The sequence below is a fragment of the Pseudophryne corroboree genome, chromosome 7 (genome assembly GCF_028390025.1).
Source record: "Pseudophryne corroboree isolate aPseCor3 chromosome 7, aPseCor3.hap2, whole genome shotgun sequence".
NCBI classification, from domain to species: domain Eukaryota; kingdom Metazoa; phylum Chordata; class Amphibia; order Anura; family Myobatrachidae; genus Pseudophryne; species Pseudophryne corroboree.
In genome coordinates, this window is record NC_086450.1 from 373,537,949 (window position 1) to 373,682,127 (window position 144,179).

Genomic DNA, 144,179 nt, shown 5'->3' on the forward strand with positions numbered 1-144,179 from the left:
CTCTAAGCTTGGCAAAACCGCTGCTTCAGGGTCAGCCGGTGTTGATCCAGTCGGACAACATCACGGCAGTCGCCCACGTAAACAGACAAGGCGGCACGAGAAGCAGAAGAGCAATGACAGAAGCTGCAAGGATTCTTCGCTGGGCGGAAAATCATGTCATAGCACTGTCAGCAGTGTTCATCCCGGGAGTGGACAACTGGGAAGCAGACTTCCTCAGCAGACACGACCTTCACCCGGGAGAGTGGGGACTTCATCCGGAAGTTTTCCACATGATTGTGAACCGTTGGGAAAAACCAAAGGTGGATATGATGGCGTCTCGCCTCAACAAAAAACTGGACAGATATTGCGCCAGGTCAAGAGACCCTCAGGCAATAGCTGTGGACGCTCTGGTAACACCATGGGTGTACCAGTCAGTGTATGTGTTTCCTCCTCTGCCTCTCATACCAAAGGTACTGAGAATTATTCGGAAAAGGGGAGTAAGAACAATACTAGTGGCTCCGGATTGGCCAAGAAGAACTTGGTATCCGGAACTTCAAGAGATGCTCACGGAGGATCCGTGGCCTCTACCTCTAAGAAGGGATCTGCTTCAGCAGGGACCTTGTATGTTCCAAGACTTACCGCGACTGCGTTTGACGGCATGGCGGTTGAACGCCGGATTCTAAAAGAAAAGGGCATTCCAGAGGAAGTTATTCCTACCTTGATTAAGGCTAGGAAGGAAGTGACCGCACAACATTATCACCGCATTTGGAGAAAATATGTTGCGTGGTGTGAAGCTAAGAAGGCCCCAACGGAAGAATTTCAATTGGGTCGATTCTTACATTTCCTGCAGGCAGGATTGTCTATGGGCCTCAAATTGGGGTCTATTAAAGTTCAAATTTCGGCCTTATCAATCTTCTTCCAGAAGGAACTGGCTTCAGTGCCTGAAGTACAAACTTTTGTCAAGGGTGTACTACATATACAGCCCCCGATTGTGCCCCCAGTGGCACCGTGGGATCTAAACGTAGTTTTGGATTTTCTAAAATCTCATTGGTTTGAGCCTCTCAAATCTGTAGATTTGAAGTATCTTACATGGAAAGTAACCATGCTACTGGCCCTGGCTTCAGCCAGGAGAGTTTCAGAGTTGGCGGCTTTATCGTACAAAAGCCCATATCTGATTTTCCATTCGGACAGGGCAGAACTGCGGACACGTCCTCATTTTCTCCCTAAGGTGGTTTCGGCTTTTCACTTGAACCAGCCTATTGTGGTGCCTGAGGCTACTAGCGACTTGGAGGACTCCAAGTTACTGGACGTTGTCAGAGCATTAAAAATATATATTTCAAGGACAGCTGGAGTCAGAAAATCTGACTCGTTGTTTATATTGTATGCACCCAACAAGATGGGTGCTCCTGCGTCTAAGCAGACGATTGCGCGTTGGATCTGTAGCACAATCCAACTTGCACATTCTGTGGCAGGCCTGCCACAGCCTAAATCTGTAAAGGCCCACTCCACAAGGAAGGTGGGCTCATCTTGGGCGGCTGCCCGAGGGGTCTCGGCATTACAACTTTGCCGAGCAGCTACGTGGTCAGGGGAGAACACGTTTGTAAAATTTTACAAATTTGATACTCTGGCTAAGGAGGACCTGGAGTTCTCTCATTCGGTGCTGCAGAGTCATCCGCACTCTCCCGCCCGTTTGGGAGCTTTGGTATAATCCCCATGGTCCTGACGGAGTCCCCAGCATCCACTAGGACGTTAGAGAAAATAAGAATTTACTTACCGATAATTCTATTTCTCATAGGCCCTCATTCCGAGTTGTTCGCTCGTTCTTTTTCATCGCATCGCAGTGAAAATCCGCTTAGTACGCATGCGCAAAGTTCGCACTGCGACTGCGCTAAGTAACTTTACTATGAAGAAAGTATTTTTACTCTCGGCTTTTTCTTCGCTCCGGCGATCGTAATGTGATTGACAGGAAATGGGTGTTACTGGGCGGAAACACGGCGTTTCAGGGGCGTGTGGCTGAAAACGCTACCGTTTCCGGAAAAAACGCAGGAGTGGCCGGAGAAACGGTGGGAGTGCCTGGGCGAACGCTGGGTGTGTTTGTGACGACAACCAGGAACGACAAGCACTGAACTGATCGCACAGGCAGAGTAAGTCTGGAGCTACTCTGAAACTGCTAAGTAGTTAGTAATCGCAATATTGCGAATACATCGGTCGCAATTTTAAGAAGCTAAGATTCACTCCCAGTAGGCGGCGGCTTAGCGTGTGTAACTCTGCTAAATTCGCCTTGCGACCGATCAACTCGGAATGAGGGCCATAGTCCGTAGTGGATGCTGGGCGCCCATCCCAAGTGCGGATTGTCTGCAATACTTGTACATAGTTATTGTTACAAAAATCGGGTTATTATTATTGTTGTGAGCCATCTTTTCAGAGGCTACTTCGTTTGTTATCATACTGTTAACTGGGTTCAGATCACAAGTTGTACAGTGTGATTGGTGTGGCTGGTATGAGTCTTACCCGGGATTCAAGATCCTTCCTTATTGTGTACGCTCGTCCGGGCACAGTACCTAACTGAGGCTTGGAGGAGGGTCATAGGGGGAGGAGCCAGTACACACCATGTGATCCTAAAAGCTTTCTTTAGATGTGCCCTGTCTCCTGCGGAGCCGCTATTCCCCATGGTCCTGACGGAGTCCCCAGCATCCACTACGGACTATGAGAAATAGAATTATCGGTAAGTAAATTCTTATTTTTCTTATTTTTCGACTAGGAAAAGATGCCTTAAAAATATTATTTCCCCCAAGTTTTAACAATGTAAGGGCCTAATTTAGAGATGTACACAGACCCGATGGTTTGCATACATGTCCGATGGTTGTAGACCAGTGCATATGCAGGATCTCTAGTGGGCATGTGCAAAACTGTGTCTGGGGTGGGGCCCATTATGATTAGGCCGTTTGGGGGCAGGGAAGGGATGGGCATGTTGTGGCCGTTTGGGAGCAGGGCGGGGAAGGGACGAGGATGGTCAGCATTTCAGTAAAAAGGTAGGGGGGTTTCTTTTGACCTAGCTTCACTGGCTCTGGTAGCATGAAAAAAACAGCCACCCTTAAAATTCTCAGGGTTACTCAGATGATGGATGTTCACGCAGATGATACAATGCAGCAGATCACAGAAGTCTGCAGGAAGCGTAAATAGGCACAAGGCACCTCTTGCAGCATTTGCATATTTTTGGACAGCTTTGGATGCAGCTGTTCTATAAACTGTTGTCATTCTCAGAATCAGGCCCTATTTTACTAAAAAGCTGATTATATATGTAACAATCCTTCCAAGCAGTGAAGTGGACAAGTTGCCCATAGCAACCACTCAACTTCTACCTATACTTTTATAGAATGTACATGACAAATGCTATCTAGAATCTGAAGTTGAATCTCCAGTTGTCCACTTTCTCTTCCTTTAGAAAGTTTGATACATTTCCCTCCCTGTCACTATTGTTCACCCAATTACCACCAAAGCAACGGGTCATGTTTTAAGCATTTCCTTAATCATATGTAGGTGAATTTGACTGGGAAATCTTAAAAATATGATTTGGTCAAAAGTTGAAAGTACACACCTTGAAAGCCAATTCTGCAGGTTGGAACTTCATTGAACCTATTATACAGGTACCTAAAAAATGTCAGCTGTGTATTGTATCTTCCCTTGCTTCTCTACCCTTAAGCTGGGTGCACACTAGAGCGATGTCGGCACGAGATGCCATTTCGTAACGACATTTTGGTTCTCCATGCTGCACATAAAACCAAGCGTTGTCGCTAGCGTCCTTTATTATGCTAATGATGGACGGAACATGTTTGTTCTGACCTTCATTAGCATTGCCCCAGTGTATACACAATCTAGGGCTGATACGGGGATTCGTTCCGACATCGGAATGAGTCCCCGTCGCTCTAGTGTGTACCCACCTTTAGACCCAGACTGTTTGTTTGAGCTGGGTAACCCGGTGATGTTGCCAGGGGCGCCACTAGCTGAAAATACAGCTACAGTGAATGTATCCAGGGTACAGTGAGAGGCGTTAGAGGAAATCTGAATGTATCAGTTTTAATAGGAGGCCTTGGTGCAGGTATTCAGTGTTTCACTGTGAAAAGTTACTGGAACTACAGGAAGGTGGTGTAAGGATATATTAGGGCAAGATGAGGCAGCTGTGTCATATGAAGCTCAGTCTGACAGCTCTGTACTATTAGCAGAGATTGGTTCCCAGAGGCCAGAGGTCACTCCAACAGCTATCTATTAGGTACAAAGCAAACAGTAGATAAAACACTGGCATTCTGTGAAGAAGGAAATGAGCAATGAGCTTCTCCTTCCTTCCATGAAAGCCTTGTGATACATTGTTACACTTTCTCTCAACAAAGGATTAACTGTGATGGAGACAACAGTGCGTATAGACTGGTGCGCAAAACATTATGCTACTTTCATGCATTAAGACGTGTCTGAATCTTTGGTGAATGCTAGTGAACTGCGGGCCTAATTCAGATCTGATCACTAGCAGGCGATTTTTGCACTACTGCGATCAGATAGTCGCCGCCTACAGGGGGAAGGTATTTTCGCTGTGCAAGTGTGCAAACGCATGTGTAACAGAGCTGTACAAACAGATTTTGTGCAGGACTTACTCAGCCGCTGCGATCACATCAGCCTGTACCGGACTGGAATTGACGTCAGGAACCTTCCCTGCAAACGCATGGACACACCTGCGTTTTTCCAACCCCTCCTTGAAAATGGTCAGTTGCCACCCAGAAACGCCTTCTTCCTGTCAATCTCCTTGCGATTGCCAATGCGAACGGATCTGTCGCACAAACCCATCGCTGAGTGGCGATCCGCTTTGTACCCGTGCAATGCGCCTGCGCATTGCAGTGCATACACATGTACAGTTCTGACCCGATCGCCCGCTGTGAAAAAACGAGCGATCAGGTCTGAATTACCCCCTGCATCTCAATAGCAATACTTCTTCACTGAACTGGGTTAGTGTTGTGTTAGAGAGCTACGATTAAAAAATAAAAAAATAAAAAAATAGCAGATTTGTAACTACTGTTATTATTATTATTATTATTATTATTATTATGCATTTTTTGTTTAATATCGCAATAAAATTTCTTGCGAAAAAGAATATCAAACACATATGCTTCCACATACAGTTTTACCAGCGTCAAAATTAAAGTAAAACAAACACCAGTGAGTCTGTGGTATAATAGCAGAAATATATAAGTAACATACTGTACCTTATTTTTATTTATTTATTTATTTCTCTAACGTCCTAAGTGGATGCTGGGGACTCCGTCAGGACCATGGGGAATAGCGGCTCCGCAGGAGACAGGGCACAAAAAGTAAGCTTTTAGGATCACATGGTGTGTACTGGCTCCTCCCCCTATGACCCTCCTCCAAGCCTCAGTTAGGTTTTTGTGCCCGTCCGAGCAGGGTGCAATCTAGGTGGCTCTCCTAAAGAGCTGCTTAGAAAAAGTTTTTTAGGTTTTTTATTTTCAGTGAGTCCTGCTGGCAACAGGCTCACTGCATCGAGGGACTTAGGGGAGAGAATTTCAACTCACCTGCGTGCAGGATGGATTGGATTCTTAGGCTACTGGACACCATTAGCTCCAGAGGGAGTCGGAACACAGGTCTCACCCTGGGGTTCGTCCCGGAGCCGCGCCGCCGACCCCCCTTACAGATGCTGAAGATTGAAGGTCCGGAAACAGGCGGCAGAAGGCTCTTCAGTCTTCATGAAGGTAGCGCACAGCACTGCAGCTGTGCGCCATTGTTGTCACACACTTCACACCAGACGGTCACGGAGGGTGCAGGGCGCTGCTGGGGGCGCCCTGGGCAGCAATATATAATACCTTTAATGGCAAAAGAATACATCACATATAGCCATTAAGGCTATATGTATGTATTTAACCCATGCCAAATGTCTAAAACTCCGGGAGAAAAGCCCGCCGGAATAGGGGGCGGGGCTTATTCTCCTCAGCACACAGCGCCATTTTCCTGCTCAGCTCCGCTGTGAGGAAGGCTCCCAGGACTCTCCCCTGCACTGCACTACAGAAACAGGGTAAAACTGAGAGGGGGGGCATATTTTGGCGATATTTTTATATATTTAAGCGGCTATAAGGAACAACACTTATATAGGGTTGTTCCCATATATATTATAGCGCTTGGGTGTGTGCTGGCAAACTCTCCCTCTGTCTCCCCAAAGGGCTAGTGGGGTCCTGTCTTCGATAAGAGCATTCCCTGTGTGTCTGCTGTGTGTCGGTACGTGTGTGTCGACATGTATGAGGACGATGTTGGCGTGGAGGCGGAGCAATTGCCGATAATGGTGATGTCACCCCCCAGGGAGTCGACACCGGAATGGATGGCTTTGTTTATGGAATTACGTGATAATGTCAGCACATTACAAAAATCAGTTGACGACATGAGACGGCCGGCAAACCAGTTAGTACCTGCCCAGGCGTCTCAGACACCGTCAGGGGCTGTAAAGCGCCCTTTACCTCAGTCGGTCGACACAGACACTGAATCTAGTGTCGACGGTGATGAAACAAACGTATTTTCAAGTAGGGCCACACGTTATATGATCACGGCAATGAAGGAGGCTTTGCATATCTCTGATACTACAAGTACCACAAAAAGGGGTATTATGTGGGGGGTGAAAAAACTACCTGTAGTTTTTCCTGAATCAGAGGAATTAAATGATGTATGTGATGAAGCGTGGGTTAACCCAGATAGAAAAATGCTAATTTCAAAAAAGTTATTAGCATTATACCCTTTCCTGCCAGAGGTTAGGGCGCGCTGGGAAACACCCCCTAGGGTGGATAAGGCGCTCACACGCTTATCGAAACAAGTGGCGTTACCGTCTCCTGATACGGCCGCCCTCAAGGATCCAGCTGATAGGAGGCTGGAAACTACCCTGAAAATTATATACACTCATACTGGTGTTATACTGCGACCAGCCATCGCCTCAGCCTGGATGTGCAGTGCTGGGGTCGTCTGGTTGGATTCCCTGACTGAAAATATTGATACCCTGGATAGGGACAGTATTTTATTGACTATAGAGCAATTAAAGGATGCTTTCCTTTATATGCGAGATGCGCAGAGAGATATTTGCACTCTGGCATCGAGAGTAAATGCGATGTCCATATCTGCCAGAAGGAGTTTATGGACGCGACAGTGGTCAGGTGATGCGGATTCCAAACGACATATGGAAGTATTGCCGTATAAAGGGGAGGAATTATTTGGCGTCGGTCTATCGGATCTGGTGGCTACGGCAACTGCCGGAAAATCCACTTTTTTACCTCAGACCCCCTCCCAACAGATAAAGACACCGTCTTTTCAGCCGCAGTCCTTTCGTTCCTATAAGAACAAGCGGACAAAAGGACAGTCATATCTGCCTCGGGGCAGAGGAAGGGGTAAGAGAGGGCAGCAAGCAGCCCCTGCCCAGGAACAGAAGCCCTCCCAGGGTTCTGCAAAGCCCTCAGCATGACGCTGGGGCCTTACAAGCGGACTCAGGAACGGTGGGGGGTCGACTCAAGAATTTCAGCGCACAGTGGGCTTGCTCACAGGTGGACCCCTGGATTCTACAGGTAGTATCTCAGGGTTACAGGTTGGAATTCGAGAAGTCTCCCCCTCGCCGGTTCCTAAAGTCTGCTTTGCCAACGTCTCCCTCGGACAGGGCGACGGTATTGGAAGCCATTCACAAGCTGTTTGCTCAGCAGGTGATAGTCAAGGTACCCCTCCTACAACAGGGAAAGGGGTATTACTCCACGCTATTTGTGGTACCGAAGCCGGACGGCTCGGTAAGACCTATTCTAAATCTCAAATCTTTGAACCTGTACATACAAAAATTCAAGTTCAAGATGGAGTCACTCAGAGCAGTGATAGCGAATCTGGAAGAAGGGGACTTTATGGTGTCCCTGGACATAAAGGACGCTTACCTGCATGTCCCAATTTGCCCTTCACATCAAGGGTACCTCAGGTTCGTGGTGCAAAACTGTCATTATCAGTTTCAGACGCTGCCGTTTGGATTGTCCACGGCACCTCGGGTCTTTACCAAGGTAATGGCCGAAATGATGATCCTTCTACGAAGAAGAGGCGTATTAATTATCCCTTACTTGGACGATCTCCTGATAAGGGCAAGATCCAGAGAACAGCTGGAAGACGGAGTAGCACTAACCCAACTAGTGCTGCAACAACACGGGTGGATTCTGAATTTTCCAAAATCTCAGTTGACCCCGACGACACGTCTGCTGTTCCTGGGAATGATTCTGGACACGGTTCAGAAAAAGGTGTTTCTTCCGGAGGAGAAAGCCAGGGAGTTATCCGAACTTGTCAGGAACCTCCTAAAACCAGGGACAGTGTCTGTGCATCAATGCACAAGAGTCCTGGGAAAGATGGTGGCTTCTTACGAAGCGATTCCATTCGGCAGATTCCACGCACGAACTTTTCAGTAGGATCTGCTGGACAAATGGTCCGGATCGCATCTGCAGATGCATCAGCGGATAACCTTATCGCCACGGACAAGGGTGTCTCTTCTGTGGTGGTTGCAGAGTGCTCATCTGTTAGAGGGCCGCAGATTCGGCATACAGGACTGGGTCCTGGTGACCACGGATGCCAGTCTGAGAGGCTGGGGAGCGGTCACACAAGGAAGAAACTTCCAGGGAGTATGGTCAAGCCTGGAGATGTCTCTTCACATAAATATACTGGAGCTAAGAGCGATTTACAATGCTCTAAGTCTGGCAAAACCCCTGCTTCAGGGTCAGCCGGTGTTGATCCAGTCGGACAACATCACGGCAGTCGCCCACGTAAACAGACAGGGCGGCACAAGAAGCAGGACAGCAATGGCAGAAGCTGCAAGGATTCTTCGCTGGGCGGAAGATCATGTGATAGCACTGTCAGCAGTATTCATTCCGGGAGTGGACAACTGGGAAGCAGACTTCCTCAGCAGACACGATCTACACCCGGGAGAGTGGGGACTTCATCCAGAAGTCTTCCACATGATTGTGAACCGTTGGGAAAAACCAATGGTGGATATGATGGCGTCCCGCCTCAACAAAAAACTGGACAGGTATTGCGCCAGGTCAAGAGATCCTCAGGCAATAGCTGTGGACGCTCTGGTAACACCGTGGGTGTTCCAGTCAGTGTATGTGTTCCCTCCTCTGCCTCTCATACCAAAAGTACTGAGAATTATACGGCAAAAGGGAGTAAGAACGATACTAGTGGCTCCGGATTGGCCAAGAAGAACTTGGTACCCGGAACTTCAAGAGATGCTCACGGAGGATCCGTGGCCTCTACCTCTAAGACGGGACCTGCTTCAGCAGGGACCGTGTCTATTCCAAGACTTACCGCGGCTGCGTTTGACGGCATGGCGGTTGAACGCCGAATTCTAAAGGAAAAAGGCATTCCGGAAGAGGTCATTCCTACACTGGTAAAGGCCAGGAAGGAGGTGACTGCACAACATTATCACCGCATTTGGAGGAAATATGTTGCGTGGTGTGAGGCCAGGAAGGCCCCCACGGAGGAATTTCAACTGGGTCGATTCCTACATTTCCTGCAAACAGGATTGTCTATGGGCCTCAAATTGGGGTCCATTAAGGTTCAAATTTCGGCCCTGTCGATTTTCTTCCAGAAAGAATTGGCTTCAGTTCCTGAAGTCCAGACTTTTGTAAAAGGAGTACTACATATACAGCCCCCGGTTGTGCCCCCAGTGGCACCGTGGGATCTTAATGTAGTCTTGGATTTTCTAAAATCCCATTGGTTTGAGCCGCTCAAATCGGTGGAGATGAAGTATCTTACATGGAAAGTAACCATGCTACTGGCCCTGGCTTCAGCCAGGAGAGTATCAGAATTGGCGGCTTTATCATATAAGAGCCCATATCTGATTTTCCATACGGACAGGGCAGAACTGCGGACGCGTCCTCATTTTCTGCCTAAGGTGGTGTCAGCGTTTCACCTGAACCAGCCTATTGTGGTGCCTGCGGCTACTAACGAGTTGGAGGATTCCAAGTTGTTGGACGTGGTCCGGGCATTGAAAATATATATTTCAAGAACGGCGGGAGTCAGAAAGTCTGACTCACTGCTTATATTGTATGCACCCAACAAGATGGGTGCTCCTGCTTCTAAGCAGACGATTGCTCGTTGGATTTGTAGCACAATTCAACTTGCACATTCTGTGGCAGGCTTGCCACAACCTAAATCTGTCAAGGCCCATTCCACAAGGAAAGTGGGCTCATCCTGGGCGGCTGCCCGGGGAGTCTCGGCATTACAACTCTGCCGAGCTGCTACTTGGTCAGGGGCAAACACGTTTGCAAAATTCTACAAATTTGATACCCTGGCTGAGGAGGACCTTGAGTTCTCTCATTCGGTGCTGCAGAGTCATCCGCACTCTCCCGCCCGTTTGGGAGCTTTGGTATAATCCCCATGGTCCTGACGGAGTCCCCAGCATCCACTTAGGACGTTAGAGAAAATAAGAATTTACTTACCGATAATTCTATTTCTCGTAGTCCGTAGTGGATGCTGGGCGCCCATCCCAAGTGCGGATTGTCTGCAATACTTGTACATAGTTATTGTTACAAAAAAATCGGGTTGTTATTTGTTGTGAGCCGTCTGTTCAGAGGCTCCTACGTTTTGTCATACTATTAACTGGGTTCAGATCACAAGTTATACGGTGTGATTGGTGTGGCTGGTATGAGTCTTACCCGGGGTTCAATATCCTTCCTTATTGTGTACGCTCGTCCGGGCACAGTACCTAACTGAGGCTTGGAGGAGGGTCATAGGGGGAGGAGCCAGTACACACCATGTGATCCTAAAAGCTTACTTTTTGTGCCCTGTCTCCTGCGGAGCCGCTATTCCCCATGGTCCTGACGGAGTCCCCAGCATCCACTACGGACTACGAGAAATAGAATTATCGGTAAGTAAATTCTTATTTTTCATTTTATCATTGATTACTGCCCCAAAAGTTAAGAAGATAGAAATTAGTGTTTGGTAAACTCTCATAGGGGCTGATTCAGACACAGTTGTGCCTGCGTCTTTATGCTACTGTCACTACACAGTCCTTCCCTGGTGTCAGTCGCAATGCGCAAGGACTGCGATGCCCACTGTTAGCGTTCGTAGATGCTGAAATATCACTTGGTGCATGAAACGCATGCCTGGAAGAATAAAAAATCAGGTGTTTGTGAATATATTGGCATACGTGTTAGAGTCTTCACTAACTGCACCAAACTGCCTTTTCCAGTTACGTTATCAGTCTGTGATTTTTCCCCAAACGCTTATTAATATCTTCTTTCCTTTTGGGATAATTAAACAGTGACAAAAACTGAGAAAATAAAATAACAACGTAATTTACTTTGATACAGCAGCAAACATGCCACACACACAGTGGCGGCCGCGGCAGGCTTTGTGTTTATAATCACTTTAGGGCCTAATTCAACATGAGTTGTTCGCACAACTACAACTCACTTCACTAGCATGCGGGGGGGGGGGGGGGACGCCCAGCACAGGGCAAGTCTGTCCCGCATACCGAATCTCCCCCACCCCCCGCTAAAATGCGTATGCTTCACTAAGCAGCAAAGTGCTTGCAGAATAAGGGTAGCCCCAGAGACTGCATAGGTAGATGGCGGGCTGCCGTGATTTGGGTCGCAGCGACTGCGTGTGATGTCGCACAGTCTCCACGGCCTGTTTTTTTTGTTACAAACAGTCCGGGTGTCTCCGTTGTCCGGCCCGTGCCACCCACCCCGAATGATGCGTCAATGCTAACAAAACACGTCATTAACGCCCCGTCACCGGGGGTCATTCCGAGTTGTTTGCTCGGTATTTTTCTTCGCATCGCAGCGATTTTCCGCTAACTGCGCATGCGCAATGTTCGCACTGCGACTGCGTCAAGTAAATTTGCTATGCAGTTCGGTATTTTACTCACGGCATTACGAGGTTTTTTCTTCGTTCTGGTGATCGTAATGTGATTGACAGGAAGTGGGTGTTTCTGGGCGGAAACTGGCCGTTTTATGGGAGTGTGTGAAAAAACGCTACCGTTTCTGGGAAAAACGCGGGAGTGGCTGGAGAAACGGAGGAGTGTCTGGGCGAACGCTGGGTGTGTTTATGACGTCAAACAAGGAACGACAAGCACTGAACTGATCGCAGATGCCGAGTAAGTTTGAAGCTACTCAGAAACTGCTAAGAAGTGTCTAATCGCAATTTTGCTAAGCTTTCGTTCGCAATTTTGATAAGCTAAGATTCACTCCCAGTAGGCGGCGGCTTAGCGTGTGCAAAGCTGCTAAAAGCAGCTTGCGAGCGAACAACTCGGAATGACCCCCACCATCCCTTCGCAAGAACTTAGACTGCGTTCAGATGCAAATACAGTTTAAGACCTTGTTCATCCGCGCAGTGGCCCTTAGTTAGACCATATGTGGTAAACACTTGTGAGTAATATGTTTTCTATCTAGTATTGTTGTTACAAGGTATTCTTGTTGCATTTATCTGCAGTAAATGGAAAAAATAGAAAAAGATCAATGGCAAAGGCAGGATTTAGCGAGGGGGGGTTTCTGTGGGTTGTGTGGGTGGGTGGGTGTGTATGTATATGTCCATGTATGTGTACTGTGTATATATATATATATATATATATATACACAGGGGCGCAGGAATAGATTAATCCGATCCCCCCCTACCCCCCGCAGGGAGCGCTTACCTCTGGATCCCCGCAGAGACCACTAGTGTAAAAAGGCTGCAGCCGGCGCCACAGCCTGCTGCCACATGTCCTGTCCTGGTTGGCTCTTCACTCTTCACTTATGCATTACTGGGAGGAGGCGTGGCCATGCTGGGACATCCCCGCCTCCTCCCAGTAATGCATCAGTGGTAAAGAAACGGCTAGGACAGGAGAGGTGGCTGCGTACTTTTAAAGTAGGAGGCTCAGCGGAGATCCGGAGGTAAGCCCCCCTCCCCAGCACCTGCGCCTCTTTCATGTTTGGGGGAGGCATGCTGCCCCCTCGCTCCCCCCTCCCCCGTTCCAATGCCACTGCATATATATATATATATATATATGTATATATAGTCATTTGTAAAAGAGGGCACTCACCATTTTCTAAAAGCGTCAAAAGGTAATTTATTACAGCATAATCAAGTCGACGTTTCGATCATATCCAAATGATCTTTGTCAAGACACCATAGGGTAATGCAAGAAGCAGGACACCAGGATACTTTTAGAAAATGGTGAGTGCCCTCTTCTACAAATGACTGTATACTGGAAATAATTTTTTCTTGGAGTTGAGCACCATTTGATTGGATCTTTGATGTTCAGATTAGTGCGGATGCCCACAGAACTACACATAAATATATATATATATATCCACAAAGAGTCCTGCACTCTCATCAATGCACATAGGAACGAAGGCAGGTGCTCCTAATGACCGGATAGGCCACCAATATACAGCAACTACCACCTAAGTGGAAGGTGCACTCGCGCCGAAATCAGTCTCTGAAATCACTTGTAGAATCAACTTGTTTTCTCTAACGTCCTAGTGGATGCTGGGGACTCCGTAAGGACCATGGGGAATAGACGGGCTCCGCAGGAGACTGGGCACTCTAAAGAAAGATTTAGTACTACCTGGTGTGCACTGGCTCCTCCCTCCATGCCCCTCCTCCAGACCCCAGTTAGAATCTGTGCCCGGCCAGAGCTGGGTGCTTTTAGTGAGCTCTCCTGAGTTTACTAATAAGAAAGTATTTTAGTTAGGTTTTTTTATTTTCAGAGAGCTTCTGCTGGCAACAGACTCTCTGCTACGTGGGACTGAGGGGAGAGAAGCAAACCTACTAACTGCGGCTAGGTTGCGCTTCTTAGGCTACTGGACAACATTAGCTCCAGAGGGTTCGAACACAGGATCTTAACCTTGGTCGTCCGTTCCCGGAGCCGCGCCGCCGTCCCCCTCGCAGAGCCAGAAGTCAGAAGCCGGCAGAAGCAAGAAGACATCGAAATCGGCGGCAGAAGACTCCTGTCTTCACATTAGGTAGCGCACAGCACTGCAGCTGTGCGCCATTGCGCCCACACTACCCACACACTCCGGTCACTGAAGGGTGCAGGGCGCAGGGGGGGGCGCCCTGGGCAGCAATTAGGATACCTCTTGGCAAAAAGACACATATATACAGCTGGGCACTGTATATATGTACGAGCCCCCGCCATTTTATTACACAGACTCGGGACAGAAGCCCGCCGCTGAGGGGGCGGGGCCTTCTTCCTCAGCACTAACCAGCGCCATTTTCTCTTCACAGCTCTGCTGAGAGGAAGCTCCCCAGGCTCTCCCCTGCAGTATCAAGGTAGAAAAAGGGTAAAAAGAGAGGGGGGGCACATAAATTTAGGTGCAAATTATCAGGTGTGTGCTGGCATACTCTCTCTCTGTCTCCCCAAAAGGCCTTGTGGGGTCCTGTCTTCAATTAGAGCATTCCCTGTGTGTGTGCGGTGTGTCGGTACGTTTGTGTCGACATGTTTGACGAGGACGGTTACGTGGAGGCAGAACAAGTGCAAGTGACTGTAGTGTCGCCGCCGCCGGCGCCGACACCTGATTGGATGGATATGTGGAAGGTGTTAAATGATAACGTAAGCTCCTTGCATAAAAGGTTGGATATTCAGTCAGGGTCTCAACCCGTGTCTGATTCTACAGCTCAGAGGCCGTCAGGGTCTCAAAAGCGCCCACTATCCCAGTTGGTTGACACAGATGTCGACACGGATTCTGACTCCAGTGTCGATGACGATGAGGCAAAGTTGCAGCCTAAAATGACTAAAGCCATCCGATACATGATTATAGCAATGAAGGATGTATTGCACATATCGGTGGAAAACCCTGTCCCTGACAAGAGGGTTTATATGTTTGGGGAGAAAAAGCAAGAAGCGACTTTTCCCCCTTCACATGAATTAAATGAGTTATGTGAAAAAGCGTGGGATTCCCCTGATAGGAAAGTACTGATTTCCAAAAGATTACTTATGGCATATCCTTTCCCGCCAACGGATAGGTTACGCTGGGAATCCTCCCCTAGGGTAGACAAAGCATTGACGCGCTTATCTAAGAAGGTGGCCCTGCCGTCACAGGATATGGCCGGCCTAAAGGATCCTGCGGATAGGAAGCAGGAAGGTATCCTGAAGTCTGTTTATACACATTCTGGTACTCTTCTGAGGCCAGCAATTGCTGCGGCCTGGATGTGTAGTGCTGTAGCAGCATGGACGGATACTCTGTCTGAGGAGTTAGATACCCTGGACAGGGAGACTATTTTACTGACCCTAGGACATATCAAAGACGCTGTCCTATATATGCGGGATGCCCAGAGGGACATTTGCCTGCTGGGCTCTAGAATAAACGCAATGTCGATTTCTGCCAGAAGGGTCTTATGGACTCGGCAATGGACAGGTGATGCCGACTCTAAAAAACACATGGAGGTGTTGCCTTATAAGGGTGAGGAATTGTTTGGGGACGGTCTCTCGGACCTAGTTTCCACGGCTACGGCTGGGAAGTCAAATTTCTTGCCATATATTCCCTCACAGCCAAAGAAAGCACCGTATTACCAAATGCAGTCCTTTCGTTCACAGAAAAGCAAGAAAGTCAGAGGTGCATCCTTTCTTGCCAGAGGCAGGGGTAGAGGAAAAAAGCTGCACCATGCAGCTAGTTCCCAGGAACAAAAGTCCCCCCTGGCTTCCACTAAATCCACCGCATGACGCTGGGGCTCCACAGGCGGAGCCAGGAGCGGTGGGGGCGCGTCTCCGAAATTTCAGCCACCAGTGGGTTCGCTCACGGGTGGATCCTTGGGCTATACAAATTGTGTCTCAAGGATACAAGCTGAAATTCGAGGTGACGCCCCCTCACCGTTACCTAAAATCGGCCTTGCCAGCTTCCCCCAGGGAAAGGGAGGTAGTGTTGGCAGCAATTCACAAGCTATATCTCCAGCAGGTGGTAGTGAAGGTTCCCCTCCTTCAACAGGGAGGGGGTTACTATTCCACCATGTTTGTGGTACCGAAACCGGACGGTTCGGTCAGACCCATTTTGAATTTAAAATCCCTGAATATTTATCTGAAGAAATTCAAGTTCAAGATGGAGTCGCTCAGGGCGGTCATTGCAAGCCTGGAGGAAGGGGATTTTATGGTGTCTCTGGACATCAAGGATGCGTACTTACATGTCCCCATTTATCCACCTCATCAGGAGTACCTCAGGTTTGTGGTACAGGACTGTCATTACCAATTCCAGACGTTGCCGTTTGGCCTGTCCACGGCACCGAGAATATTTACCAAGGTGATGGCGGAAATGATGGTGCTCCTTTGGAAGCAAGGGGTTACAATTATCCCATACTTGGACGATCTCCTCATAAAGATGAGGTCCAGGGAGCGGTTGCTGATCAGCGTAGCACTCTCTCAGGAAGTGTTGCTACAGCACGGCTGGATTCTGAATATTCCAAAGTCGCAGCTGATTCCTACGACGCGTCTGCCCTTCCTGGGCATGATTCTGGACACAAACCAGAAAAAGGTGTTTCTCCCGGAGGAGAAGGTTCAGGAGCTCATGACTCTGGTCAGAGGTCTCCTAAAACCAAAACAGGTATCGGTGCATCATTGCACGCGTGTCCTGGGAAAGATGGTGGCGTCATACGAAGCCATTCCCTTCGGCAGGTTCCATGCGAGGATCTTTCAGTGGGATCTGTTGGACAAGTGGTCCGGATCGCATCTTCAGATGAATCGGCTGATCACCCTGTCCCCCAGGGCCAGGGTGTCTCTTCTGTGGTGGCTGCAAAGTGCTCACCTCCTCGAGGGCCGCAGGTTCGGCATACAGGACTGGGTCCTGGTGACCACGGATGCAAGCCTCCGAGGATGGGGGGCAGTCACTCAAGGAAGAAACTTCCAAGGGCTGTGGTCAAGTCAGGAGACTTGTCTGCACATCAATATCCTGGAACTAAGGGCCATATACAACGTCCTGAGTCAAGCGGAGCCTCTGCTTCGAAACCAACCAGTGCTGATTCAGTCAGACAACATCACTGCAGTGGCCCATGTAAACCGCCAGGGCGGCACAAGAAGCAGGGTGGCAATGGCAGAAGCCACCAGGATTCTTCGTTGGGCGGCGAATCACGTACTAGCACTGTCAGCAGTGTTCATTCCGGGAGTGGACAACTGGGAAGCAGACTTCCTCAGCAGGCACGACCTCCACCCGGGAGAGTGGGGACTTCATCAAAAAGTTTTCACGCAGATTGCAAATCGATGGGAACTGCCACAGGTGGACATGATGGCATCCCGTCTCAACAAAAAGCTAAAAAGGTATTGCGCCAGGTCAAGGGACCCTCAGGCGATAGCTGTGGACGCACTAGTAACACCGTGGGTGTTCCAGTCGGTCTATGTGTTTCCTCCTCTTCCTCTCATACCAAAGGTGCTGAGAATTGTAAGAAAAAGAGGAGTGAGAACAATATTCATTGTTTCGGATTGGCCAAGAAGGACTTGGTACCCGGAATTGCAAGAAATGCTCACAGAGGACCCATGGCCTCTGCCTCTCAGACAAGACCTGTTACAACAAGGGCCCTGTCTGTTCCAAGACTTACCGCAGCTGCGTTTAACGGCATGGCGGTTGAACGCCGGATCCTAGCAGAAAAAGGCATTCCGGAGTAAGTTATTCCTACGCTGATAAAGGCTAGGAAGGACGTGACAGCAAAGCATTATCACCGTATATGGCGAAAATATGTTGCTTGGTGTGAGGCCAGGAAGGCCCCTACAGAGGAATTCCAGCTGGGTCGATTCCTGCACTTCCTACAGTCAGGAGTGACTATGGGCCTAAAATTAGGGTCCATAAAGGTCCAGATTTCGGCCCTATCCATTTTCTTCCAAAAAGAACTGGCTTCACTGCCTGAGGTTCAGACGTTTGTTAAGGGAGTGCTGCATATTCAGCCCCCTTTTGTGCCACCAGTGGCACCTTGGGATCTTAACGTGGTGTTGAGTTTCCTGAAATCCCACTGGTGTGAGCCACTTAAGACCGTGGAGCTAAAGTATCTCACGTGGAAAGTGGTCATGCTGTTGGCCTTAGCTTCGGCTAGGCGTGTGTCAGAATTGGCGGCTTTGTCATGTAAAAGCCCCTATCTGGTTTTCCATATGGATAGGGCAGAATTGCGGACTCGTCCGCAATTTCTGCCAAAGGTGGTGTCATCCTTTCATTTGAACCAACCTATTGTGGTGCCTGCGGCTACTTGTGACTTGGAGGATTCCAAGTTGCTTGACGTAGTCCGGGCTTTGAAGATTTATGTGACCAGAAGAGGCTGGAGTCAGGAAGACTGACTCGCTGTTTGTCCTGTATGCATCCAACAAGCTGGGTGCTCCTGCTTCAAAGCAAACTATTGCTCGCTGGATCTGTGGCACGATTCAGCAGGCTCATTCTGCGGCTGGATTGCCGCATCCAAAATCAGTGAAAGCCCATTCCACAAGAAAGGTGGGCTCTTCTTGGGCGGCTTCCCGAGGGGTCTCGGCATTACAGCTTTGCCGAGCTGCTACTTGGTCGGGTTCAAACACATTTGCAAAGTTCTACAAGTTTGATACCCTGGCTGAGGAGGACCTTGAGTTTGCCCATTCGGTGCTGCAGAGTCATCCGCACTCTCCCGCCCGTTTGGGAGCTTTGGTATAATCCCCATGGTCCTTACGGAGTCCCCAGCATCCACTAGGACGTTAGAGAAAATAAGATTTTACTCACCGGTAAATCTATTTCTCGTAGTCCGTAGTGGATGCTGGGCGCCCGTCCCAAGTGCGGACTTTCTGCAATACGTGTATATAGTTATTGCTTACTAAACGGTTATGTTATGTGGCATCAGTTGAGTGATGCTTGTTTGTTGTTCATACTGTTAACTGGGTAAGTTTATCACGAGTTATACGGTGTGATTGGTGTGGCTGGTATGAGTCTTACCCTGGATTCCAAAATCCTTTCCTTGTAATGTCAGCTCTTCCGGGCACAGTTTCCTTGGCTGGGGTCTGGAGGAGGGGCATGGAGGGAGGAGACAGTGCACACCAGCTAGTACTAAATCTTTCTTTGGAGTGCCCAGTCTCCTGCGGAGCCCGTCTATTCCCCATGGTCCTTACGGAGTCCCCAGCATCCACTACGGACTACGAGAAATAGATTTACCGGTGAGTAAAATCTTATTTTAATCAGGTTCAATGGTGATGTCGTTTTTCATCGACGTTTCGGTCCATGTAAGGACCTTTATCAAGACAGGCACTTCAAAACATCTAAACAATAAACATCAGAAACAATTAAAATCAATATGTATAAAGAACCAGATTATCAGCACCATCACCACCAGTGCCTTCCAGGCCCTAATGACAGTCACAAAACAGCACAACCATGCTACAGTAAAATCCAGAATGTGTATCCTCAAGTGATCTAGAGAGGCCTCCACCCTCATATTTCACCTCAAAAAAGAATATACGTAATCTCAGCCAGTGAAATTACCTGGACAAAGCGCTAAGTCATACTGGTGTGGTTAATTACTTTTTTAAAACACAGAAATCGCTGTAATAAGAATAGGACATATAGCCTATTAGGTAAACACCCAGAACACTTTATAGTATAAAACAGACACCTAAAGCCACCGAGTGGGGGTCATACCTGATACTTTATAAGACAACGGATGGCAGCTGAGGGCTCAATAAACTTTGTTCAACACTAGATCTGTAATTTAAAGACAAAGGTATAATAACAACCAACCTTAATAAAATGCCAGAAGGTAGCTGCAGAAGTAACATACTCACAGTCCAAGAGCCAAATGACAGCTGCATACTGTTCTACCACAACCAGGGGCTATTTAAGGCTCTGACACAGGAAGTACCACTTAGGGTAATTAACTAGTAATGGACCGCACAAATAGGGAACCAACACAGAATATAGGGAACCCAACATACTAGTAGAACGCTATATTACCTTAGAATCAAACTAGGTTAATTTCCGCTACGAAGAGCAAGACAAAAAGGGATTAACCAAGGCTAATGAGACAAACGCCGGAGACGCGGCTTCCGCGTTCCACCGGCAGGAAGTTCATGCGTTCCACCGGCCGGAAGTACCGCTACTCCGCTACAGACAGGCGATTCCATAGTTGCATGTGTGCGTGCTGGTAAATAAGGCATACTAACGATGGGCAGTGTTCACTAAAGACACATGCTGACTATGACATGGAGATTAATCGACAATTATCAGATGTTATGACTTACCAGAAGTTGGCTGTCAACCCGATACCTAAGATCAAATCTAAGATTGATCAGTGTTTGAAGTTAGGTTTTGAGCAGGGTTACATTTGTGAGGATTTACTAAAATATTTGACTACCAATTCACCCAGGTGTCCCATTTTGTACACACTTCCTAAGATTCATAAAACACTAATACGCCCTCCGGGCAGACCAATTATTGCTGCGGAGGGTTCTCTTCTACAGCCTATTGCTATTTTCGTTGACAGTATTTTGCAGCCTTTAGTGTTAAAAACCGACAGCTACTTAAGGGACACTGGGGACTTTCTTTCACATCTTCGTAATTTTGACAAGCTCAGTGATCATACTCTTTTGGTAACAATGGATGTATGTTCCCTATACACTGTCATACCACATCAGCAGGGTATGGAGGTAATACGAAAGTGTCTTTCTAGCTTTCCGTGCAAAGATTACCCCACCGAGTTTGTGTTGCTTCTGCAGCTACCTTCTGGCGTTTTATTAAGGTTGGTTGTTATTTTACCTTTGTCTTTAAATGACAGATCTGGTGTTGAACAAAGTTTATTGAGCCCTCAGCTGCCATCCGTTGTCTTATAAAGTATCAGGTATGACCCCCACTCGGTGGCTTTAGGTGTCTGTTTTATACTATAAGTGTTCTGGGTGTTTACCTAATAGGCTATATGTCCTATTCTTATTACAGCGATTTCTGTGTTTTAAAGAAGTAATTAACCACACCAGTATGACTTAGCGCTTTGTCCAGGTAATTTCACTGGCTGAGATTACGTATATTCTTTTTTGAGGTGAAATATGAGGGTGGAGGCCTCTCTAGATCGGGTGGTATTCATGTGACCGCCGGTCAGCTGACCGACAGTCACATGACCTCCTCCGTGAGCCCGGCGGCTCACTATCCCGATGGTCGGCATGCCGACCAACAGGGACTATTTCCACTCGTGGGTGTCCACGACACCCATAGAGTGGGAATAGAACCCGTGGCGACCGCAGGTCGCCACGGAGCCCGCAAGGGGCTTGCTGCACTCGCCCCTCCCCGCCGGGATCCCGGCGTCGGTATGCTGCCGGGATCCCGGCGTCGGTAAGGTGACCAGCGGTCAGGAGACCGCCGGTCACCAGTACTACACCCTCTAGATCACTTGAGGATACACATTCTGGATTTTACTGTAGCATGGTTGTGCTGTTTTGTGACTGTCATTAGGGCCTGGGAGTCACTGGTGGTGATGGTGCTGATAATCTGGTTCTTTATACATATTGATTTTAATTGTTTCTGATGTTTATTGTTTAGATGTTTTGAAGTGCCTGTCTTGATAAAGGTCCTTACATGGACCGAAACGTCGATGAAAAACGGCATCACCATTGAACCTGATTAAAACAAGTTGATTCTACAAGTGATTTCAGAGACTGATTTCGGCGCGATTGCACCTTCCACTTAGGTGGTAGTTGCGGTATATATATATATATATACACACACACACAAACATACATACATGTGTGTATATATATCAAATCCATGAGGTCCACACTCACATAGTCCATATTCATGCTGGGGTGCATATCCAGATGAAAGATAACCATCAGGTTATAGTTCCAGAATAGCCATATGAAGGGAGAGCACTCACCAGACTTGTTAAAAGGCAAATCCTTTATTTCAGAACAAGAAGTCAAACAGCTACATCGACATTTCGGTCCTATCCAGGACCTTTGTCAAGATAAAAAAACATGGTGCAGTGTCCGGATATTTATACCCATATTGGTTCCCTCCCACCACTAAGGTGGGATACACCCACTCATGTTCAATATTAAAAATACTCCTAATTCAATTCTCTATTTCGTCTAGGACCGAAACGTCGATGTAGCTGTTTGACTTCTTGTTCTGAAATAAAGGATTTACCTTTTAACAAGTCTGGTGAGTGCTCTCCCTTCATATGGCTATTCTGTGTGTATATATATATATATATATATATATATACAAACATGGATAGATAGATATATATATATATATATATATATATAGGTATATATATAGAGAGGAAGCTTCAGGTAAGGGTGATCCCTGCTGGCCTCAGCTGCAAGCTCCGGCAGGTGGGGGGGAGGCTCTTAGTATCCACGACTGCAAGCTCCAGTGGGGGGGGGAGGCTCTTCGTATCCACGGCTGCAAGCTCCGTTGGGGGGAGGTCGGGTCTTAATATCCACAGCTGCATGCTCAGGCAGGAGGTTGGGTCTTAATCTGCAAGCTCCAGCAGGGGGGATTAGTGCCCACGGCTCTGCAGCACTCCGCGGTCACGAACGCGATTGTGGCTTTTTATTGAGACGAAGACACTGCTGTTTCTGTCTCAAAATAGAAAATTCAGCTCTTCATGGCGGGTTTCCAGGTACGTACCCCCGGGCCCTGATCTCTCATGGGGCCCCCCAGCCGGAGCTGCTGTCTAGGAATGATTCTGCCCGTCACCAGGCTCCACAGCCAACAGCATCACTCCCAGCACTGCTGATGGCGATGGAGCCTGGGGAGAAGTGAAATCGTCCTTCAGCGGGCTACATACTGATTTGTCCTGAAGCCTGGCAGCCAGCAGCAGCAGCATTGTCCTCTCCTCCTCCTCCCCAAGCAGGAATGGCACCTCCTCCTCCCCTCACATGCTTGTAGTCAGGGTGACCGGCCAGGCTCCACGGCACCTCTCAGGGTCGTAGGCAGAGAGGTATGGTTGCTGCCCTAGTCCGTCAGACTCAGCCGCCACCGGTTGTTGCAAGATAAATTACTGTGAGTGGGTGCTGCTATGATGCGTTAATCGGTCACGGCTGCCCCAAGCTCCTAGTCCTGCTTTCATCAGTCTCAACCTGGCAGCTCCGCCTCCTGCCCCTGCAACTGAGAACTCAGCAAGCATGAGGAGTGCTGCCCTTACATGGAACCTCACATCCCAGAAGAACAATCCCCAGACACAATCATTCCCCAAAAAAGTTAAATGTGAGTGCCATCATGATTTAAAAATATATAAGGAGTGTGTGTAGGGGAGGGGTGATAGGTATATATTTATATTTCTCTGACGTCCTAGTGGATGCTGGGGACTCCGTCAGGACCATGGGGATTAGCGGCTCCGCAGGAGACAGGGCACAAAAATAAAGCTTTAGGATCAGGTGGTGTGCACTGGCTCCTCCCCCTATGACCCTCCTCCAAGCCTCAGTTAGGTTTTTGTGCCCGTCCGAGCAGGGTGCAATCTAGGTGGCTCTCCTAAAGAGCTGCTTAGAAAAAGTTTTTAGGTTTTTTATTTTCAGTGAGTCCTGCTGGCAACAGGCTCACTGCATCGAGGGACTTAGGGGAGAGAAGTGAACTCACCTGCGTGCAGGATGGATTGGCTTCTTAGGCTACTGTACACCATTAGCTCCAGAGGGAGTCGGAACACAGGTCTCACCCTGGGGTTCGTCCCGGAGCCGCGCCGCCGACCCCCCTTGCAGATGCCGAAGATGGAAGAGGTCCAGAAGCAGGCGGCAGAAGACTTTTCAGTCTTCCTGAGGTAGCGCACAGCACTGCAGCTGTGCGCCATTGTTGTCAGCACACTTCACACAGCGGTCACGGAGGGTGCAGGGCGCTGGGGGGGCGCCCTGGGCAGCAATGTATAATACCTTTTTTATGGCTAAAAATACATCACATATAGCCTTTGAGGCTATATGGATTTATTTAACCCCTGCCAGATCTCACAAACTCCGGAGAAGAGCCCGCCGAAATAGGGGGCGGGGCTTATTCTCCTCAGCACACAGCGCCATTTTCCTGCTCAGCTCCGCTGTGAGGAAGGCTCCCAGGACTCTCCCCTGCACTGCACTACAGAAACAGGGTAAAACAGAGAGGGGGGGCACTTTTTTTTGGCGATATTACTATATTTAAGCTGCTATAAGGATACAACACTTATATAGGGTTGTTCCCATATATATTATAGCGCTTGGGTGTGTGCTGGCAAACTCTCCCTCTGTCTCCCCAAAGGGCTAGTGGGGTCCTGTCTTCAATAGAGCATTCCCTGTGTGTCTGCTGTGTGTCGGTACGTGTGTGTCGACATGTATGAGGACGATGTTGGTGTGGAGGCAGAGCAATTGCCGGTAATGGTGATGTCACCCCCTAGGGAGTCGACACCGGAATGGATGGCTTTGTTTATGGAATTACGTGATAATGTCAGCACATTACAAAAATCAGTTGACGACATGAGACGGCCGTCAAACCAGTTAGTACCTGCCCAGGCGTCTCAGATACCGTCAGGGGCTGTAAAACGCCCTTTACCTCAGTCGGTCGATACAGACCCAGACACGGACACTGAATCTAGTGTCGACGGTGAAGAAACAAACGTATTTTCCAGTAGGGCCACACGTTATATGATCACGGCAATGAAGGAGGCTTTGCATATCTCTGATACTACAAGTACCACAAAAAGGGGTATTATGTGGGGGGTGAAAAAACTACCTGTAGTTTTTCCTGAATCAGAGGAATTGAATGATGTATGTGATGAAGCGTGGGTTAACCCAGATAGAAAAGGGCTAATTTCAAAAAAGTTATTGGCATTATACCCTTTCCCGCCAGAGGTTAGGGCGCGCTGGGAAACACCCCCTAAGGTGGATAAGGCGCTCACACGCTTATCAAAACAAGTGGCGTTACCGTCTCCTGATACGGCCGCCCTCAAGGATCCAGCTGATAGGAGGCTGGAAACTACCCTAAAAAGTATATACACACATACTGGTGTTATACTGCGACCAGCCATCGCCTCAGCCTGGATGTGCAGTGCTGGGGTGGTCTGGTCGGATTCCCTGACTGAAAATATTGATACCCTGGATAGGGACAGTATTTTACAGACTTTAGAGCAATTAAAGGATGCTTTTCTTTATATGCGAGATGCTCAGAGGGATATTTGCACTCTGGCATCGAGAGTAAGTGCGATGTCCATATCTGCCAGAAGAAGTTTATGGACACGACAGTGGTCAGGTGATGCGGATTCCAAACGGCATATGGAAGTATTGCCGTATAAAGGGGAGGAATTATTTGGCGTCGGTCTATCGGATCTGGTGGCCACGGCAACGGCCGGGAAATCCACCTTTTTACCTCAGACCCCCTCCCAACAGAAAAAGACACCGTCTTTTCAGCCGCAGTCCTTTCGGTCCTATAAGAACAAGCGGGCAAAAGGACAGTCATATCTGCCCCGAGGCAGAGGAAAGGGTAAGAGAGGGCAGCAAGCAGCTCCTTCCCAGGAACAGAAGCCCTCCGCGGGTTCTGCAAAGCCCTCAGCATGACGCTGGGGCTTTACAAGCGGACTCAGGAACGGTGGGGGGTCGACTCAAGAATTTCAGCGCGCAGTGGGCTTGCTCACAGGTGGACCCCTGGATCCTGCAGGTAGTATCTCAGGGTTACAGGTTGGAATTTGAGAAGTCTCCCCCTCGCCGGTTCCTAAAGTCTGCTTTGCCAACGTCTCCCTCAGACAGGGCGACAGTATTGGAAGCCATTCACAAGCTGTTTTCTCAGCAGGTGATAGTCAAGGTACCCCTCCTACAACAGGGAAAGGGGTATTACTCCACGCTATTTGTGGTACCGAAGCCGGACGGCTCGGTAAGACCTATTCTAAATCTGAAATCTTTGAACCTGTACATACAAAAATTCAGTTTCAAGATGGAATCACTCAGAGCAGTGATAGCGAATCTGGAAGAAGGGGACTTTATGGTGTCCCTGGACATAAAAGATGCTTACCTGCATGTCCCAATTTGCCCTTCACATCAAGGGTACCTCAGGTTCGTGGTGCAAAACTGTCATTATCAGTTTCAGACGCTGCCGTTTGGATTGTCCACGGCACCTCGGGTCTTTACCAAGGTAATGGCCGAAATTATGATTCTTCTGCGAAGAAGAGGCGTATTAATTATCCCTTACTTGGACGATCTCCTGATAAGGGCAAGGTCCAGAGAACAGCTGGAGGACGGAGTAGCACTAACCCAAGTAGTGCTGCAACAACACGGGTGGATTCTGAATTTTCCAAAATCTCAGTTGACCCCGACAACACGTCTGCTGTTCCTGGGAATGATTCTGGACACGGTTCAGAAAAAGGTGTTTCTTCCGGAGGAGAAAGCCAAGGAGTTATCCGAACTTGTCAGGTACCTCCTAAAACCAGGAAAAGTGTCTGTGCATCAATGCACAAGAGTCCTGGGAAAGATGGTGGCTTCTTACGAAGCAATCGCATTCGGCAGATTCCACGCACGAACTTTTCAGTGGGATCTGCTGGACAAATGGTCCGGATCGCATCTGCAGATGCATCAGCGGATAACCTTATCGCCACGGACAAGGGTGTCTCTTCTGTGGTGGTTGCAGAGTGCTCATCTGTTAGAAGGCCGCAGATTCGGCATACAGGACTGGGTCCTGGTGACCACGGATGCCAGTCTGAGAGGCTGGGGAGCGGTCACACAGGGAAGAAACTTCCAGGGAGTATGGTCAAGCCTGGAGATGTCTCTTCACATAAATATACTGGAGCTAAGAGCAATTTACAATGCTCTAAGTCTGGCAAAACCCCTGCTTCAGGGTCAGCCGGTGTTGATCCAGTCGGACAACATCACGGCAGTCGCCCACGTAAACAGACAGGGCGGCACAAGAAGCAGGAGAGCAATGGCAGAAGCTGCAAGGATTCTTCGCTGGGCGGAAGATCATGTGATAGCACTGTCAGCAGTGTTCATTCCGGGAGTGGACAACTGGGAAGCAGACTTCCTCAGCAGACACGATCTACACCCGGGAGAGTGGGGACTTCATCCAGAAGTCTTCCACATGATTGTGAACCGTTGGGAAAAACCAAAGGTGGATATGATGGCGTATCGCCTCAACAAAAAACTGGACAGGTATTGCGCCAGGTCAAGAGACCCTCAGGCAATAGCTGTGGACGCTCTGGTAACACCGTGGGTGTTCCAGTCAGTGTATGTGTTTCCTCCTCTGCCTCTCATACCCAAAGTACTGAGAATTATACGGCAAAGGGGAGTAAGAACGATACTCGTGGCTCCGGATTGGCCAAGAAGAACTTGGTACCCGGAACTTCAGGAGATGCTCACGGAAAATCCGTGGCCTCTACCTCTAAGGCGGGACCTGATTCAGCAGGGACCGTGTCTATTCCAAGACTTACCGCGGCTGCGTTTGACGGCGTGGCGGTTGAACGCCGAATTCTAAAGGAAAAAGGCATTCCGGAAGAGGTCATTCCTACACTGGTTAAAGCCAGGAAGGAGGTGACTGCACAACATTATCACCGCATTTGGAGAAAATATGTTGCGTGGTGTGAGGCCAGGAAGGTCCCCACGGAGGAATTTCAACTGGGTCGATTCCTGCATTTCCTACAAACAGGATTGTCTATGGGCCTCAAATTGGGGTCCATTAAGGTTCAAATTTCGGCCCTGTCGATTTTCTTCCAGAAAGAACTGGCTTCAGTTCCTGAAGTCCAGACTTTTGTTAAAGGAGTACTACATATACAGCCCACGGTGGTGCCCCCTGTGGCTCCGTGGGACCTTAATGTAGTTTTGGATTTTCTCAAATCCCATTGGTTTGAGCCACTCAAATCGGTGGATTTGAAATATCTTACGTGGAAAGTAACCATGCTACTGGCCCTGGCTTCAGCCAGGAGAGTATCAGAATTGGCGGCTTTATCGTATAAAAGCCCATATCTGATTTTCCATTCGGACAGGGCAGAACTGCGGACGCGTCCTCATTTTCTGCCTAAGGTGGTGTCAGCGTTTCATCTGAACCAGCCTATTGTGGTGCCTGCGGCTACTAGCGATTTGGAGGATTCCAAGTTGCTGGACGTTGTCCGGGCATTGAGAATATATATTTCAAGGACGGCTGGAGTCAGAAAATCTGACTCGCTGTTTATACTATATGCACCCAACAAGCTGGGTGCTCCTGCTTCTAAGCAGACGATTGCTCGTTGGATTTGTAGTAGAGATGAGCGCCTGAAATTTTTCGGGTTTTGTGTTTTGGTTTTGGGTTCGGTTCCGCGGCCGTGTTTTGGGTTCGAACGCGTTTTGGCAAAACCTCACCGAATTATTTTTGTCGGATTCGGGTGTGTTTTGGATTCGGGTGTTTTTTTCCAAAAACACTAAAAAACAGCTTAAATCATAGAATTTGGGGGTCATTTTGATCCCAAAGTATTATTAACCTCAAAAACCATAATTTACACTCATTTTCAGTCTATTCTGAATACCTCACACCTCACAATATTGGGGGTAATTCCAAGTTGATCGCAGCAGGAAATTTTTTAGCAGTTGGGCAAAACCATGTGCACTGCAGGGGATGCAGACATAACATTTGCAGAGAGTTAGATTTGGGTGGGTTATTTTGTTTCTGTGCAGGGTAAATACTGGCTGCTTTATTTTTACACTGCAAATTAGATTGCAGATTGAATACACCACACCCAAATCTAACTCTCTCTGCAAATGTTATGTCTGCCTCCCCTACAGTGCACATGGTTTTGCCCAACTGCTAAAAAATTTCCTGCTGCGATCAACTTGGAATTACCCCCATTATTTTTAGTCCTAAAATTTGCACCGAGGTCGCTGTGTGAGTAAGATAAGCGACCCTAGTGGCCGACACAAACACCGGGCCCATCTAGGAGTGGCACTGCAGTGTCACGCAGGATGTCCCTTCCAAAAAACCCTCCCCAAACAGCACATGACGCAAAGAAAAAAAGAGGCGCAATGAGGTAGCTGTGTGAGTAAGATTGGCGACCCTAGTGGCCGACACAAACACCGGGCCCATCTAGGAGTGGCACTGCAGTGTCACGCAGGATGGCCCTTCCAAAAACCCTCCCCAAACAGCACATGACGCAAAGAAAAAAAGAGGCGCAATGAGGTAGCTGTGTGAGTAAGATTAGCGACCCTAGTGGCCGACACAAACACCGGGCCCATCTAGGAGTGGCACTGCAGTGTCACGCAGGATGGCCCTTCCAAAAAACCCTCCCCAAACAGCACATGACGCAAAGAAAAAAAGAGGCGCAATGAGGTAGCTGTGTGAGTAAGATTAGCGACCCTAGTGGCCGACACAAACACCGGGCCCATCTAGGAGTGGCACTGCAGTGTCACGCAGGATGTCCCTTCCAAAAAACCCTCCCCAAACAGCACATGACGCAAAGAAAAAAAGAGGCTTTTTACTGATATTTGGTGTTTTGGATTTGACATGCTCTGTACTATGACATTGGGCATCGGCCTTGGCAGACGACGTTGCTGGCATTTCATCGTCTCGGCCATGACTAGTGGCAGCAGCTTCAGCACGAGGTGGAAGTGGATCTTGATCTTTCCCTAATTTTGGAACCTCAACATTTTTGTTCTCCATATTTCAATAGGCACAACTAAAAGGCACCTCAGGTAAACAATGGAGATGGATGGATTGGATACTAGTATACAATTATGGACGGGCTGCCGAGTGCCGACACAGAGGTAGCCACAGCCGTGAACTACCGCACTGTACTGTGTCTGCTGCTAATATATAGACTGGTTGATAAAGAGATAGTATACTCGTAACTAGTATGTATGTATAAAGAAAGAAAAAAAAACCACGGTTAGGTCACTGGTATATACAATTATGGACGGGCTGCCGAGTGCCGACACAGAGGTAGCCACAGCCGTGAACTACCGCACTGTACTGTGTCTGCTGCTAATATATAGACTGGTTGATAAAGAGATAGTATACTCGTAACTAGTATGTATGTATAAAGAAAGAAAAAAAAACCACGGTTAGGTGGTATATACAATTATGGACGGGCTGCCGAGTGCCGACACAGAGGTAGCCACAGCCGTGAACTACCGCACTGTACTGTGTCTGCTGCTAATATATAGACTGGTTGATAAAGAGATAGTATACTCGTAACTAGTATGTATGTATAAAGAAAGAAAAAAAAACCACGGTTAGGTCACTGGTATATACAATTATGGACGGGCTGCGGAGTGCCGACACAGAGGTAGCCACAGCCGTGAACTACCGCACTGTACTGTGTCTGCTGCTAATATATAGACTGGTTGATAAAGAGATAGTATACTCGTAACTAGTATGTATGTATAAAGAAAGAAAAAAAAACCACGGTTAGGTGGTATATACAATTATGGACGGGCTGCCGAGTGCCGACACAGAGGTAGCCACAGCCGTGAACTACCGCACTGTACTGTGTCTGCTGCTAATATATAGACTGGTTGATAAAGAGATAGTATACTCGTAACTAGTATGTATGTATAAAGAAAGAAAAAAAAACCACGGTTAGGTGGTATATACAATTATGGACGGGCTGCCGAGTGCCGACACAGAGGTAGCCACAGCCGTGAACTACCGCACTGTACTGTGTCTGCTGCTAATATATAGACTGGTTGATAAAGAGATAGTATACTCGTAACTAGTATGTATGTATAAAGAAAGAAAAAAAAACCACGGTTAGGTCACTGGTATATACAATTATGGACGGGCTGCCGAGTGCCGACACAGAGGTAGCCACAGCCGTGAACTACCGCACTGTACTGTGTCTGCTGCTAATATATAGACTGGTTGATGAAGAGATAGTATACTCGTAACTAGTATGTATGTATAAAGAAAGAAAAAAAAAACCACGGTTAGGTCACTGGTATATACAATTATGGACGGGCTGCCGAGTGCCGACACAGAGGTAGCCACAGCCGTGAACTACCGCACTGTACTGTGTCTGCTGCTAATATATAGACTGGTTGATAAAGAGATAGTATACTCGTAACTAGTATGTATGTATAAAGAAAGAAAAAAAAACCACGGTTAGGTCACTGGTATATACAATTATGGATGGGCTGCCGAGTGCCGACACAGAGGTAGCCACAGCCGTGAACTACCGCACTGTACTGTGTCTGCTGCTAATATATAGACTGGTTGATAAAGAGATAGTATACTCGTAACTAGTATGTATGTATAAAGAAAGAAAAAAAAACCACGGTTAGGTCACTGGTATATACAATTATGGACGGGCTGCCGAGTGCCGACACAGAGGTAGCCACAGCCGTGAACTACCGCACTGTACTGTGTCTGCTGCTAATATAGACTGGTTGATAAAGAGATAGTATACTACTAATATTATATACTGGTGGTCAGGTCACTGGTCACTAGTCACACTGGCAGTGGCACTCCTGCAGCAAAAGTGTGCACTGTTTAATTTTAATATAATATTATGTACTCCTGGCTCCTGCTATAACCTATAACTGGCACTGCAGTAGTGCTCCCCAGTCTCCCCCACAATTATAAGCTGTGTGAGCTGAGCAGTCAGACAGATATATAATATATATAGATGATGCAGCACACTGGCCTGAGCCTGAGCAGTGCACACAGATATGGTATGTATGTGACTGAGTCACTGTGTGCTGTGTATCGCTTTTTTCAGGCAGAGAACGGATTATAAATAAAAGTGGTGGTCACTGGTCACTATCAGCAAAACTCTGCACTGTACACTACTGAGTACTCCTAATGCTCCCCAAAATTAGTAAATCAAGTGTCTAAACGGAGAGGACGCCAGCCACGTCCTCTCCCTATCAATCTCAATGCACGAGTGAAAATGGCGGCGACGCGCGGCTCCTTATATAGAATCCGAGTCTCGCGATAGAATCCGAGCCTCGCGAGAATCCGACAGCGTCATGATGACGTTCGGGCGCGCTCGGGTTAACCGAGCAAGGCGGGAAGATCCGAGTCGCTCGGACTCGTGAAAAAAAACATGAAGTTCTGGCGGGTTCGGATTCAGAGAAACCGAACCCGCTCATCTCTAATTTGTAGCACAATTCAACTTGCATATTCTGTGGCAGGCCTGCCACAGCCTAAATCTGTCAAGGCCCATTCCACAAGGAAGGTGGGCTCATCCTGGGCGGCTGCCCGAGGGGTCTCGGCATTGCAACTCTGCCGAGCAGCTACGTGGTCGGGGGAGAACACGTTTGTAAAATTCTACAAATTTGATACCCTGGCTAAAGACGACCTGGAGTTCTCTCATTCGGTGCTGCAGAGTCATCCGCACTCTCCCGCCCGTTTGGGAGCTTTGGTATAATCCCCATGGTCCTGACGGAGTCCCCAGCATCCACTAGGAAGTCAGAGAAAATAAGATTTTACTTACCGATAAATCTATTTCTCGTAGTCCGTAGTGGATGCTGGGCGCCCATCCCAAGTGCGGATTGTCTGCAATACTTGTACATAGTTATTGTTACAAAAAAATCGGGTTGTTATTGTTGTGAGCCGTCTGTTCAGAGGCTCCTACATTTGTCATACTGTTAACTGGGTTCAGATCACAAGTTGTACGGTGTGATTGGTGTGGCTGGTATGAGTCTTACCCGGGATTCAAAATCCTTCCTTATTGTGTACGCTCGTCCGGGCACAGTATCCTAACTGAGGCTTGGAGGAGGGTCATAGGGGGAGGAGCCAGTGCACACCACCTGATCCTAAAGCTTTATTTTTGTGCCCTGTCTCCTGCGGAGCCGCTAATCCCCATGGTCCTGACGGAGTCCCCAGCATCCACTACGGACTACGAGAAATAGATTTATCGGTAAGTAAAATCTTATTATAAGGGGCGTGTGTGGGAGAGGGTGATAAGTACATATGCATATACGGGGTGTGTATGGGAGGGGGTGATAGGTATATAAAGTGTGTAGGTGGTGATAGGAGTATAAAACATATAAGGGGAGTACACAAAATTACAATACAGTATATAAGAAAGGGGACATAAATACACTATATATATATATATATATATGTTCTTATAATGGTCCATAATTGGATGTGTTTTATATACCGTAGCTGCTGCAGGATTTGAATTTGGAGGGAAGCCGGCACGTAACCCCTTGTAGCCACCAAGTGGCAGAGTGATGTATCTCTCTCTCTCTCTCTCTCTCTCTCTATGTATGTATAGGATCTGCACTGGGGAGGAAGCACAGACACAGTGGGCACAGCCTTAGGTACAGCACTGATATGATGGAGAGGGCCCCCCTGTTTTACGTGCCCTGGGCCCCCCGAAGGCTTAATCCGGCCCTGGATGGAAGGCTGCACATCCGTGCAGACTGACTCCCGTTGGAAGGAACACACACCGCCCACTGCTCTCCGCCCTGATCAGGAAATGCGACACACGCTACAGGAGGAACCGTCTCTCTCTATCCACTGCAGGAGGAATGTCTCTCTCTCTCTCTCTCCACTGCAGGAGGAACTGTCTCTCTCGCTCTCTCTCCACTGCAGGAGGAACTGTGTCATCACCACACTCCTGAAGCTCCAGCACTAGAGGGTAAACATTAGACAATGCACACCCAGTGTAATGCTACTGAGTGCACTATACTCTGACAATATTTACTCTGACTTGCCTACTCTCCAGGAAGATGTGGTAGACTCACGATTTTACGGGCAGTCTCTCACAACCTCAGAAGAGTTGCCAGCTCTCCTCCATCCCAGTAGCTTCCTAGTGAGCAGGATATGCAGAAAAGACCACAATTCAGGGCTTCATAAGGATCAGTGAATACATCACTTTGCTGCTATGGGGCAGGGCCTAATGACATGAGGGACCCCTGAAAGATCCTGCCCCATCTCCTCTTCGGGCTTTTCCTGGAGAGGAGTGCTAAGAAGTTGGCAAGTATGAGGGGTGTGCAGTATATTTCTGGATGTGCAGTGCATGGGATGAGTAGACACAATTTGACTGTCTGGTTGTTAACTATAATCTCTGACTAAAGTTCTTGTGAAATGTCAAGGCTCAGAACAGTCTATAAGCAGCAATGCACACCAAAGTCAGCATGTTCTCTTCCTTCACAAACTCGTTATGAAGCTCAACAGAGGCCACTGGAGAGCCATGATCTACGACTACAGGAGTGGTCTGCGACAACAGGAGAGTTTTGACTCACTGCATGCTACTTTTGAGGAAGAAGCACTACCTGAACCAATGTGTTTGCATGGTTTGCAGAATTTCGGTGCAGAAGACCCTTGAAGACCAGGAGTGCTGCAGCCGACCTGTGTCTACCATCACGAGGGACAACATTTCTGGCATGTGGACTATAGTTGTGGTGAATGCCAGAGTGACCATGGCCCAGTAAGAGAAGGAGATAGGTATCTCACTGGTATCTATCCGCTTGATACTCCATGAAAAGCTTGGCCTGAGCGAGGTTTCTGCGTGCTGGGTTTGACATCAGCTTACTTGAGAGCAGAAGGAGGCTCGTGTGACTTGGTGCCACAACATGCTGTCCAGGTTTAATGGCGGTCACTCAAACTCTGTCTGGGAGATCATCAGTGGTAATACTGTAAATCCTGGATCTATAGTTTGAGAACGAACAACAGTTGGCCCTTTGGACCAAAGTTGGAGGTGCGCCACCACAAAAGTGCCAACGTGAGTGCAGCATAGGCACGCATATGGTGGATGTTTTTGTGGCCAAGACTGGTCACTCATACAGCAGTGAACCATCAGTGGGTACTGGTACACCAACTAATGCCTGCCACAAGTGCTGAAGCCATTTCCAGACACTCCAAGAACTTGCACTCATGGTGCCCTTCTCCATCACGACAGTGCACCTACCCAGAAGCCCAGGAAAGTGGTGGATTTTCTGGTCCATGAATGCATACAGGAGCTTGGTCATCTGCCATACAATCCAGACCTGGCCCCCTGCGATTTGTTTGTGTTCCCACAAATCATGCACAAGATGCAAGATGTAAGCCGAGAGGGGGGTGGGTACTAATTACTTAGGCTAGGAACTCATGGAGGGGACCAACGGGGATCCAGACAAGCTGCTGATGGGGACAAATGTCCCCTTTTGCAGTGTGCAGCACCATGCATAGTATTTAGCATAATTTTTGCCAAGGAGGGGGCGTGGTCAACCTTCCCGAATTTGGTTATGCCTTATTTAATACCCAGGTCACTTTGCTGTCTCAACAGCCCTGCTTGTAATTAATCATTGACTTATATTAACGACATCAGTACTTGTAAATAGGCTTACCCATGTTTTGGAGGAGAAAATTTTTACCGAGGTTAGTGAGCAAAGGCTATCGCTGGGGATACAAGGTGAATTTCTCTTCAGCTTTATTCAGTGGAAATAGGGCTATATTGCTAGAACATGCCAAAAAACTTGCACTTTGATACATTTTCCCCTTAGAATATTAAGGCAGCAAAAATAGTTAACAAAGACATGGCCAATGTTGTCATGGGACATTTCTCTCACCACTTATACATCCCTTACTTTCTTTAACAAATAAAAATTATTCCCTTACTATCTGAGACTATTTTTACAATTCAAAGCTAAAAGCTGTGGTTAATCATTTCATTACTTGATCCAACTGGTTCCTTCTTATTAAGAAAGGACGTGGCTGCACTTGAAACAAGTTTCACATATTCAGTGGCCAGAAATGTTGTCAGCAGTTAGACCATAGAGATCAAATAATAATGTTATAGTATAAACTAGTACAAAAGTGTACTTTGTATTTTTGTAAATATCTAATAATTCACCTTCCTCTGTTAAGAAGTACTTTATTATTACTTTTGTGTTTTTTTTTAAAGAATTACGTATCTTGAGTCCAAATAATACTGGCAGTGCAATAGACATTCCCCGCCCCCCACTATTCAGACACCCGGAGATGTGGAAGTAGGAGAGGTTTGAGGAGCCTGAAGAGGAATGATCTATCAGGAACCCTATTGTCCTCTGTGTTTGCTGGTCTAGCATTTTCTCCATCAATGCATCTTCTGGAAACAATAGAAAAATAAAATATCTATTGGAGGCTTGTTTTCAATGCGTTCTAGAGCTAATGCCATAGAGGGGTTAGGCACATCTTTGGTAGTCCTCTTCCATCAGCGACCAGCGACTCCCGAACCTGGCATGCATCTGACTTTTATGAACCTACAAGTAAAGATGTACGGTCCTTATCACCTCCCTCTGCTTCTGCAGCGCACAGTCACTCAGAGACAGGTGCTGAGAGCCACATCCTCTGGGTGGTGGGAAGATATGGCAAAACTAAAAACATTTATAATAAAAAACAGAATTACCCAATAAACATTATTAAGCACATTCTTTTTCTACTAATGCTAAGTACACAGGGGCAAGATGAAAAAAGAGTATACACTGAAGTACCAAAAGTACCTAGTATTGTGTATGTCCTCCTCTAGCTTGGTGAAGTGCAGCAACATTGGCATTGATTCCACAAGTGATTGGAAGACCTCTGAAGAAATGTTGACCCATGCTTCACTGGTCAAGATCATTACGCACCCATGACTGTCCACTGTGCTCTCCACGTTGGGTGGTAATGTCTTCCATGAGATATTCCCAGTAAACACGTGACACCGTAGATTGAGTAATGTTGAATGTCTGCACAACTTTGGAAATGGAATATACCACCCATCTGGCACTCACTATACTGCTCTGTTCGAACTCTGATAATTCACATTGCCTTGCCATGAGCAGCCATGCTGGTGTTCAAACTGACCCACGAGATGTCAGATTATACCTGATACAGGTCTGGCCATTTCTAAGATGTCATAGCACAGTGGTGCCACCTACCATTACCGTTATATACTGCTGTACCATGGTGGTCATTCCAAGTTGTTCGCTCGCTAGCTGCTTTTAGCAGCCGTGCAAACGTTAAGCCGCTGCCCTCTGGGAGTGTATTTTAGCTTAGCAGAAGTGCGAATGAAAGGATCGCAGAGCGGCTACAAAATAATTTTGTGCAGTTTCAGAGTAGCTCCAGACCTACTCAGCGCTTGCGATCACTTCAGACTATTCAGTTCCTGTTTTGACGTCACGAACACGCCCTGCGTTCACCCAGCCATGCCTGCGTTTTTATCTGGCACACCTGCGTTTTTCCGCTCACTCCCTGAAAACGGTCAGTTAACACCCAGAAACGCCCACTTACTGTCAATCACTCTGCGACCAGCAGTGCGATTGAAAAGCTTCGCTAGACCTTGTGTGAAACTACATAGTTTGTTGTAATAGTACGACGTGCGTGTGCATTGCGCTGCATGCGCAGAAGTGACATTTTTTTGCCTGATCGCTGTGCTGCGACCGAAATCTGCTAGCGAACAACTCGGAATGACCCCCCATGAGTTTTGGCAGTGAATATTGTCCTTTGTAAACATGTATATTACTTTTAGTCGATTAGAAAAATAAATGCTACCTGGTGAAATTAGATTTTATTTTATAAAATAAAAAAAGGTGTCTACATTAGAAACACAAGTACATTTTCATGCATCATGTTGTCACGGCAATGGTGGTAGCTTTACGTACGATAAGATTGTCCTGCTGGGCCAGTTGCTCACTGTCTCCTATAGGCATTCAAGTAGTGAAGCCCAATTCTCCTTGCGGGAGTAACAGGTGAAGACTCATTAGACTCTGCACCTCTTCTACTGCCAATGCAAAATGCAAATATAGTTCATTAATAGCAAATCCATTAAACCAGTGAGAATTTGTGACAATAGGACACTAAACCAGGATCAGTATTGTACTGGGGTCACTAGAATGCACTGGGATAACTGGAATACAATTTGCAATGCGCTGGTGTCATCAGAACAAGATCTGCAATATGCTCAGCCATCGTATTAGGATCATCAATAGCCTGGGATCACTGGAATAGGAATAGGATCTGCAGTATATGGGAATAACCAGACTAGATCTGTGATGTACTTTGGTATCTGTAATATGAGGGCAAATATACTAGGCCTTGGAGAGAGATAAAGAGGAGAGTTATAAAGTAACAACCAACTAGACCATAATTGTCATGTTACAGGCTGATTGGTTGCTAGTTTATCTTTCCACTTTATCTCTCTCTAAAGCTCACTACATCTTCCCCATGGTGTTTAATGTACCTGGTCGTCAGAGTAGGATTTGCATTGTTCTATGGTGAATAGAACAGGATCTGCAATATGCTGGGGCCCTTAGCAAAAGATGTCAGTTTATGCCGCATTCCTGCATGTTCCACTATACACCTTTCAATTATATACTGTATATTGGCCCTCATTCCAAGTTGTTCGCTCGCAAGCTGCTTTTAGCAGCTTTACACACGCTAAGCCGCCGCCTACTGGGAGTGAATCTTAGCTTCTTAAAATTGCGAACGAAAGATTCGCAATATAGCGAAAAGACATCTCTGTGCAGTTTCTGAGTAGCTCGAGACTTACTCGGCATCTGCGATCAGTTCAGTGCTTGTCGTTCCTGGTTTGACGTCATAAACACAACCAGCGTTCGCCCAGACACTCCTCCGTTTCTCCAGCCACTCCCGCGTTTTTTCCAGAAACGGTAGCGTTTTTTCGCACACACCCATAAAACGGCCAGTTTCCGCCCAGAAACACCCACTTCCTGTCAATCACATTACGATCACCAGAACGAAGAAAAAACCGTGAGTAAAAAACATAACTGCATAGCAAATTTACTTGGCGCAGTCGCACTGCGGACATTGCGCATGCGCACTAAGCGGAAAATCGCTGCGATGCGAAAAAATTTACAGAGCGAACAACTCGGAATGACCCCCATAGTAAGCAAAAGTGAACTATCATTGACGAGTAATAATGGTGGCTCTAGGCTGAGTAGAAAATTGGGAAGAGAGAAGAGATCAGTTTGGCTGAGTGGGATGTAGCACAGATCTTAAAAGCTGATACAGGTAAAATGAGTGAAAAGGTGATGGGGATTCTCAGTACTAAAGGATTGAAAGTTTTTTCCATCAACACATAGCTTATGAAAATCACAGTAACATCCTGCATTATACAGAACTTGTACACATCCACCACCCATACAAAGGTAAGCCAAGAAACAAATATAGCAAAACAAAACATGTAATATAGTAACAACAATAATGACCTTTATGTTTGCATTTGTGTGTAATATAAAATAACCTGAGCCATTATATATAAAGCTCTACAAATAGGTTTGTTCAAAATCTAGTGTATAGTATATTATTACCCACAGTAGAATGCTAGATAACCAATTGATTGCTGTGTGGTTTGGGCTGCACTTATGTTTTTCCTACTTTTTATTACTACTGGAACAATTTCTCCTGTTGTTTATCCAGAAATAAGTTTTTCAGAGGAAACACACAAGTCAAAGATGAAAAGGACATTTGAGATGATTTTTTTTCCGTTCAGCATTATTGAAACTAGTTCCACCTTTCTTCACAGATGTTGTTTTTTAAACTTGAAAAACGTCATGAAACAAAATATCCAGACGGTGGAATTGCTGAAGAGGAAGGTAGGGCACATCTGTTCAGATTGTTCCACAAGACTTCAATTTCATTATCGAGATAAAACGTGTGAACAGAGAAAGGTGAATGGGCTGTAATAAGATGATAAGTAAAAGTATTCTGTGTGAACACGTGTTCAACCCGGCTAGCTGTCTAGTGTGAACGGGTGCCGCGTCGAGCTCCCGTTCACTGTGTATAGGGAGGGCGGCGCTGGGAGACCATGTGATCTCCCAGCGCCGCCCCTGCCGCATCACTAGCGCGTCACCAACCCGGCAATATGCCGGGTTGGTGAGCGCTGTCATTAGGGGGCTGTAGCATGGGTCGCAGCCATGTCAGGCGACATGGCTGCGACCCGTGCTTTCAGTGGAAAAGGGGTATTACAAGAGGCTTGTATTATATCAAAGCCATGTCAGTTTGTGCCATACAGTCATCATGAAACTACAAATCCACGCATGACTTGTCAAGCACAGGCACTGTGAGTACAGATAGTGTACAAAAAATTAGACTACCTGAATAAATGAGGGACACCAAGCATATTCCACGCAATGGATTCCACATATATATTTGTTAAGCCAATAATACCCCAGCATGGTCACAGTCTTTTTTATTGATTTTCCAGGTTATCATTTATCTTTCATGGTTGCTCAGTAACTTAGAATAAGGGATGATGGTTGGGGTACATTAGGCAGGGGGCAGTGAAGAAGACATTTCAGCTTGCTATAGCTTCACAAGCATCTGTGTCTACTTGCAGACTTTCCCTGAAATAATGGTTATCTCCTTGAAGAGTCTGGCAATCTCCCTGAGGCTGGACTGGGTGGACACAACACAGTGATGATGTCATCACTCTCCATCCGCTATGGAGGGAAACACTGAGGAGAAAAATAAGGAGAATGTGTGCTTCAAGAAAATGGCCACAGTTCTCACTCACATTGAAGGGTACACGAGTGTCTTACAGTACATAAATTGCTTACTAGATCTGACAATGTACGAGGGGTGATTAATAAGTATCCGTGTTAGGCAAGAAAAGAAAATTTTATTGGGAAAATGTTGATTTATTTTTCAACATACTCCCCTTTTAGCTCGATACACTTGGCCCAACGATATTCCAACTTTTTCAAGCCCTTCAAAAAATAGGATTTGTCGAACTCTGTGAAATAGGCTTCAGTTTTGGTGATGACCTCCTCGTTCGATTTGAATCTATTTCCGCTGAGCCATTTTTTAATGTTTGGAAACAGGAAGAAGTCGCAGGAGGCCAAATCTGGAGAATATGGCCGATGTGGTAGCGATTTGTAGCCTAATTCCACCAGTTTCACTGTGGCGATGTGGGACAAGTGTGCCGGCGAATTGTCGTGGTGGAACAGCACTTTATTCTTCGCCAAGTAGGGTCATTTTCTTTTCAATGCGTCATCGAATCTGCCCAATAATTGAGTTTAATACTGCCCTGTGATCGTTCTTCCCTTTTCCAAATAGTCGATGAAGATTATGCCTTTCAAATCCCAGAAAACGATGGCCATGACCTTTTCCGGCCGATGGAACAATCTTCGCCGTCTTTGGTGCACGTTCGCCGGGTAAAGTCCACTGTTTTGTGTACGGGCAGATAAATAACTAGGAGATATCATATAACAGGTGCTACCAGAGCTGGTTTTCTAAGCAGCTGTAAAAGGAGATAGTCACTCTACACAAATAGGAAGGATAATAGAAGAAAAACAGCGCTCAAAACTATTTAACATGAATATAGGTACACATGTGAACCACACAATAATATGAAATGTATATGGTACTTTTAATACTCAAAAATTATATACTAAAATCGCATAGTAGCCAACTCATTAGTCATAAATTAATATGGAAATAAAACCATAATAGGTAGTGCAATGCATATGTCCTTGTGTCCCCTTCTGTGGTCTATTTATGAGGGCTTAATACAAAGGTCCTGTGCCAAATTCGTGCTGAATGTAGGAATACAGTTTGGTTTCATGACCAATAGCAAAAGTCCAAAACGTGGATATAGTTACCGGTCCTGCTGTATTTTCTAGGGTGAGTTCCACTTTAGCGTTGATCCTGATGAATGGCAGTGGATTACAGCGCCATTTTGGGAGTCCCTTTAACCGTCAATGACTTGACCGTGCACAATACAAAATCTACGGGATGTAGTATCCAAATATATTATTGAAGCACACTTGTTGCCCACTGGCCACAGGGGTGAAAAGTCTGACACGTTTCGCTGTTTTCAGCTTTTTCAAAGGTCCTTTGACGGTTAAAGGGACTCCCAAAATTACGCTGTAATCTACTGTCATTCATATGCATTGCACTACCTATGATGGTTTTATTTCCATATTAATTTATGACTAATAAGTTGGCTAATATGTGATTTTAGTATATAATTTTTGAGTATTAAAAGTACCATATAAATTTTATATTATTGTGTGGTTTACATGTGTACCTATATTCATGTTAAATAGTTTTGAGTGCTGTTTTTCTTCTATTAAAGTCCACTGTTTTTACTGTTCCTTCATTTCTGGCGTGTAGTGATGGATCCATGTTTCATCAACAGTCACGAAACGCTGCAGAAACTCCTTCGGATTGCGCTTAAACAGGTCCAAACCCTGCTTCGAAGTGGTCATTCGATTCTGCTTGTCCACAAACGTGGCACCCATCTTGCCGATAGCTTTGTCATGCCCAAATGTTCATGTAGGATATTCTCACACATTTAGATGAAATGCCTACGATCTCAACAATCTCTCTTATCTTCACTCGCCGGTCTGCCAATATGATATCATGGATTTTGTTGACCATTTCATCCCTAGTCACCTCAATTGGGCGACCTGGATGCTCTTCATCGAAGACGGATATACGACCACGCTTGAATTCATTGGACCAATATTTGATAGTTGTCATCGAAGGAGAAAGGTCCCCATAAGCGGCTTTCAACTTTTCTTTGATTTCCTCACACGTCTTCCCATCCATAAACAAGAATCTAATCACGGATCGGTACTGCACTTTCTCCATACTGTCGAAGTAAAAAATATTACATAGAGAGAACATACAGACTCCACACATATTGAGTTGCTAAGCTTGCAAATACGCTCAGTGAGAACAGCAATATATGGCAACATACGCATTTACACAGACATGCCACAAAGATAGATTCAACACATATTTCATACAGCACATAATTTGAACATATCAAGCGCCAGACATCATAATGTTTTAAATTATATAATGGAGTCACGTCATGTATGTGTATTATTGGAGCAGAGCAAGATGGACATGTTGTGTTTGGAGTCATAGTAACCAGATTAATGTGTACATTCATTTGATGCCTGTTATTAAGTTGTAGCACATTGCCATTACTAGATATGATTAAATGTATGAAAGCTAAAGTCACTCTTATTAGAACAATGGATTTCCTGGAAGACAGCATGCCTGACCAGTGACTATCTCCTGTAATTACACCATCAAGGCTGGGCCTTGCTTGCATATGAACTGACCAGTGACTCATCATGAATGACAAAGTTCCCTTCCCTAGACTAGTCTGTGCACTCCCCCAAACTACATAGTATATAGCTGATTTCAGACACAAGAGCTGGCTGTTCTCTTTGTCCCAGATGATGGTGGAGATGCTGACAGTCCAGTGGCTGCATGATTTTACTGAGAGAGAGAGAGAGAGAGTGATATGGAGCGTAGTGAGCATTTTGAGCAAAATATGGTGATGTATTACTGGCCATGTATGTATTTGAATTAGTTTGTAATAACTGCTTATTGTGTAAATTGTAACCATGTAACTATATATACACTGTACATTGTGATATATTGAATACAAATCCTTTTAATAACAAATATATACATCAATGAGCTTTGGAACTCAGATAATGTGTGGGTGTATTGTTTCCTCTTATGGGATGCAGTGTTTTGCGATGTATAGCGCACATTCATAGCACATGGTAATAAGATGCGCAGGCGTCCACAGTATATATTAGAGCTGGCAATTTAAATATTTGTTAGAAAGCAATTTGACTTGAACTATAGTTAGAAAAAACTCAAACTTGCTGACTTCCAACAGCTACCAAAACAAAAGTACACAATGAATTTATCTGAAGTTCAGACAGTTGTTGTTGTTTGACAGATGACACTAAACAATGATATACAGGTTTGACGTCAGTGACGCCATCTGTCTTTAAACACGGGTACTTATCAATCACCCCTCGAATGTTTGCAAGGTCAGCGGGGTGGGAAAAAAACACCAAAACATGGCAATGTCTTATCTAGCAGTGTTGTAAGGTGGCGGTCAAATGAATCATGCTATTCCATGTTCTCCAGAACTCTACAGCCCTGAGTTCTTGTGTTTCTATCATTGAAGGGTTCTGATGGTTTAATTTTCCTTGGTTGGTTCTGGGTGCAGTCATCCCCTTAGAAGGTAAGGTCAAAGCTAATTGCTGCTTAATATCAATGAGTGATCAACTTTACCACATGTTTATAGTGATAAGGGGTGACTTTTATACCCTTTACAAGCACATAACAACAGACTGTGATTTTTGAAGCAGAATTCTATAAATATAATAATGTAAATGTACATTAGCCCTGATGTTCTCTCAGTATCATGATATATTTATGACAAAAAAATGAAGCTTAACTGAGTAGTATGTTAGGAAAAAAACAGAGAATTTAATATTAATAAAGAGTGATCCTAAGGTGATAGTCGACAGAAGATTAAAGTAATGTTCTTACTTGTTCCCCTCTGTGTTGGCAGAGTGTTGCGGTGTCGGATAGGGATGTTAGTCCACACAACGGCACTTAACCAGGATGATTCGTTTATTCAGATAACAGATATAATAGCTTCCAGTATATGGAAGATGTTCTGCAGCAGCAGGAACTCACAGTTTACATGTGAAGCAGTACAGCGGTGACACAGCGTCTTAGTACCCACAAGGTGCGGCTGTGGGGTAGACAAGGTCACACACTGAGGAGAGCAGAAGCTGCACGTGCCACTTCATTTGGCCAGCCAGCCTTTGGCCTATATTGGTGAACAATATTGTGAGCTGTGAGGTGGTCAAAATTGACAGGAAATTAATGTTATTTAGATTAACAATACTATATGAACAAAAACACCCCCAAATTACATGTTTTTAGCGGGATTTAGCATTTTTTTTTTTAAATATATTTATTGAAATTTTTTGCATACATAAGTAGATATTCAAATCTACTTATGTATGCAAAAGGCGAGCTACTACTGTTCAAAGGCGAGCTACTACATTGATTAAAGGCCTAGAAGGACTGGACTATAAGGAAAGACTTACTAGGTTGAATATGTATACACTAGAAAAGAGGCACCTAAGAGGAGATATTATTAATATCTTCAAATATGTAAAGGGACATCACAAAGAGTTATCAAATTAATTATTTATTAAAAGAACACAGTTTAGGACACGTGGGCACTCGCTGCGACTGGAGGAGAGAAAATTCCGAACGCAATGGAGGAAAGGGTTCTTCACTGTTAGGGCAATCAGGATGTGGAATTCCCTGCCAGGGAAGGTGGTAATGGTGGACTCTGTAATTGGATTTAAAGAAGGAATGGATACATTTCTGAATGAAAAAGCTATCCAAGGTTACAATACTTAAAATATCAACGTGGTTAATCCGGGGGTATCATGAGTTATAGTAGCTAACTAGTCATAAAACATTATTTAGCAAGTATGTAGAATCATCATAACTTAAAACAGGTTGAACACGATGGGCAATTTGCCTCTATTCAACCTCAAATACTATGTTATTATGTTACTATGTTAGATATGAAGAGACATACAGAATTAAAAAAATAAAAAAAGCAAAAAAAATAGAGGAGTGCATGGAAATACATAATATAGGATACATAGAGGCATCCCAGAGCAAATCAACCTGATGCGAAAACACCAGAGAATACAAAAAAAATCGTTTACATATATCGAACCAAAAATGCAACTGATAAAACTAGAGGTATGACACCGCATCAAATATAACCGGTGTCTGCCGGGAACTAACCAAATTTACCCTATGACTAAAAAGGGAGGGTAGACCTCTGAGACCGAGAAAATATCTCTTGGAAGAGGATGTTTAACAACTTTTTACATAGAAACTGCGTATAACAGCATAAAACAATCCACATTTCCACACAGTACTAATATATGGAGAGAAAGATCAAAAAGACAGAAAAAACATGAAATAAAAAGTATTGTGGGAGGGAAACACAAGAGGGATGAAGGGGAAAGGATGGGATGAGAGAAAGATGAGTGTTAAGGCCAGTCTATAACACTCATTATAACCATCTAGAGTGCCAGATAGAGGAGAAAAGATGAATACATACTTAAAAAGAAAAATAGTACGTCTATTTAAAGACCTGCATAGGATTCATAGGAAGACAAATTACAATCTAGAGTTTTCAAGATATGTTGTTTGGTAGAGGAGTGTAAAGTTTCAAGGAAAGGACTCCATTTAAGGCAGAATTTCCGTGTGTTAAAGGAGGGTGAAGTCAGAACCGTTTTTCTATCATAGTACAACAATTGCAATCATTTTTGCTGAACTTCTACAATGGAAGGGGCAGTACGTTTAACCCATTTAATTAGTATACATTTTTTGCCAAGCATGAGAATTACACTGAGAAGAGGAAAACATTTTGGATTAATCTGCCAGTTTTTAAAATTTAAAGTAAGACAGGCTAATTGATCCGGGATTACATTCGAGGAAAACAAGCGGTTAACATAGGCAAGAAGTTTACACCAAAAACATCTAATTTTTCTACATTCCCATACGCAGTGTATAAATGTTGCTGAGGACTTTCCACATGTAAGGCATTCACCTGATTCGGAGGGTGACATATGACACGATTGTGAAGGTGAAATATACGCTCTATGGAGAAATCTTAAGTGTACTTCTTGAAAATAAGCTGAAGATAAAAATTTTAGGGACCTCTCACAAGGTTTTGTAATATCAGTAATGCTTGACAAAGTTGGTATATCAGTTATCCATTTTGAGAATAAGTTATCCCATTGTACAGTAGGTAAACAAGAGAGCAAAATAGAATATGCATATTTTACTTTATATGGACACACCTGGGAAGATTGCAGGAGAGTATCAAGAGCATTAGAAGCAGGGTTTGTGCTATATGGATCTCTTAGGCGAGCTTTAGAAACATAAGAAAGTACAAAGTGACGCACCTGGAAGTACATGTACATGTGGCGTGTAGATAAGTCAAATTTTTGACACAGATCCGAAAAGGAGTAAAGAACCCCTCCAGGATCGAAAACTTTGTGGAAGGAATCGAGACCTTTCTCTTTCCAGAGGGAGTACGTGGTGTTATGCAGCGAGGGTGGGAACGCAGGGTTGCCCCACAATGGGATATATTGGGAGAAATGAGGATCACGTTGACATTATTAATAGCAAGCCATGTGGAAAAAGTGTCTTTGAATAAGATATGTCCCTTTATTTGAGAAGGTACCTGAGTTGGGTGGTAAGTGTATCAAAGCACTAGGGGCGTATGAGAAAAATATCGCTAATTCCAAGTCATGATCAATATTGTGATGTGTGAAAGAGCCAGTCAACAATATATTGGAAATGGACCGCCAAGGAATATGCCTGTATATCAGGAGCTGCAAATCCATCTTTCGCTTTAGGGGATTTTAATTTCTGATACGCGGCCTTTTTCCTTGCCAAATAAATCTCGAAAAGAGTGACTCAAGTTTATGTATAGTAGAACGTGTCAATGAGATGGGGAGCATTTATATAAAATAAAATATTTTGGGGGAAATTATACTCTTAATCACCTCAAGTCTGCCTAAAAGTGACAGAGGCAAATCTTTCCAAGAGTCTAATTTGAGGACCAATTTATCCATAATAGGGGAGCAATTAATTTTATATAGATTTGTAAGATCGGAGCAAACAGTAATACCTAAATATTTGAAGTGGGATTGCGTCACTTTAAAAGCTGGAATGTTGGGATGTGAGAGTATGGAAGGTGATAAATCACCCAATAATAAAAGTTCTGATTTATTAACATTGATTTTATAACCAGCTATTTCTCCAAAAGAGTAAATAAGTTGTAGCAAGGACGGCAATGATTGCTTTGGATTTGCTAGAAACAAAAGAGTGTCATCAGAAAACCGTGCAATTTTTAAAACCTGCGATCTGATGGTAATCTCATGGATAAGAGGTGAGTTACGAATAGCTATTGCTAAAGGTTCAATCGATAGATCAAAAAGAAGAGGGGAAAGGGGAAAGCCTTGTCTCGTCCCCCTTTGCAATACGAAGGGGGAAGAGAGAAAGCCGTTATAGGAAACAGAAGAAGAAGGAGAGGAATATCCTTACAAAGAATTAAGGTTCAAAAAGGGTTGAGATTGCCTAAAGGATAAAATAAAAGGGGCAAACTAGATGGGCCAAGTGGTTCTTATCTGCCATCAAATTCTATGTTTCTATGTAGGAATAATGGACACAAAAGAATCAGGAAATCCGAATTTTTGTAGGGTTTTAAATAGATAGGGCCATAGTAAAAGGTCAAAGGCCTTTTCCGCATCTATAGATAAAATGAGAGCAGGGGGGGAATCCTCAGAGGAGTTAGCATGCTGAATGACCGAGAGGACGCGTCTGAGATTCACAACCGAATATCGACCAGCTATGAATCCTGTTTGGTCTTTATGAATAAGAAGTGGTAGAATTGATTTTAGTCTCTGTGCTAGAATAGAGGTAAAAATTTCAAATTCTACATTCAATAATGAGATTGGCCTGTAAGAGCCCGGTAAAGAAAGGTTCCTGCCCGCTTTAGGTAGGACTTTAATCATAGCGTCTGTAAATCTATCAGGAAGAATCCCCTCGGTCAAAATTTTGTTAAAAACAGCTTGCAAAGTCGAACATATCTTTGGAGACATTAGTTTATAAAATTCATTTGTGAATCCATCTGGCCCTGGAGCTTTACAGGGTTTAAGTCGCTTTATGGTCCCTAATATTTCAGTAATTGTAATGGGGGAGGTTAAAGAAGATATTACCTCAACAGGCACTTGGGGTAAGGGTAGGTTGTCCCAAAATTGGGGGGAGGGGGGTAATCATCTTGGAAAAAAAGAGTATCTCCCGGATCAGGTGAAGAATATAAGGAGACGTAATAATCACGCATAATAGCTGCAATTTGAGTATTAGAAGAGGAAAGGGAGCCATCTGGAGTTTGTAAGGAGTGGACAACCATTGTTGGTTTCCTAGATCCCAGCAATAATGAAGTAAGAAGCTTACCCATCTTGTTCCCAAAACGGTAGAACTTATAACTTACATTTAACTGATATCTATCCCCTGCTAATTGCAGAAGATCATTATAAGTAGTTTTAGCCAAAAAATAAGCTGTTTTATTTTCAGTAGTGGGATGTAATTTAAAAGTCTGATAGGCTGTGGACAGGGTGTTTTGTTTATCCAGATATGCCTGATTAAGATATTTCTTAATATGAGAGTTATAGGAGATTACTTCACCCCTCAAAACAATTTTAGCAGTTTGCCAAAAAAGGGAAGGGATATCCGTCTCATGTGCAGAGTTATTCAATCGAAAATTCTCCCAGACGTCATCAAATTTATGTTTGAAACCATCCGATTTCGCTAAATGTGAAGGGAATTTCCATAAAGGAGGAGAAGTTTTTTCCATTGCATAAGTCAGTTCAATCCATACCATTCCATGATCCGAGATAGAAATCGGTTCAATGGTGGCTTGGTGAATATTACGGAAGATTTGGGAAGCTACCAGGATATAGTCTATACGGGACTAGGTGTTGTAAATGCCAAATTGTTTCCTTAAAAATATTTAAAATGCCCGCTCTAATATATATTGTAAACGCCTGCACCTCTTATTACCATGTCCCATGAATGTGCGCTATACATAGCAAAACACTGCATCCCATAAGAGAAAACAATACACCCACACATTATCTGAGTTCCAAAGCTCATTGATGTATATATTTGTTATTAAAAGGATATGGATTCAATATATTACAATGTATAGTATACACATAATTACATGATTACAATTTATACAGTAAGCAGTTAATACATAGATACAGTTACAGGCCAGCATACAATACCATTATCTTTCTCATATAAATTCATCTCTCCATATCACTCTCTCTCTCTCTCTCTCTCTCTCTCTGTGTAAAATCATGCAGGCACTCCATCCTCGTCTGGGACAAAAACAGCAACTAACCTCCTGTGTGATCAGCAATGTGTTATCTAGTTTTGGGGGGAGGGTACTTTCTCATTCATGATGAGTCACTGGTTTGTTCGTGTGCTGAACAGGTTCAGCCTTGGGGACGTCTGAGGGGGCTGGCCTGAGTTTCCTGTCCATTGTACTAATAAGAGTGATTTTAGCTTTCATATATTTAATCATAACTATTTGTTGCAATGTTCTACAACTTAATAACATGTATCAAATGAATCTACACATTAATCTGGTTGCTTAAATAACAAATATGATAGGCGTATCTGGCTTTGTTCAAATAATACACATACATAACATTACTTCATTATATAATTTTAAATCATCATGATGTCTGGCGCTTGATATTATTATAATTATGTACTGTATGAAATAAGTGTCGAATCCATCTCTGTGGCATGTCCGTGTAAATGCGTGTGTTACCATATATTGCTGTGCTCGCTGCGTGTATTTGCAAGTATAGCGACTTATAATGTGTAGAGTTTGTATGTTCTTTTTATGTAATATTTTGACTTCAACAGTCCACCCTTTGGCAGTAAACAATAACTGTAATCAATTATTAACATAAAAAAATATTTCATACAATAATCGGTGACCTAGACACAAGTATGTATTCATTTCGCACATCAGACACTTGTCTATATTTGGGGAAGACAGGGAGGAGGACGAGACATCCTCTATATGCACTCGGCGGTCACGGGACCACTGGTTGGGTGTGGGACAACATTCAACCTATAGAGTATGCTGGGACAGTGCTTTGGCCTATAATGTCTGATTTGCGACGAACATTTCACACATATATGTACCTACGTCTTTGTACACTGTTGTTTGGATTCGATTGAGGTTCTGCTGGGTAGATGAAGAAGACACAAACAAATCGTGAAAGTGACATATAAAATTTTCATGATCTACATATTCCTATCATTTTCTGAACATTGTTTCCATTTCTGGAACGTATGCTAGGTCTGTTTAAAAATTAAACAAGGGTTATAAGTAGTTCCTAAATAACATAAACCTTCGGAGTTCGGGGAGAGCCACTCATAAACCTTTCTTCCACATATATTAATGAGCTCTTTATCTGCAGTGTCTGAATAGCCATTGTCTGATTGTTCCTGATTACCTCTGAACTCCATAACTACTAGACCTTTGATTTTTCTCTGATTTTAACAAACTGATTGGCTAATCCTGGGATCCTATAAGGAAATCACTTCTTCCTCCAGAACCAGTTCCAGTCCCACACTCGACTCTTCATAAAAAAAACTTGCAAAAATAGAATATCCTGAAAAAAAATGTTTGTCAGCGGGAAAGAGAGAAAAGAGAAATAGAACAAAACAATTCTTGTTCATAACAAATCAATTACAATGACTGGTCTTTCTGCAATCCTTTAGTACGCTCAGGTAGTGTTCAACAGTGCCGCCTCTCAGTCTTCACTGAACAGAGTCTCTGATGATACTTTTACGATCTCACTCCATTTACGAGTTCCTTCCGGACTACCGACTTTCCTGCAATGGGAATCGTGGACCTCTCTCAGCTACTTTCACTGGGATAATGCTTTCAACAAAACTTGGTATGGTCCTTCCCACCTGTCTATTAGGCAACCTGAGCGTAAGAACAATCACACAGTCTCTTGGTTCACAATCAAGACAGTTAGTATTTGGCATACCAGCAATCAACAGTTTCAAGTTCTTTTGTCAAGTTCTCAAATGCTGGCTCATCTCAATAAGGTACTGTACTGTCAACCTCATTGGTGTATTTCTGATCATTGTGCGGATCAATCATGACATGAGGTTGTCTTCCAAATACAACCCCCCCAAAAAAACACAAATACTAAAACAAAAACAAAAACAAATTTCGAAGAGGGTGATTCCTTGAGGGAAGATCTGGGAGTGGTTCCGATGCTACATAATACTAGTGGCAGTATCTATGATCACAATAGTACAATTTCAAGCTTTGCTTCTACTTCTAGGGGTACCATTATCTACACACAAATTTCTGCGCAATTTTTCTTTACGGTAAACACAGCAGCATCCGTGGCAGCAGGAAATGCCTCTACCCAGTTTGAGAAAACATCATTGCACACCAATACATAACAATAATTCCTAAAGGGTGTTAACTGTACGAAGTCGATTTGTATTTCCTGAAAAGATCCATCTGCAGGAGGGATATGGGATGGCTCTGTTGGTATTGCTTTACCAATATTCTTCCTCAAGCAAGCAAGACAGGTCGTTGCTCTCTTACTTGCATGAGAATAGAATCCTGGCGCACACCAGTAGGCTCTCATCAGCCTGCACATACCCTCTTTGCCTGGATGAGTCAGACCGTGTGCCACCTCAGCTAGACTTGGAAGGTATGCTCTGGGGACTACTGGCTTACCGTGTCCACCTGTCCACAGTCCTGAGGACTCCTGGCCATACCCCTTTGTCCTCCAGACTGCCTTTTCCTGTAGGGAACACACATTTTTCAATCTTAATTTAACTGTTGTGTGTTTGCAGTGTAGAGTACCATAAGCATAACTCAAAAAAAAAGGAAAAAAGAAACATCTCTAGAGGAGAGAAGGAAGAAGAAAATGAAAAAGAAAATGTCAGGTTTGCCATTCACCAACAGGCATATCATTGTCTATACAAAATTTCCCTCCACCAGTATTCCCATTCTCCACCCTTTGTACATGACAAGGCACACTGCAGTAGTACTGGTGTTATCGTGCTGTTGAGATATACTGGGTTTGGGCAGAACTCTGAAGGACCTAGGCATGTGGAGTTTGAACTGTACTTGGGTCCATGTATTGTACCACCCTGTGTGAACGCAAAAGATGAAGAGGAAACTGTAGAGAAACAGAATAGAGGTTGGTGACAGATGAGTTTGTAGAGGTAAAGAAGGTTTTATAAAAATTTGACAACTGGATTGGGCACTACGGGGAAGTGATTCTCTACTTGGTCTACTCCCCTTAAAAAAATTCTGTGTTTGTCGTATCGCTATTGGGATTATCCCAGCCATCAATGCAGTGCACTTTCCATCCTAAGTTCATAGGGAACTCGGTATCTGTGAGATAATTTCCTCTACCTGTCATGGACATGCATCTAGAACAGTAGAATGCGACATTAGTCTTCGTGGGTGTCTAACATACTTTGTACTTCCTGAGCGGGAGCACAGTATATGTACATCATATCTAACAAAATTACGTTAATCAGGGGCCATTTCTGCTAGGAAAAAGAAGCAAAAGTTTAGAGGCCCCATCTTAACCCCAGCAAGTTTTGTCAAAGGGTAATGTTGCATTTATTTTGTTCTTCCCATTAGCCGAATCTGTGTTTTCTATACGGCTTATGATTCCTTACTATATGTCCCTTGGTCCCGTCTATGTGTTTAATAATGTGGCTTGTGTTTTCTGTCTAGGGGGTCTATATTGACTATGTGTCTTACTACTCCTACAATCTCTGGCAAAATGCCCTTCCTTCCTACAAGTGTAACATATTATTGACCATTAGGGATCTGGGGTTTGGACTGATGGGTCTTTCCTGTATGTGCTAGTATACTTACCGTCCTCAACCTCTCCACCTGTTGTTCTCTGCACCTAGCACTATTCTTGTGATGTTCAATAGCACACTATCTAAGATTAGCTACTGTGACCCCTTTCCAATTTTGCAAAGAAGTCTGCACCATGACCCTCAATGCCTTATTGAGCCTGTCCATTTGCACAGAGACAACCACCTAACATTTGCCGAATTAGTGTTTACCGGTGATCTTATCCAGATGGAGAGTTTTCTATTACTGCAAGAGACAAAAAAAAAAAGTTAAACAAGCTTCTAGGTCATGCAAAGTATTCATTCAATCCTTCTCATCCTGAATTAAGGGTCTGTACATGGTCTAACAAACATTTCCGAGCTCATCTTGACTAGGGGCATTACTAGGAATGAATACTTCTTATATGGTAACTGAAAGAAATACCCGGGGGTTACCTTGTCTCTGTCCGCTTTACTAATGTGCAGACAGATTTTTCTCCATTTCTGACGTTACTTTCTTGATTTTTTTATTGTTTTTTTATTTTGGGGTTTTACTATATATGTACACAAATGATACCATACTTACCTGTTCCACTGGTCTCAGACACTTCCCCCACAGGCTACTGCTCTTCTTTTACCGGTTGGATACTCCTCTGGGTGCATGAGAAATAGCTGAAAACAATCAGGTCACCTTCAACCTCCTAAATAAAACTTCAACATTCATTAGTACATATATAGGTTACAGTCATATTTTTCATATTTTCTATAGTTTGTATGCTGGCCGTAACTGCTTCCACATCTACATATGGCGGTGTACTTGCATTCTCTTTTTTTCTTCCTACTTGTTTATTGTTGCTACAAGTTCAAACAGTTCTTATATTTCCATTCTTGTCTTATATGACTTTGGTTAGACATACCACCTGCAATACCTTAGGATCAAACTCACCAACCCCTCTTGCTGCCACAGGTTTAAACACTTTGTATGTCTGACCCTTTGTTTTCTGGATTTTATCAGACATATTTTACTGCTTACATTCTGCAGTACCTCTGGTTCAAAGCTGCCCACCGTAGGGAATGGTACCCTATCTTTGTCAGTCATACGTACCCATTCGTCACAATAAACTTCAGCATGTGGACAATATTTCCCACACATAATATACCTCGTTGACCCCTTGGGCCGCGGCTCTTCAGCCTGAACCCTGGCTAAACGTCCCTTAGTTGAGCAACTGGCTCCCATAATTGTGGGCCTTTTCCCACAAACACCAAAATACTCAATATAAGGCTACAGTGAAAGTTCTCCGAGCGCTTTCACCCACTCTCGCCCACGTTGGCCAGTACTACCATACACTGTCGATAGCGAAGGCGGTGTACCCAACCTAGGGCCCCTAATTGACCTATATTTTCTGGAAGTTTTTAGGAATAACTTACCCTTTCCAGTAAAGTATCTGTCGTTGGAGACTTTCTTGAGAGAGACCAGCGAAAACTCCCTATGCACTTTTTATACACAAATCACGCTTGCGTATGCTGTATACAGCGCGAATGATACCGCGATTTTACGCAAAAGCTCGTAAAAGGGGTATCAAGTTGCGCTATATATCGCACCCACAAACGCGCGGTCCAATCGCACAGCGTACAGGTACTTGTTACCTATCCGCCGTACGACCACTGGAATCGAATCACAAGCTGCGAAACCTCAGCCGGAGCGTATCAAAAAAACTACATGGGTCACACAGTTCACAATTCACAATTCCCTACCATGCTCCTGTGTAAGTCTCTTCACGACTTACGTATTCCAAATCCTACACTAACGTGAGTCAGCCGCCTCACGCCACCAAGCCTCCACTCACTTGGTGTACCGAACGACGGGATCCCGAATTCCGGGGATCGAATCCACTCACTCCTACATTCGCTCACTCAAATACATTTTGTTTTTCTGTACAGAAAATTTTCACTCGTTCTGATTGGCAGCTTTACCCCCAGAGGCAATACAGTTTAAACAAAAGTTTTATACTAATCTGCTTTAGAAACCGGGTAGTTTTGTGCTACTGTAGCATGGCTACTATCCCACCTTAATTGAACAAATATCGTGTGGTTTTATTATGCGCACACAACCCTACGCAAGCTTGCGTAATTACACAACCATGCGTACCCCTATGCCACGTGTGCGGCCTTGCGCCATGTGCACATTTTTGTAAGCTGTCCTCACGGGCCGTACCACGTGTACCAATGTGCGTACGCAATAAAACAAACCACAGTCTCTATAAATGTCAGCAATACTAACTATAATTGCCCACTTAGCACAACAACCAGTTTTTTTCTTAACAACTGGGCCAGAACTTCGTTTCATGTCTATAATTACTCCCTTAAATACATTTATTTCAAATTTACCTATATAGCAACAAATGTATCCGATTTCACACAGATCTAAATGAATCTAGCAATAATCAATAATTTAAATGATATGATTCAGATTGGATAGCTATCTTGCAGAACATACACTGATATAAATATACACATACTTATAATAATATTATATATATGTACCATTCACTGGTCTCCTGAGACACCTTACCTCTTATTTGCATATCAAAGCTATGTGCTTTTGCCTGTCTGTAAAAGTGGTTGAACCAGTTAATTAGCATTTCAATGCCTATTTTATAGCAAACAGAGAGTTAACTAAATCCTGGGGAAGAAGAAGAAAGAAAAAAAAAGTATATTTCTTTTCTTTTTTTTGTGTGTGCAATTTCTTACACCAAGCCAAGCATTTATCTCACCATTAACTCTCACTAGGCCCAATTGAAACTATTTGTAATTGACTATGGCATGGGTTAAATAAATGCATTGGTAACTCATAAATGGTGCTTGATGTGACCAAGGAAACTGATTGTTCTGAGCAGACTGAAAATCAGCTATTTAGAAAATGACCTTCCTAAAATGGCCTACTCCCCTTCCACATCCATGAGGTTTACACAAAATGGTGGACAGGCCATGTGGTTAGTCCAAAATGGAGGACAGACCATGCGGCTTCCTTTGTCACAAAGAAATCACACATTATACAAGCACCAGAAGTTATTTTAGGCCTGAGTTAAAAAAAACTATATCAAGGCTATGCAGCAACTTTTAAATGTACTTTTAAACCTACTTAACAGATAAACAATCCAATCTGAATCAAACACAATATGACTTATTTGAACTTTGTTTTGCAACAATAAAAATAAATGTTAGCATTTTAAATATTATGAGAAACGCATTGTCCCTTGAAATTTCATATCATTGGCTTACTGATATCACAACAATACACACGGATATGATTTTCTCAGCTTTGCGATGCGTCCACCACAAGCTGATCGACCACAGCGTTGCGTTTATAATGTACAGTGCATCATTAAGACCATGATATCCCGTTAGAGTCCTCATCTGTAAATGCCAAATTGTTTCCTTAAAAATATTTAAAATGCCAGCTCTAATATATATTGTAAACGCCTGCACCTCTTATTACCATGTGCCATGAATGTACGCTATACATAGCAAAACACTGCATCCCATAAGAGAAAACAATACACCCACACATTATCTGAGTTCCAAAGCTCATTGATGTATATATTTGTTATTAAAAGGATATGGATTCAATATATTACAATGTATAGTATACACATAATTACAAGATTACAATTTATACAGTAAGCAGTTAATACATACAGTTACAGTTACAGGCCAGCATACAATACCATTATCTTTCTCATATAAATTCGTCTCTCCATATCACTCTCTCTCTCTCTCTGTAAAATCATGCAGGCACTCCATCCTCGTCTGGGACAAAAACAGCAACTAACCTCCTGTGTGATCAGCAATGTGTTATCTAGTTTTGGGGGGAGGGGACTTTCTCATTTATGATGAGTCACTGGTTTGTTCGTGTGCTGAACAGGTTCAGCCTTGGGGACGTCTGAGGGGGCTGGCCTGAGCTTCCTGTCCATTGTACTAATAAGAGTGATTTTAGCTTTCATATATTTAATCATAACTATTTGTTGCAATGTCCTACAACTTAATAACAAGTATCAAATGAATCTACACATTAATCTGGTTGCTTAAATAACAAATATGATAGGCGTATCTGGCTTCGTTCAAATAATACACATACATGACATTACTTCATTATATAATTTTAAATCATCATGATGTCTGGCGCTTGATATTATTACAATTATGTACTGTATGAAATAAGTGTCGAATCCATCTCTGTGGCATGTCCGTGTAAATGCGTGTGTTACCATATATTGCTGTGCTCGCTGCGCGTATTTGCAAGTATAGCGACCTATAATGTGTAGAGTTTGTATGTTCTTTTTATGTAATATGTTTTACTTCGACAGTGTTATGAACCATAGAGAGGCAGGTATACTCTTTTTCGATTGGATTCAATGCTTGCCAGGCATCTATGAGGTTAAGTCTCTTGGCAAGCCAAGGAACACCCAATTTGGGAAGGGGCCTAGACCGACTATTTTAGTGTGATTTATCTAGATATAAAGAGGAGATTAAATTAAAATCTCCACAGAGAATTAATGAAGAAAGGTCACAATTATAAAGTTTAGTCATAACTGAGGTGAGAAAGGTTTTCTTATAAGCATTAGGTGCGTATACGTAACATATGTGATAAAGTTTACAACCCATTTTAAATTGTATAATTACATTTCTCTGACGTCCTAGTGGATGCTGGGGACTCCGTCAGGACCATGGGGAATAGCGGCTCCGCAGGAGACAGGGCACAAAAGTAAAAGCTTTAGGATCAGGTGGTGTGCACTGGCTCCTCCCCCCATGACCCTCCTCCAAGCCTCAGTTAGATTTTTGTGCCCGGCCGAGAAGGGTGCAATCTAGGTGGCTCTCCTAAAGAGCTGCTTAGAGTAAAAGTTTTGTTAGGTTTTTTATTTTCAGTGAGTCCTGCTGGCAACAGGCTCACTGCATCGAGGGACTTAGGGGAGAGAAGTGAACTCACCTGCGTGCAGGATGGATTGGCTTCTTAGGCTACTGGACACCATTAGCTCCAGAGGGAGTCGGAACACAGGTCTCACCCTGGGGTTCGTCCCGGAGCCGCGCCGCCGACCCCCTTGCAGATGCCGAAAAGTGAAGAGGTCCAGAAACCGGCGGCAGAAGACTTTTCAGTCTTCATAAGGTAGCGCACAGCACTGCAGCTGTGCGCCATTGTTGTCAGCACACTTCATAGCAGCGGTCACTGAGGGTGCAGGGCGCTGGGGGGGGCGCCCTGGGCAGCAATGATAGTACCTTATTCTGGCTAAAAATACATCACATATAGCCCCTGGGGGCTATATGGATGTATTTAACCCCTGCCAGGTCTCAGAAAAACGGGAGAAGAAGCCCGCCGAAAAGGGGGCGGGGCCTATTCTCCTCAGCACACAGCGCCATTTTCCCTCACAGAAATGCTGGTGGGAAGGCTCCCAGGCTCTCCCCTGCACTGCACTACAGAAACAGGGTTAAAACAGAGAGGGGGGGCACTTATTTGGCGATATGACTATATATATTAAAATGCTATAAGGGGAAAAACACTTATATAAAGGTTGTCCCTGTATAATTATAGCGTTTTTGGTGTGTGCTGGCAAACTCTCCCTCTGTCTCCCCAAAGGGCTAGTGGGGTCCTGTCCTCTATCAGAGCATTCCCTGTGTGTGTGCTGTGTGTCGGTACATGTGTGTCGACATGTATGAGGACGATGTTGGTGAGGAGGCGGAGCAATTGCCTGTAATGGTGATGTCACTCTCTAGGGAGTCGACACCGGAATGGATGGCTTATTTAAGGAATTACGTGATAATGTCAACACGCTGCAAGGTCGGTTGACGACATGAGACGGCCGGCAAACCAATTAGTACCTGTCCAGGCGTCTCAAACACCGTCAGGGGCGTTAAAACGTCCTTTTACCTCAGTCGGTCGACACAGACACGGACACTGACTCCAGTGTCGACGGTGAAGAAACAAACGTATTTTCCTTTAGGGCCACACGTTTCTTGTTAAGGGCAATGAAGGAGGTGTTACATATTTCTGATACTACAAGTACCACAAAAAAGGGTATTATGTGGAGTGTGAAAAAACTACCTGTAGTTTTTCCTGAATCAGATAAATTAAATGAAGTGTGTGATGATGCGTGGGTTTCCCCCGATAGAAAATTATTGGCGGTATACCCTTTCCCGCCAGAAGTTAGGGCGCGTTGGGAAACACCCCTTAGGGTGGATAAGGCGCTCACACGCTTATCAAAACAAGTGGCGGTACCGTCTCCAGATAGGGCCGCCCTCAAGGAGCCAGCTGATAGGAGGCTGGAAAATATCCTAAAAAGTATATACACACATACTGGTGTTATACTGCGACCAGCGATCGCCTCAGCCTGGATGTGCAGCGCTGAGGTGGCTTGGTCGGATTCCCTGACTGAAAATATTGATACCCTTGACAGGGACAGTATTTTATTGACTATAGAGCATTTAAAGGATGCATTTCTATATATGCGAGATGCACAGAGGGATATTTGCACTCTGGCATCAAGAGTAAGTGCGATGTCCATATCTGCCAGAAGTTGTTTATGGACACGACAGTGGTCAGGTGATGCAGATTCCAAACGGCACATGGAAGTATTGCCGTATAAAGGAGAAAAAGACAATGTCTTTTCAGCCTCAGTCCTTTCGTCCCCATAAGGGCAAGCGGGCAAAAGGCCAGTCATATCTGCCATGGGATAGAGGAAAGGGAAGAAGACTGCAGCAGGCAGCCCATTCCCAGAAACAGAAGCCCTCCACCGCTTCTGCCAAGTCCTCAGCATGACGCTGGGGCCGTACAAGCGGACTCAGGTGCGGTGGGGGGGGTCGTCTCAAGAGTTTCAGCACGCAGTGGGCTCACTCGCAAGTGGACCCCTGGATCCTACAAGTAGTATCCCAGGGGTACAGATTGGAAATTCGAGACGTCTCCCCCTCGCAGGTTCCTGAAGTCTGCTTTACCAACGTCTCCCTCCGACAGGGAGGCAGTAGTGGAAACAATTCACAAGCTGTATTCCCAGCAGGTGATAATCAAAGTACCCCTCCTACAACAAGGAAAGGGGTATTATTCCACACTATATTGTGGTACTGAAGCCAGACGGCTCGGTGAGACCTATTCTAAATCTGAAATAGTTGAACACTTACATACAAAGGTTCAAATCAAGATGGAGTCACTCAGAGCAGTGATAGCGAACCAGGAAGAAGGGGACTATATGGTGTCCCGGTACATCAGGGATGCTTACCTCCATGTCCCAATTTGCCCTTCTCACCAAGGGTACCTCAGGTTCGTGGTACAGAACTGTCACTATCAGTTTCAGACGCTGCCGGTTGGATTGTCCACGGCACCCCGGGTCCTTACCAAGGTAATGGCCGAAATGATGATTCTTCTTCAAAGAAAATGGACGATCTCCTGATAGGGGCAAGGTCCAGAGAACAGTTGGAGGTCGGAGTAGCACTATCTCAAGTAGTTCTACGACAGCACGGGTGGATTCTAAATATTCCAAAACCGCAGCTGTTTCCGACGACACGTCTGCTGTTCCTAGGGATGATTCTGGACACAGTCCAGAAAAAGGTGTTTCTCCCGGAGAAAAAAGCCAGGGAGTTATCCGAGCTAGTCAGGAACCTCCTAAAACCAGGAAAAGTGTCAGTGCATCATTGCACAAGGGTCCTGGAAAAAATGGTGGCTTCTTACGAAGCGATTCCATTCGGTAGATTTCACGCAAGAACTTTTCAGTGGGATCTGCTGGAAAAATGGTCCGGATCGCATCTTCAGATGCATCAGCGGATAACCCTGTCTCCAAGGACAAGGGTGTTTCTTCTGCGGTGGCTGCAGAGTGCTCATCTACTAAAGGGCCGCAGACTCGGCATTCAGGACTGGGTCCTGGTGACCACGGATGCCAGCCTGAGAGGCTGGGGAGCAGTCACACAGGGAAAAAATTTCCAGGGAGTGTGATCAAGTCTGGAGACTTCTCTCCACATAAATATACTGGAGCTAAGGGCAATTTACAATGTTCTAAGCTTAGCAAGACCTCTGCTTCAAGGTCAGCCGGTATTGATCCAGTGGGACAACATCACGGCAGTCGCCCACGTAAACAGACAGGGCGGCACAAGAAGCAGGAGGGCAATGGCAGAAACTGCAAGGATTCTTCGCTGGGCGAAAAATCATGTGATAGCACTGTCAGCAGTGTTCATTCCGGGAGTGGACAACTGGGAAGCAGACTTCCTCAGCAGGCACGACCTCCACCCGGGAGAGTGGGGACTTCATCGGGAAGTATTCCACATGATTGTGAACCGTTGGGAAAGACCAAAGGTGGACATGATGGCGTCCCGCCTGAACAAAAAACTGGACAGGTATTGCGCCAGGTCAAGAGACCCTCAAGCAATATCTGTGGACGTTTTGGTAACACCGTGGGTGTACCAGTCGGTGTATGTGTTCCCTCCTCTGCTTCTCATAACCAAGGTACTGAGAATTATAAGACGTAGAGGAGTAAGAACTATACTCGTGGCTCCGGATTGGCCAAGAAGGACGTGGCACCCGGAACTTCAAGAAATGCTCACAGAGGACTCATGGCCTCTGCCGCTAAGAAGGGACTTGCTTCAGCAAGTACCAGGTCTGTTCCAAGACTTACCGCGGCTGCGTTTGACAGCATGGCGGTGGAACGCCAGATCCTAAGGGAAAAAGGCATTCCGGAAGAGGTCATTCCTACCCTGGTCAAAGCCAGGAAGGAGGTGACCGCAAAACATTATCACCACATGTGGCGAAAATATGTTGCGTGGTGTGAGGCCAGGAAGGCCCCACGAAGAAATTTCAACTCGGTCGATTCCTGCATTTGCAGCAAACAGGAGTGTCTATGGGCCTCAAATTGGGGTCCATTAAGGTTCAAATTTCGGCCCTGTAAATTTTCTTCCAGAAAGAATTGGCTTCAGTTCCTGAAGTCCAGAAGTTTGTCAAGGGAGTATTGCATATACAACCCCCTTTTTGTGCCTCCAGTGGCACTGTGGGATCTCAACGTAGTTCTGGGATTCCTCAAATCACATTTTAAACCGCTCAAATCTGTGGATTTGAAATATCTCACATGGAAAGTGACCATGCTGTTGGCCCTGGCCTCGGCCAGGCGAGTGTCAGAATTGGCGGCTTTGTCTCACAAAAGCCATATCTGATTGTCCATTCGGACAGGGCAGAACTGCGGACTCGTCCCCAGTTTCTTCCTAAGGTGGTGTCAGCGTTTCACCTGAACCAGCTTATTGTGGTACCTGCGGCTACTAGGGACTTGGAGGACTCCAAGTTGCTAGATGTTGTCAGGGCCCTGAAAATATAGGTTTCCAGGACGGCTGGAGTCAGGAAAACTGACTCGCTGTTATCCTGTATGCACCCAACAAACTGGGTGCTCTTGCTTCTAAGCAGACGATTGCTCGTTGGATTTGTAGCACATTTCAACTTGCACATTCTGTGGCAGGCCTGCCACAGCCTAAATCTGTCAAGGCCCATTCCACAAGGAAGGTGGGCTCATCCTGGGCAGCTGCCCGGGGGGTCTCGGCATTACAACTCTGCCGAGCAGCTACGTGGTCGGGGGAGAACACGTTTGTAAAATTCTACAAATTTGATACCCTGGCTAAAGAGGACCTGGAGTTCTTTCATTCGGTGCTGCAGAGTCATCCGCACTCTCCCGCCCGTTTGGGAGCTTTGGTATAATCCCCATGGTCCTGACGGAGTCCCCAGCATCCACTAGGACGTCAGAGAAAATAAGATTTTACTTACCGATAAATCTATTTCTCGTAGTCCGTAGTGGATGCTGGGCGCCCATCCCAAGTGCGGATTGTCTGCAATACTTGTACATAGTTATTGTTACAAAAATCGGGTTATTATTGTTGTGAGCCATCTTTTCAGAGGCTCCGCTGTTATCATGCTGTTAACTGGGTTCAGATCACAGGTTGTACAGTGTGATTGGTGTGGCTGGTAGGAGTCTTACCCGGGATTCAAAATCCTTCCTTATTGTGTACGCTCGTCCGGGCACAGTATCCTAACTGAGGCTTGGAGGAGGGTCATGGGGGGAGGAGCCAGTGCACACCACCTGATCCTAAAGCTTTTACTTTTGTGCCCTGTCTCCTGCGGAGCCGCTATTCCCCATGGTCCTGACGGAGTCCCCAGCATCCACTACGGACTACGAGAAATAGATTTATCGTAAGTAAAATCTTATTATCTGTCATCTGGGTCAGAATCCACCGACAGAACTTCAATGGAAAGAGATCATCTCGCTAAAACAGCCACACCGCAGGACTTCGAATTAAGAGATGCTGCTCCTAATAAGGACCAATTCAACATCTGTCGTTTTTTAGTTTCCTGTAGAACCAGGTGCGTCTCCTGTAAACATGCAATATCAATGCGGTTTTTGTTCAAGTAATATAGTATCTTTCGTCTTTTAGCCGGTGTGTTAATACCCCCTACATTAAAAGTGCATATCCTAACAGTAGCAATACCAAGGAAAAGAAAAATACAATATCTGGCAAACGAAAAGCATGTTATAATATCACATCCCTATGATAGTAAGATGTGATTGGGGAGGGAGGGAAAAACATGAGGAAAGAAGACCACTACAGGGAGTATAGACACAGAGAAATTGAAAAAGAGAAAGTCAGACAGCAGAAAAAGTAGTAATGAGACAAACATTACATGAAAAATGTAAATAATAATAAACAGACTTCGGGTGAAGCAAAAACATTTGGTAATACTAATAATAACCATCAAAACCAACAGAAGGGCGGGACTGCTCCGTTACCGCCAGCGATATTTAGAAAGTATAGCTAGGAGGAAAACAATTATTCAAGCTCACTTAATGATCAATATAACAAGATATTTAGAACAAAGTGGGACAACTCTGCTGAAATCAGTCAGACGTAGCGTAATTAAACCCAAAAGGGACACGGCTGAAACCTGAAAAGAAACGAGAAGAGACAGTCAACCCTCTGGGTCATCCGAAATATCCCGTGCAAGAGTTTCAGCCTCTTCCTTAAGATAGGCTTCAGCGTCTCCGGGGGGTGGTAAAGTCAGTGAAGGAGGATCCTTGAAATATTCTGAGTCGTGCTGGATACAGCATGGCGAATTTACGCTTGTTTTTCACCAGGAAGGCACAAATGGGGTTATAGGCTTTGCGAAGGCGAGAAATTTCCACAGAGTAGTCTTGAAAAATTCCCAAAGCTGAACCTTCCCACTGAAGATCTATTTTGCGAGAAGCCTTCCATATGGCGTTTTTATGGAGAAAGTTCAGGGTTTTGAAAATAACCACACGTGGTCTATTAGATCCTGCTCGTGCCTGGTCTCCCATTCTATGCTGTAAATGAAAAAATTGTTTCCTTAAAAAATATTTAAAATGCCCACTCTAATATATATTGTAAATGCCTGCACCTCTTATTACCATGTGCCATGAATGTGCGCTATACATAGCAAAACACTGCATCCCATAAGAGAAAACAATACACCCACACATTATCTGAGTTCCAAAGCTCATTGATGTATATATTTGTTATTAAAAGGATATGGATTCAAAATATATTACAATGTACAGTATACCTATAGTTACATGGATACAATAGCACAGTAATCAGTTAATACAAAATACATACAGTTACAGGCCAGCATACAATACCATTCTCATTAAGTTATATAAATTCGTCTCTCCATATCACTCTCTCTCTCTCTCTCTCTGTGTAAAATCATGCAGGAACTGGTCTGGCAGCAACTCCCTCATCCTCTGGGACAAAACAGCAACTGCCTCCTGTGTGATCAGCAATGTGTTATCTAGTTTTTGGGGGAGGGGACTTTCTCATTTATGATGAGTCACTAGTCTATTTGTATATGCTCCACAGGTTCAACCTTGAAGACATCCAAAAGGGCTGGCCTGAGCTTCCTGTCCACTACCTGTTTGGAATATCTATTGTTCTAATAAAAGTGATTTTACCTTTCATACATTTAATCATAACTATTTGTTGCAATGTCCTACAACTTAATAACAAGTATCAAATGAATCTACACATTAATCTGGTTGCTTAAATACCAAATATGACAGGTGTATCTGGCTTCATTCAAATAATACACATACATGACATTACTTCATTATATCATTTTAAATCATCATGATGTCTGGCGCTTGATATTATTATAATCATGTACTGTATGAAATAAGTGTCGAATCCATCTCTGTGACATGTCCGTGTAAATGCGTGTGTTACCATATATTGCTGTGCTCGCTGCGCATGTTTGCAAGTATAGTGACTTATATGTGTGTAGAGTTTGTATGTTCTTTCTATGTAATATTTTTTACTTCGACAATGCACACGCACAATCACCATATCTGCACAATCAGCCTCGATGTTTAGCAATTTCGGTAAGGTGTTACGGACAAAGTTTTCCAGTCCCGGGCCCTTAAATGATTCTGGTAAACCTATTATGCGTAAATGGCACCTGCGTGTGCGGTTTTCAATATTGTCCATTTTATCAATAAGATGTTTATTGTCTTTCTCCAGTCACCCCACAGTGGATTTTAATCTTTCAACATCATCCATTGCAACCCCTAAATTTATCTCAGCATTGGGTACCCTGCTAGAGAGCTGTTGCAGTTGCAGGGTGATATCTCCAACTGCTTTCTTCAGCAGAGGGGCCATAGTGTCATGAATGGCTGCTACCATATCTCTATATGTCAGAGAGGCAGTGGGGGAGTCAATATCATCACGCACCTGAAATTGTGAGTCTTCAGAGGCTGGTTTAACTGATTTCTTGGCTGTAGGTTTCACCGGGCTAGAGTCAGCGCTGGGGGTTAAGGACTGTGCAGCGCTGCGTTTTTCCTGTCTGGGAGGCAACGCTGGTGGCGGGATCTTGGACGGGGCCGGTGGGCCCAAAAACTTTTCCATAGTGCACTTATGACGTGCAGCGTTAGCAATCTGGCCTGCATGAGTGACTACACTGGAGTCTGAAGTGGGTAGCTGGCGTGGATGTCAATGGCGGGCAGGGCCACAAAGGCAGAGGGGCACAGCTGTCGGCGGCGCTGGCCGGGGCTGAGGTGCGCTCCGTTGGTGAGCTGTAACGGGGGCTCAGTGTGGAGTAGAGCAGGCAGCGGGCGCTGTTTCCAGCGACGGACCGAGCCGTCGAGTCACGGAGCACGGCCGCCTGCAGCAGCACTGGCCGGATCTGAAGTGCGCCGTATTAGCGCGTAACGGCGGGAACGCTGTGCGGAGCGGGAAAGTGAGGATCGGGTAGCGGGTATTAACCCAAGCAGAGGACCAGGTCTCAGAGGTAGGGTGTCCCGTATGTGAGCGGCAATGTTCACATACAGGACACCGCACACAGGAGCTGCTGCTTACTCCACCATGCCGTCCCCGGAAGTCCTGGATTTAGCAATTTAAAACCAAAACACGTGAGGGTGGTTTGCCAAACCAAAACCAAAACAAGTACATGAATCCAGATCCAAAACCAAAACATGGGGGTCAGTGCTCATCTCTAGTATTTATGCCCAATAGTTAAAAGAGCAATGATTTTATTAGCAGTGTCTTGCTAGTTAAATCATCTCTTTCAAATATATATTTAAATATGCAACATAAACATGATCAGAAGCTAAACCCCTCAGTCTTAAAAACAACAGAATCCAACCTATCGCTAATGAACTCTCCCAGATTCTGCAGGATACACCCAGTTTTTCGGGTAGTCCTCCGCAGCCCCAGAAGAGTGGGCACCCTCCTACATTCTGGCCACTTCCTAGTGAAGTTGTCAATATGGGGAGACAAAAAGAGTGAATCTACTGACTTAGCGGAGAAGGAAGGGCCTAATGGCACGATTCTATGCTAATTGTGACAATTTTAGCCCAGCCCTATGAAAATATGATCCAATCACATAATTTTCCCAGTGAGGAGGCAGGGCATAATGATGCAATTAGCCCAGCCCCACTCCCCATCACCGCTCACATGCTTCTCCACTCCGGGCATCTCCCGGAGAGGAAAGCATTAATGTATGCATGAATGGTCTGTAGTCGGGAGGCAATCAATTTGCCGATGCCGGAATCCCGACAGCCGGCAACGTTACCGGCTCACAGAGGCTATTCCCATCGTGGGTGTCCATGGCACCCATAAAATGGAAATAGATCCTGTGACGAGCGCAGCAAGCTGTCAGGCGAGCGCAGCAAGATCCTGCGGCGAGTGCAGCAAGCTGTCTCCTATGAGGCTGCCGCCTCATAGGAGACAGTTATTAAAGATACTAGAGGACGCTCCTCTAGTATCTTTAATAACTGTCTCCTTTGAGGCGGCGGCCATTTTGGGAGGGTCGTTTTCAGTTGAAGCTTGCAGTGTCCTCTCCCCCCTCCTGTGACAAGGGGGGTCATTCCGAGTTGATTGCTAGCTGCCGTTGTTCGCAACGCAGCGATCAGGCTAAAAATCTGCATTTCTACGCATGCCCTTTGTGGTTTTGCACAGGTTCTAGCAAAGTTTTCCTCCGCACTGGCGGCCGCTAGAAGATTGACAGGAAGGGAGTGTTACTGGGTGTCAACTGACCGTTTTCAGGGAGTGTTTGCAAAAACGCAGGCGTGTCTGGAAAAACGCAGGCATGGCTGGACGTTCGCTGGGCGGGTGTATGACATCAAATCCGGACACGAATAGGCTGAAGTGATCGCAAGCGCTGAGTAGGTTCAGAGCTACTCAGAAACTGCACAAACTGTTTTTGCAGAGCTCGGCTGCACATATGTTCGCACTTCTGCTAAGCTAAAATATACTGCCCAGTGGGCGGCGGCATAGCGTTTGCACGGCTGCTAAAACTAGCCAGCGAGCGATCAACTCGGAATGTGGGCCAATGTTAGAACTCGGGCATGAAAAAGGCGCGAAGCTACCAGAAAGGAGGGAGCGGGGCTACACAGGACCAGGCTGACTGCTATGACAAGGAGAGTAAGAGAGATAGTGTGTGCGTGTGTGCGTGTGTGTGTGTGTGTGTGTGTGTGTGTGTGTGTGTATGGGTATGTGTGCTAATATGGGTCATTGATATGGTGCAAGGGGAATTAATATGGTGCAAGGGGCATTAATATAGTGTTGCTCCATATGTGCACAGGATTTATTTATTTAAATTTTAAATATATATTTTTTTTTTTACTATATATATATATATATATATATATACTTTTTTATTATTATTATTATTATTATTATTATTTTTATTATTTTTAAAGGGGGGGGGGGGGCTGCCTATTGTGTCAGTCCCGGGCCCCACAATTTCTGATGACAGCCCTGCCAGTGGGCATTTCACCACCACTTCGGGTCAGACCTGTGATACTACAGTATTCCGGTGAGTATTTCTACCCTATCCCTGATCCCTGCCCCTAACCCTACCACTGGACCCTAAGCCTAACCCCCTCCCCCTGCAGAGTAACCTTAACTCTCCTGCCTGCAGTCTAACCCTCACGTCACCATTCTGACAATTTTTGCTCATCACATGTGACACTCTGTCGACATTTCAACAATGTTGACAGCATACTTGCTGACATTGTGGTGTTAACATTTTGGCTGTTGAAACTGTCATAAACGACATTATAACTACAACCTATATATTTATTTATTTATTTATATATATACTGTAGATAGATATATAAAGTTTAAAGTCTTTTAACAAGTGAAACACATATTTCTGTAGCTAAATATATTTATTCCCCTACAGCAAAATTGTAAATAAAATACTTGGATGTGTTTCTCTGACAATAAGGTATAGGAGCATAAGCCATTATGACTAGGCAAAGCAGTGGTTATAACATAAATGTGGGTGGAAGAAACATTGAGAACATTGTGCCAGAACTGTATAAATACCCTCTTCTGCTGTGAGGGCATTGGTTGCTGCAATAGGAAGACGTTGGTGGCCTCTAGTGAGCTAATTATAAAAAATAACTAAAATAAACAAGAGGTCTGATTAGCGAAGGCAGAATTGGGATGGTGTCATTTGCAAATCCCATCTATAATGCATATGACGCTGCCCAGAGCAAGACATCTGTGTTCACTCTTAGAAACAGTGGCTAGAAGAATAAAAGAAACCATTTTATATCACCCACACTGTACTTATTCTGCAACATTCTGGGTATTATAGAACATTTATTCATTTCCATAAAGCTGTCTGGGCTTCTGTAGAAAACTGTTACAAAGTTTTTTCCTTTACATTTATTAAAATGCAACATATTCCGTCTACCTTCAGGATTCACTGTAGCTATACTATTACTAAACCCTATGGGGCTGATGCAGATGTGGTTGGAGGGGCAATCGCTGCTGCTTATATGAAAGCAGCAGAGATGCATAGATATGGTATTGCAGCAGCAGGCGTCTGATATAAGTAGACGCCTCCTGCAGGCATTAGTGTTCCGTGCTGCATCACATCACCTGCGCCACCATCGTCTGGCTGTGTGACCCACAGATCTAACAAAGAGGCAAACAATTTTGTAATTTGCGTGCATGCAATTTCGCAATGCGCCTCTTACTGCAGTCATTCACTGGACCTGCGACTGCATACGACTAAGGGTTGGGGTTGGAAAGGGAATGCAGACGTGGGCAATGGTTGTGTAGATGTGACCATACAGTAGGTGCAGTACGGACATGCTGTGGTTGTGTCATTGCGTCCTGCAACTGAAATGACAAAAATGTAGCTGGCTGTAGGGGTCTAGAAACCTGGTGTAAGTGATATTAGTGATGGTCGGACATGTTTGCCATACACCTATATATGCAGACGCAACAAAAATGTTGAAATTGTATTTTAAAAGCCACTTTACAGTGCATTGTACTCTTGTTTTATACATATAAAGAATGCTTCATACTCAGTTGGGGAAGAAAAATCGTACATATATTTTGAAGTGTTGTCATAAAAAAAATTGTCTTCTTTACATCACATTTCTGATGCTATTTAAGTACATCTTATTGGCACTGTCTGGCCACTACCTGTAGCATACCTCCCATCCCAGAGCCGGCCCTAACCAATATGATGCCCTAGGCAAGATTTTAGCTGGTGCCCCCTAGCACCACCGCTAGTTCCGCCTCTGACCCTGCACCCCTTTCCCAGCACCATCACCCCTCACCCATAGCAGTCCTCATTTTGGTGCTCCTACCCCCTATATTTTAAATAGGAACAGTGCGCACATTCGGCGCACAGCCTAAAAAGGTGTGTGTTTTTGCTGGGAAGGGGCATGGTCACACAATAGTACCCCCAATTCAAATTACGCCAGACAGTACTGCAACTTTATTCACATTTTATCATGCGATAGTGTCTCTAATTCACATTATATCACACAGTAGTAATACTTTATCTTATATATGTTACTCCTTACAGTAGTGCTCCTTATTCACATTACATCACACAGTAGTAATACTTTACCTTATATGTTACACCTTACAGTAGTGCCCCTTATTCACATTACATCACACTGAATTGCTCCTTATTCACATTACACCACACCATATTGCACTTTACTCACATTAAACCTCACAGTAGTGTCCTTTCTACACGTTACGCCACACAGTAGAGAACCTTATACACATAATGCCACACATCAGTAATGCCTTTATACACATAATACCACACAGTAATGCCCTTACACATATGACACACATTATTAATGTCCTCATAAACATAATGCGCCTTACACATTATGCCAACATTTATTAATGCCCTTATACACATAATGATACACATAATGTCCCTTACACATATGCTGCACATTATTAGTACCCTTATACACATAATGACACACATAGTACCCCTTACACATATACCACACGTTATTAATACCCTTATACACATAATGACACACATACTGTAGGTGGTCATTCCGAGTTGATCGCTCGCTGCCGATTTTCGCAGTGCAGCAATTAAGTAAAAAAATGGCAAAAATGCGCATGGTACGCATGCGCTATGTACTTTCACACAAAACTTCGTAGATTTACACAAGCTTGAGCAACGTTTTTTCATCACTCGAGTGCTCATAGTGTGATTGACAGGAAGTGGGTGTTTATGGGCGGAAACTGGCCGTTTTCAGGGAGTGTGCTAAAAAATGCAGGCGTGCCAGGTAAAAACGCAGGAGTGGCTGGAGAAACGGGAGAGTGGCTGGCCGAACGCAGGGCGTGTTTGTGATGTCAAACCAGGAACTAAACAGACTGAGGTGATCGCAGTCTAAGAGTAGGTCTGGACCTACTCAGAAACTGCAGCAAATTATTTAGTAGCAGTTCTGCTACTCTTTCGTTCGCTATTCTGCTAAGCTAAGATACACTCCCAGAGGGCAGCGGCCTAGCATGTGCAATGCTGCTAAAAGCAGCTAGCAAGCGAACAACTCGGAAATACCCCCATAGTGCGCCTTACACATTTGCAGCACATTATTAATGTATTTATACACATGACACACATAATGCCCCTTACACATATGCCAAACACTACTGCACAACCAACCCACCCGCACACAGCACTCACACGGCCGCTAACACTGAGACCTCTGCCTCTGCTTGGATACACATGTGTTCTCATAAATCTTGCCTCAATGCGCCATGCAGCAGGAGATGCCTGGCGTGAGTCAGCTGGCAGTTCTGCTAACGTCGGCCACCTTTTTTGATGAAAATGCATCTTATGTGGCTAGGATGCACAAGCAGCTTCTGCTGATTAAAATGATATGCAGCATGCCTATATTCTGTGTGCGACTGTGGCTGTATCTGCATATGAAATGCTACACACAGAATATAGGCATGCCGCATATCATTTTAGTCAGCAGAAGCTGCTGGTGCCCCCAGGCATACCAAATCGCCTAGGAACTTGCCTAGTTTGCCTATGCCTAGGGCCAGCTCTGTCCCAACCATCCTGATTTCAGCAAGGCAGGACCATTTTTGGGGCACTGTTCCGCTGTCCCACCCACGGGCTACAGAGTCCAGTGTGCGGGCAGGAGGCAGGAGACACTGTAAAATGATGTTCAGTGCCGAGAGTTGGTTGGGGGTAGACAAGCAGCTGTCGTAGTGCTGGGCTGCTCCCCAATGTGCTGAGCAAAGGAATATGTGACATTTGGCCACATCCCCTAAAATGATACACCTCAGGTGGCATGACCTAATAGGCGTATGACCAAGCCCCATTCCCTCGAGGCCCCGTCCCCTTTGTGCATGTAGGATCTCACTTTAAACAGTGACAAATTTGGGAGGTATTTTGTAGTGTCTTTCCAATGTTTACTGTAACTTTATTGCATTTTGAGTACTCACAGTGATGCCACATCTCCAGTTGTATTCCAGCCACATCTGATGCAGGTATGTGAAAGGGACGAAGCATCAGCCAGGGCTACCATCAGGGGGGTGATAAAGCTAAATATTTATCGTATATAATACCCTTTATGAGGTCTAAGAACACTGTACGCTATCTACGTATGAAGTACCGTAAGGGTACGCTAGTTGCGTAACAATCGCTTTGCCGTGATCGAGACGCTCAAGCGTCACGTTCACTCACGGCCAAGAGATCACAGGCAGGCACGTTATTGGCTGTTAACTAAAGTAATGATTCGCTATAGCGTAGCGAACGCTCGGGACCACGAGGAGATCACCAGCGGAGCTGACGCTCACTATATTAAACCTTTGTATCTAAACCATAAACAGTGTATTGTGCAGTAAAACCTTAGTGTAATGTTAGAGAGTAAATGCAACACAGTATAACCTTATTACCTTAAAAGCTGTTTGAGCGTCACCGACGCTCTGAGAATACTTAATACTATAAGAAACACACAGATACCGTGCTCAGGGTCCAACGCCTAAAATATATATTATGGATGCTATACTTGCAAAAGAGTTAAACACAATACAAGTCATACACTACAATATAACATAGACTACCTAACCAGATAACTACACAGGAAATACAATACAATACAATTTAAGGGAAAATGAGTGAGAGAGAGAAGGAGAGAGAGAGAAATTGAGAGAGATTGGCCCACAATAACAAGAAGATCAATATAGTTGCGGAGAAACACTTACGCACAAGGGGAAACGATCGCATGCGCCTCGATATCCAGCTCCCGATTATCAGCAATGAGAACCGTTGAAGAGAGTGCACTGGATATGGTCGGCCTGCCTATTTATGCCCCACACACAATACAATTCAATGGTCCCTACAATCTCATTGTTCATTGGACACAGGAATTCGGCTTCGCATTATAACAAAAGGTCATAGGTTGATTCATACAGGTGGGCTGTGACTGCTTCCAACTGTTCAGGTGGGTGGGATACTGAGTTTCCCGCCGCATGACTAAATAAGAACAAATAATAGTAAATGGACATAAACTTCTTATGTCCATAACTATTCGCACGAGCGATTAATCTACATTATTACTGAAAATATGTAACGATTGAGTCGCACGCTACGATCACATAAACTCTACCGTAAATACGCATACCGTGCGCCTGCGGGTGCCCGCGACTGTGAGTATGCGCACACACGGGAGAGCGTACGCATGCGCAGCACGGACCTGTGTGAGGTGCAAATATGGTAGTGTGCATAGAGATATTTTTCTGACTTTGACAGTCCACCCTTTGGCAGTCAACAATAACTGCCACTTCCTGAAAACATTTCAAAAAGAGAAAAATATATGTTAGGGGTTAATACATTTACATGGTTGGGTAAGGGAGGAGAGGAGATGGTAGGAAAAGGGTATGACCTAGTGAGATAGCAGAAGCATGTGTGTATGAATCCGTGCTTGGGGGTCATGTATCATCGTGCCGTACGTGTTTTAAATCAAGCTTCGAGGTATTGCGAAGTATACATGTGAATTCCTTCTTATCCCGTGGTACGGGTCTGTGGATGGGCTGTCAAACTTTACCGAGCTCTTTTCGGCTTTGGTTGTAACAAAATGGGGGAGCACATTTTAGTTGATGATACATGAATGGGGGAGATATGTGATTGCTGATATCTGTGCCTGTATTCCCTATCGACTATGTGTGTCATTACCTGAGGGTTGTAGAAATGAAGAAAAGACATAATTACGGTAAATGCGGTGGTATTCTATGTCAGGTAAATGTACAGTCGTCGATTGAGGTCTTGTTTGGTGTCTGTTGAATGCAGTCTTCTTTGTGCTTTTGCCCATAAGGTGCGAGCAAAAGCTGTCAATGTCCATAGATTTACAAAAGTGTTGGGCTAGCGTAATTTTAAAATTTCTAGGGAAACTGGGGATCCATGGCATAGTTCATCAAAAAATCTGTGTATCAGGTTGTCAAACTTCTTCTTTAATCCCTCTGTTGTCTGTATATCGGCTCATCAAATTCCTCGTCCAAGTGGGTCTTGTTACCTTGGAGAAAACGGAAAAACAGGTGAAAGAAACGGACCGTAGAAATCGCATTTTCATCACATCATTGTTTCTACATTTGGGTCATAAATCAAGTCCAGGTTAATTACAGTTTCCTCACTCCTTAAACTCATTACCCTTGTACGGTGTTTGCACTTCATTAAAGCCTGACCGCATTTAAATATCAATCCAATCGATATGACAACACCTAAGATACATAGGAGAAACTTCCCAACATCCATTATGACTCCTTGAGCCCAGTCTCCTAAACCAGAAAACCAATTTCGCGGGTTCAACCATGACACCCAACCAGTCAGCTCATTACCTACAGCAGCAAGAGTGAGATTGTGTCTCCTGCGAAATTCCCACTTCAATTGGAGAATATCGTCCATCTTCTGGTCTATGACCTCGACCGGGTCCTCGGTGCTATTCGTAATATATGTGCAACATTTCACGCCGTATTGTGTTGCCAGTGTGACACAATATCCGCCTGTCACTGCTGTGAGGTAATTGAGAACCATTCTATGCTGTACCAGTTCTGTTTTGTAAGCCTGAAGTTCTCTTCCAGTATACCTAAACGTGTCATCATACATTTCAGTGATATTATCTAACAAATTTGCGAGCGCCGATATGTATTTATAATTCAGCACTCCTCTAGCGGTGCGGGTGAAATCTAACGCGATTAAGAATTGAATCCCGGTGGATTCACTTATCAGATCAGAGGCCGGATGCTCTGTCTTCTCTATCAGGTGCCTTTTAACAACGTGCTCGTAATGGGTGTGAGTATAAGGAGCTTGGGCACCACGGTGTATGTCTTTCATTTTGTCATGTGATACAGTCATTACTTCAGGCAGTACTTTTCCAATATAACACAATCCTTCAGAGTTTGGGGCAAGCCACTTGTACGCCTTTCTCCCGCATATGAAATATGCATCATCGGGGAGAACATATGGGACGGAGTAGGACATAACCATATTACACACCTTCCATGTGAAATCTCCTAACCCTAATTCTTCCATCTGTTTAGTACACGTATCAGGTTGTACGATATGTGCACAGTATCCTGGTGATACCTCTCCAACTTTAGTAATCCTATTTCCTAAGGTATACCTATACCGGAAAGATTTTCCTCTACTGGCTATGTGGCGTACAAGCTCTGTATCTGTAGGCATTCTATCTGCTCTATGCGAAAAGGTCATGGTGTGGTTACTCCATGACACTTCCCAATTTCCCGGCTTTCGGGGATTGGAGATGTTGAAACATAATAGGGACCTATCCACATGGTATTGGTGGAGCTTCAAACTAGGAGGGCTGGAGATATTAAACCTCCGGTCCACCGGTCTCCCACCATTTAACTCAAGTACCTCCTCTATCGTTAAAGGAAATGGTACTAGCCCTGATTTGCTATGACCCTGAGGTACTTGAGAGCATACCCAACAATCTGTTTTGTTTAACACATTACCCACTAAGGAGTGATAGTCACTCAATGGATGCCGGTCCATATGGATATTAAAACTGGATTGGCATTTCTTAATGCACCCATCCTCAATGACATTGTTACAGAGCCTACAGATACAGTTTTCTTCAGCTAACAATCCTTCACAATTCCTTCTATGGTCAATGCTATCGGATCGTTTTCTGATACTCGCCTTTGCTTGTTGATTATGTTGTTCTCGGAAAACTACGCCTCCATCTTTATCATCAGAACCCATTCCAGAACCTCTCTCGACCTCCATGGTACTCTCTCCGGAACAGACTGCTCTGGTCAACATCATGGTCAACAGGAAAATCCGGATCACAGTCTCTTGGGGCAAGTCCATCTTAGGAGAAGACGAAGAAGAATGAGAAGGGGGGGGGGAATAATTTGAGGGAGAGGGGATGGGAAGTGGAGAAAAACAATAAAAGGGAACAGGGGATCGACAACTGCTTTTGATCTTGTGGTTCTCGATGCTCAGGTGCCGCCTTAGTCCTCCTGGAACAGACACTCTAGTGATACAACCTCTACCATCTGTTCCTTATCACAGGACTTCTCTGGATCAACGACTTTCTTACAGTGGGACGAATGAACCCAAGTCTCTCTCTCAGCAACCTTCAATGCTGTAGTGCTAGTCAATAAGACCTGGTATGGTCCTTCCCATCTGTCAATAAGGCAACCTGAGCGTAGAAAATTCCGTATCATTACATAATCCCCAGGTTCAATGTCATGACAATTACTACCTGGTAAATCAGGAATCACTAACTTCAGATTATCATTTTGATTCCTTAACTGTTTACTCATGTTAATCAAGTATTTTACAGTCGCTTCATTGTTACACTTCAAATCATCCTGAGGGTTAATCATAACATGCGGTTGTCGACCAAACAAGATTTCAAAGGGAGACAGATTTAGAGGGGACCTGGGAGTGGTTCTGATGCTGTACAGTACAATGGGTAAAGCTTCTGGCCATGTCAATCCTGTCTCTGCCATCACTTTACTCAGTTTATTTTTAATAGTGCTGTTCACTCTTTCTACTTTCGCACTCGCCTGTGGACGGTATTGTCACAACTGAGGGCCTGAGCTGACGGGAGGCAGCCTCAGTTGTAGGGGCTGAGATGTACCGGAACCTGGGAGGTTGTATCAGACCCCTGGACATGTAAGTAACATGAATAATAACTGCCCGAAGGCGTGACCATGACAACTTAGATAAAAGTCAATGATGTTTATTATGACAACTCCGCATCACAGCAGCAATAAAGAAAACGTAAAAGTCAGCAAAGAATAAATACAGTTCCTGAGTACTACAGCATGGCAGGAGCCACAGGGCACTGGTAGTGTGAGATAGTTCTTATGATCTTCTAGATGGAAAGTCCTTACCAGGCCCGGCTGTAGCAATGGAGATAACCCAGGATTGTACCAGCTGGTGTTCCAGGAAGAGCTGGGTTGCTGAAGGTAAAACAGCTGCTGTGGATACTGGCTGGAACCAGACTGTTGTTAGCACGGAGTGGATACTGGCTGGAACCAGTTAAATAATAAATGAACTTTGGGAGCGATGAAATGTGAACTGAAATGTAGAACTTGAGAGCGGAGAAATAATAATTCCGGTGGAGAGTGGTAAAGTGTAGAAAGGACACCGGCCCTTTAAGGGAAGCTGTATTCTGCTGGAAGCTGAGGCTGGAAGCAGGTAGTGTTGTAGCTGGAAACAGATGAATCCACAATGGATTGGAGAGTCAGGCTACACCGCAGGTGGAATGCTGGTGCGGGTCTCTATGGTGGAAGTCTTGAGACAGGAGCTGGAACCTGGAAGACAATCATAGAAGAGAGACAAACAGGAACTAGGTTTGACAACCAAAGCACTGACGTCTTCCTTGCTCAGGCACAGCTTACTTATACCTGCAGCAAGGAAGGGGTTGGCTAGGCAATTATGCAAATCAACAATACAAACAGCAGATTGGTGGAAATGATCAGATGACAGAATCCAAGATGGCTGCGCCCATGCAGACACTTGGAGGGAAGTTTGGTTTGTAATCCATGTGGTCTGGGAAACAGTAATGGCGGCGCCGGCCACCGGAGACAGGAGACGCCAGGCTGATAGATGCACATTTAACCACGCGGGCACAGCGGAGGCCGCGGCTGATGAAAACACCACTCTGACACTCTGCATGTGGAAACTCAGGAACAGCGGAATCTGGTCCTGGAACGCTGAGCCCGCCTTAGGAGGCATCTGAAGGGTAAGTAATGGCGTCCAGATACCCGGATCGTGACAGCACCCCCCCCTTTAGGAGTGGCCCCAGGACACTTCTTAGGCTTTAAAGGAAACTTTGCGTGGAAATTTCGGACCAAGGCAGGAGCATGGACGTCAGAGGCATTGGTCCAAGAGCGTTCTTCAGGACCATAGCCCTTCCAGTCAATGAGATACTGAAGTTGACCGTAACGGTGACGTGAGTCCAGGATCTTGGCCACTTCATACTCAACGCCTCGTTGAGTTTGGACTTTCGGAGTTGGTGGAAGTGAGGAATGAAACCGATTCAAGATTAGCGGTTTCAACAGGGAAACATGGAATGTCCTGGGTATTTTTAAGAAGGGAGGTAACTGGAGTCTGTAAGCAACAGGATTGATGACTTGATCAATTTTAAAAGGACCGATGTAGCGAGGTGCAAACTTCATACTGGGAACTCTTAACCTCAAATTCTTCGTGGATAACCATACCCGATCACCCACCTTGAGAGCAGGAACTGCTCGACGCTTCTTATCCGCAAACTTCTTGTACCTGAACGATGCCTTGAGCAGAGCTGATCGTACGCTCTTCCAGATATTGGCAAACTGATGCAAGGTGATATCCACTGCGGGAACAGAAGTTGCTGGAAGCGGTTGGAACTCAGGGACTTTAGGGTGGAATCCAAAGTTGGTGAAGAATGGTGTTGAAGAAGATGAAGAATGATACTGGTTGTTATGACAGAACTCGGCCCAGGGAAGTAATTGAACCCAGTCATCTTGAGAGGAGGACACATAGATGCGGAGGAAGGCCTCCAAGTCCTGATTCACCCTCTCAGTTTGACCATTGGTCTGAGGATGGTAAGCCGTGGAAAACTTTAACTTGACTTGGAGGACTTGACATAAACTTCGCCAGAATTTGGCTGTGAATTGAACTCCTCGATCTGAGATAATTTCTTCTGGAAGACCGTGGAGTCGGAAGATCTCTTGTATGAATACTTGAGCCAACTTGGAAGCTGACGGAAGACCGGTGAGAGGAATGAAGTGTGCCATCTTGGTGAACCGGTCAACTACCACCCAGATGGTATTGAACTTGTTGCACATGGGCAAATCTGTAATAAAATCCATCGACAAATGGGTCCATGGTCGACGGGGAACAGATAGTGGAACCAGTTGCCCCGCAGGCGACTGGCGGGATACTTTATGTTGAGCACACTTTGGGCAAGATGCAATAAACTCCAAAACGTCCTTTTTCAGAGTTGGCCACCAATAGGACCTAGAGATAAACTCCAGGGTTTTTTGGATACCTGTATGTCCGGCAAAACGGGAAGCATGGGCCCAATGCATGAGCTTCTTCCTTAGTGTCGGCTTCACAAAACTTTTCCCTGATGGGGGCGTAGAGTCCATCCCTACCGTGGAGAATGCCAACGGATTTATAATAGGATGCTTGTCTGAAGACTCTGACTCATTTTCTTGCTCCCATGAGCGGGAAAGGGCATCGGCCTTGCGATTCTGAGAGCCCGGACAGAACTGGAGTTTAAAGTCGAACCTGGAAAAGAAAAGTGCCCATCTGGCCTGACGAGGGTTGAGACATTGTGCGCCTTTTAGATATAGAAGGTTCTTGTGGTCTGTAAGGATGGTGATTGAATGAGAAGCTCCCTCCAACAGATATCTCCACTCCTCTAGAGCGAGCTTGATGGCTAGCAACTCCTGGTCGCCAATGGCATAGTTGCGCTCCGCTGGGGAGAACTTCCGTGAGAAGAAACTGCAAGGATGTAAATGACCATCTTTAGCCCTCTGAGATAACACCGCTCCTACTCCAACGGAGGAGGCATCCACCTCTAAGATGAAAGGAGAGTCGACGTCAGGCTGTTTCAGGACAGGTGCAGAGATGAACCTCTGTTTTAAAAGATGAAAAGCTTGCATGGCTTCTTCAGACCACTTGGACGGGTTAGCACCCTTCTTGGTGAAAGCAGTAATAGGCGCCACAATGGTGGAAAAGTCTCGTATAAACTTTCGGTAATAATTGGCGAACCCTAAGAACCTCTGGACCCCTTTGAGGGTTAAGGGTACTGGCCAATTCTGGATTGCTTGTAGTTTCTCAGGATCCATCTCTAGTCCGGAACCGGACACAATGTACCCTAGAAACGGAATGGACTTGACTTCAAAGGCGCATTTCTCTAATTTGCAGTAGAGATGATTGACACGGAGACGGGACAGAACCTCCTTTACCCAGAAACGATGTTCCTCTAAATTGTTGGCAAAAATGAGGATATCATCTAGATAGACCACGACATGACGGTATAGAATGTCTCTGAAGATCTCATTGACGAAATGCTGGAAGACAGCTGGAGCATTGCTCAATCCGAAGGGCATGACGAGGTACTCATAATGTCCGTCACGGGTGTTAAATGCGGTCTTCCACTCGTCACCCTCACGGATCCGGATGAGATTGTATGCACCTCTCAGGTCCAGCTTTGTAAAGATGGTAGCTCCGCTAACTCTGTCAAAGAGCTCAGTAATCAGGGGTAAAGGATAGCGGTTCTTGATGGTAATGTCGTTCAAACCTCTGTAGTCGATGCACGGCCGCAGACCACCATCTTTCTTCTTTACAAAAAAGAAGCCTGCGCCGGCTGGAGAAGAAGAAGGTCGAATGAACCCCTTTGCTAGGTTCTCTTTTATGTATTCCTCCATAGAATGCGTCTCGGGGAGAGACAACGGATAAGTTCGGCCTCGAGGTGGAACCTTCCCTGGAACGAGATCAATCGGGCAGTCCCATTCTCTATGAGGGGGAAGGATATCAGCAGAAGCTTTACTGAACACATCCGTGAAATCTTGATATGGAGGAGGTGGAACATCAGACGACCTGGGGGAGGAGGACAGACAGGCAACACTTTAAACAAACATGTCTTAGTACAGGAGGAACCCCATGCCAGGATTTGCGTAGTCGTCCAATCAATTGTAGGATTGTGAAGACGGAGCCATGGAAGGCCCAGGACCACAGGATGTGTGGCTCTTGGAATCACTAAAAGTGAAATAAGTTCGGAATGAAGAACTCCCACTCTCAGACGAACTGGTTGAGTCCTTAGAGAAATAACTGTATCAAAAATTTTACTGCCATCCACAGCAGTTAAGGAAAAGGACGAAGGAAGTCTCTCGGTGGGTAGGGACCACCGTTTAACATAGGCTTCGGTAATAAAGTTCCCAGCTGCTCCGGAATCCAGGAGGGCAATGACGTTCTGATAACGTTGAGCAACTTGAAGCGAGACTGGGAGGTTACAATCTTGAGGAGATGGAGAGGAAATCATTACTCCTAGCCGGCCCTCTCCTTGGCGAGCTAGGATTTGGAGTTTCCCGGACGTTTGGGACAGGCATTAATGGTGTGAGACGGAGCTGCACAGTACAAACAGAGAAACTCGGAGAGACGTCTTCGGCGCTCAGCAGGAGTTAAACGGGAACGGCCAATTTGCATGGGTTCATCTTTAGTTGGTGACAGTTGGCGAGGAGGAGGAGCAGAAGATTTTGGAGCAGATGATCTTCCACGCTCAGTTGCTCTCTCTCTGAAACGTAAGTCAACTTTCGTACAAAGTGAGATTAACTCATCTAACTTGGAGGGTAAGTCTCTGGTAGCTAACTCATCTTTAATACGCTCAGATAAACCATGCCAGAATGCAGCATACAGGGCCTCGTCGTTCCATGCCAGTTCGGATGCCAGGATCTGGAACTGTATAAGATATTGTCCTACAGTACGTGATCCCTGGCGTAAACGGAGAATCTCAGACGAAGCTGAAGTTACCCGGCCTGGCTCGTCGAAGATGCGCCTGAATGTTGACACGAATGCAGTGTAAGAAGATAGCAGGGTGTCGGACCTCTCCCATAACGGTGATGCCCAATCGAGGGCTGAGCCACTGAGAAGAGAAATAATGTAGGCAATTTTTGTACGGTCACTGGGGAAATTGCAAGGTTGTAGCTCAAACTGAATCTCACACTGGTTGAGAAATCCCCTGCAGAATCTTGGAGATCCGTCAAATTTTGCTGGCGTTGGAAGATGAAGACGTGGAGCAGGAATGGGTAAGGTGGGTGGGGTTATAGCTGGAGTCACTGTGGTTGACGCACCAGACGCGCCTGATCCACGGAGAGTCGTCTGAATCCCATCCAGCCGAGTAGAGAGATCCTGGAGACAGCGGATGATGTGGCCCTGTGCAGCCTCCTGATGTTCTAGTCGGGCTGCCAGTTCTTGCATCGGCCTGGCCGCTTGATCCTGGTCTCCGGCTGGATTCATTAGGTCAGTGCTTACTGTCACAACTGAGGGCCTGAGCTGACGGGAGGCAGCCTCAGTTGTAGGGGCTGAGATGTACCGGAACCTGGGAGGTTGTATCAGACCCCTGGACATGTAAGTAACATGAATAATAACTGCCCGAAGGCGTGACCACGACAACTTAGATAAAAGTCAATGATGTTTATTATGACAACTCCGCATCACAGCAGCAATAAAGAAAACGTAAAAGTCAGCAAAGAATAAATACAGTTCCTGAGTACTACAGCATGGCAGGAGCCACAGGGCACTGGTAGTGTGAGATAGTTCTTATGATCTTCTAGATGGAAAGTCCTTACCAGGCCCGGCTGTAGCAATGGAGATAACCCAGGATTGTACCAGCTGGTGTTCCAGGAAGAGCTGGGTTGCTGAAGGTAAAACAGCTGCTGTGGATACTGGCTGGAACCAGACTGTTGTTAGCACGGAGTGGATACTGGCTGGAACCAGTTAAATAATAAATGAACTTTGGGAGCGATGAAATGTGAACTGAAATGTAGAACTTGAGAGCGGAGAAATAATAATTCCGGTGGAGAGTGGTAAAGTGTAGAAAGGACACCGGCCCTTTAAGGGAAGCTGTATTCTGCTGGAAGCTGAGGCTGGAAGCAGGTAGTGTTGTAGCTGGAAACAGATGAATCCACAATGGATTGGAGAGTCAGGCTACACCGCAGGTGGAATGCTGGTGCGGGTCTCTATGGTGGAAGTCTTGAGACAGGAGCTGGAACCTGGAAGACAATCATAGAAGAGAGACAAACAGGAACTAGGTTTGACAACCAAAGCACTGACGTCTTCCTTGCTCAGGCACAGCTTACTTATACCTGCAGCAAGGAAGGGGTTGGCTAGGCAATTATGCAAATCAACAATACAAACAGCAGATTGGTGGAAATGATCAGATGACAGAATCCAAGATGGCTGCGCCCATGCAGACACTTGGAGGGAAGTTTGGTTTGTAATCCATGTGGTCTGGGAAACAGTAATGGCGGCGCCGGCCACCGGAGACAGGAGACGCCAGGCTGATAGATGCACATTTAACCACGCGGGCACAGCGGAGGCCGCGGCTGATGAAAACACCACTCTGACACTCTGCATGTGGAAACTCAGGAACAGCGGAATCTGGTCCTGGAACGCTGAGCCCGCCTTAGGAGGCATCTGAAGGGTAAGTAATGGCGTCCAGATACCCGGATCGTGACAGGTATGGAGTGTGCAGCTTGCTATCAATTCCCATCAATTTACACATTCCTTGAAAGACATCACCTGTAAAATGGGTACCCCTATCACTTTCGATAATTCTAGGGATACCATATCTACATACAAATTCCTGCACAATTTTCTTAGCAGTAAACATAGCGGTATTTGTGGCCGCCGGAAATGCTTCGACCCAATTTGAGAAAACATCTATACAAACAAGTACATATTTCAAATTTCGACAAGGGGGTAATTGAATGAAGTCAATCTGTATTACCTGGAAAGGGCCGCCGGCAGGTGGGATATGGGATGGTTCTGTAGGTATTGCCTTTCCAATATTCTTTCTCAAACAGGTAAGGCATGACATGGCTCTTTTACTCGCATGAGAGGAGAATCCTGGGGCGCACCAATATGCTCTTACCAACTTGCACATCCCTTCCTTGCCTAGATGAGTCAGCCCGTGAGCTGCTTCAGCCAAACACGGAAGATATGCTCTGGGGGCCACTGGTTTACCATGTCCATCCGTCCAGAGTCCTGAGGACTCCTGCCCATATCCCTTTGCCCTCCAGACTGCCTTTTCCTGTGTGGAACACAAATTTTGCATCTCACACAACTTCTGTGTGTTGATGGTATTAAATACCATCAGTTGTGTGGTGTCTGTCTGTCTGTCTGGGGGTAGCAGCTGCTAACTTAGCTGCTTCGTCTGCTCGGCTGTTACCAAGCGATACTGGGTCTTGGCTATATGTATGTGCTTTACATTTGATAACAGCCACTCTGTCGGGTTCCTGTATTGCTGTTAGAAGCCTTTTTATGTGAGCTGCATGCGCTACCGGTGTACCAGCTGCCGTCATGAAATTTCGGAGGCGCCATAGGGCTCCGAAATCATGGACTACCCCGAATGCGTATCTAGAATCGGTGTAGATATTGGCTGATTTGCCCTTAGCCAATTCACATGCTCTGGTTAGGGCGACCAGTTCAGCAACCTGGGCTGAGTGAGGTGGGCCTAGCGGTTCCGCTTCTATGGTGCCTTGGTCATCTACGACTGCGTATCCAGTACACAAGTCTCCCGAGTCTGACTGTCTATGACAACTACCGTCCGTGTAGAACGTAAGTTCTGCATCTTTCAGTGGGTTGTCACTGATGTCAGGCCTTGCGGTAAAATTTTGGGTCAAATATTCTATACAATCATGAGTGTCTTCCTTTGTATTAAATCCTCCTTCCCCAGTACTCTCATCCTCCACCCTTTGGGTCTGTCCAGACACACTTGGGAGATATGTTGCAGGATTTAATGCACTGCATCTCCTTATGGTGATGTTTACGGGGGCCATTAGTGCCAATTCCCATCTTGTAAACCGCGCTGATGAGACGTGCCTGGTTTGGGCAGAATTTAACAAGGCTGACACTGCATGCGGTGTATGAATTGTGAGGTTGTGACCTAGCACGACGTCTTCGCTTTTCGTTACTAGCAATGCTATCGCAGCAACGCTTCGCAAGCAGGGATCGCGCTACCGTGTCTAGCTGAGCGCTGTAATATGCTACTGGCCTGCTGGCATCACCGTGCTTTTGGGTTAGTACGCCTGCCGCGCAACCAGCACTTTCTGTTCCGTATAGTTCAAAGGGTTTCCCATAGTCCGGCATACCTAATGCTGGTGCCTGCGTTAGGCACTGTTTAAGTCTCTCAAATGCTGCCTCAGACTCGTCTGTATGCGAAATCCGATCAGGTTTGTTTGAGGAGACCATTTCCTGCAAAGGTAACGCTAAAATGGAAAACCCTGGGATCCAATTACGGCAATACCCACACATTCCTAAAAATGTTCTGATCTGTTGCTGGGTTTGTGGCAGAGTCATGTCTCTAATTGCTTGAATTCTATCAGCGGTCAGGTGTCTCAGTCCTTGTGTTAAACAGTGTCCCAAATATTTTACCTTAGTTTGGCATAATTGCAACTTGTCTTTGGAAACCTTGTGTCCTGTGTCTGAAAGATGAAACAGGAGCTGTTTTGTATCCTTCAGGGATGCCTCCAATGAATCAGAACACAGTAGTAGATCATCCACGTACTGTATTAATACTGATCCACTCACTGGTTGGAAAGACTGTAAACAATCATGCAAAGCCTGAGAAAATATACTTGGGCTATCTATGAATCCTTGTGGTAATCGAGTCCATGTGTATTGGACTCCTCTGTATGTAAATGCGAATAAATATTGACTGTCAGGGTGCAGAGGTACCGAAAAGAAAGCGGAGCAGAGGTCAATAACAGTGAAAAATTTCGCAGTGGGAGGGATTTGCATTAGGATGACAGCTGGATTTGGCACTACGGGGAACTGACTCTCAACTATTTTGTTAATCCCCCTTAGATCCTGCACTAGCCGGTAACCCCTCCCCCCACTCTTTTTCACAGGGAAGATGGGACTATTAGCAGTGCTGGACGTTCTTACCAGAATGCCCTGTTGTAGCAAGCGCTCTATTACTGGGTAAACTCCTAACTCCACCTCTGGCTTCAGAGGGTACTGTGGGATTTTTGGAGCTATCCTACCATCTTTTACTTGTACAACTACCGGAGCTACGTTTGCCATTAATCCAGTGTCCTGTCCATCTTTAGTCCAAAGTGACTCTGGTATCTGAGATGTCATTTCTTCTACTTGGGAGGGAGTCCTATTTGTCATAGTGGTATGTGACATTAATTTTGACGGGGAGTCTAACATGTCTCGTACTTCTTGAGCGTGATTCTCAGGTATGTCCAAGAATACACCTTCAGGAGTACAATAAATGACACACCCCATTTTACACAGTAAGTCTCTTCCCAGGAGATTGGTCGGTGCCGATGCAGCCAGCAAAAAGGAATGCTTGGTATGTAAAGGCCCTATTGTAATCTCTGCTGGTTTGCTAACAGGGTAATGCTGGACTACTCCTGTTACTCCCACGGCTGGAATTGTCCTACCAGTGGTCCTCATGCCAACTGTCGAATTTATCACTGATTTGGCCGCCCCTGTGTCTACAAGAAAGTTTAATGATTTACCAGCTACATTGATTGCAATTTCTGGTTCACTTCCAAGACTTGCAATCAATTTTACTGGCTGCAGATTACAGGTATGGCCACACCCCTATTGGGTATGGTGACCTCCCTGAATCCCGCTGGCAGCAACTACTTGTGAGGGAGTTAGCTGGAAACTACCAGAGGTTTGCCAATCTCTGTTTGGGGGGTATCTTTTTGTTTCCCCTGCATGTGGCTCATAACTCCGTTTCTGCGGACCTTGCTCCCAATGTCGTGTGTCGTGTCGTTGTCTAGGGGGTTGGTATGAGTTTCGTACATTCTTTACTCTACAATCTCGTGCCATGTGTCCCTGTTTATGACAAGAATAACAAGTAACCACACTTGACTTACCCACAGGGTTTGGTGATACAAACAAAGGCTGCCTTGTGGTCAGGGCCTGTATACTTACGGCCATTAACTTATCACTTTGTTGTTCCCTGTGTCTGGTGATGTTCCTATCGTGATCAATAGCAGCCTCTCTCAAAGTAGCCACAGACAGACCTCGCCAACATGGTTGTGTGGTCTGTACCCTAGTCTTCAATGACTCTTTTAAACCATCCATCAGTACCGATACTGCTACTTCTCGATGGTTTATGCTTGTTTTAATGTCCTCTATGCCTGTGTATTTTGCCATTTCTGATAATGCTCTGTGAAAATACTCTGCAGCTGTCTCTGACTCCTTCTGTTTAATGGAGAATATCTTGTTCCATCTGACTACCGCTGGGAAATATTCTTTTAACTGTAAGTTTATTCTTTTTACATTGTCTTTGTTGTACACATCTGTAAGAGGTACATCCTGATCTAATCCGCAATCGGCTAAAAATTGAGTTGCGTCAACATTGGAGGGTAAACATGCTCTCAGCAATATCTGCCAGTCTTTATTGTTGGGCTCTACAGTGTTACCTAAGTCTCTGATGTATTTTTGACTGGCAACTAAATCTTTTCTAGGGTCAGGGAATTCAGACACGATGGTCCTTAATTCCATTCTGGAAAATGGGCTATACATGGCAATGTTCCTCACAGGGGTGACCCCTGTTGTGTCAGTTTTCCCATTTGGAACAGCTATTACCCTAACAGGATTAACTCTAACAACATCACTCTGTGTGGGTTCTACAGCCTGTGGTGAAATGGCTTCAGCATAGTGTATGGTGCCGTACTTACCTGTAGACACGACCTCACCTATCCCTCCGCTAGGGGCCTTTGTTACTAATCTCGTGGGTGGAGCTGTGCCTACTGTGGTCTCTGCTATGGTGGCTGCTAGAGAGAGCACTGAAATTGTTGCCGATTCGTCTTCTTGATCACACTCCTGAGGAAAGTTCAAAACAGGGTACAACTTGCACGGGTTAATACTTGCGTTGGTTAATTGGTTAACATTATCTTTAACATTTATACAGTTGCTAAGTGTTTGTGTGTTACACCTTAGTGCGTCATTCTCCGCAACCAATTTCTCTCCTGATATGTATGGTGGCGGTGGGGCCGTGGCTATCAGTTTTCTGATTGAGCCAGATCCCGCCGCCTGAGCCAATCCTCTCTGTATGTCACCTTCCTGCTGCCACAACTGCAAATAATCGTAATGTTTGATTCGTCTCTTTGTTGATTTAATGAGACATATCCTTCTCCTTAAATTCGTTAACACTTCTGTGCTGAAGCTACCTACTCTTGGGAATTTCTCCCCGTCATGTACTGTCATTCTCTCCCATTCATCACATAAAGCTTCTGTGTGACTTCCGTATTTCTCACACATTACATACCTTGCCGACCCAATTGGTCGGTTCACTGAATCAACCCGAACCGAGGTTGATCGCCCCCTACCTGAACAAGTGGCCCCCATAGTTCGAAGGTGTTGCTTTATTTAACCAACCCTTACGCAAACCAAATGTCCAAAATAGGCTGACGGTGGCGGTTTACCGAGTACCCCACTCACTCGCCCACGCCGACCAATACGACCTGATCACACCGATATGGTGCTGGCGTACTCGACCTAGGGCCCCTGCGACCTGAACCTCTATTTACTGGAACCTGTGAGGGTGCTCCGAAGAACACTTACTCTTTCCAGTAACTATTGGTTGCTGGATAGTTCCTGAGTGAGCAGCGAACTTCCCTTAAAATAAAAAAAAATTACACAAATCACGTTAGAATGTACAAATAGCGTTTATGACCTTCGTACACAAATAGTACCGGTCAGGTTTACTAATGCACACAATTACGTGCGGTACAATCGTTTAGTACACAAGCAACTAATCTTATGTACTGAGCGACCAGTGGAATCGAAAATTTCGGCTGCGAATTCCTTCAGCCAGAGCTTATATGGCCTATATGGGTGTTGCACCAACCCTTTCTTGGTGTTGTGCCTGTGGACTGTATAGCGGACTTCCTTGTCTGCTGTACCTGAACCTGTTGGTCTGCTATGACCTCCTGGTCTGTTACAGTATGACCTCCTGGTCTGTTACACTCTAATGCTCAAATTGTATATTTAACCAGGGATGCCTCCCTAGCCACCATGTACGTCACTTACATGCATGTACCTCACGAGAACTCGACTTTTCTTGTGGTTAAACCTGTAAAATTGTATACAACACACTCACTCACCACATGTACACTTTTGTTTCTATTTCTATTTCTGCGCAGAAATGTCTCTTTAGACCAGATGTGTTACAAATTAGGAGAAGGATCTATTAATTTAAATTTCGAATTTAAAAAAAAAATTTGCGCGATTTATCGCCTGGCGTTATTTACCGCGTGGCGCTACTTATCGCGTTGAGAGGAGAGAAAAAAAAACTTGTGATTTGAGTTACGTGGGCGTACCCGTACGCTCCGTTCTGTAATATACGCTGCGTGCGTCGGCCCTTGGATTGCGTACGCAAGTCTCAGTCTTTTGTTAGAGACACGTGTACGCAAAGCAAAGATCCACCGTAACACAATTTATACGTTTATCAACTATAGAGCTGGCAAACAGGAGAGTGACATACGAAAATACACCAATGAAAAGGAAATGCAGATATATGTGTGTGCGTGCGTGTGTACGCAAGACAGAAAAATAAACAGTTTTAAAAAGACACTATTGTTTTGTTCTTACCTCCGGTTCCCGGATTCCTTCAGCACCCTTTACTAAGAGAAGCAGACGCTTATCCAAACAGCACTACGAGGAATATGATCTCCCGCCCTTTGCTGCTGGATAATGTCTGCTGAAATTACCTAGTGCAGATATGTGAAGGACAGGGCGAGCCGCCAATTGATAAAGCTAAATATTTATCGTATATAATACCCTTTATGAGGTCTAAGAACACTGTACGCTATCTACGTATGAAGTACCGTAAGCGTACGCTAGTTGCGTAACAATCGCTTTGCCGTGATCGAGACGCTCAAGCGTCACGTTCACTCACGGCCAAGAGATCACAGGCAGGCACGTTATTGGCTGTTAACTAAAGTAATGATTCGCTATAGCGTAGCGAACGCTCGGGACCACGAGGAGATCACCAGCGGAGCTGACGCTCACTATATTAAACCTTTGTATCTAAACCATAAACAGTGTATTGTGCAGTAAAACCTTAGTGTAATGTTAGAGAGTAAATGCAACACAGTATAACCTTATTACCTTAAAAGCTGTTTGAGCGTCACCGACGCTCTGAGAATACTTAATACTATAAGAAACACACAGATACCGTGCTCAGGGTCCAACGCCTAAAATATATATTATGGATGCTATACTTGCAAAAGAGTTAAACACAATACAAGTCATACACTACAATATAACATAGACTACCTAACCAGATAACTACACAGGAAATACAATACAATACAATTTAAGGGAAAATGAGTGAGAGAGAGAGAAATTGAGAGAGATTGGCCCACAATAACAAGAAGATCAATATAGTTGCGGAGAAACACTTACGCACAAGGGGAAACGATCGCATGCGCCTCGATATCCAGCTCCCGATTATCAGCAATGAGAACCGTTGAAGAGAGTGCACTGGATATGGTCGGCCTGCCTATTTATGCCCCACACACAATACAATTCAATGGTCCCTACAATCTCATTGTTCATTGGACACAGGAATTCGGCTTCGCATTATAACAAAAGGTCATAGGTTGATTCATACAGGTGGGCTGTGACTGCTTCCAACTGTTCAGGTGGGTGGGATACTGAGTTTCCCGCCGCATGACTAAATAAGAACAAATAATAGTAAATGGACATAAACTTCTTATGTCCATAACTATTCGCACGAGCGATTAATCTGCTCCAAACCAACACCGGAATATTGCTATTTAAATACTCTTCCGATGGGTACCAAACACCACTGTATGACCCCTGTTAGACCCTTCGTACAATACAAAGAGGGATCCCCCTGTTCAGGAACATGCTATGTTAACTAAACTTTCAGAATCTATCAAAGGGACCATGATCTACAAAATACATTATTACTGAAAATATGTAACGATTGAGTCGCACGCTACGATCACATAAACTCTACCGTAAATACGCATACCGTGCGCCTGCGGGTGCCCGCGACTGTGAGTATGCGCACACACGGGAGAGCGTACGCATGCGCAGCACGGACCTGTGTGAGGTGCAAATATGGTAGTGTGCATAGAGATATTTTTCTGACTTTGACAGGGGACAGCCGAGACTGGAGATCCGGGCCCAGACTGTGAGGTGGACCGAATGTGTGGATTTTCATGCAGTACAGGCAGCCATAGAGGGACAGTGCTGGCGGCATTTTAAATTTGGCATTGACCGTGAGCCAACCGGAGCTTGTGGACCGGCAGCCAATCAAGAGCGGCTGCATCGGACGCTCCTGGTTGGCTGCCGGACCACGAGGTCCAAATGGCTTGCGTACAGCTACAAATTTGAAATGCTGCTGGCGCTGTCTCTGCATAGCTGCTTGCTCCAGACTTTTTCCCTATGCTGTTGCTGCTGAAGTGGTCCCGGCACGCCACCATCGTTCTTAGGGGCACCATCTCATGGGGGCAGCACAACAGGCCCCTGGTCCCATTCTCCTACATCAACATATGGGGTGGCTGTCTTCTGGCACACTGACAACTGGTGCCCAGAAGGCCTGTTGTAAGCTGTAGGGGCTGCAGGGGGTCAGAATGTGGGGCTGAGATGGGATGAGGTGGTGGTGGGGAAGGCCCTGCCAATTCAGGCAATCCTGGGCCCCACAGTTTCTAATGGCAGCTCTGGCATCAGCTACAAACTTTCAAAGCGACCAACTCAAAAATGCAATGCATTTAGCAATTCTATTTGTCTACCATTTGATACAATCCACAGTTGCGTGCTCCAAAAAGGGTGTGTGGCCTTACTGCAAAGGACGTGGTTTTGCAGGAAAAGACTACCTATACCCCAGACATTACCTGCACGCCCAGACATTGGCCACCACAGTAAAAAAAAATAATCCTGATTCATGCCCATTATACAGTATTCCACACACTGTAATACCCGTTACACAATATGCCACACACCTTAATGCCCTTGACACAATATGCCACACAACATAATGCCCATTACACATTATGCCATACACAGTTCTGCCCCTGACACCATTTTATGCCACACACGCAATAATGACCCTTATAAATGATGACCCACAGTAAGGCATCTAATTACTTTTAAATTACCTGCTCATTGTTAGGGATCTCATGTTCGTTGTCAGGGGTTTCATGCTTTGGGTTCCATGCTCGTTGCCAGGGGTTTCATGCTCATTTGCTTTGGTTTCAAGGTAGAAGATGCAGCTTTCTACCATTAGGTGCCAGTGGTGCCAGCATTCCCGGCACTTCCCTTACAAGTAGGGCCTCTAGCATCATGGGGGTAATTCAGAGTTGATCGCAGCAGCAAATTTGTTTGCAGTTGGGCAAAACCATGTGCATTGCAGTGGGGGCAGATATAACATGGGCACTGAGAGTAGATTTGGGTGTGATGTGTTCAAACTGAAATCTAAATTGTGGTGTATAAATAAAGCAGCCAGTATTTACCCTGCACAGAAACAAAATAACCCACCCAAATCTAACTCTCTCTGCACATGTTATATCTGCCACACCTGCAGTGCACATGGGGGGTAATTCTGAGTTGATCGCAGCAGGAACTTTGCTAGCAGTTGGGCAAAACCATGTGCACTGCAGGGGAGGCAGATATAACATGTGCAGAGAGAGTTAGATTTGGGTGGGTTTAATGTTTCTGTGCAGGGTAAATACTGGCTGCTTTATTTTTACACTGCAATTTAGATTGCAGATTGAACACACCACACCCAAATCTAACTCTCTCTGCACATGTTACATCTGCCCCCCTGCAGTGCACATGGTTTTGCCCAACTGCTAACAAAATTGCTGCTGCGATCAACTCGGAATGACCCCCATGGTTTTGCCCAACTGCTAACAAATTTGCTGCTGCGATCAACTCTGAATTACCCCCCCTTGTCTCCTCCTAGGCGTCAGACATTTTTGTAGAGATTGTTTCAGAAGATTACATGCGGACAGCTAGACCGCATGTAATCTGCATGAGACTGGTGGGAGCATCAGCACCTGCACCCCCATGCCACCGCGGCGGCTGTTGTTACCCCACTGCTTGGAGACGTATTGTAGTTGGCATCCCTACAATCAGAATGCTAGGAGTCAGAAGACCACCAGCAGAATACCGATACCGCTCAAAGGCCCTCATTCCGAGTTGTTCGCTCGCTAGCTGCTTTTAGCAGCATTGCAAACGCTAGGCCACCGCCCTCTGGGAGTGTATCTTAGCTAAGCAGAATAGCGAACGAAAGATTAGCAGAACTGCTACTAAATAATTCCCTGCAGTTTCTGAGTAGCTCCAGACCTACTCCTAGATTGCGATCACCTCAGTCCGTTTATTTCCTGGTTTGACGTCACAAACACGCCCTGCGTTCGGCCAGCCACTCCCCCGTTTCTCCAGCCACTCCTGCGTTTTTACCTGACACGCCTGCATTTTTTAGCACACTCCCGGAAAACGCTCAGTTACCACCCAGAAACGCCCCTTTCCTGTCAATCACTCACCGATCAGCAGTGCGACTGAAAAGCGCCGCACGAACACCAGCAAATCTACTAAGTTTTGTGTTAAATAACTTAGTGCATGCGCGCTGCGTACCATGCGCATGAGCATTTTCCACCTAATGGCTGCGTTGCGAAAAACGTCAACGAGCGAACAACTCGGAATGACCACCAAAATTCTGACACCAGAATCCCGACGGTCACAATCCCGAACGTAAGTATGAGGGGCAGGGCTAGGGTTAGGCTGCGGCAGGAGAGGGTTAGGGTTAGGCAGTGGAAGAGGAGAGTTAGGCTGCTCATAGGGAGGGGAGGGTCAAGGTAATGGGTAGAGTTATCCTACTTATCTAAATATGTCAGGATTCTAACTGTCGGGATGCTACTGTCTGTATTCTCAATGCTGGTACCTGACTGTCGGGATCCCGTACCCATCTCCCTGCCTGTTATAGTACACATTATTCAGATATACTTATCAATATCTTTTGTTGGAACATTTCCCCTGCTTACAACTTTTCTGTCTTGTGTGAATTGTAAAATGAATGTGAAAAGCATGGTCTAATCTCCGTAAATTGTTCCTACAAATTTGTGGGACAAGAGGAAAAGATCCAAAGTTAAATATGTAGAAACTGGCTAATGGTATCTCCATCTGCTGCTCTGGATATTAATAGGGCTATTAATCTCACACTAATAAAAAGAGTATTTGATGCAAGAGGACTTTTCTGGCTGAAAATTTACAGTATATACACATCTGTCGGCTGAACTCTTCTGGTACAACTATCAAAATCTGTATATTGCAAGGGAAATTCTAACTCTTGTAGCCACAGATTTGTAGGCAAGTACTCAATTTATTCAATGTTCCTTAGGATAACATTACACCACAACTGTTATGTAACTTATGTGTCATTCCTCCTGTCTTGTTATACGTTCAGCATGTTGAGTCTCAGAATGTCGACACAAGAATGTCAACATGGTCTGAATGTGGACATTCAGAATGTCGTCATGGACAGACTGTCAGTATTGTCAGAATGTCGACACTGTTAATAGGTTTGGCTGCAGTTAGGGTTAGTAGGCAAGTCAATGTAAAAACACATTGTTAACATACTGACATGTTGACAATCACAATTGTTGACATTTTGACAATGTCAGCATGATGTCAGGGTAGATGCTAGATTCAAGTGGTCTAAGGGACCTTTTTACGTCAGGGGGAGGAGGCACGACACAAGGGGGAAGAGCTAGGCCAGCGGGATAGTTCCTCTACTATCCACGCCACCAACTATTACCTTTAGTAACCTGAAGCGTGGCGAGCGAAGCAAGCCCGCGAGGGTACTTTTTGGGCACCCTGTTCGGCCGTAGCTCCTCCCCCTGGTGACGTGTCTCCTCACCTAGTGACATCAGAAGGTCCCTTCTCCCACTCCAATTTAGAACCAGCCATGATGTCAGGGTTGACATTGTGAATGTCGACATGCTGTCCATGACGATGTACTGAATACTGACATTCATACAGACAGAACGGGCATTCTCGCACAAGTCACGCACCTCTGGCTTCTCGCACCCTACTACATTTACCACCATGTCTACATTCTCGTGTCAATAGACTAAATGCTGACCTTTTTGAACCACACCAGCTGCCTTCTTATAACTATAGAAAAGGTTACATTTACAGGCCAAAGGTCATCCAGCTACCATGATTGTAGCAGAATCACTGACCTATGTACTTAGGGCCAGGGAAGAAATGTGCAACCAGTGCGACTGCTGCTGCCGCCCAGGGTGCAAGGCCCAGGATGCAGCACACAGAGGCACCCTTCTCTGGCTCGGGTATGGGACTCAGGGTCGACGCCTATTGGTCGACAGTGAGTAGGTTGACACAGGAAATAGGTAGATGTGGACTATGTCAACATGGAAAAAGGTCGACATGAGTTTTTGGGGGTTTCTTTGTCGTTTTCTTCGTAAAGTGACCGGGAACCCCAATTAGTGCACTGTGTCCCCTCGCAAAGCTTCGCAGTGCTTGGCACAGGTTACCATTCCCAATTGTAGTCCACGTGGATCGTAAAGCATGAAAAAGTTTTTACAAAATTTGAAAAACGCATTTCGACCTTTTCCATGTCGACCTCGTTCATGTCGTCCTAATGGCCATGTCGACCAATTTCTGGTGTTGGCCTAGTCACTGTCGACCAATAGGCATCGACCTAATGTGTGTTGACCTAAGTACTGTCGACCCAGAGTCCGGATACCATACGGCTCCACCCTGCATCTTACAGTGACGCTCAGCTACCTGACTGCTCCTGACCCAGCCACCTTTTCATGATTTCATGACATCATACAGTATATTCTTGGGACAGGGGGTGGGATGTGGTTTGGATGGGGCACAAGTGCCCTGTTCTGGACCAGTGTGTATTCAAAAGAAAAGTAAGGTAAAATAACATAAAAGAGTACAAAAGGCAAACTTAGAATAGACAGATCAGGATAAGATAAACTTTAAAGACTGAGATATTTATGTCACTTGGGGTTTCAAGTTCAACGCCAAGCAGCAGACACATGCACATGTTAAAATAAACAGATTTTAAGTGCACCTGTCTGTAGAGATTGACAACAAAGTAAGTGTCAAAATGCAGATCTTCGCCAAAGGATACACATGTGAAACTAAACTATATATAAAAAGACAGTTGTTGTCAGCACTTGTCCTTACCACTGCAAATCTGTGTGTATCTAGCAAAATAAAAGCATAAGGTATTAATTTGTACTAAGACCAAAAAATATAAACTTGCAACTAAACATCAAGGATCCTCATTTGCAAGTTCTATACCAACATCTATGCTCCAAACACAATTAAACCACTATGTGCTGTATAGACATGCATATATGCTGTGTGTGTATATATATATATATATATATATATATATATATTACACACACATATATATATATATATACATATAATGATAAAGAATTAACAGACAGAGGCGAGCATTCAAAAAGTATAAAGCGGATGGGAGGGCGGAGTCATTCCAGTATCAGGGCCGTAACTAGCTGTGTGCGGAAGGGGCACCGCACATAGCGCTGCAGGGTAGGGGGTGCTGTTAGCAGCACTTCTCAATTACCTGTTTTAATTACTTTCACTTGCTGCTTCCCCCCTTTTTGAAGCCCAGCAACTCCTGACCGCCCCTGTCTCCTACCCCCACCACTTCTGTCACTAATACCTATACAACATTCATGAACTCCACTAAAGATTTCTTCTGAGTAGGGTGTTTGATTAGAATTCAACAGGTTATAGGTTTGAATCCTGGGTGGCGCAGTATATTGAAATATGTCATGTAATAAAGGGTATTGTAACTGAATAACAACGAGCTCTCAAGTAAAGTGCATGAATGTGGTATAAAGAAGATTTGTGTCCAAATCCATTTTCTTGCAGTGGTCTATAAATGTGTGTGTATTATATTATACAAATATAAAAATGTGGGAAGGGGTATCATAGCATGGGCTTTCTCTGGGATCAATCTTGTCATGCCCCTTACCCACGAAGCATGCACCTTATGTCCCTATTGGAAAAATGGGGAGGGGGGGGCACCAATTCTCTCTCTAGCACAGGGCACCAAAAAGTCTAGTTACGGCTCTGTCCAGTACTATAAGGATTGTAACATAATATGCAAAAAATGAATGAGCGGCTAAGGTAGAAACGGAAAAGCTAATAGCAAAGGAAAATAAATCAAAGCCCCCAACATTTTTTAAATACATCAACAGCAAAAGATTAAAGAAAGAGAGTATAGGCCCTTTAACGGACAAGCGGGGAGTCTTTATCAAATCCGATAATGACATAGTGGATAAATTAAATGAGTTTTTCTCATCTGTATTCACAAGAGAGGACCAGATGCAGGGATTAACACATAATCTCAGCAAAGATAATGCCCCACTGCTAAGTGCTTGTTTAAGTGAGGAAGTAGTCTATGACCGATTAAAAAAAAAAATAAGATTAATAAGTCACCTGGTCCAGACGGAATTCACCGAAGGGTTCTCAGGGAGCTACACTCTGAACCAGGAAGATCGCTATTTTTGATCTTCAAAGACTCACTTACATCAGGCATGGTTCCCAAAGACTGGCGTATAGCAGAAGTAGTGCCGACATTCAAAAGGGGAGGTCAATCTGAACTGGGTAACTATAGACCAGTTAGTCTTACATCTGTAGTGGGGAAAGAACTGGAAGGTATTATAAGGGATAGTATACAGAAGTTCCTTGAAGCCAATAAGGTTATTAAAAAGAACCAACATGGGTTTGTGAAGGATAGATCATGTCAAACAAACTTACTAGGCTTTTATGAAACAGCGCAAATCTAGATCAGGGTAAGTAGGTGGATGTAATCTTTCTAGACTTTGCTAAAGCTTTCGACACAGTACCGCACATAAGACTTATCTATAAATGACAAGAACTGGGGCTAGGGAGCACAATATGCACTTGCGCTAGAAATTGGTTAGACAATAGGGAGCAGCGAGTTGTGGTTAATGGAACTTTTTCAAATGGACTGAAGTGCTAATTGGTGTGCCACAAGGGTCTGTACTTTGACCACTATTGTTCAACATTTTCAATAACGACCTAACAGTAGGTCTAGAGAGCATGGTGTCAATTTTTGCGGACGATATCAAACTGTGTAAAGTTATAAATTCGGAGGGAGATGCTGTGTCTCTTCAGAACGACTTATTTAAAATGGAAGCACGGGCAGCAAAATGGGGAATGAGATTCAATACAGACAAGTGTAAGTTAATGCACTTTGGTAGCAAGAACATAAATACCACCTACATACTAAATGGGGTAACATTTTGGGTTTCTGTACTGGAAAAAGACTTAGGTGTTCACATATATATATAACAAACTTAGTAGCAGTACCCAAAGTAGGATTGCAGCAAAGAAGGCAAACAATGTATTAGCATGCATAAAGCAGGGAATTGATGCAAGGGATATTAGTGTTATACTCCCATTATATAACTCACTAGTGAGGCCACATCTTGAATACTGCAGAGCCGTAACTAGGTGTGGGCAGACGGTGCTTTGCCCACAGCTCATTTGCCCCGTGGACGCACACCGTCCGCATCCACCGTGACTGGCTGCCTTCATACTGTATGGGGGTGATTCCGAGTTGTTCGCTCGCTAGCTGCTTTTAGCAGCATTGCACACGCTAATCCGCCGCCTACTGGGAGTGTATCTTAGCATAGCAGAATTGCGAACGAAAGCTTCGCTAATTTTTTTCGTAACGATTACCTCTGCCGTTTCTGAGTAGCTCCAGACTTACTCAGCCATTGCGACCAGCTCAGTCCTTTTCATTCCTGGTTTGACGTCACAAACACACCCAGCGTTCGCCCAGGCACTCCCCCGTTTCTTCAGACACTCCCGCGTTTTGGAACTCGAACGCCTGCGTTTTAACGCACACTCCCATAAAACGGCCAGTTTCCGCCCAGAAACACCCACTTCCTGTCAATCACACTACGATCACCACAGCGATGAAAAAGCTTTGTTATGCCGTGAGTAAAATACCTAACTTTTGTGTAAAATAACTAAGCGCATGCGCTCTGCGAACCTTGCGCATGTGCAGTAAGCGACTGATCGCAGCATAGCGAAAATCGGCAACGAGCGAACAACTCGGAATGACCCCCTATGTGCAGGACAGCTGTAGCGCTGTCTGTTCCATACATTACAGGAGGCAGCGCAGCACCAGCGCCTCTCTCCAGTGTGCTCACCCCTCCCTCACGCTTGCGACGGGCAAGGTAGGAGGACGGAGGAGGATGATATTGACTGGTGAGGAGACCAGCGGGGATGGGGGCGGAGATGAGCGGGAGGAGCATACACAGTAGCCGGCGAGTGAGCAGTGGGGCAGGCAGGCAGGGTACATACTTGCACGCATATGAAACCCCAATGCCCACCGGTTTAATAGTCCAAGGTCCCCCCTCTCTAACACTGTCACTTTAGTCTGTCCACTGATGACACTGCGCCAGCCCGTCCCACCCTGTCTCTTTCCACCTGCACTGCCGCCGTCACCGAGGAGCCCAGCAGTTTTGTGTGTGCTGTGACCAGCCTACTGCCAGGCACAAGGTAGTGTGTGTGACAGACAGACTGCAGCAGCCCCCTTCAGCCCCAACATTATGCTCAGGCTCAGCTCTCCCTACAGACAGACACCCTCGCTCTGGTGAGTCTCTCCAGGGTCCTGGCAGTGGCATCGTTATCGCTGTTTCTACGTCCAGTATATATATATATATATATATATATATATATATACATAGAGAGAGAGAGAGAGAGAGCTTACGAATATGAACACACTGGAGGCTCTTTTAAATGCAATAAAAGCGTGTATTAACATACGTTTTGGAGCAATTGCTCCGTCGTTAGGACAGTCCTGATGACGGAGCTCCAAAACGTACGTTAATACACGCTTTTATTGCATTCAAAAGAGCCTCCAGTGTGTTCTTATTCGTAAGTTCTGTATGCTGTTTATTCTGGCACAGAAGTAAGTATATTTAATCAATTGGAGTGCTGGCTGCTGTGAATTGGTGTGTGTATATATATATATATATATATATATATATACAGTATATACGTGTGTGTGTGTGTGTGTGTGTGTGTGTGTGTGTGTGTGTGTGTGTGTGTGTACATATCTATATATATATATATATATATATATATATATATGCAAACAGGATAAAGGCGGCACTCAAAGACTTGCACAAGTAGTGAAAAAAGCATCCATGCAGGGATTCTGTTTTAATTTGTGTTACGTTTCGGGGACGTATCCCCTTCCTCAGACAGTGATACAGTGCATCGATACAAGTATAAATACATAAATCAATTAATGCCACTTTATGTATTTATACTTGTATCGATGCACTGTATCACTGTCTGAGGAAGGGGATACGTCCCCGAAACGTAACACAAATTAAAACAGCATCCCTGCATGGATGCTTTTTTCACTAATTGTGCAAGTCTTTGAGTGCCGCCTTTATCCTGTTTGCATATCTGTGTGGGATTGCCCCACAAGGAAGGCACCTCAGCAAGCTAATGTAGCAGGAGTGCCGGAGCCGAGCATTTGTATATATATATATATATATATATATGCATACATACATACATACACACATACAATTATATATGTGTGTGTGTATATGTATGTGTGTCAAGGAGGGGGGCCGAGGGCGGTAGTGGTGGTGGGCGACCCAGAGATATCTGTGTACCAGGGCCCAAGATTTCTGTTGCCGGCCCTGATTCTCTCACAGCTGCTTCTCTCCCCTCCCCGCGCGCAGCTGGCACTCGCCGAGAAGGAGTGATCATCACTGCCTCTCCTCTGCTGTAGCCGCACCTCCTTGTCTGCTCCCAGCTCTGTTCAAATCAGGGGGAAACGCGCCTCAGATCCGCCTACTTTCTGTACAGGGCTCACCGAAAAGACCAGTGCTTGTCTAACTGCTCCGTCAGCATTTTTTTACCAGTTCCACGTGGATGCGGCTCCCACACACCAGTGTCATCAACTGGACTCTCGCAGCGCAGTCCCTATCTTCAGCTGCCACCACATAGCAGCCAATGGCTAGTTACCCTCCTTACATAGACTTTGCTGCTCGCTGCTTTCTCCTGCCCAAGGTGCGCTCATTATACAGCTGCTGTCAATGGGGAGAGTGGCACAAGGTGGGGGAACACCTGCGGAGTGAATCTGCCTGGTGTAATGTGTAAAAGGGGGACTCTGCCTGCCTAATGTGTAAAAAGGGGGACTCTGCTGCCATAATGTGTAAAAAAAGGGGACTCTACCTGCTGTACTGTGTAAATGGGGACTCTACCTGGAGTATTGTGTGATAGGGGCTATACCTGGTGCAATGTGTGTAAGTGGCGCTACTGTGCAACGTAATTTGAAAAATCGAGACTACTGTACAGCGTAATATGAATTGGTATTATTTTGTAGCCACGCCCCTTCCACATGAAGCCACGCCTCTATATTTTTGCCACGTGCCTACGCCGTGCACTGGCCCTATTTTAAATACGGTGGGGCACCGATTCTGTTCCTTGCAAACAGCGCTAAAATGTCTAGTTACGGCACTGGAATACTATACACAATTTTGGGCACCATACTACAAAAAGGATATCCTGGAACTAGAAAAGGTTCACAGGAGGGCTACCAAACTGATTAGGTGGATGAAGACGCTGGATTACGAGGAAAGGCTTGCTAGGATAGGCATGTTTACACTGGAAAAGAGGAGATTAAGAGGGGACATGATTAACATTTACAAATATATATAGAGACAATACACAGAGCTTGCGGGGGTAAGATCAACTCAGAGGACACGTGGACATCCACTTAGGTTATAAGAGAGACGAGATTTCACACACAGAGGCGAAAAGGTTTCTTCACAGTAAGGACAATACATGTCAGGAAATCCCTGCCAGATACAGTAGTAATGGCGGACTCGGTCAATACTTTTAAGAATGGGCTATATAAATTCCTAATAGTAAGGATATACAGGGTTATGGTGGGTAGATCACGCACTGCAGTAAAATAAAAAAAGGAACAAACAAAACGGACGACTTTCACAACAGATAAAATTAGTCCTAAAAATAATACAGCGTAGGATACCACAAATAGGTTAAACTCGATGGACAAATTGTCTTTTTTCAACCTCAGAAACTATGTAACTATATATATATATATATATATATATATATATAAAAAGAAGGCAAAATATTTATAAGCAAACCTTCCCGTACTTTGTAAATGACCTTGCCACTTGGCATGAGGTGTCCTAATCTATGTCTGTTACTCCAGTTCCCTCTACCTGCAATTGAGCTTATTGGCTGTACAGTGTTTGTGGTTTCCTACTTTTTAATTAATACCTTCCACTGCCCTTTACACTAACCCCTCAGCTCCTATTTTTATTTGTAGTTTAGTCACTGCTTCTTGTGGTGCTGAAACCTGCATATCCAAATGTACTTGGGCAAAAGAGAGATTGGAATGGATATCAGGGTAGTTTGGTACAGGAGAGAGAGCGAGGGCAGGAGTGATGCCAGAGATGAAGATGCATAGCATGAATGAGTGCTATGGAGAAGTTGCAGAGATAAGCACAGTCACAGAGGGCATCAATATTAGAGGCTGAAGTCAATGAGCAGGCCTGCCAATCATTTAGAAAGAGCTACCGAGCTAACAGAAGAAGCTGCTAGTCTAACAGAGAGAACTGCCAGACTATCAGAGAAATTACAGAGTGAACTGTCAGTGTCAGAATGGGAGCTGCCACTTCCAGTGAGGAGTTTGTCATTGTCAAAGTGTGAGTCAGAGAGCAAGCTACCAGAGTTCCAAATGGAGTGAGCCCAGGCAGAGTCTAGAGGAAGTCCAGATTGGGTCCAGATGGAGTCTGAATCATTACAGTTGTTCCAGGTTCCTGTATTTACCACTACTACTACTACTATCACTCTTTGAACCATTGAGAATAGCTATGGGTTACCCATCCATGCTTTTGATATATATTTCAAATGCCCACCAAGTCTCCATAACTCGTAAATGTCCACACTGTCATGACTATGTTTATCTTTGGAACCAGACTAAGGATTTGAACTGGAACGGAGTGAGAAGTGGCCAGACAGAAACTGGGAGCCCTAATGTAAATCCTTTTCATATGTCAGGGTAGGGTTATGGTAGGGAATAGGACTGGTCAGGAAGAACCTGCTGCCAGCAGAAACACAGGAATGACAGTCCTAAGGCTTGATAAGTGTAATTAGATACTGGAGACTCCAGAACTCAGATACTGGTGTTTTTAGCTGGTGTTTGTGCGTGAATCATCACCATTTACTGTGAGTTGGGCAGGGGTATCATCCACCAATACACTTGCTACGATCTGCAACTCCGAAGAGAGCATACAGCGGTTGAAGGTACTGCATCACACAAGATATGAGATTAACCTAACTGTGAAATTACTCCAACTCAACTCAGCATACCTGTAGGTGGATTTGTGTAGTCTCTAGCAGTGGCAACAAGCTAGGGGCTTCATATAAAATACCTTTTAACTAGAGATGTGCACTTGAAATTTTTCGGGTTTTGTGTTTTGGTTTTGGGTTCGGTTCCGCGGCCGTGTTTTGGGTTCGACCGCGTTTTGGCAAAACCTCACCGAATTTTTTTTGTCGGATTCGGGTGTGTTTTGGATTCGGGTGTTTTTTTCAAAAAACACTAAAAAACAGCTTAAATCATAGAATTTGGGGGTCATTTTGATCCCAAAGTATTATTAACCTCAAAAACCATAATTTCCACTCATTTTCAGTCTATTCTGAACACCTCACACCTCACAATATTATTTTTAGTCCTAAAATTTGCACCGAGGTCGCTGGATGACTAAGCTAAGCGACCCTAGTGGCCGACACAAACACCTGGCCCATCTAGGAGTGGCACTGCAGTGTCACGCAGGATGGCCCTTCCAAAAAACACTCCCCAAACAGCACATGACGCAAAGAAAAAAAGAGGTGCAATGAGGTAGCTGTGTGAGTAAGCTAAGCGACCCTAGTGGCCGACACAAACACCTGGCCCATCTAGGAGTGGCACTGCAGTGTCACGCAGGATGGCCCTTCCAAAAAACACTCCCCAAACAGCACATGACGCAAAGAAAAAAAGAGGCGCAATGAGGTAGCTGTGTGAGTAAGATAAGCGACCCTAGTGGCCGACACAAACACCTGGCCCATCTAGGAGTGGCACTGCAGTGTCACGCAGGATGGCCCTTCCAAAAAACACTCCCCAAACAGCACATGACGCAAAGAAAAAAAGAGGCGCAATGAGGTAGCTGTGTGAGTAAGATAAGCGACCCTAGTGGCCGACACAAACACCTGGCCCATCTAGGAGTGGCACTACAGTGTCACGCAGGATGGCCCTTCAAAAAAATACTCCCCAAACAGCACATGACGCAAAGAAAAATGAAAGAAAAAAGAGGTGCAAGATGGAATTGTCCTTGGGCCCTCCCACCCACCCTTATGTTGTATAAACAGGACATGCACACTTTAACCAACCCATCATTTCAGTGACAGGGTCTGCCACACGACTGTGACTGAAATGACGGGTTGGTTTGGACCCCCACCAAAAAAGAAGCAATTAATCTCTCCTTGCACAAACTGGCTCTACAGAGGCAAGATGTCCACCTCATCATCATCCTCCGATATATCACCGTGTACATCCCCCTCCTCACAGATTATCAATTCGTCCCCACTGGAATCCACCATCTCAGCTCCCTGTGTACTTTGTGGAGGCAATTGCTGCTGGTCAATGTCTCCACGGAGGAATTGATTATAATTCATTTTAATGAACATCATCTTCTCCACATTTTCTGGAAGTAACCTCGTACGCCGATTGCTGACAAGGTGAGCGGCGGCACTAAACACTCTTTCGGAGTACACACTTGTGAGAGGGCAACTTAGGTAGAATAAAGCCAGTTTATGCAAGGGCCTCCAAATTGCCTCTTTTTCCTGCCAGTATAAGTACGGACTGTCTGACGTGCCTACTTGGATGCGGTCACTCATATAATCCTCCACCATTCTTTCAATGGGGAGAGAATCATATGCAGTGCCAGTAGACGACATGTCCGTAATCGTTGGCAGGTCCTTCAGTCCGGACCAGATGTCAGCATCAGCAGTCGCTCCAGACTGCCCTGCATCACCGCCAGCGGGTGGGCTCGGAATTCTGAGCCTTTTCCTCGCACCCCCAGATGCGGGAGAATGTGAAGGAGGAGATGTTGACAGGTCGCGTTCCGCTTGACTTGACAATTTTCTCACCAGCAGGTCTTTGAACCCCAGCAGACTTGTGTGTGCCGGAAAGAGAGATCCAAGGTAGGTTTTAAATCTAGGATCGAGCACGGTGGCCAAAATGTAGTGCTCTGATTTCAACAGATTGACCACCCGTGAATCCTTGTTAAGCGAATTAAGGGCTCCATCCACAAGTCCCACATGCCTAGCGGAATCGCTCTGTGTTAGCTCCTCCTTCAATGTCTCCAGCTTCTTCTGCAAAAGCCTGATGAGGGGAATGACCTGACTCAGGCTGGCAGTGTCTGAACTGACTTCACGTGTGGCAAGTTCAAAGGGCAGCAGAACCTTGCACAACGTTGAAATCATTCTCCACTGCGCTTGAGACAGGTGCATTCCACCTCCTATATCGTGCTCAATTGTATAGGCTTGAATGGCCTTTTGCTGCTCCTCCAACCTCTGAAGCATATATAGGGTTGAATTCCACCTCGTTACCACTTCTTGCTTCAGATGATGGCAGGGCAGGTTCAGGCGTTTTTGGTGGTGCTCCAGTCTTCTGTACGTGGTGCCTGTACGCCGAAAGTGTCCCGCAATTCTTCTGGCCACCGACAGCATCTCTTGCACGCCCCTCTCGTTTTTTAAATAATTCTGCACCACCAAATTCAAGGTATGTGCAAAACATGGGACGTGCTGGAATTTGCCCATATTTAATGCACACACAATATTGCTGGCGTTGTCCGATGCCACAAATCCACAGGAGAGTCCAATTGGGGTAAGCCATTCCGCGATGATCTTCCTCAGTTGCCGTAAGAGGTTTTCAGCTGTGTGCGTATTCTGGAAACCGGTGATACAAAGCGTAGCCTGCCTAGGAAAGAGTTGGCGTTTGCGAGATGCTGCTACTGGTGCCGCCGCTGCTGTTCTTGCGGCGGGAGTCCATACATCTACCCAGTGGGCTGTCACAGTCATATAGTCCTGACCCTGTCCTGCTCCACTTGTCCACATGTCCGTGGTTAAGTGGACATTGGGTACAACTGCGTTTTTTAGGACACTGGTGAGTCTTTTTCTGACGTCCGTGTACATTCTCGGTATCGCCTGCCTAGAGAAGTGGAACCTAGATGGTATTTGGTAACGGGGGCACACTACCTCAAGAAATTGTCTAGTTCCCTGTGAACTAACGGCGGATACCGGATGCACGTCTAACACCAACATAGTTGTCAAGGCCTCAGTTATCCGCTTTGCAACAGGATGACTGCTGTGATATTTCATCTTCCTCGCAAAGGACTGTTGGACAGTCAATTGCTTGGTGGAAGTAGTAAAAGTGGGCTTACGACTTCCCCTCTGGGATGACCATCGACTCCCAGCAGCAACAACAGCAGCGCCAGCAGCAGTAGGCGTTACACGCAAGGATGCATCGTAGGAATCCCAGGCAGGAGAGGACTCGTCAGAATTGCCAGTAACATGGCCTGCAGGACTATTGGCATTCCTGGGGAAGGAGGAAATTGACACTGAGGGAGTTGGTGGGGTGGTTTGCGTGAGCTTGGTTACAAGAGGAAGGGATTTACTGGTCAGTGGACTGCTTCCGCTGTCGCCCAAAGTTTTTGAACTTGTCACTGACTTATTATGAATGCGCTGCAGGTGACGTATAAGGGAGGATGTTCCGAGGTGGTTAACGTCCTTACCCCTACTTATTACAGCTTGACAAAGGCAACACACGGCTTGACAAATGTTGTCCGCATTTCTGTTGAAATACTTCCACACCGAAGAGCTGATTTTTTTGGTATTTTCACCAGGCATGTCAATGGCCATATTCCTCCCACGGACAACAGGTGTCTCCCCGGGTGCCTGACTTAAACAAACCACCTCACCATCAGAATCCTCCTTGTCAATTTCCTCCCCAGCGCCAGCAACACCCATATCCTCCTCATCCTGGTGTACTTCAACACTGACATCTTCAATCTGACTATCAGGAACTGGACTGCGGGTGCTCCTTCCAGCACTTGCAGGGGGCGTGCAAATGGTGGAAGGCGCATGCTCTTCACGTCCAGTGTTGGGAAGGTCAGGCATCGCAACCGACACAATTGGACTCTCCTTGTGGATTTGGGATTTCGAAGAACGCACAGTTCTTTGCTGTGCTTTTGCCAGCTTGAGTCTTTTCATTTTTCTAGCGAGAGGCTGAGTGCTTCCATCCTCATGTGAAGCTGAACCACTAGCCATGAACATAGGCCAGGGCCTCAGCCGTTCCTTGCCACTCCGTGTGGTAAATGGCATATTGGCAAGTTTACGCTTCTCCTCCGACAATTTTATTTTAGATTTTTGAGTCCTTTTTTTACTGATATTTGGTGTTTTGGATTTTACATGCTCTGTACTATGACATTGGGCATCGGCCTTGGCAGACGACGTTGCTGGCATTTCATCGTTTCGGCCATGACTAGTGGCAGCAGCTTCAGCACGAGGTGGAAGTCGATCTTGATCTTTCCCTATTTTTGGAACCTCAACATTTTTGTTCTCCATATTTTAATAGGCACAACTAAAAGGCACCTCAGGTAAACAATGGAGATGGATGGATACTAGTATACTTATGGATGACGAGCGACTGCCGACACAGAGGTAGCTACAGCCGTGGACTACCGTACTGTGTCTGCTGCTAATATAGACTGGATGATAATGAGATAAAATTAAAATATATATATATATCACACTAGTACTGCAGCCGGACAGGTATATATTATGTAATGACGGACCTGCTGGACACTGTCTGTCAGACTCAGCACTGCAGACTCCTAAAGTAAGCTACTAGTATCAAGAAGATAGAAAAAAAAAAAACACGGGTAGGTGGTATACAATTATGGATGGACGAGCGACTGCCGACACAGAGGTAGCTACAGCCGTGGACTACCGTACTGTGTCTGCTGCTAATATAGACTGGATGATAATGAGATAAAATTAAAATATATATATATATATATATCACACTAGTACTGCAGCCGGACAGGTATATATTATGTAATGACGGACCTGCTAGACACTGTCTGTCAGCACTGCAGACTCCTAAAGTAAGCTACTAGTATCAAGAAGATAGAAAAAAAAAACCACGGGTAGGTGGTATACAATTATGGATGGACGAGCGACTGCCGACACAGAGGTAGCTACAGCCGTGGACTACCGTACTGTGTCTGCTGCTAATATAGACTGGATGATAATGAGATAAAATTAAAATATATATATATATATATATCACACTAGTACTGCAGCCGGACAGGTATATATTATGTAATGACGGACCTGCTGGACACTGTCTGTCAGCACTGCAGACTCCTAAAGTAAGCTACTAGTATCAAGAAGATAGAAGAAAAAAAAAACCACGGGTAGGTGGTATACAATTATGGATGGACGAGCGACTGCCGACACAGAGGTAGCTACAGCCGTGGACTACCGTACTGTGTCTGCTGCTAATATAGACTGGATGATAATGAGATAAAATTAATATATATATATATATATATATATCACACTAGTACTGCAGCCGGACAGGTATATATTATGTAATGACGGACCTGCTGGACACTGTCTGTCAGACTCAGCACTGCAGACTCCTAAAGTAAGCTACTAGTATCAAGAAGATAGAAAAAAAAAAACACGGGTAGGTGGTATACAATTATGGATGGACGAGCGACTGCCGACACAGAGGTAGCTACAGCCGTGGACTACCGTACTGTGTCTGCTGCTAATATAGACTGGATGATAATGAGATAAAATTAAAATATATATATATCACACTAGTACTGCAGCCGGACAGGTATATATTATGTAATGACGGACCTGCTGGACACTGTCTGTCAGACTCAGCACTGCAGACTCCTAAAGTAAGCTACTAGTATCAAGAAGATAGAAAAAAAAAAACCACGGGTAGGTGGTATACAATTATGGATGGACGAGCGACTGCCGACACAGAGGTAGCTACAGCCGTGGACTACCGTACTGTGTCTGCTGCTAATATAGACTGGATGATAATGAGATAAAATTAAAATATATATATATCACACTAGTACTGCAGCCGGACAGGTATATATTATGTAATGACGGACCTGCTGGACACTGTCTGCAGAATGCGTTTATAAAAACACCACACGACGAGTGTTTAACTTTTTCAGGCAGACAATCACAATATACTGGTGGTCAGCAGACAATCACAATACTGGTGGTCAGTGGTCACTGGTCAGTCACACTGGCAGTGGCACTCTGGCAGCAAAAGTGTGCACTGTACTTAAAATATGTACTCCTGCTATAACTGCTCCCCAGTCTCCCCCACAATTAAGCTGTGTGAGCAGTGAGCACTCAGCACAGTCAGATAATGATATATAGTATTACATATGATGCAGCACACTGGGCTGAGCACAGATATGGTATGTGACTGTGTCACACTGTGTATCGTTTTTTTTCAGGCAGAGAACGGATTAATTAAACTGGTGGTCACTGGTCACACTATCAGCAGCAAGTAGTACTCCTCCTAATAATATGCTCCCCAAAATTTGTGTCTCTCTCTAGTACTCTAGTCTAAACGGAGAGGACGCCAGCCACGTCCTCTCCCTATCAATCTCAATGCACGTGTGAAAATGGCGGCGTCGCGCGGCTCCTTATATAGAATCCGAGTCTCGCGATAGAATACGAGCCTCGCGAGAATCCGACAGCGGGATGATGACGTTCGGGCGCGCTCGGGTTAACCGAGCAAGGCGGGAAGATCCGAGTCGCTCGGCCCCGTGTAAAAAAACCTGAAGTTCGGGCGGGTTCGGATTCCGAGGAACCGAACCCGCTCATCTCTACTTTTAACATCTCAATTTTCTTGCATCATATTTGCAGTAGCCTCTCATAACTATTCGGGGCTGTAAGGGGAATCTGTACCTTCCTGTACTTAACTCTGTCTTTAGTTTCCAGCTTTACTCGATTACACCAGAATGTCAATGCACCTGACACAAGGCGTCAATTCAATTCTTCCCTGCTGGGCATCTATAGTAATGGGTATCTATCGGAGCTAGTCATTTATTGCTCCATTCAGATGCCCATTACCCGCAGCACACACATTTTCTCTTTCCGCCTCCAGCTTTAGAGCAGTCAGCCGAGTAAAATGCTAATGGGTGTCTGGTCGGAACAACAATTGGATAGCTCCGATAGATACCCATTAGTATAGACGCCCAGCAGAGAGGGGGTCGGACAACAATTGAATCGGCCCCATGCAGTTTATTACTCATTAACATAATGTTCAGCTCATTACCGCAGAAATGCTGCAGCTGTTGTGAGCATTCTAAAGATCTGATTGTCTACCAGTTGTTCAATCCATTCATACTTCAAAACTGAGGGTGAACAGGAGCGCTCAGGCTCTAAAAAATCATTCCTTTAAAAAAATACCTTTTCTGTACAGTGCTACATTAAAACATTTAATATTCACAATATGGCAAAAACAAAGTGTGCTCTTTTTGTGTTTCTATGTTCCCAGAATGTCCTATCAATGTTTTAATGTAGTTGTTAATAGAGATTTGGAAGTTGTTAATTCATTTGTTATCACCTTAATAATTCTTGTTATATCATTGATGATAATATTTTAAGGTCACAATTTCAGTAATGTTATTGCAGTGGAATTCTTTATTATCCAGCATAATCACACACCGTTAACAAATTAATTAACCACTCAATTAAACTTCCAAATCGCTTTTGATGCAATAAAAAGCCAGCTTATGTTAATGTCTGCTCCATGTATATGGAAACACAAATCACTGCAGGATCATTCTGAGGAGACGTGACATCTGCAGTGCAGTAAACAAATGAGCTAGCTGATTCAGAGTTGCATGCTGCTGCGCCTGCTTTAGAGTCTTTTACCACAGCCACGTCTGCACTTTATGCTAAGGCTGGTAAAAGCCCTTCCCTAGTGTACAAGCATGTGTCTGACTGAGACACCCACCTTGTGCATCTTTAGACGCAACATCCCTACTTGGACCAACAATACCCCTCACTAGGGGCATCTGTAGTCGCAACCATAGAGCACACCAATCAAACCTGCACCTACTCCATGATAGGGGCAGATTCTCCATTACAGTTTGGCCTCCAATGTAGATGATTAAGAGTGTGAATTTGAAACCAGTTATGTGACACACTGACGGCAATCCAAAAATATGCCACTGCAAAAATAGCCACCTTCCAGTTTCCATCCAGGAATGCTCATTACATTTCCAATACATTTCAAGATTGTGCATCTCAATCACTAATGCGGCTCTGTGCATATACACCATGGGATGCATAAACACTGTGTGACTTTTTAGCTACTTAGATGCATGCGCAGATGTAAAACATTGACCATTTGCATGAATATCAGGCTCATACCTTTGATAAAGCTGTGGGATGAGGACAGCGAAACGCATTAGTAGGTCTAGATTGATAGCACTACTTTAATATAAGGACCAACATGGACCTTTTTGGAACTCTTCACTGCCACTCCAGAGCACCAGCACCATAAATCATAAAACAGAGGGGATCAGCCGTATCTCAGATCTGCATTGGTATTCATCACTAAAGTAGACCCCGTAATCACCCATACAGAACCAGGGCTGTCTTCACAGCAGTATAGGCCCATGGACAAAGCAATGCATTAGGCGCCTACCCATACTCCAGCGGCAGCTTTGATGCACTGCAGATGGTAAGGGGTGGTCAAATTTTCGCTCAACATGTAGGACCTGGAGCAGTAATCTCTGCTAATTACTCCTTTACTGCACAGATGGTGGGAGATGGCGCGGAAGGGAGAACACTAAACTGTAGAAGGGGGCATTGGGCTGAATGAAGGGGCCCCGGTACATGACTTCCATGGTGGTAGGAGGTGTTTAATATGCAAGGGAGGGGTGGATAGTGGAGTGGGCTTAATATTCATCATTTTCTGGTGGGAGGGCAGCTTGCTTCACTGCAGATATACCCAGTTCCTAGAAATAGATTTCTTAGCCTTCAATGGGATAAAACAACTAGAGAGTCATACCTTTCGGGAGGTACTGAGGACTTGGGGATCAGAGTTCAGGAGCCAGAGCAATCCACCAATGAAAATATAAAACTGCATACCAGGCGTGTGGAGCTGGAGCAGGGACCAGCTGCTGGAAGGCTGATATCTCTGGTTTTGGGCATAGCAGAGACAAGCTGCCAGTGTCCACAGAAAGGGGAGATTCCCAGCATTTGTCAAATACCTTCAGAAAAACTCTAATATAGAACATGAGCTATCTGGCTGGTAAGAGCAATTAACAGGCTTGGATGGGGTCCAGTGCTTTGAATTCGGATATCTTCGATTCCCCAGGGCCGATTATTTAAATCTGGTACCACTAGAAAAAGAGGACCCTCAGCTACCTAGGGTCCTTATACTCCTGGGGCCCTTGGGCGACTGCCCATTGAGACCATACAAAAAGATGGCCCTGTTAACAGAACTGATAATAACTTCCAACATACTGTAGCTGAACTTGCACTCCATTGTTATTGGGGATTGTGCCCATGTGACATTATTTCATTTATGGACCACTCCATATAAACATCCATCTATCCACAGATATTGGGTCCACTAGTAGCTGTGTTACTTGTATTTAGGAAAAGTTTCGCTGTGATACATTTTTTTACATATTATGTTATGTTTTAGCATTTGAATTTATGCCATTGATTAAATCAATCTCTCTCTCTGCCTCACCCGTCATATACTTTTTACTGTAGAGTTTTGACTATAAAAGTGATTAGAATAATACAAAGAAGATATTTATAATATATTCTTTTAATTTTTCATATACTTATACAGTCAAAACTCAAGTAGAGATGAGCGGGTTCGGTTCCTCGGGATCCAAACCCCCCCCGAACTTCACCCATTTTACACGGTTCCGAGGCAGCCTCGGATCTTCCCGCCTTGCTAGGTTAACCAGAACGCGCCTGAACGTCATCATCCCGCTGTCGGATTCTCGCGAGATTCGTATTCTATATAAGGAGCCGCGAGTCACCGCCATTTTCACTCGTGCATTGGAGATTGAACGGAGAGGACGTGGCAGCGTTCTCTCCCTGAAAAGCTCCGTAATCTGTGCTCAGTGTGCTGCAAATATCTGTGCTCAGTGTGCTGCAAATAATCTGTGCTCAGTGTGCTGAAAATATCTACGTTCTCTGCCTGAAAACGCTCCATATCTGTGCTCAGTGTGCTGCAAATATCTGATCAGTGTGCTGCATTGTGGGGACTGGGGACCACCAGTATAAGTATATACATGATGTGGCCATTCACTAGTACCTGGTGACAGAACGTATACTGGATTCCCCCACAATGTAACTTTATATCTGTCATCTACATACATGATGTGGTAATTCACTGGTACCTGATGACAGAACATATACTGGATTCCCCCACAATGTAACTTTATATCTGTCACCTATATACATGATGTAGTCATTCACTGGTACCTAGTGACAGAACGTATACTGGATTCCCTCACAATGTAACTTTATATCTGTCACCTACATACATGATGTGGTCATTCACTGGTACCTGGTGACAGAACGTATTCTGGATTCCCCCACAATGTAACTTTATATCTGTCACCTATATACATGATGCGGTCATTCACTGGTACCTGGTGACAGAACGTATGCTGGATTCCCCCACAATGTAACGTTATATCTGTCACCTATATACATGATGTGGTCATTCACTGGTACCTGGTGACAGAACGTATTCTGGATTCCCTCACAATGTAACTTTATATCTGTCACCTATATACATAATGTGGCCATTCACTGGTACCTGGTGACAGAACGTATTCTGGATTCCCTCACAATGTAACTTTATATCTGTCACCTATATACATAATGTGGCCATTCACTGGTACCTGATGACAGAACATATACTGGATTCCCCCACAATGTAACTTTATATCTGTCACCTATATACATGATGTGGTCATTCACTGGTACCTGGTGACAGAACGTATACTGGATTCCCTCACAATGTAACGTTATATCTGTCACCTATATACATAATGTGGCCATTCACTGGTACCTGGTGACAGAACGTATACTGGATTCCCACACAATGTAACTTTATATCTGTCACCTATATACATGATGTGGCCATTCACTGGTACCTGGTGACAGAACGTATACTGGATTCCCCCATAATGTAACTTTATATCTGTCACCTATATACATGATGTGGCCATTCACTGGTACCTGGTGACAGAACGTATACTGGATTCCCTCACAATGTAACTTTATATCTGTCACCTATATACATGATGTGGTCATTCACTGATACCTAGTGACAGAACGTATACTGGATTCCCCCACAATGTAACTTTATATCTGTTATCTATATAATAATTATAGTTGTACAATACAGTAGGCCATTGCTGTATCTTGCAGCTCTGTGTCACTGCAAGTATCCATTCCATATCTGTGCGGCATTTTTGTGAGCAGTATATATAGTATAACAGTGCAGCATTTTGGTGACTAACAGTATATAGTTGTACAGTAGGCCATTGCTGTATCTTGCAGCTCTGTGTCACTGCAAGTATCCATCCCATATCTGTGCGGCATTTTTGTGAGCAGTATATATAGTATTACAGTGCAGCATTTTGGTGACTAACAGTATATAGTTGTACAGTAGGCCATTGCTGTATCTTGCAGCTCTGTGTCACCGCAAGTATCCATCCATTCCATTTTCTTCCAGTGATTTGGACCAATAATACCATTGATTAAAACGAATAATACCAGTGATTTTGTCATTTTCTTCCAGTGATTTGGACCAATAATACCATTGATTAGAACGAATAATTCCAGTGATTTTGTCATTTTCTTCCAGTGATTTGGACCAATAATACCATTGATTAAAACAAATAATTCCAGTGATTTTGTCATTTTCTTCCAGTGATTTGGACCAATAATACCATTGATTAGAACGAATAATTCCTGTGATATTGAGGTGTTTGTGTCGCTTAGCTTAGCCGTCCAGCGACCACAGTGCACCTCTTTTTCTCTTTTCTTTGCATCATGTGCTGTTTGAGGCCAATTTTTTTAACTGCCATCCTGTCTGACACTGCAGTGCCACTCCTAGATGGGCCAGGTGTTTGTGCCGCCCTCTTGGGTCGCTTTGCTTAGTCATCCAGCGACCTCGGTGCAAATTTTAGGACTAATAATAGTATTGTGAGGTGTGAGGTGTTCAGAATAGACTGGAAATGAGTGGAAATTATGGTTATTGAGGTTAATAATACTATAGGATCAAAATTAACCCCAAATTCTATGATTTAAGCTGTTTTTGAGGGGGTTTTGAAAAAAAACACCCGAATCCGACAAAAAATTTTTAGGGAGGTTTTGCCAAAACGCGTCCAAATCCAAAACACGGCCGCGGAACCGAATCCAAAACCAATACACAAAACCCGAAAAATGTCTGGTGCACATCTCTACGTATAAGTGAGTATTACAGGAAAGGCTCTGCCTCACCTGCCTCCCCCCACCGCATATCACTGTAGACTACCACCCTTCACCTAGCATCTGAGAGTGCCACCCTTTATCCTCACTCTCCGTCAGAGCACCACCCTTCTACTGGATGGATTTGGATGAAAACTTTCATGAACTGCATACCTTCCAACTGTCCCGATTTTCGCAGGAAGGTCCCGTTTTTTTGTGACTGTCCCGCTGTCGCACCAGCGGGCAGCAGTGTCCCGCGGAGGGTAGTTGGGAGGCTCTGTCACTCACTGCTCTGCTTAGTAGAGCAGTGGTGAATAGACGCTGTGCGTATGCGCACAGAGTCTATTCACGCAGACAAGAGGGAGAGGGGCATGCCAGCAGCTCACAGAGCACTGGACATGCCCCCAAAGTGGCGGCAAATGGGGGCGTGGCTCACAATAGCTGCTTTCCCGTGAGGCCATGCCCCCTTTTCTGAGGTCATGCCCCTTTTCTGGGCGGGCGTGGCTACGCCGCACAGGATTCCCTCTTTCTGTCTCCCAAAAGTTGGGAGTTATGGAACTGTAATTACTGACTGAAATAAACATAAAATGATGAACTGAAATATCTAACAGAAATGGAGTTGGGAAGTCAAAAAATATTGTGTAGCCAAATGACTTGGTATAGCAATATTAACTACAGAAGAAAAAGTTCAAACCCATCTCACAATGTAAAAGTGATTATAGAACAGAAAGAAAAGCTGGGGATTAGTGCTACTGGCAACACCCCAAAAACAAAACGACACTGGGCAGCCACCCTATGGGTCTGTTGCAAGAGCTACTAAGCTACTAATTATTTTTAATATGTTGACAATTACATCTAACTCATTGATATCTTAAAAACTTGAAAATGTATACCGGGTAATGTTGGGCACTTTAGCTAGTATTAAAGAGTTTTTATACTATGTTATACTTTTTATACATATGTTAATATGTCATTTTAACAATGTTATATACTTTTTAGCGCTGTCACTATTTGTTTTATCCTATAGCTATCCCATTTGGCTAGTAATGAAAACATTCAATGATGGAGTTTTTCCCATTTTTTTTATGTGCTTATTTATTTCAATGGTGTATATATTGAAATAAGTGGATGCATTCAAACTAGTAGGAGCTTCTCTGAGATGTTTGATAGTAGGTGCTTCTCTGAGATGTTTGATAGTAGGAGCTTCTCTGAGATGTTTGACAGTAGGAGCTTCTCTGAGATGTTTGATAGTAGGAGCTTCCCTGAGATGTTTGATAGTTGGTGCTTCCCTGAGATGTTTGATAGTTGGTGCTTCTCTGAGATGTTTGATAGTAGGAGCTTCTCTGAGATGTTTGATAGTAGGAGCTTCTCTGAGATGTTTGATAGTAGGAGCTTCTCTGAGATGTTTGATAGTAGGAGCTTCTCTGAGATGTTTGATAGTAGGAGCTTCTCTGAGATGTTTGATAGTAGGAGCTTCTCTGAGATGTTTGACAGTAGGAGCTTCTCTGAGATGTTTGATAGTAGGAGCTTCTCTGAGATGTTTGATAGTAGGAGCTTCTCTGAGATGTTTGATAGTAGGAGCTTTCCTGAGATGTTTGAACATCGTGGTAAGTTTTTTTAATTTTAATAAGCATAAAATATTATTAAAACAATCCTGCAAATGTTGTTTGCATGAGGTGAACCCAGTACATCCCAGTGCATTATAATTTTACTGACAGTTGCACAAGTTCCATCTAGGGGATATACAGTATTTAGTAAAGTGTGGGTTTATATAGAAGTGGAGATGTTGCCCATAGCAACCAATCAGAATTTATTTGTTATTTAACTAGCACCTTCTAGAAGAAAATAGCTAGAATCTGATTGGTTGCCTTCTGCAACATCTTCACATCTGTAAGCCCACACTTTAGTAAATATACCCCTAGGTTACACTCTCAGAATAAGCCATGTCACACAAATGACCTTCTCCATATAAAAGTGGTGACATCACTACTCACCAAATATAAGGAATAGGATATGCTTTACTGGAAGTTCTTAATATAGCTATGTCACTTGTGATGTACAGCATATTTGAGCATTGTGATAAAAGTTGTCCTTTCAGCAGAGCTCTGATTGGCAGGTGCCCAAAAGGAAGTATAACTTCTTTATACCTCTTTAGAGCACTGTAAATGGTTTTACTGGTGGCTGGAAATTGCTGGGTAATGAGCTGTAGTTACAGCAGGACTGGGGGCCATAGAAACTACAGCTATAATTGTCCTAAGGCTGGGTACACACTGAAGCGATGGCTATTCGTTCCAATATCGGAATTAATACCCTTGAGCCCAGATTCTGTGTACACTCTGGAACCAGTTTTATGAACGCTCATGTTCCATCCTTTATAAGCTTAAACAAGGTCGCTAGCGATATAGCTAAGTTTGATGTGCAGCACGTCAAACCTAGAATCCGCCGCTAGCGAGTGTGGGCGTGCACAATCACCGTATACACTAATTGATGTAGGCGATTTGTCGTTAACAAAATGGTATATCGTACAGACATGGACCCAGTGTGTACCCAGCTTTAGACAAATTTCCTCTCCTTGTTAGTGTGTAGGCTTTTAGACATTACAGAGCAACTAAGAACTTGGCAATCGCGATTGTGGAGTCAGACACATTTGAGAAGCTCTCAACACTCCCGCACAACGGTGTAAACTATTACCTTATAATGAAAACATTTCAGCCTTATCGAAACATTTACTTCATTTTTCTTTTTTCCTGGAAGGTTAACTATGCTCTATCCAAGATAAATGTCTGAATAGAAACACCAGATTGCAATGTGGTGTCATACTGAGCAACTAAGCAACTAAACAATATGATATTATTTCCCATAGCACAGAGTACATTTATCCAAAACTGTATTCCCCCCAAATAAAGTAATTTATTAAATTTGAATGACAGGTTGAATTGAGGACGATTAAGATGTTTTATTCCCGTAATTCATGGCAATGTTAGCCAAACAATTACTGCATGTCACTTACTTTTATATTAATTCCATCCTGGAATAATATCTGTAACTAAGCTAATATGCGGACAAAAAAATGTCTATAGAGCTTTTATTAACATTGTATTTAGATGTTTACACAACCACAGCAACTATCGTGCGGTGTATCAGTCTATGGCAGGCATTCCCAACCTCGGTCCTGAAGGCACACTGACCATGCAGGTTTAGTGATATACATGCTTGAGCACAGATGGTTAAATGAAAATAACTGAGGTAATAATTAAGGGGGTGATTCAAACCTGATCGCTGGGCTGCTAAATTTGTTGTGCTGCCTTCAGATAGTCGCCGCCCAAGGGGAGTGTATTTTCGCTGTGTAAGTGTGCGATTGCATGTGTACGCCGAGCTGCAAAAAATCCAGTGTGTGCAGTCAATGCGCAGCCCAGGACTTACTCCTTCAGTTGGATGAGAACAGGATGATCGGAACCCTCCCTGAAAACGCTTGGGAACGCCTGACACTCTCAGTGAATGGTCAGTTACCATCCACAAACGGCCTCTTCCTACGATCAAAATTTTTGCACCAGCCTGACGCTGTCCGGTGATGCCTGTTGTTTGCCGACGCAGGTGCGCATTGCTGTGCATATGCAGTTTGTCGCTGATCGGCTGTTGTGCAAAAACACACAGCAGCAATCAGATCTGAATCACCCCCTTAGTCACCTGTGCTCCAGCATGGATATCAGTAAAGCCTGGACTGTTAGTGTGCCTTGAGGACCGAGGTTGGGATTGCCTGGCCTAGAGTAAGGTAACTCATTTTTTTAACATGTAAACATGTAAATCTACAGCTTAAATAAGTACATAGGGCCTCATTCAGAGCTGGACGCTAATCACACAGCCACTGTGTATTTCTGCAGCGTGGGTACACTGGTATTCCACAGGGAATAACATTGGGGTGTAGAGTTGGATCTTGATCCGAGGCACCAACAGGCTAAAGCTTTGACTGTTCCCAGGATGCATTGCACCACCTCCTCTATAACCCCGCCTCCAGGCACTGGAGCTCAGTTTGTAAGTTGGTGCCTGCAGAGTAGGCAGCTAATATGTGGGGCTGCGCTAGGCAGCCCTGAAAAGAGCTTTTTAAGAAGACTTCAAGGGCCGCAGCACTGTTTATGTCATTCTGACATTCTGTGCTGCGGCTCCATCACCTCCCCCAGCAGCGCTGCATACTCCTGCAGCAGGGTTCCTGGGTATTTGCAGCGGAGGTGCATCGGTCATCAGGCACACCACCACTGACGCTCTCCAGGATCAGAGAGGAGGTAAGAGGGTCCCCCAGGTGGGACCCACCGGTAATCGTGATCCGGTCGCGGTCTCAGGAGAAGGACCGCGCCGCTGGCGTGGGCACTGCACTGCAAGGGGACCCCACTATATCCACCAGGGCAAGCACAGGTCAGATTTACTAAAATCCGTTTGGTATAGGCTCCACAGTATCCGGTGGTGAGGACCTGCATAGGGGAAAAGGCGCTGACCTGTAGCCCCTCCCCCAGCTTCGGGCGCCATCTACTGCTGGTGTTCCCGCCCTGGAGCTGCAGTTCACTCTCCCTCACTCCCTGACAGAGATTTTGGTGCTATCTTCATTACTAGTTAGGCTGATCTCCGGGACTGCAGGGCACTGTCTCCTCTGTAAAGCCGCCTGCCTCATCAGCGCTGTGCATTTACAGACACTTAAATATTGTACATGTCATTTTAGACAGTGTTAGTTAAGAACAAGTGTACTCTTATCTGAATATTTAGTACAAGTATTCTGTGGTATACAACCAGTATCTACTGTGCATTGTTATATCTATACCTATACATATTTATATGTAGTATTACTAGTCCAGTGGCAGTTTTATTGCTTATATGTAATAACTTCTGTATTGTACATGTGTATATATACAGTGTTACACAGAATATATAATTTGGTATTTCTCCTGTGTTTTTCAGTCACCTCATACCGCTTAAATCCTCTGTTCTGTGTCCTGTATTTACCGTCATATAACACAGGGTTATTTGCAGTTATTGTGTTTGTCTGGTTATATTGTACTGTTGCGCCCTAAGGCTACATTCCTTATAATGTCTGCCACACAGGGCGGGAAATCCGCGGACGCTTCTGCATCCTGCAGTACTGACGCCACAGATTTACCTGAGGGAGAAGTTTTAGCTGCTGGTTCAGGTGCTGAGTGCAATACACCCAGTCAACCTGCAGCATCTGTGGTCAATCAGGACCCACCTTGGGCAGCGTTCTCAAGTATGCTGACTACACTTGTGACACATCTTACGCCCCCTGTGGGACCTTTTGTGCCATTGCAGCCACATATTTTCCCTGTAGTTAATCCACCATGGGATTGTCCCTGTAGTTAATCCACACATACTCTGTCTACCAAGTTACAACAATTAAATCAAGCTTTGGTTAGACAAAAGTCGATCCCACGACCCAAGTGGTCATCTAAACAGGCCATTTCTTCCTCACAATCCACTAATATTTTGGATAATTCTTCCAACGAGGATAGGGAATATACTGATCCGTCAGACATTGATACAGTTGCTTCTAGGGAGGCCAATCCCGGGCCGTTTTTTCAATCCCGGGATTCGGGATTGAAAAACGGTCAATCCCGGGATTCCCGGGATTGCAGTAGGGATTAGAGAAAATTGTAGGGAGCAGCGCTGGAGGGAGGGTGTGGGCAGCGGTGCGGGAGGTAGGGAGTGTGTAGGTAGGTAGCGGTGCGGGAGGTAGGGAGTGTGTAGGTAGTGGTGCGGGAGGTAGGGAGGGTGTAGGTAGCGGTGCGGGACTCAGGACAGAGGGTGTAGGTCGCGGCAGGGAGGGAGGAAGGCTGCACGGAGGGAGAGAGAATCATGTGTGTAAGTAATAGTACTTACTATTAGACGGGCGGCAAGGCAACCATTAACACACTGAACGAGGCGGCATTTCAAATGAAGCGCTGGCCGCCAGCCAACCAGAGCTGGCGGACCGGCAGCCAATCAGGGAAGCGGCCGCAGCAGTCGCTCCTGATTGGCAGCTGCTGCAGCTTCCCTGATTGGAGGAATCTACAACCCAGGTTGATGTTCCTGACCTAGTGGAGGCTATTAAGCTAATTCTTCAAATAGGTGATGACATTGAGTTTACTACTGCGTCTAAGAAACATGATAAGTTCAAACGTCAGAAGGTTGCTAAAGTAGTCTTACCACATTCTGACCATTTAATTGACATACGTCAGGAATCCTGGTCATCTCCAGGAAATAAATTTCCCTGTCTAAAAAGATGCTAGCTCGTTATTCTATCCCTGCAGAGTTGAATAACAAGTGGGAAACTCCACCGCCGGTGGACTCTCATGTCACCCGTCTGGTGGTGTCATCTACTCTGCCTGTCACCACTGTCACCTCACTGAAGGAACCGACGGATAAGCTTGTGGAGGGATGCCTGAAGTCTATTTACTCCCTTACAGGTGCTGTACATAGACCCACTATGGCAGCCTCCTGGGCTGCGAAAGGAATTGAAGCATGGGTTCAGGCAATTGAGGATGAACTGCCTCAGGATTTTTCTGACACTGCCAGACAATATCTGTCTTATATTACCACAGCCTCCCACTATATTCAGGAGGCGGCCTCTGATGCAGGTGTAATGACGGCCAAGGCATCTACTACGTCTATCCTGGCTCATCGAATTATGTGGTTGAGGTCCTGGAAGGTGGATCTTGTCTCCAAAAAGATCTTGGAGGTGCTCCCTTTTAAAGGAGACATACTATTTGGGGAGGATCTGAACAAGGTTGTAACTGACTTGGCTACTGCCAAGACTGCGTGTCTCCCAAATACTAATCCTTCTGCTCCGAAGGCTAAGAGTACCACCTTTCATTCCTTTCGAACTCCAGGGAAGGCAAAGGGTCAAGCATATCAGCGACAGGCTCGTGCTTCCAAAACCACTAAGCCTAAATCTATACACTCGACGATGCAAGTACTAGGCCTCACAGTGTTGGCTTTCGACATGGTAGAGTACGCTCAATTTCATTCCTGCCCTCTTCAGAAGTTAATCCTTTCCAAGTGGGACAGCCTACCTCATCAGATCAGGTCTCAAATGATCTCCTTGACTCCGGAGATTCCTCTGTCACTATGCTGGTGGCTACAGGACCAACAGTTGAGCAGGGGATGTCCCTTCTGGATCTCCAACTGGGTCCTCCTGACAATGGATGCCAGTCTGCGAGGTTGGGGCGTGGTGTTGGAGCAACACTCTCTCTCCAGGGTCGGTGGACCAGGGAGTAATCTCCTCCCGATAAACATTCTGGAATTGCATTGACACTGGCCCTGACTCTAGTACAGAACAGGCCTGTTCAAGTACAATCAGACAACGCCGCCACGGTGGCGTACATAAATCATCAAGGCAGCACTCGAAGCCGCATGGCACTGCTGGAAGTATCAAAAATCCTCTGTTGGGAAGAACGCCATCTGCCAGCAATATTGGCAGTGTTCATCCCCGGAGTCCTCAACTGGGCAGCGGATTTCCTCAGTCGTCAGGACATTTATGCCGGAGAGTGGAGTCTTAATCCAGAAGTCTTTCAACTCCTAGTGAGCAAGTGGTGCCTACCAGATGTAGACCTGATGGCGTCTTGACACAATCACAAGATTCCGATCTTCGGATCAAGGACAAGGGATCATCACGCATCATTCATGAGATGCACTGGCAAATCCATGGAATTTTCGGCTGCCATACATGTTCCCTCCAGTGTCACTCCTGCCCAGGGTTCTAAGGAAGTTCAAGCAAGAAAGAGGAATACTGCTTCTAGTTGCTCCAGCATGGTATTGGTTCTCAGACCTGCAGGGTCTATCGATAGAGTGTCCACTTCTACTTCAATGCCCAGACCTCCTCGTTCAGGGCCCTTGTGTCAGACTGGCTTTGACGGCATGGCTCTTGAAGCTTCACTCCTGAGGGCCAAGGGATTCTCAGAGGCAGTTATTCAAACTATGTTGAAGGCCTGCAAGCCGGCTTCTGCACGAATTTATTACTGGGTCTGGAACTCTTACTTCACATGGTGTGCTGCTAAAAATTATGATGCCTATTTGTTCAGTACTTCTAGGCTTTTGCCTTTTCTACAACAAGGCCTAGATTTAGGTCTTCATCTGACCTCCCTCAAGGTTCGTATATCTGCCTTGTCGGTGTGGTTTCAGATGAAAATTACGTCTATTCCTGACTTTCATTCTTTCACTCAGGGCGTTTTACGGATTAAGCCTCCCCACGTCCCTCATGTGGCTCCATGGGATATGTCTGTTGTCTTAAATGCCCTACAAGAGTCTCCATTTGAACCTCTTGAGTCTGTGGATCTTAAATGTCTTACACTTAAGGTTGTGTTATTACTGGCTATTGCCTCTGCTAGGAGGGTGTCGGACTTAGGCGCCATTTCCTGTCATACACCCTTTTTGATTTTCCACCGTGACCGGACAGTTCTTCGTACTTGCCCTGGTTATCTACCTAAGGTGGTATCATCTTTTCATCTTAACCAAGAGATTGTAGTCCGGCCTTTATCTCTCCTGGTTTGTCCTCCAAAGAGCGTCTTTGAATGTGGTACAGGCTCTCCGTATTTACGTAGAGAGGACTACCTTCCTCAGAAGGTCAGATACCCTTTTTGTACTTTTTGGTTTTCACAAACATGGCTGGCCTGCGAATAAGCAGACCTTAACTAGATGGATTAGAATGGTGATTGCACAAGCTTATGCAGAGGCTGGTCTCCCAGCTCCTGCTGCTATCAAAGCCCATTCTACTCGGTCTGTTGGACCTTCTTGGGCGGCCCGCTGAGGCGCGTCCGCTGAATAATTGTGCAAGGCATCTACATGGTCATCTGTGAACATTAGTGATGAGCACCGGAAATTTTTCGGGTTTTGGGTTTTGGTTTTGGGTTCGGTTCCGCGGCCGTGTTTTGGGTTCGAACGCGTTTTGGCAAAACCTCACCGAATTTTTTTTGTCGGATTCGGGTGTGTTTTGGATTCGGGTGTTTTTTCAAAAAACCCTAAAAAACAGCTTAAATCATAGAATTTGGGGGTCATTTTGATCCCAAAGTATTATTAACCTCAATAACCATAATTTCCACTAATTTTCAGTCTATTCTGAACACCTCACAATATTATTTTTAGTCCTAAAATTTGCACCGAGGTCGCTGGATGGCTAAGCTAAGCGACCCAAGTGGCCGACACAAACACCTGGCCCATCTAGGAGTGGCACTGCAGTGTCACGCAGGATGGCCCTTCCAAAAAACACTCCCCAAACAGCACATGACGCAAAGAAAAAAAGAGGCGCAATGAGGTAGCTGTGTGAGTAAGCTAAGCAACCCTAGTGGCCGACACAAACACCTGGCCCATCTAGGAGTGGCACTGCAGTGTCACGCAGGATGGCCCTTCCAAAAAACACTCCCCAAACAGCACATGACGCAAAGAAAAAAAGAGGCGCAATGAGGTAGCTGTGTGAGTAAGCTAAGCGACCCTAGTGGCCGACACAAACACCTGGCCCATCTAGGAGTGGCACTGCAGTGTCACGCAGGATGGCCCTTCCAAAAAACACTCCCCAAACAGCACATGACGCAAAGAAAAAAAGAGGCGCAATGAGGTAGCTGTGTGAGTAAGCTAAGCGACCCTAGTGGCCGACACAAACACCTGGCCCATCTAGAAGTGGCACTGCAGTGTCACGCAGGATGGCCCTTCCAAAAAACACTCCCCAAACAGCACATGACGCAAAGAAAAAAAGAGGCGCAATGAGGTAGCTGTGTGAGTAAGCTAAGCGACCCTAGTGGCCGACACAAACACCTGGCCCATCTAGGAGTGGCACTGCAGTGTCACGCAGGATGGCCCTTCCAAAAAACACCCCCCAAACAGCACATGACGCAAAGAAAAATGAAAGAAAAAAGAGGTGCAAGATGGAATTGTCCTTGGGCCCTCCCACCCACCCTTATGTTGTATAAACAGGACATGCACACTTTAACCAACCCATCATTTCAGTGACAGGGTCTGCCACACGACTGTGACTGAAATGACGGGTTGGTTTGGACCCCCACCAAAAAAGAAGCAATTAATCTCTCTTTGCACAAACTGGCTCTACAGAGGCAAGATGTCCACCTCATCATCATCCTCCGATATATCACCGTGTACATCCCCCTCCTCACAGATTATCAATTCGTCCCCACTGGAATCCACCATCTCAGCTCCCTGTGTACTTTGTGGAGGCAATTGCTGCTGGTCAATGTCTCCACGGAGGAATTGATTATAATTCATTTTAATGAACATCATCTTCTCCACATTTTCTGGATGTAACCTCGTACGCCGATTGCTGACAAGGTGAGCGGCGGCACTAAACACTCTTTCGGAGTACACACTTGTGGGAGGGCAACTTGGGTAGAATAAAGCCAGTTTGTGCAAGGGCCTCCAAATTGCCTCTTTTTCCTGCCAGTATAAGTACGGACTGTCTGACGTGCCTACTTGGATGCGGTCACTCATATAATCCTCCACCATTCTTTCAATGGGGAGAGAATCATATGCAGTGACAGTAGACGACATGTCCGTAATCGTTGTCAGGTCCTTCAGTCCGGACCAGATGTCAGCATCAGCAGTCGCTCCAGACTGCCCTGCATCACCGCCAGCGGGTGGGCTCGGAATTCTGAGCCTTTTCCTCGCACCCCCAGTTGCGGGAGAATGTGAAGGAGGAGATGTTGACAGGTCGCGTTCCGCTTGACCTGACAATTTTGTCACCAGCAATTCTTTGAACCCCAGCAGACTTGTGTCTGCCGGAAAGAAAGATCCAAGGTAGGTTTTAAATCTAGGATCGAGCACGGTGGCCAAAATGTAGTGCTCTGATTTCAACAGATTGACCACCCGTGAATCCTTGTTAAGCGAATTAAGGGCTCCATCCACAAGTCCCACATGCCTAGCGGAATCGCTCTGTGTTAGCTCCTCCTTCAATGTCTCCAGCTTCTTCTGCAAAAGCCTGATGAGGGGAATGACCTGACTCAGGCTGGCAGTGTCTGAACTGACTTCACGTGTGGCAAGTTCAAAAGGTTGCAGAACCTTGCACAACGTTGAAATCATTCTCCACTGCGCTTGAGACAGGTGCATTCCACCTCCTATATCGTGCTCAGTTGTATAGGCTTGAATGGCCTTTTGCTGCTCCTCCAACCTCTGAAGCATATAGAGGGTTGAATTCCACCTCGTTACCACTTCTTGCTTCAGATGATGGCAGGGCAGGTTCAGGCGTTTTTGGTGGTGCTCCAGTCTTCTGTACGTGGTGCCTGTACGCCGAAAGTGTCCCGCAATTCTTCTGGCCACCGACAGCATCTCTTGCACGCCCCTCTCGTTTTTTAAATAATTCTGCACCACCAAATTCAAGGTATGTGCAAAACATGGGACGTGCTGGAATTTGCCCAGATTTAATGCACACACAATATTGCTGGCGTTGTCCGATGCCACAAATCCACAGGAGAGTCCAATTGGGGTAAGCCATTCTGCGATGATCTTCCTCAGTTGCCGTAAGAGGTTTTTAGCTGTGTGCGTATTCTGGAAAGCGGTGATACAAAGCGTAGCCTGCCTAGGAAAGAGTTGGCGTTTGCGAGATGCTGCTACTGGTGCCGCCGCTGCTGTTCTTGCGGCGGGAGTCCATACATCTACCCAGTGGGCTGTCACAGTCATATAGTCCTGAGCCTGCCCTGCTCCACTTGTCCACATGTCCGTGGTTAAGTGGACATTGGGTACAACTGCATTTTTTAGGACACTGGTGAGTCTTTTTCTGAGGTCTGTGTACATTTTCGGTATCACCTGCCTAGAGAAATGGAACCTAGATGGTATTTGGTACCGGGGACACAGTACCTCCAACAAGTCTCTAGTTGGCTCTGCAGTAATGATGGATACCGGAACCACGTTTCTCACCGCCCAGGATGCCAAGGCCTCAGTTATCCGCTTTGCAGCAGGATGACTGCTGTGATATTTCATCTTCCTCGCAAAGGACTGTTGGACAGTCAATTGCTTGGTGGAAGTAGTAAAAGTGGTCTTACGAGTACGACTTCCCCTCTGGGATAACCATCGACTCCCAGCAGCAACAACAGCAGCGCCAGCAGCAGTAGGCGTTACACGCAAGGATGCATCAGAGGAATCCCAGGCAGGAGAGGACTCGTCAGAATTGCCAGTGACATGGCCTGCTGGACTATTGGCATTCCTGGGGAAAGAGGAAATTGACACTGAGGGAGTTGGTGGGGTGGTTTGCGTGAGCTTGGTTACAAGAGGAAGGGATTTACTGGTCAGTGGACTGCTTCCGCTGTCGCCCAAAGTTTTTGAACTTGTCACTGACTTATGATGAATGCGCTGCAGGTGACGTATAAGGGAGGATGTTCCGAGGTGGTTAACGTCCTTACCCCTACTTATTACAGCTTGACAAAGGCAACACACGGCTTGACAAATGTTGTCCGCATTTCTGTTGAAATACTTCCACACCGAAGAGCTGATTTTTTTGGTATTTTCACCAGGCATGTCAATGGCCCTATTCCTCCCACGGACAACAGGTGTCTCCCCGGGTGCCTGACTTAAACAAACCACCTCACCATCAGAATCCTCCTGGTCAATTTCCTCCCCAGCGCCAGCAACACCCATATCCTCCTCATCCTGGTGTACTTCAACACTGACATCTTCAATCTGACTATCAGGAACTGGACTGCGGGTGCTCCTTCCAGCACTTGCAGGGGGCGTGCAAATGGTGGAAGGCGCATGCTCTTCACGTCCAGTGTTGGGAAGGTCAGGCATCGCAAACGACACAATTGGACTCTCCTTGTGGATTTGTGATTTCGAAGAACGCACAGTTCTTTGCTGTGCTTTTGCCAGCTTGAGTCTTTTCATTTTTCTAGCGAGAGGCTGAGTGCTTCCATCCTCATGTGAAGCTGAACCACTAGCCATGAACATAGGCCAGGGCCTCAGCCGTTCCTTGCCACTCCGTGTGGTAAATGGCATATTGGCAAGTTTACGCTTCTCCTCTGACAATTTTATTTTAGATTTTTGAGTCCTTTTTTTACTGATATTTGGTGTTTTGGATTTTACATGCTCTGTACTATGACATTGGGCATCGGCCTTGGCAGACGACGTTGCTGGCATTTCATCGTCTCGGCCATGACTAGTGGCAGCAGCTTCAGCACGAGGTGGAAGTCGATCTTGATCTTTCCCTATTTTTGGAACCTCAACATTTTTGTTCTCCATATTTTAATAGGCACAACTAAAAGGCACCTCAGGTAAACAATGGAGATGGATGGATACTAGTATACTTATGGATGGACGAGCGACTGCCGACACAGAGGTAGCTACAGCCGTGGACTACCGTACTGCGTCTGCTGCTAATATAGACTGGATGATAATGATATAAAAAATATATATATATCACTACTGCAGCCGGACAGGTATATATTATATAATGACGGACCTGCTGGACACTGTCAGCTCAGCACTGCAGACTCCTAAAGTAAGCTACTAGTATCAAGAAGATAGAAAAAAAAAAAAACACCACGGGTAGGTGGTATACAATTATGGATGGACGAGCGACTGCCGACACAGAGGTAGCTACAGCCGTGGACTACCGTACTGCGTCTGCTGCTAATATAGACTGGATGATAATAAGATATAAAATATATATATATCACTACTGCAGCCGGACAGGTATATATTATATAATGACGGACCTGCTGGACACTGTCAGCTCAGCACTGCAGACTCCTAAAGTAAGCTACTAGTATCAAGAAGATTAAAAAAAAAAAAACACCACGGGTAGGTGGTATACAATTATGGATGGACGAGCGACTGCCGACACAGAGGTAGCTACAGCCGTGGACTACCGTACTGCGTCTGCTGCTAATATAGACTGGATGATAATGATATAAAAAATATATATATATCACTACTGCAGCCGGACAGGTATATATTATATAATGACGGACCTGCTGGACACTGTCAGCAGAATGCGTTTATAGAATAAAAACACCACACGACGAGTGTTTAACTTTTTCAGGCAGACAATCACAATATACTGGTGGTCAGTGGTCACTGGTCAGTCACACTGGCAGTGGTACTCTGGCAGCAAAAGTGTGCACTGTTAAAATATGTACTCCTGCTATAACTGCTCCCCAGTCTCCCCCACAATTAAGCTGTGTGAGCAGTGAGCACTCAGCACAGTCAGATATACAGTATTACATAGATGATGCAGCACACCGAGGCTGAGCACAGATATGGTATGTGACTGTGTCACACTGTGTATCGTTTTTTTTCAGGCAGAGAACGGAATAATTAAACTGGTGGTCACTGGTCACACTATCAGCAAGTAGTACTCCTAATATGCTCCCCAAAATTAGTAAATCAAGTGTCTCTACTACTCTCTAGTCTACTCTAAACGGAGAGGACGCCAGCCACGTCCTCTCCCTATCAATCTCAATGCACGTGTGAAAATGGCGGCGACGCGCGGCTCCTTATATAGAATCTGAGTCTCGCGATAGAATCCGAGCCTCGCGAGAATCCGACAGCGGGATGATGACGTTCGGGCGCGCTCGGGTTAACCGAGCAAGGCGGGAAGATCCGAGTCTGCCTCGGACCCGTGTAAAAAGCGTGAAGTTCGGGGGGGTTCGGTTTCCGAGAAACCGAACCCGAACCCGCTCATCACTAGTGAACATGTTCATCAGGTTCTATGCCTTTGATACTTCTGCCTCCCAGGATGCTTCCTTTGGACGACGGGTTCTTGTGCCCACTACAGTGTATCCCCTCCCATGAGGAACTGATTTAGGACATCCCCGATGTTATTCCCGTGGAATACCAGTGTACCCCGCTGCAGAAAAGGAGATTTATGGTAGACTTACCATGGTTAAATCTCCTTCTGCGAGGTACACTGGAATCCAAAGGGTGCCCACCCTGACGTACTTAGCTTCTTTGGGTTTGTAGGGCATGATTCTATGTGACTAACATCTACCGTCTCTTTTGCCTGCTACTGCATTGGACTGGTTAACGAAACTGAGCTCCAGCGCCTGGAGGCGAGGTTATCGAGGAGCAGCGCAATGCATCTTGGGATCAGTCAAAGCTTTAGCCTGTTGGTGCCTCGGAACAAGATCCAACTCTACACCCTGATGTTATTCCCTGTGGAATTCAGTGTTCCTCGCAGAAAGAGATTTAACCAAGGTAAATCTACCATAAATCTCCTTTTCTACGTCACAGGAGGTGTCTATTGAAAAAGGCGACCACTGCCGACATCTTAGATCTGAGCTGAAGACACAGCATCGGATCATCTGCGTGAACATCGGACATCTTAGTAAACCTTCCAGGGTGGCCAGTGATTTCACGCAGCCGGGGCCAGTGAAGCTGCATCCAAGGCTGCAGGCAGTGGATTCAGCACCAGGGCCGGCAACAGACATTTTGGGGCCCGGTACTCGTAATCCTCTGGGGCCCCCCAATCAACCTGTCTCAACACACACCATATACATATATAGTATAAGCATACACAGACATATATACATATACTGTATATATATATATATATATATACAGTATATGTGTGTATGTATACACATACATACATACATACATACACACACACACACACACACACACACATATATATATATATATATATACATAAATATATATGCACACACACAGTGACGGTACAAGGAGCCAGGAGGAACTCACCACAGCCAGGGGACAGGTGATCATCCTGCTGGGCTCAGGCACACTACAATCTTCTGCGTCCGACAGCAGAAAGAAACAACATGGACCATACCTAGTGACTGTTATGTTCAACGTACTCGGAACCCAAGAGATTGGGTGGCAATAAAAGAGTCCTGAGTACAGAAACGTGAAGCTGCGGTAGAACTGAGATTCGCAGCTACCCCTAACAAAAATCCCTGACTCCGTTGTCCTTCTTTAATGGTCGATTAACGCCTGCAAGACTCTGTTTCTGGTACCCACGGCACGAATTAGGTCCGCCCGGACTCCGATGCCCCCCGGTCTTAATAGGTGACAAGGCGTTAACCGAGACAGAGAGAACAAGGGGGGAACTAACTAAGACAGACACGACAATGACGGAGAAGAATGTAGAAAATAAGTAACTAATTTATGTGCGGCGCGGCCGCCAAGAAAAATGGCAAACCAAAGTAACGCTGCTCAAGTGCCGAATACGAACCCGTCGTAGTACGGCAAGGACAACAATTGCGGAACCTCAGCAGAAAACACAATGACAAGAGAATAAAGGAGAATACAGCTAAGCTACTCACGACACCAGGAAAGGTGCACATAGGAAGCAACCAGGACCCCAAGGCTCAAGGATACAGGATCACTCGGCTGAAAGGCAGGAATAGATCCCCAGGACCAGACTCTGGAAAACAGGACACAGGATGCTGGAACGTACTGGCTGTAAGCAGGAACACTCCAGAGGCAGGTACAGGCTCCACAGGAAGCTATCACCAGCGGGGCTGTCCTATTCTGGCTCCCATAAAATCCCCTGCAGACCAATCAGCAGGCAGTCCAGCCCACGGATCCCGATTCAAACAGCTGTGAGTTGGCGCGCAGCGCACTGTGTCCTGGCTGCTTAGTAACAGCCGGGACTGCAGTGAGTCAGTGGCGGAAGTGACGCGCCGGCCCCGCTGCCTAGCAACAGCCGGGAGCCGGCGCGACCCGCCGCTGCTAACAGTGACAGGGTAACATGTGGGGGGGTCCGCGCATGAATGAACGGCGCGGCCAGAGTTGTTGTTTTTTATACTTAACTGGCAGGCGAGTGGGAAGAGCGGACACAGGCAACCTTTTTGTGGGTCTCTACCTCGGGGCCCGTGTGAACCGCGGGGCCCGGTATAGCCATCCACTTTGATCCCCCTTGTTGCCGGGCCTGTTCAGCACATACAGAAAAGGGGGCCGACATGCTCTTGTTTTCTGGAACAGTGCATCTAAAGACTGTCACTTATATTATACCCCTTTTCCACTAGCTCAAAAAACACGGTTAAATGCACGGGGGCGCGCATTTACCTGTGTTTTTTGCTAGTGGAAAAGGATCCCCCCGCAAAAACCTGGATCAAGTGACCCGTGAATCCTACCCGGGTAGCTACCTGGGTAGGACACGGGAATGATCCGGGTAGGGTTGTACTGTAAACGGAAGCCGTGTCGATGCAACATGGCTCCCGTTTACACTGTATGGAAGGGCGGTGCTGGGAGATCATGTGATCTCCCAGCGCCGCCCCAGCCGCATCACTAGCAGCGTCACCAACACAGCAATATGCCAGGTTGGTGAGCACAGTGGGAAAGGAAGCTGAGCCCGGGTCACAGCTGGGTAGCACCCGTGTCAGGCTCCCGGCTGCGATCCGTGCTTAGTAGGTGGAAAACGGGTATTACCTGACGCCTGCAGCTGTACTGCATTTGTTATTGCTATTCCTGATCTGCACCCGTTTGAATCAGGCAATTTATGAAAATTCACATGGTCAAGAAGGAGAACAGTGCTGTCAGAGGTAGGAGAGGCTGTTTTACAGGGGTGGATGAACTCAGTTTGTTTTGCTAAAGGACTTAAGAAGGATGTGTATCATGGCCCTCATTCCGAGTTGTTCACTCGTTGCCGAATTTCGCTATATTGCGATTAGTCGCTTACTGCGCATGCGCAATGTTTGCAGAGCGCATGCGCTTAGTAACTTTACTGAAAAGTTAGGTATTTTACTCACGGCATTACGAGGATTTTTCTTCGTTCTGGTGATCGGAGTGTGATTGACAGGAAGTGGGTGTTTCTGGGCGGAAACTGGCCGTTTTATGGGTGTGTGTGAAAAAATGCTGCCGTTTCTGGGGGAAACGCGGGAGTGGCTGGAGAAACGGGGGAGTGCCTGGGCGATCGCTGGGTGTGTTTGTGACTTCAAACCAGGAACGAAACTGACTGAACTGATCGCAGTGGCAGAGTAAGTGTCGAGCTACTCAGAAACTGCTAAGAAATTTCTATTCGCAATTTTGCGAATCTTTTGTTCGCAATTCTGCTAAGCTAAGATTCAGTAGGCGGCGGCTTAGCGTGTGCAATGCTGCTAAAAGCAGCTAGCGAGCGAACAACTCGGAATGAGGGCCCATGTCTAGGAGAGAGGTAAAGTGGCGAGAAATAAAGTACCCACCAATCAGCTTCTGTCATTTCTTAGACTGTAGTAGAAAAATTAGTTAAGAGCTCATTGGTTGGTACTTTATCTCTCTCAACTTTATCTCTCTCCAAATTTTGATAAATCTCCCACCCTTGGAGACACACTTTAATGGTGTACTTTTGCGGAATGAAGCATTTTAGGTAAAATAAGCCAATGTAATAAATAAATGCTTAGTGAAAATTTCTCATACGTCCTAGAGGATGCTAGGGTCCATTTCATGACCATGGAGTATAGACGGTTCCGCAGGAGCCTTGGGCACTTTAAGACTTTTCAAAGGTGTGAACTGGCGTCTCCCTCTATGCCCCTCCTCCAGACCTCAGTTTTAGAAATGTGCCCAGGCAGACTGGATGCACTCCAGAGGAGCTCTACTGAGTTTCTCTGAAAAGACTTATGTTAGGTTTTTTATTTTCAGGGAGAACTGCTGGCAACAGTCTCCCTGCTTCGTGGGACTGAGGGGGCAGAAGTAGGAACCAACTTCCTAAAGAGTTTCATGGCTCTGCTTCTGGCTGACAGGACACCATTAGCTCCTGAAGTGAACTGAACGCTAGACGTGCCTAGATGCTCACTCCCACAGCACGCCGTCACCCCCCTCACAGAGCCAGAAGTCAGAAGACAGGTGAGTGTTAGAAGACAGATCTTGTATCAAGAAAGTGACGGCTAAAGGTACCGCGCGGCTGGCGGGAGCGCAGCGCGCCATGTTGGCCACACATAAACAGGCACTGCAGAGTGCAGGGCGCGGGGGGGGGGGGGGGTGCCCTGGGCAGCATGAAACCTATGGAAACTGGCATAAATAAGGGGCATAAGTTGCTGAGGCACAGTCCTACCCCCGCCAGTATAAAAAATTAAGCTGAGGAGAAACGCACTATTGAAGAGTGGAGCTTCCTCCTCAGTCAGCCAGCACACTGCTCAGCGCCAATTTCTCTCTCTCTGCTCAGGCTGCAGAGACAACGCTGGTCCTCCTCCACTACTGAAAAAAAGAGAAATCTCCAAGCGCTCTGGTATCAGATGTTGACACTTCTAATAAATTGATAAACAAAGCATTTTTATAATGAATATTTTATTTAAAATATAGGCACTCAAAGAGTACACATTTATTCCTATCTATAGAAAATGTATAAAATTTGTGAATCCTAATACCGGTATACTAACATACAAACAATACAACATAAAACATATATTTAAAATTAAATGTCTCCACAGATTTTTCAACTTAAAGGATAATTGATCCTTTAATAAGTGCTGGATGGTAGATCTCAAGCTGTTGTAATGTCCTTGTTTGTGAATCTAATATAAATATCACTCAGGCAAATCTTCCTAAGGTATTCATCAACATAGGCAGAAAGTCACTTTTTCAAGTTGGTAATCCGTATGATGACATTCAATAAGGAAGAATGTATAAGGTTATTGAATGATTTAATACCAGTACAAGGAAGAACCCCACAAATATTGACAGAGGTAACAGAGGAAACATTCTGTGAACTATATACCAGATTAGAAAAATTACAGATTCGAGAAATAAAACAATGGTGGGAAGGTACCACGCTTGGGAAATATATTGAAAAACAGATGATCCCTAGAGGTCTAAGAATGACCAAAGTACCATCATTTCTATCTAAAAATGGGGAATTTGCAAAAAAATGGAATGACATATTAGATGCATGTTCTTTTCGTCTAATGAAATTAATTATTGAGAATAGGGAAGCATCCACTAGAGATTTAGAGGAAGAAATCCTCAATATACGAAAAAAATTTAAACCCCTAGAGAAATTGACAGACTATCAAAATCTGGAGACCCTGACCAAGACTAAGCTTCAGAAAATAGAAAATGAAGTAATTGAACAGAAACGGAAGAAACTAGTCAGGGATTTAGAAGACTACAAGGGGGATTTTAGAAATTGGAAAATAGAAAATAGAACAAATGGATTAGATAATAGACCAAGAAATGACTACCGATTGGCTCGTCAATGGAATACGGTTAGAGATAACTCAAACCAACGAAAAGAGAGGAATACAAATAGGGAACAGATCTACCCGATACCAAATGAGAAATACGGGTACAGAAGTAATAATCCCAATGATAGGTACTGGGAACTAGAATGAGGTCACCAATAACTAGGAAACAAATGACAGATAGGTACCCAAATACTTGGAATAAAGAGGGAGGATATCGGAGGTTGGAAAGAGAAGAACAAAGATACGAGGCTCCATATAGATATAAGAAAGATAGATATCCCACAGCGGAGACATTGAAGAAAAGTTTTGAGCATGGGAGAGAAGATCACCAAGAAAAACTTGATGTCTCAGCTCGAACACTGATGGCAAGATTGAATAATAGAGGAAAAAGCAAACCTAGAAGTGGAGAAAAACATCCAGTAGAGGAAGAAGATGAAGAAGTGGACGATACAGAAGCTTTTCTAGATGCTTTTTTAGAACTAGCACAGAAAAACACCTCCTCTCTAAATCTAGGAGCAATCCCCAAAAAATCACCCGATCTAAACATGAAAAAAAGACGGCGACGAAAGAGAGATTCAAACACAACAGAAGGGGAAAGCGAGGTGGAACAAAGAACAGGTCAAAAGAAAAAATTAAAAAAACCAGTGAAGAAGTTTCAACGCAGGGGATATTCAACTTGAGTAAATATAATCTGAGTGCCTCTGAAACATCAATTTTGCAAAAAGGCCTAAAATTTGCCCCGACGAACACTCTTGATAAATTTAACACCTTTATAGACTTGGAGAAATTTATCAGAAAAATTACGTTGAAAAAGTTCTTTAAGAGAAAAGAAAAAGATAATACTGTAGAGAGAGAAATAAGATCTGATGGATTTGAACACTCTAACCTAAAGGAGAGATCCACGTTCTATCCAGCCCATCTGAAAGATCACTACCTTACAACCTTCCAAAGAATGGTAGAAGAAGATATTAGAAGAATACCGGATAACATCAAACAAAAAGGAAAATGGAATGTAACCAAGAACGAGAGTAAGGCCCTCAAAATGTTACAAAAGAATGAAAAGATCGTGATTAAACAGGCGGATAAAGGAGGGGGTATTGTCCTTATGGATACAGATCAATATGACAAAGAATCAAGACGACTCCTTAGTGATGAAACAACCTACCAAGTTCTACAGAAAGATCCTACGGATGGATTCAGAAAAGAATTAGAAAAAATCCTTAAGGAAGCTCTGGAGAAAGGGATCCTAACAAAAGATGAATATAAGTTTATATACCCAGAATATCCAATGATGGCTTATTTTTACCATCTGCCAAAAATCCATAAGGATCAAACTAATCCACCGGGAAGGCCAATAATAGCTGGAATCCAATCACTAACCTCTAATCTGTCTTGCTACATAGATTCTTTTTTAAAACCTTTTGTTACCAATCAGCAGAGTTATATTAAAGATACCACGCAAATTCTAAATAAATTAAAAGGGATTGTGTGGAAAGAGGGCTACAACCTGGCTACATGTGACATAAAGTCATTATACACTTCAATAAAACATGATCAAGGGATGGAAAATGTCCGGAAAATTATTACAAATGAATCAAGTTTGAGTGAAGATCAAATTGATTTTATCCTGGAAGGAATAAAATTCACTCTTAATCATAATTATTTTCGATACGCAGACGACTGCTATATCCAAACCCAAGGAACAGCCATGGGCACAAATTTTGCCCCTTCCTATGCGAATTTATTTCTCGCACAATGGGAAAACGAACATATATGGCAGAATAACCCGTATCTGAATAAAATCGTCTTATGGGCAAGATATATCGACGATGTCATCCTTATATGGAGTGGAACGTCCATAGATCTAGAGAATTTTATTCAACAGCTAAATAATAATGTGTTTAATTTAGAATTCACAAAAGATATTAGTGAATCTAGCGTGAACTTCCTAGATCTGACTATATTCATTCAGGAGAACAAAATAGAGACTAGAACTTTTACGAAAGATGTTGACTGCAATAGTTATTTAAACTTCCAGAGTAATCACCATCCGAAGTGGCTTTCGAATATTCCAAAGGGACAGATGAAGCGGATTAGGAGAAACTGTTCAAGGAAAGAAGATTATGAACACCAAACTAGGGAATTAATTCTACAATTTGAGAATAAGAATTATGAAAGATCAACCCTACAAAAGAAAAAAGAGGAAGTGGATCTAATAGACAGAAATGATCTTCTTGGTTATAAAGAAAAGAAAAACACCCAAGATGAAATTTTGTTTCTAACGAATTATTCAAGTCAACGAAGTCTACTAGAAAAAAGTATTCTCAGACACTGGCATATTCTGAAAGCCGATAAAGAGTTGGAGGATATTCTACCTAGGAAGCCGAAAGTGATCTTTAGGAGAGCGCCTACAATAAAAAATAGAATCGTAAAGGGGATTGTTAGGAAAGAAATGAAAGGGAAAGAAACCTGGCTAAAAGAAGCAGAACCAGGCTTCTATAATTGCCATAACTGTATAGCTTGTAAAAAAACCAAGAACATATCGACGAAACCAATTAGAAAATATACATCAAATAAAACAGGAAAGGAATACATAATAAATGAAAGGATTACCTGTAATTCAAAAGGGGTGATATATTTACTTATATGCCCATGTGGGCTGCAATACGTGGGAAAGACGTATCGCAGCCTCTATGTCAGAATCAATGAGCATCTAAATAATATAAGGAAGAACATGGAACATCACAGCATTCCAGAACACTTTACCAAGAAACATAATAGTGATCCCTCAGGTTTAAAATTTATAGGTATTAAGATGGTTAAGAAACCCTGGAGAGGTGGTAACTGGAATGACTTGCTATTGAAGGAAGAAGCAAGAACAATGTTCAATTTAGGAACATTAATACCGGGAGGCCTTAATGCCGAATGGGACCTTCATCCATTTTTGAAAGAGAATTAAAAAGGACTGGTCATATTAGTATTACTTCTATTTTTGATCTATTTTTGGAATATTTAATATAAATGTATACACATATATATCAAGAAGAGTAATCACTATATGTGTATATTTTTGTTTTTATAAAGAAAAGTTTAAGTCAAGTCACTGTGATTTATGTTGTGTTGTTGGTTTGTTTGTGTGTTTAAGAAGGGGGAAAATACATTCCATGATTGGAGAGAAATAACTTCCGGACAAAGAAGGAAAAAAGTTGTTTATATATCAAGCTGGAATAAGGGCGGAAGCTATAGTATAAATAAGAAGAAAGGTGGAAGTTGTTTATCCGTCCCCATGGGAACCGCTATTAAAGAGAACTAAGGACTGAAGAGATAGAGAAAGCCCAAATGGAAATAATAAATGAAGCATTCATATCCATGACAACGGTGATAAATGAGGGCAGAAGTGACGATCCCTGTGGAGGAGAATCCTATGAAAGAAGGGTAGAAGCTGTGTAACAGTGAAAACGCTTTGGAAGATCAAAGCAAGGGCGGTAGCCAGGATACACGCGAGATGAAGAACGGAAGTGTTGATCCGTCTCCATGGGAACCGTCAATAGAGGGGCGAAAGTGTTACCCGTCCCCATAGAAACGGCGGAAGCCAGGATACAAGCGAGACGAAGAACGGAAGTGTTGATCCGTCTCCATGGGAACCGTCAATAGAGGGGCTGAAGTGTCCACCCCTTAGAAACCGCAGAAGCTATATAACAGTGAAGACAACTTGGAAGATCAAAGTAAGGGCGGATGCCAGGATATAAGCGAGACGAAGAGCGGAAGTGTTGATCCGTCTTCATGGGAACCGTCAATAGAGGGGCGGAAGTGTTTATCCGTCCCCATAGAAACCATTACCGGAGGAGCGGAAGTGTTTATCCGTCTCCATGGGAACCGCTGTCAGAGGGAGCGTTAAAAGCAAGACAAAGGGTGCACTCGGTTATCCTGACGAAGCCTGCTAGACAGGCGAAACTAGTTGATACTAGAGCACCACACTGCGTCTGCCGGCGGACATCATATGCTTTGCGTTCTCTGACATCCACGGAAATACAAGTAAGTTGAGGCGATTACCAACTTGAAAAAGTGACTTTCTGCCTATGTTGATGAATACCTTAGGAAGATTTGCCTGAGTGATATTTATATTAGATTCACAAACAAGGACATTACAACAGCTTGAGATCTACCATCCAGCACTTATTAAAGGATCAATTATCCTTTAAGTTGAAAAATCTGTGGAGACATTTAATTTTAAATATATGTTTTATGTTGTATTGTTTGTATGTTAGTATACCGGTATTAGGATTCACAAATTTTATACATTTTCTATAGATAGGAATAAATGTGTACTCTTTGAGTGCCTATATTTTAAATAAAATATTCATTATAAAAATGCTTTGTTTATCAATTTATTAGAAGTGTCAACATCTGATACCAGAGCGCTTGGAGATTTCTCTTTTTTGGTTCTTAACAAATATAGGGACAAGTGGATTTCCTTTATACTCCTTTAGCAGCTTGGTCCATCAGTTAGCGGTAAGCGCTGTCCTTCCATTTTGTTCTCCTCCACTACTGAACAAGTATCAGGGTGCAAAACGGGGGGCCACAGTCAATTTGGTGCTATACAATTGTGTGATTAGCATTATAAAAGCGCTGCATGTCAGTGGGCATTTTGTGTTCACAGACATTGTGTTACTGGCGCTGGGTTGTGAACTGGCAAATCCTATCTGTGTCCCTCTGGCAGATTTTACTGTAGGTTTGTCCCCTATAAGTCCCGGAGTGTCTGTGGTGTGGTTGAGCACGTGTGTGACATGTCCGTGGCAGGGAATCTCTTCCGCTGTGGAAGACATGTTAGAGACACAGAGGTGTAATATGACACCAAGAGCCTGACTGGGTGAAAGGTTACATGATAGTGTGAATCACTACTGAATCTCATGCAGAAAACTGAATATAATCTGTGACGATGTGATTTTTAATAGTTCTGCCTTTCATCCACAGGGACCCCTCTGGGTCACATACAAATTTGCAAGTAGTACAAACTGATACCGACACGGACTCTGATTCCTGTGTCGACACTAGTGATTCCAGGGAAATAGGTCCTAAATTAGCAAAAAAGCATTCAAAACATGTTTTAGCTATAAAGGTGGTGTTAGAAGTTACGAAGCCCCTCTTTTACCACAAGGAGAGGGTTTACTTTAGTAAAGAAGTAATGTAATTTTCCCACCACCTCAGGAACAGTCTCTTGGAGGGAGTCTGATTTAACCTGAAAAGAAATTTCAGATTCGCAAAAGGAATTCAGGCAGCTTACCTTTTTCCAAAAGGTGGGAGTCACCCCGCATTTTAGACAGGGCCCTGTCATAAAAGAGAAAAGGTGTTTCTCCCTGCGCCTGGTATGGCTTCACTTAAGGAGCCGACAGGCGCAAGTGAGTGAGGGGATCTATTGATGTGACCAATGGGACACTACTCAGGCCTACCATTGTCTGTGCGTGGGTGAGTAGTGCTATTGAGAAGTGGTCAGAAAACTTGTCATTAGACATTGACACAATAGATGGAGACGAGATACTCCTAATGTTAGGTCATATCAAAGACGCTGCTGCGTACGTACAAGAAACCATGAAATATATTGGTCTCTTGGGATCAAGAACCGCTACCATGGCAGTATCGGCTCGGAGGGCGTTTTGGATTCGCCAGTGGAATGCTGATGCAGATTCCAAAAGAAATATGGAGGCTCTCCCGTATAAAGGTGAGGCCTTGTTTGGTGATGGGCTGGATGCGTTAGTCTCGGCGGCTACCGCAGGTAAGTCGACATTCTTGCCTTATGCTCCTACACCGACGAAAAATACACATCACTCTCACACGCAGTCCTTTCGCCCAACAAATACAAAAAGGCCAAAGGTTCCCCCTTTTTTGCAGGTAATGGAATGAGGAAAGGAAAGAAATCCGAAACGTCTCCCGGATCGCAGGAGCAGAAGTCCATCCCTGCTTCTGCCAAATCTGCAGCATGACGCTTGGGCTCCCTTGCGGGAGTCCGTTCGGGTGGAAGCACATCTGAAACTTTTCAGTCAAATCTGGATTCAATCTGGCCTGGACCCATGGGTCTTACAAATAGTGTCCCATGGGTACAAACTAGAGTTTCAAGACGTCCCCCCATGCCGATTTTTCAAATCGACCTTGCCAGCTTCTCTTCCAGAAAGAGAGGCAGTAACAACGGGAATTCAAAAATTATGTCAGGATCAGGTCATTGTCCTGGTACCCTTGTCACAGCAAGGAGAACGTTTTTATTCAAGCCTCTTCGTAGTTCTGAAGCCGGACGGCTCGGTCAGACCAATTTTAAACCTGAAAAATCTGAATCTCTACCTGAAAAGGTTCAAGTTCAAGATGGAATCCCTGAGGGTAGTGATTTCCAGTCTGGAGGAGGAGGACTTCATGGTGTCAGTAGACATAAAGGATGCTTACTTGCATGTTCCAATTTATCCTCCTCACCAAGCTTATCTGAGATTCGCAGTACAGGATTGCCATTACCAGTTCCAGACGTTGCCGTTCGGACTCTCCACGGCACCGAGGGTATTCACCAAGGTGATGGAGGAAATGATGGTCCTCCTTCGTCAAAAAGGAGTCAATATAATCCTTATCTGGACGATCTCCTGATAAAAGCTAGATCCAGGGAACAGTTGGTGCAGAACATCGCACTCTCCCTGTCAATACTCCAACAACACGGTTGGATCATGAATTTTCCAAAGTCGCAATTGGAACCGACGACAAGATTGTCCTTTTTAGGGATGATTCTGGACACAGAAGTACGGAGAGTATTTCTTCCAGTGGAAAAGGCTATGGAAATCCAGAAAATGGTCAAACAAATATTGAAACTAACAAGCGTGTTGATCCATCAATGCATTCGGTTGTTGGGGAAAATGGTAGCGGCCTACGAGGCCATACAGTTTGGCCGATTTCATGCCAGAGTATTCCAGTGAGACCTGTTGGACAAGTGGTCCGGATCCCACCTACACATGCACCGGAATAATCCTGTCCCCCAAAGTCAGGATTTCGCTCCTGTGGTGGCTACACAGTTCTCACCTACTAGAGGGATGCAGGTTTGGGATTCACGACTGGGTCCTAATAACCACGGATGCAATTCTCCGAGGCTGGGGAGCTGTCACACAGGGGGAAAGCTTCCAAGGAAAATTGTCAAGTCAGGAAGCCTGCCTTCACATAAACGTTCTGGAATTGAGAGCCATTTACATCGGCCTTCTACAATCAGTACATCTTCTTCAAGATCATACCGTGCAGATACAGTCGGACAATGTAACAGCAGTCGCGTACATAAACAGGCAAGGCGGAACGAAAAGCAGAGCGGCAATGGCAGAGGTGACAAGGATTCTCATCTGGGCAGAAAGACATGTAAGAGCTCTGTCAGCAATTTTCATTCCGGGAGTAAACAACTGGGAAGCAGACTTCCTCAGCAGACACGATCTCCATCCAGGAGAGTGGGGCCTCCACTGTGACAAGTCTTTGGGGAGTTCCTCAAGTAGACATGATGGCATCTCAATTAAACAAGAAGCTTCAGAGATATTGTTCCAGGGTCACCAGTGCATCCACTGGGTCACCAGTGGATGCACTGGTGACCCAGTGGGTGTTTCGGTCGGTATATGTTTTCCCTCCACTTCCACTGATTCCAAAAGTTCTCAAAATAATAATAAGAACAAGAGTTCGAGCAATCTTCATTGCCCCAGACTGGCCAAGGAGGGCTTAGTATCCAGATCTTCAGGAGTTGCTCATAGAAGATCCTCGGCCTCTTCCTCCTCGAGAAGACCTACTACAGCAGGGGCCGTGTGTGTATCAAGACTTGCCGTGGCTACATTTGACGGCATGGCTGTTGAGCGCCGGATCCTAGCCCGAAAGGCCAGGAAAGGAGTAACGTCTAAACATTACCACCATATTTGGAGAAAATATGTGTCTTGGTGTGAATCATGAAGGCTCCTACGGAAGAGTTTGAGTTGGGACGTTTTCTCCATTTTCTGCAGGCTGGTGTGGATGCGGGCCTTAGATTGGGGTCAATCAAGGTCCAGATTTCGGCCTTATCAGTTTTCTTTCAAAAACAATTGGCCTCCTTTCCAGAAGTTCAGACGTTCGTGAAAGGGGTTCTGCACATCCAGCCTCCATTTGTGCCTCCAGTGGGACCATGGGACCTTAATGTGATGTTGCAGATCCTTCAATCAGATTGGTTTGAACCTCTGCAGGAGATAGAATTGAAGTTTTCTCACTTGGAAAGTGGTGATGCTTTTAGCCTTGGCATCCGCAAGGCGGGTGTCTGAGTTGGGGGCCTTGTCTCACAAGAGCCCTTACCTG

At 45.1% G+C, this 144,179-nt stretch overlaps 1 long non-coding RNA gene across 4 annotated transcripts; it reads left to right on the forward strand.

Moving 5' to 3' along the window:
• Window positions 1-22,382: 22,382 nt before the first annotated feature.
• LOC134945314 (uncharacterized) lies at window positions 22,383-65,163 on the forward strand. Of its 4 annotated transcripts, none has more exons than XR_010182094.1 (5): window positions 22,383-23,144; window positions 33,064-33,429; window positions 39,274-39,343; window positions 63,285-63,420; window positions 64,787-65,163. It is a non-coding gene; the product is annotated as an uncharacterized LOC134945314 (long non-coding RNA). The 4 variants fall into 4 exon arrangements; XR_010182093.1 differs by having other exon boundaries at window positions 64,932-65,163; XR_010182096.1 differs by having other exon boundaries at window positions 22,383-22,557; window positions 64,932-65,163.
• The last annotated feature ends 79,016 nt before the right edge of the window (window positions 65,164-144,179 follow it).